Here is a 144,179-nt window from a genome sequence, read left to right as displayed (position 1 = left end):
TGTGAGAGTGAGTGTATGAGACCAAGCGAGTGTGTGAGTGACTGTGTGGCACATAGAGAGTGAATGTGATACAGTGTGAGACAGAGTGTGTGAGAGTGTGAGTCAGAAAGACATTGTATATGAGAGAGAGAGTGTGAGCCCTGCCCTCCCCATCCATGCTCCTCTGTCACCTGCCCCCTCCATTCATCCCTATCCAGCAATTCCCCTCTCTCCCTGAGCCCTGCCCTGCAATCCATATCCATCCATGCCCATCTGTCCCCTCCATTCATCCCTATCCAGCAATTCCCCTCTCTCCCTGAGCCCTGCCCTCCCAATCCATGCCCATCCATGCTCCTCTGTCACCTGCCCCCTCCATTCATCCCTATCCAGCAATTCCCCTCTCTCCCTGAGCCCTGCCCTGCAATCCATATCCATCCATGCCCATCTGTCCCCTCCATTCATCCCTATCCAGCAATTCCCCTCTCTCCCTGAGCCCTGCCCTCCCAATCCATGCCCATCCATGCTCCTCTGTCACCTGCCCCCTCCATTCATCCCTATCCAGCAATCCCCCTCTCTCCCTGAGCCCTGCCCTGCAATCCATATCCATCCATGCCCATCTGTCCCCTCCATTCATCCCTATCCAGCAATTCCCCTCTCTCCCTGAGCCCTGCCCTCCCAATCCATGCTCCTCTGTCCCCTACCCCCTCCATTCATCCCTTTCCAGCAATTCCCCTCTCTCCCTGAGCCCTGCCCTCCCAATCCATGCCCATCCATGCTCCTCTGTCCCCTGCCTCCTCCATTCATCCCTATCCAGCAATTCCCCTCTCTCCCTGAGCCCTGCCCTCCCAATCCATGCCCATTCATGCTCCTCTGTCCCCTGCCCCCTCCATTCATCCCTTTCCAGTAATTCCCCTCTCTCCCTGAGCCCTGCCCTCCCAATCCATGCCCATCCATGCTCCTCTGTCCCCTGCCCCCTCCATTAATCCCTTTCCAGCAATTCCCCTCTCTCCCTGAGCCCTGCCCTCCCAATCCATGTCCATCCATGCTCCTCTGTCCCCTGCCCCCTCCATTCATCCCTTTCCAGCAATTCCCCTCTCTCCCTGAGCCCTGCCCTCCCAATCCATGCCCATCCATGCTCCTCTGTCCCCTGCCCCCTCCATTCATTCTTTTTACAGCAATTCCCCTCTCTCCCTTCCATTACCCCCCCCTCGCATCCATGCTCCTCTCTCTCCCATGTCCCAGCCTGGCCCGCCCTCTTCTCCCCCCCCCCCTTCGCATCCATGCTGTCATTTTTCCCTTGCCCTCCCGCTCCCATTGTTCAACTTTACTGCCCACCCTCTTGTCTCCCCCCAACATCCCTTTTTTTTTTCTTTTTAAATTTACCTCCGTGGCGGTTCCGGCAGCGTAGCGTCAGGGAATGAGGCGGCGCTCCCGACGTCTAGCCTTCCCTTCGCTGTGTTCCGCCTTCTTCTGACGTCATCCTTGACATCAGAAGAAGGCGGAACACAGCGAAGGGAAGGCTAGAGACGTCGGGAGCGCCGCCTCCTTCCCTGACGCTGCGCTGCCAGAACCGCCACCACGGAGGTAAATGTAATATAATAAAACGCACCGTGCGTGGGTGCGATCCGTTTGGTTTTTTTTTTCCGCCCTCGACGTCATGACGTTTGACGCGAGGGCGGGGCAGAGATGGCTGGCTGGCTTCACACCATGAATCCACGAACCCTACAGCCAGGGAGTGTTTGAGTGACTTCAGAACGTTGTCTTCAGAACGTTCACGGTGCGTTTTATTATATTAGATAATATACTACTATTTCTACTGTAATATTAAATGTAATCTTTCCAAGAAGGAACCAATATTCTAAAAATCAGAAGACAGGAAGGTTTGCCTGTTCTTTCATACTGATTCCCACTAATCACTGTATTCATTACACATCTAATAATTGCTTCATCATTTTCTCACACTGTCAATATTTGTAATCATTTGGCTTATTAGCTGTCCATAAAAATGTAGCTTCCTTCTGCATTCTTGTATCCTTGAGTTCTGGGTGTTACCATAAAGTTGTGCTTGAAAGTTCCAGATTTGTGCCAATATTAAATCCTTATTTCTTGGAACAAGAGTCATAATAATCAAGCATTCAGGGGGAAAATTAGCAGTATGGGCTACTATTAAGATGTGTTATTTTACTGTCAATCCCAGTTATTAATAACTAGATCTCATTGCATAAAATGGGACCTTTGCTAAAATAGCATGAGTTAGAGGTAAAATAATACATTTTAACAGTAGCTCACATTGATAACTGTGCCCCTCAGTCACCTAGATCTAACCCAAATATTAGGTCATGGAAACAGAAAGAGCTACTGGAACTGACCTAATAAGATGTTCTGTTTACTTATTTCTGTCCCATCATAATACAGATAAGTTATTCACACCAGCAAATCTTTCTTTTTTTTTTTGAGGTTGTGAACTCCAAACTCTATATCTAAGTAAGCAAGATGTCGAGTGACAGGTGAAGAGAACTCTAGCGTACCTAGGGCGGAGTGGTGGGGGTGGTCTGCCCCAGGTGCCGGCAGCAAGGGGGTGTGTGGCTGTCGGCACTGCCGGTCCCATGCCCCAGAACAGGAAGTTAACATCAGAGGGGGCAGGGGACCAGTAGAGCCAACAGCCATGTGCCTGAAGGAGGGGGTGCTTGCTCCACCTGGGGGGGTGCGCTGTGCCCTGGATGCCATATTAGGTGTGCCGCTGGAAGAGAATGATTCATCAGTACTGACTTTGCTGTCTGGTAATGCAATGTGTGACTGCTGATGTACTTTGATGCACTCAATCAAGGCTCCTTCTTTGACAATGAATCAGAAAACCATCCATCAGTAGCCTTGAAAGAGCAATGCAATGGAAAAGTATGCAGATGTTCATGGGTCTAATTAGGAAGGGGAGCCAAGGTACTCTCATCATTCTTTGCCCAGAAAATTGAAGAGAAATGATACAGCTGAGCTGGGATTCCTGCTGCACATTTCTGAGGTGCTATTTAATAAAGTTAATCTCTATAGAATGTCAGTTTTCTTAGTAGTCTCTTGTTCAGGCCTTTGCCTTACATGGCAACTAGATTAACAGGATGTCTTTGATTTCTCCAGTTAATCCCAAATAAATGGAGGATTTTTATTATATCCCTTCCCTTTGGTCCTGTTCACCCCAAATCCCCTATCCTCTTAATAACATAGTAAATGATGGCAAATAAAGACTTGAACGGTCCATCCAGTCTGCCCAACAAGATAAACTCATTTTACATGGTATGTGATACTTTATATATATACCCGAGTTTGATTTGTGCTTGCCATTCTCAGGGCACAGACCGTAGAAGTCTGCCCAGCACTGTTCTTGTACTAAAAGTTCTGAAGCTAATGTCGAAGCCCCTTAAAATTTACACTCAAGTCCATCCATATCTATTCAGTCACAAACAGGGCGTAGACCGTAGAAGTCCGCCCAGCACCGTTTTTGCTTCCCAATTCCCGGCATTGCCACCCAATCTCCATTAAGATTCCGTGGATCCATTCCTTCTAAACAGGATTCCTTTGTGTTTATCCCACACAAGTTTGAATTCCATTACCTTATGCTATTCTATAGCAGTGCATAAACGTGGATTTCATGCATGTTAGATGTTAAAATAGAAAGAGATGAAAGAGGATGAGTAGGCTGGCCATGCAACCTTGTGTTCAGGACAACAAGTTATGCCAGCCATGGTTTGACTTCATTTCATGCACAGGCATGTAATACTTAAAAGAATAAGATGGTGAAATGAGAACTGCATCTACATGCATTCAATAAGGCAGAACCTGGACAGGCTTCATTCGTTCTCCTTGACATGGCCATCCTAAGAATGATTCCACCCAATCACACACTCTATTTTCAAAAGGAGAAAGTCTACAGCAATCAAAGACCAAATATCTACTTTTTCCAAAATACTATTAACCATCTAATGTTTAACCAAATTTTAACAGTGTCGGATCAATCAGAATGGTATCGTTCAGCCCTTAAACGGCTTGATAGCAATAGAGCGAACTCATGATCTTCATTGATCCAAATCACTCCATTCAAGCATTATTCTATTATTAGGTTTCAATTTACTGTTGTCAAGTTTACCTCATTTATTGTATTTATGTTTATTCTTTGATATTCTACTATTGTTATACTGTTAAGAAAATTGTAAGTTTTATGTTAAACTTTACCTGCTGTACATCACATTGGGTGAATCTCTTCATAAAGGCAGTTAATAAATCCCAATAAATAAATAAGTACATATAGTACTTATCTTTATTCCTTTTATGTCTCTTCTACATTTCATTTTTTCTTTTATAAATAAAATCTAAAGGCAGAAGACTATAAAGAAAGTTTTAAGATTTTAAATGTATGTCTGTTTCATACATTGTACATTTTATCATTTTCTTTTTGCACTATAATCAATGGCTGACATATTTTCTATAAGAATTCTTATTATTTATGTTACAATTTGAGTTTTATTTTTAGTTTTTGATTCTTATTGTTATTTATGTTTCACACAGACCCCTGACGCAGGTGCTATGCACCAAAACACGGTCCATGTCGAGTCCATATTGGAAGATCGGCATTTATTATTAAAGGAACTGTGTCCCATTTTTTAAGGCTCTTGGTGCTTTTTGCTATATTTTGAACTTTGTTGTATTTTGTACCCTCTCTTTGTTGTTGTATAGGAGACTATAGAGATCAATGTTGGATTTTTCACACTGCGATCAGATGCCCCTTATGGTCTCAATAGGGAAATTGTATAGATGACACTGATCTGATTTTGGGCTCTGATTGATATGCGGAGAATCATGCGATACTGTGAGAAGGTATATATTATGCTGAAGAAAAACGCTGCAGCAATTTTGAATTCAACCACGGAAGTGAATCTGATGGTCAGTATACGTTGTTAGATAGAAGTTTTTAAGAATATATGCTGTAATTGAGGACCCCTTTTACAAACTGGCGGTAAGCCCAATGCTGACTTACTGCTCGCTTTTCCAGGACTACTACCGGCCCAACGCGGCCGCCAGCAGTAGCCCCGCCCAAAGCATGCGCCATTTACAGTGGAAAAACAAAAACCCCCAGAAATGGCTTGCGTGGCAGTAACCCGGCGCTAATCAGGCACTGCTGTGCTCTGACCGGTTACCAGCAGGTTAGCACAGGAACCCTTATCACCACCTCAATGCGTAGTGGTAAGGGCTCCCCGCCGCGGGCTCTATGTGGCGTACAATGCAGGTTTAGGTAGGATCTTGATGATCTGACTTTGTTTCTTATTGGTAAGTCTATGAGGTCTGTCATGTATTCTGGGACTACGCCGTATATGATTTTGTGGACTAAGGTGCAGATTTTGAAGATGATCCATTCTTTGATTGGGAGCCAATGCAACTTTTCTTGGAGGGGTTTGGCACTTTCAAAGCGTGTTTTGCTGAATATCAGCCTGGCTGCTGTATTTTGGGCGATTTGGAGTTCTTTTATGAGTTGTTCTTTGCAGCCCGCGTAGATTCCGTTGATATCATTTTGAAGAATCCAACAACGTTATAATTTTGAGAAAAATTAGATGGTTAATAGTATTTTGGATAAAGTAGATATTTTGTCTTTCATCCTAAGAATGAGGCACCGATCTTTATTTGTTTCATTGCATAAGTCTTTAAGGGGGTCCTTTTATTAAGCTGCGGTAAAAAGTGTCCTGCAGTAAAGTGAGCATGTCTTTTGGGCGAACGCAGGGCCATTTTTTACCGCATCTAGGAAAAAGGGCCTTTTGTTAAGGGGCCGGAAAATGGACATGCGCTAAAATTGAAACCAGTGTGCATCCATTTTCGGCCTCACTTTAATATTCCCTTATCTCTTGTTTGTCCTGCTTGTCTGTCCTAATTAGATTGTAAGCTCTGTCGAGCAGGGACTGTCTCTTCATGTTCAAGTGTACAGCGCTGCGTACGTCTAGTAGCGCTTTAGAAATGATAAGTAGTAATAGTAGTTACTGCCACCCATTGACCTAGCGGTAAGGTTTCACGCGCTACCCACGCAGTAAGCATGCAGCATACGCCAACTGCTGTTTACCGCTGGGTAAGCGGCCCATGGTAGAAAATAGAAAATTATTTTCTACCGCGGGATTCGGCGTGCACCAAATTCGGAATTACCACCCGGCTCATGCGCCAGCAGGGTGGTAGTTCTGATTTGGCACGCTGTGTACGCGTGTAGGCCCTCCCGCTCCTTTGTATAAGGGCCCCACAAATGCCATTCAGTTAAAAACTTAATTGTATTACTATAGAGACCAGTCCATGTAAGCTGCATGCACCATTTCTACTGCCTCCAGTGTTTCTGTCTAGAGAGTGGGCTTTGCAGTTGACTAAGACTAAGGCATATGGGTGTGATTGACACCTTGTTTCTTTCCATTACAAAATAATCTAATTTCTTTAGTCTCACACAATATTCTTCTGAAAACATTTATTGATCTACTCAAGTCTCTGGACTGGGTAATCAATACTCACCAGTTAAAAAAAAGGAGTGATGGATGAGAGTACCATTGAGTGCTTTCTTAGCCAATGCTGTGCTTGGCTAATTCAGGTTTTATAACAAAAAAAAAAAAAAAGGAAGTGATCTGGAAGCCTGCTGTGGAATTAAGGGATTCAGTGGCTTACAAAATTAATACTTGCCTGGTCAAGTTCTTAATGAGGCCACAGGCTCTGATTGCATAGCAGTGCTATCAGATGAGATAAATATACTGCTGTGAGGAAAAAAAAAGGTAAATTTAAGCACAGCAAAAAACAGAGAAATAGCAACCCTTGCAGTCACACAACTAAGCCAAAGACAGTGAGGGTGACAAAGAAAAACAGTTCAAGCGTTCATACATTAATTTGATAGAAGCAAGCAGCAAGGCATCAGATAACACATATATTTCATCACAACTGGTTTAGAATCCTCATACATCCACTAGAAGACTCCTGAGGAAAGACTTTTTAGGCCGAAACATGACTCGTGTCGAGTCTTGGATGTTGTACTACTGCTACTACTTAACATTTCTAAAGTGCTACTAGGGTTGCGCAGCGCTGTACAATTTAACATGGAAGGACAGTCCCTGCTCGGAGCTTACAATCTAAAAGACAAATGTACAGTTAAGCTGAAAGGTCAGACAGATTGGGGCAACCTATATGTTTGAAAGGTTAGGTTCCGAAAGCAGCATTGAAGAGGTGAGCTTTAAGCAAGGATTTGAAGATGGGTAGGGAGGGGGCTTGACGTAGGGATTCAGGAAGATTGTTCCAAGCATAGGGTGAGGCAAGGCAAAATGAGCGGAGCCTGGAGTTGGCAATGGTGGAGAAGGATACTGAGAGGAGGGATTTGTCTTGTGAGCGGAGGTTACGGGCAGGAACGTAGGGGGAGATGAGGGTAGAGAGGTATTGAGGAGCAGCAGACCGGGTGCATTTGTAAGTAAGGAGGAGAAGCTTGAATTGGATGCGGTATCTGATCGGAAGCCAATATTTTAAACATCGTCTGCTGCTCTTTGTCTTTGTCACCCTCACTGCATTTGAACAAACTTAAGCAAACATTGTGAGGCTTTAAAGAAAGCATGCAACTCACATGGTGATATATGAAATGACAACTAAAAACACGAAAGAGTTTCTCTGTTCATTTGGACAGGAAGGGGCCAATATTCAGGACCGCGGGAGTTAGCCCAGTTAACTCCCACGGTCAGTGCTAAATCCGGATATTCAATACCAGACCGTTTCTAGTGACTGCCATTGAATATACAGTTTATTTTGGGCTGATTTGAACATAACCTGCTAAGTCGACTTAGCCTGTTATCTTCAAACCAACCAAAGATATCCTATGTATTCACACGGCCAACTATAGCATCTAAAGTGGGGTGGAAAATTGGCCAATAGCCAGTTATATCACTTGATATAACCGGCTATCCACTAACCGGCAATATTCATCAGGAGATAGATGGATATCCCCTGCTGATTATCGCCGGATAGCCAGTTATGAGGCATTTAACTGCCCAGGTGCTGATCCTACTATTACTACTACTTATCATTTCTATAGCGCTACAAGGCATACGCAGCGCTGCACACCATACACAAAAAGACAGTCCCTGCTCAAAGAGCTTACAATCTAGATAATGGGGGGGGGGGGAGGAGAAATGATCATTATACTCATATTTTAAACTTTTTATTATTCTGTATTTTAAGAAAACACACAGCCCTTTAACAAAGCTGTAGCAAAAACGTGGCCTTAGCACGTTCTTACACAGGTATTTCCCACATGCTAAGGCCATGTTTCACCATGGCTGGAAAATGACACTAACCGTGTAGATGCCCTTAATATTCTTATGGGCATCAACATGGTTAGCGTGTGCTAATTTTCAGCACATACTAAAAACCCCAGCACATCTTAGTAAACAGGGCCCTAATTAATTACTGCGTGATTAGTGCATAAGCCCATTTTGAATATTCATGTGCTAATGGGAAAATGACCTTAGCACGTGGGAAAGACCCACATAAGGGCACGCTAAGGCCACATTTTTACAGCAGTTTGGTAAAACGGTCCCTAAGATTTCTTTTTCATTCTGATGACCTCATCAGGAACTAGGATACCAATTGTCCAATTATACTGGTTCATTGTTTGGTGATTACATTAGACATAAGGCATACTAAAACATGAATAAACCATTGAAAATTGTCTTCATGAAATTTCTGTTACATTTGCAATTAAAATATTCAATATAGGTTTTTAAAATGGGAGAAAAGTATCAAGAAAATCTGAATTTTAAAAAACCCAACTTGCTTCAAAACAAGAAGAATAGTAAAGGAAGAAAAGGTTTGCAAAGGAATTCAGGGCAGTGGTGAGTGGGGTGGGGGGGTCCCGACCTCAGGAACTGAACAAGGGGGGAAAAAGTGGAGACAATCTTCTCCTTCCAAGCAGGAGCTTCAAGTGATTACTCAAGTCCTAACAAAGGGGGAGGGGAGAGACTTTGGAGAGCCTGGAGGGGAAAGGACACCCTGGGAGGGAGAGTAGGAGATGAGCCAGCCTTGCTCTCAAAGGACTAGAGAACCTACAGCGAAGTGGTAAGAAAGCAGCCGGCTCTAAGAGGACCTGGTGGGAAGATTATTAATGGAGGGTCCTGGTCTGTGAGCCCTGAGGGTCTCTGAGGTCTGGGATAGGGCAAATGAGGGGGAAAACGGTCTGTGCCCTGAGAAAGGCAGGGACAAATCAAACTCGGGTATACATATAAAGTATCGCATACCATGTAAAATGAGTTTATCTTGTTGGGCAGACTGGATGGACCGTACAGGTCTTTATCTGCCGTCATTTACTATGTTACTATGTTGAGTGAAGAGTTGAAACTGTAAATACTATATAAAGTTATTACCCTTTTGAGCGTTCCTGTTCAGTAAAATTTGTGGTTTTATAACCTACCAGTGTGGAGTGGATTATTTATACTTTGATATACGATCAGGTGAGTGAGAACTATTCTGGCCCCAGCCTGCACCCTGAATTATAAACTGAATTATGCACCCAGTCCCCTCATGTTTGATGGAGACTTGAGGAAAGATGCAGAACAACTTCACCCACAGGGCCAGGATTACACTAACATATGATAAAATACATATAAGTGATCATCTAAAGATACATATTAAAGAATCCCAAGGTTCTATATGATATTAAGAAAGCAACATTTGGCTTCTAACATGTAGTTAATAGTGTCATCAAAATCCCTTGATGGTAATATTTTCCCTTATTAGATGATTGTCTGTTATTCCAGATTTATTAACAGAAAATGTAATATTTGTCCATTTCTGGCACTGAGGAGAGATAGTTTAATTTATTCCGTATATTTATATGTAAATATATAATGAACAATTCAGTTTGGGGACTAGAAAAAGATCACATCTCTTATAAATCTCAGCCTGCAAAGAAAAAAAAAATTCATTACATCTACCCTTGCCAAGGTTGAGAAAACACAGAACCGGCTATATCAAATTAATCTGTACTCCTGCCGTGATCATCCCCAGTATGTCAATGGAAAAAAATATTACAGGCTTCACTGCTGCATCCAGATACACCACAAGTGTAATACAGAATGTAGATTGACTTCAAAAACTACTTTATTTTACTCACGTTAACTTCTGGAAAACACACTGGAAGGGAACCAAGAAAAGACAGCAAGAATGATTGCTATTATTATAAGGATAAGGACTTTTTTCTTCTTAAATAATAAACATGACAAATTTCCCAAGCCCTGGGCTTCTTTGACTAAGCAAGGTTTTGATAGATACTTTTGAAAAGCAAAAGAAAGCAGTCCACTTCTGTGGAGATGTTCCATAGTGTGACATTTACCAAAAACTAAGAAAAGTAAACTTTTATTTTTGGCATGCTCTCCATGGAAGATGTTAGGTTTAGTTTACACCAGGAAACGAGGTTTTAAGTTATTTTACTGGACCTGTGAGTTTGATACAGTCAGCCATTCCTTGCTTTTGCAAAGACTTGCCCCCCTGTTTACTAAGCTGCTCTAGCGGCTGTCGTCCACTAATGCCGATACAGCCCATTCACTTTGAATGAGCTGTTTCGGCATTGCCACGCAGCTTAGTAAACAGGGGGGTTAGTGAAATTAGGGCTAGCTGGGACGATGTTCTTGGTTATTATCTTGTATGTAGGCTAGAACACATAAGATCATCTGAGAGGGCCAAGAATCGAATATTATCTCTATGACTTGTGTTTCACTGCAGGGATCAGTATTATTGATTGAGAAGTCAAGTCTTGACACAGTGGTTCACACCATGATAACATCAAGGCTGGATTACTGTAATTCATTCTTCATTGTTATGACTACAAAGAGTTTGCACCAGTTCCACTTGATTCAGAATGAGGAGGCACAATTGATAGAGGGCTGTAAGTGATATGATCATATCGCACAATTCCTGCAAAAACATTCCACTGGCTACCTGTATAATGCAGGGCTAAATTTAAAATTATATGTCTGATCTGAATGGAAATGGGCCAAAGTACTTGAAAACTAGGATCTTCCACTACACACCTCAAAGGTCCCTAAGATCATCCCAAGGAGTATCCCTAACCATATCTTCTTCAAGTGCATTTATTCTAGCAAAAAAAGGTGCCGGTACTCAAATGCTAGGCCAACCTTCAGGGGTGGGGTGATTGCCGAGGGACCCACCCTACAATAGCCAGGCCCCCTGCAACCAGTCACAGAATCTATGGCAAGGTAGAATTGGTGTGTAGAGCCTGAGCTCTTTCATTAAAACTTGGAGTCTATGGGTCAATTTTAGCAGACAATGGAAAAGGTGCCGGTACTCAGTACCTCCGAGTACCCCCTCAAAAAAAGCCCTGCCTTCTCCAAAGGAAATCATGTAATGTGACCCCCAACAATCAGCCTTCTCTGGAGTAGCCCCCACAATCTGCAACACACTCCCAGAAAGGCTTTGCTTAATGCAAGACTATCTGTTCTTCAAAAAACAGGTAAAAGCATAGGGTTACCATATTTTGTCCCCCAAACAGGAGGACACATGCCCCGCCCCATCACACCCCACCCCACCCCACCCTGCCTCCTTTCACACCCCGCTCCCTTTCACGCCCTCGCTCTGCCCCCTGTCACATTTTCCCCTCCCCCCTGTCACACACCCTGTCACCCTCCCTCCCATCACCCCCCTCCCCTTACCTTACTACTGCCCTGGTGGTCTAGTGACCTCTTTGGGGCAGGCAAGAGCCCCCTCTTTCCTGCCTGGTGCGCTGCCCTGCATGCATCCTTCCTGTTGGTGATCTCAGCGCCGATTCAAAATGGCCGCCGAGAGTTGAAGTCTCGCAAGGTCACTTCAACTTCGGCAGCCATTTTGAATCAGCGCCAAGATCACCAACAGGAAGGATGCATGCAGGGCAGCGCACCAGGCAGGAAAGAGGGGGCTCTTTCTTGCCCCGAAGGCAGAAGAGGTCACTAGACAACCAGGGCAGTAGTAACTAAGGGGAGGGGAGGCTAGCAATCTGCCCATTTGTCCGGATTTCTGGACAAATGAGCAGATTGGCAAAACCCGCCCGGTTGCCCGGACATGTCCTCAAAAAGAGGACATGTCCGGGTAAATCCAGACATATGGTAACCCTATGTGAGAAGGGCGTCTATTTGTGACGTACTCTCTGTGATGTCTACATTCATGACTTGCATGTCCCTTCTAAAATGCTCCTCCACATGCTCCACTTCCACTTACACATTGTGCAGTCTATTAAGATGTCTTAACGTGTGTAGTATTGGCATTGTAAGTAGCATATTATGGGGCCTTTTTTCTAAGCTGCGCTAGTAAATGATCTTAGCATGTCCTAAATCGGGACTTTCCTGCACGCTAAGCCCATTTGTAGCACAGCCTTAAATTCAACCTTTTTCAGGGGCCCTTTTACTAAGCAACGGTAAGCTCACCGTGGGCTTACTGTGCAGCAATCCGGAACTACTGCCGGCCCAACTTGGATGCCGGCAGTAGTTCCACCCCCTAACACGCATCATTTCCAGCGCTAGTGGAAATACATAGTAGATGACGGCAGAGAAAGACCTGCATGGTCCATCCAGTCTGCCCATCAAGATAAACTCATGTGTGCTACTTTTTGTGTATATCTGACCTTGATTAGTATCTGCCATTTTCACGGCACAGACCGTAGAAGTCTGCCCAGCACTAGCCCCGCCTCCCAACCACCAGCCCCGCCCCCCACCACCGGCTCTGCCACCCAATCTCCGCTAAGCTTCTGAGGATCCATTCCTTCTGAACAGGATTCCTTTATGTTTATCCCACACATTTTTGGGATAAACATAAAGGAAGGAATATTTGAAAAATATTTCCGCAGGGCATTGCCCAGCGGTAATCGGGCAGCGCCGGGTTAGTGTGGGAGCCCTTACTGCCACCTCATGGCCATTTCTTTTTTCAGCCTTTTTACCCACAGCAGTAAAAAGGGCCTCAGGGTACAGCAAAAATGGTCACTGCCACTAGCAAAGGGTCCTTTTTACCACAGCTTAGTAAAATGACCCCTCAGTTATTTCATTTTACAACTAAATATAAAATATAAGCAATTACAACACATCTCCATCCCTCCCTTACTATGATCATCTTTTTCGGTAATTGCCTGATTAGATCGACTTGTTAGCCATGTTATTATTGTTATCTTTGTAACATCAAATGTATCTCCGTACCCTGAAATGGTGATGCCATTACAGGTTTTGTAAGCCACATTGAGCCTGCAAACAGGTGGGAAAATGTGGAATACAAGCAGGGGCGTAGCTGCTATGGGGCCACGGGGGCCTGGGCCCCCATATATTTGGCCCTGGACCCCCCTACCGACGCCCCTCTCAACCCCCCGCCAACCCACTGTCGCCGTCTGTACCTTTGCTGGCGGGGCTTTGTTCTGTTTCTGTGAGTCTGACGTCCTGCACGTTGTACGTGCAGCAGGACGTCAGACTCAGAAGAAACCAAACGCAGGAAGAAGACTTTGGCTGGCGGGGGGTTGGGGTCCCCCTCCAGCAAAGGTACAGATGGCGACGGATGGCGGGCGGCTCGAGAGGGGGGGGTCAAACTTGTTGGAGGTGGTGCTGGCGGCGGGGGGGTCGGCAGCACCGGGGGGAGGGCTAAAATGTGCCCCCTCACCTCTGCTCTGGCCCCCCCTACCGCTGAAGTCCAGATACGCCCCTGAATACAAGTGCAATAAATAAATAAATAAACTTTATTAAATCCTGGAGTTGGCTGGACTTTATATTTTATGTCTAAACTCTCGGACACAGAATGAACAGTAAGTAGATTCTGCCACATATGATGCTGCTGGTTTTTGAGCAGGCCATGAACAGGTACAGCGACAATCATCTTGGGGGCCCATATATATTTTAGAAAGGCCAAAAATGTCAGATGTTTGTTCTGCTTCCTGCTGAAGTGGAAAGGGAATTTCGTTTCTAGCTTCTGAACTAATTTTGGATAGGTGATGTCTTTATATGGAAACTCATTTAGTGATGGAGGAAAAGGATCAGATGGAATTCCTGTAGATCCCTCTTCCTCATTAATTGGGATATCAAAAGAGTCTACGAGGACTTCTGCATTAGATGGGAGTGAGTCTGGAGAGGAAAAGGGAGAGAATGTGTAGGCTTGTGTTCAGACTCAGAGATGCATTACAAGAAGACAATGGAATCTAAATGAGTGTCTCTCTGCATTAACAGAAGGCTGCAAGAGTGAAAGGACTCCTTAGGAGTGGAAGAGTAGCCTAATGGTTAGAGCAATGGGCTGAGAACCAGGGGAACTAGTCTTCCCACTGCAGCTCTTTGGGTCTGTGGGCAAGCCACTTAAACCCTCCATTGCCCCAGGTACAAAATAAGTTATCTGCACATAATATGTACTGTAAACTGCTTTGACTGTAGCCATGGAACGGTAGTATATCAAATCCTCTTTCTATTGCGGTGAAGGAATTTCAGAGAGGTTCTTCACAATTCAACAAACATAGGGGTCCTTTTACTACGATGCACTAACAGATTTAGAGCACACTAACAGTTAGCATGCGCTAAATGATAAGATGCCCACAGGAATATAATCAAACGTGGTTATTCTCAGCTTCTCAATTATTTCTCAGCCTTATAATACAGCGGTCAGTTGAATACTAGAGCTATGATAGGATCTATCAGATACACGTGCCCACCTCCTCATTGGCTGAATATTTTAATCAGCCAAGCATACAATATTTTTTTTTAAATTTTTTATTAGGATTTATTTACCGCCTTTTTGAAGGAATTCACTGAAGGCGGTGTACAGTAAGAATAGATCAAACATGAGCAGTAGGCAATTACAGCAGTAAAATATTTGAACAACAATACAAAGTATGGCATGGGGGGGGGGGGTTAATGTAATCCTCATTCATCCTTACTTATAACATTTAGCAATAGTCCATATTTTATTCTCAGCATATTTCTCAACATTTTTATTTTATATATTTCTTTTTTAATTTTTTGGAAGATCCTAATTTTTTTCTTTCTTCCTTGCATTTGAAACATTTATAGCATAATATTGATTGAAATATTATGCTATAAATGTTTCAAATGCAAAAAATATATAAAATAAAAGTGTTGAGAAATATGCTGAGAATAAAATATGGACTATTGCTAAATGTTATAAATAAGGATTAATGAGGATTACGTTAACCCCCCCCCCCCCCCTACTGTATGCTTGGCTCATTGAATTATTATGAGAGTACTTAGTTTTTAGCTCAAATTGAGGTATACACAGTAGAGACCAGTTGTCACCGACATAGATCTATGTTTCGCTTTTAGCTGTCTCAAGGTAGTCTCCAGAGGTTTCTTTCAGTATGACGGCTTTTAATGGCATCTTATCATTTAGCGCACGCTAATGATTAGCACACTAAGGGGGTTTGTTACAAAGACTCTAGTGTTTTTAGCTCATGCTAAAAATTCACATGCGCTAAATGCTAGGATGCACATAAGAATACAATGGGCATCTTAGCGTTTAGCGCATGCTAATTTTTACCACACACTAATAAATGCTAGTGTACCTTTGTAAAAGGGGCTCTAAATCCATTAGTGCACTTTAGTAATATTTTGTAGAAAAGAATGGGAATACTCCAGAAATTGAAAATACATTGAAGATTGAGCAGATATAACCAATGCTGGCATGGATAGTGTGGGCCACTAGGGATAGAGGTACATAGGCACCTACATTGCCTTTATAAAATTAGATATTGTGAGCACTCTGGAGGGCTGGTGCGAGGGAAAGGGGATAGTGGGTCTTTCAGCCGGCATCATCCCCGTTCATTCAGCCCAGCTAGGAGAGCAGGGCGCCATCTAGGGATCAAACTGCCAGGGAAAGCTGTAATGCAGGAGAAAAACTACACTCCCCAGAAGCCAGTGCAGGGTCAGCTGAACTCCCAGGAGGGGGAGAATGGAGTGACTGATTGGGTGATGAGGTCTGATCCTGGAGATGGGGAACAGCTGGTGGAGCTTGGGGAGGAGGAGATGGAGTGGAATAAAGAGGAGGTAGAAGGAGAAGGTAAGGAGGAGTGCATGGAGGTTGGAGGGCTTGCTCAAACTTCCTCAGGAAAGGTAAAGGCTCTGGTGGCGGGAGTGTGGCCCAAGCTGTGCATACTTGGAGAGGATAAAATAATCCAGTGGGGAAGCCACTGGTGGAAGAAACTAACCCATAAACTATCTAAGGGTAGTGCTGATGAGGGGAGGCTACAATTGGGAACAAGACAAAGGTTTGCTGGGTGTGATATTCTGAGTTAAGATTGGACTGTGGTAATAAGCGGAATGTGGAAAAAAACTGAACTGACTCTTGCATTCTTGAGGAAGAAACTGCTTGAAGATTAAAGCTGTATTAAAAGATGCTGAGAAAATAAAGACCTGTGGTTTTCAAGAACTATAAGACTGCTGGAGTTTTGTGTGTTCCAGTCGTGAGCTGATCCTGGGCGCAGGTCAGCTGGGCAGCAGTTAAACTAGGACAAGCAGTGCAGTGAGGCGGTGGTTGCAGCTCGTACCGGGGAAAAGCTAGCCAAGCTAAGCAGGGTCAACCCTGGCTCTCACCTGGAAGGGTGACCTGGTTACAATGTACAAACTCAATGACTCCCACTGCTGTACAGAAAAAAAATCAGAATGATCAGATGGCCATACAAAGTGACCACTCTTAATAATATTGAAAACTAGTAAAAAAAGGCCCGTTTCTGACACAAACGAAACGGGCGCTAGCAAGGTTTTCCTCGGAGTGTGTATGTTTGGGAGAGTGTATGTGAGAGTGACTGTTTGAGAGTCAGAGTGAAAGTGTGAGTGTGTGAGAGAGAGAGTGTGTGTGTGTGTGCGAGAGAGAGAGTGTGTGTGAGACACAGATTCTCTGTGAGAGTGAGTGTATGAGACCAAGCGAGTGTGTGAGTGACTGTGTGGCACATAGAGAGTGAATGTGATACAGTGTGAGACAGAGTGTGTGAGAGTGTGAGTCAGAAAGACATTGTATATGAGAGAGAGAGTGTGAGCCCTGCCCTCCCAACATGCCCATCTGTCCCCTGCCCCCTCCATTCATCCCTATCCAGCAATTCCCCTCTCTCCCTGAGCTCTGCCCTCCCAATCCATGCCCATCCATGCTCCTCTGTCCCCTGCCCCTCCATTCATCCCTATCCAGCAATTCCCCTCTCTCCCTTCCATGACCCCCCCTCGCATCCATGCTCCTCTCTCTCCCATGTCCCAGCCTGGCCTGCCCTCTTCTCCCCCCCCCCCCCCCTTCGCATCCATGCTGTCGTTTCTCCCCTGCCCTCCCGCTCCCATTGTTCAACTTTACTGCCCACCCTCTTCTCTCCCCCCAACATCCCTTTTTTTTTTCTGTTTAAATTTACCTCCGTGGCGGTTCCGGCAGCGCAGCGTCAGGGAAGGAGGCGGCGCTCCCGACGTCTAGCCTTCCCTTCGTTGTGTTCCGCCTTCTTCTGACGTCATCCTTGACGTCAGAAGAAGGTGGAACACAGCGAAGGGAAGGCTAGAGACGTCGGGAGCGCCGCCTCCTTCCCTGATGCTGCGCTGCCGGAACCGCCACCACAGAGGTAAATGTAATATAATAAAACGCACCGTGCATGGGTGCGATCCGTTTTGTTTTTTTTTTCCGCCCTCGACGTCATGACGTTTGACGCGAGGGCGGGGCAGAGACGGCTGGCTGGCTTCACACCATGAATCCACGAACCCTACAGCCAGGGAGTGTTTGAGTGACTTCAGAACGTTGTCTTCAGAACGTTCACGGTGCGTTTTATTATATTAGATTTAAGGGGGGAAAAAAGCCTCAAAGTGCTTAGGATCAACGCGATCTCACAAGCATCAATCAATCCTGGTGACCAATCACTCAGTCTTAAGAGGATCTATGACTCATTATAGGCCAAAAAAAAAACACACCCCGGAATTCTCAATACAGAGCTAAACAAAATGAAGCACTTATGAGGTAAAACCGTGGGGACCTTATTCATCTACCATCACTTTTACCCTCAAATATAATCGTCTATATCCCGATGTGGGTTATTACTTCATGTCTGCCAACAGGTATATAACCACCACTATTGTTTGTATTTAGAGGATTCTACTTTATAAAATAGATCCCTTTTTTCACTTACAAAATCCTCCCCCCTACCACCACCTCCCAATAAAAAGCATCTGTAAATAATTAATGTTGACAAACCTACCCCCCCCCCCCCCGCTCCCGCACTGCAATGCCAACACAGCCCATTCAAAGTGAATTAGCACACCGGCAGCGCAGCTTAGTAAACATTGTGGCTTATTAGCAAAATATGAAGATTGATATTTTTTGAGTAGTTCACTCCAAAAAAATTTTTTTTTAAACTTTTTATTTATGCATTTTAATTATTACAATTCTCCATAAAGCAATCCAAGAAGTGCATAGTAGTAAGTTTAAAACAAATCAAATCAAATATTTCTTCACTCAACATGTAATTAAACTCTGGGATTCATTGCCAGAGAATGTGGTAAAAGCAGTTAACTTAACAGGGTTTTAAAAAAGGTTTGGATAACTTCCAAAAAGAAAAGTCTAAAAGCCATTATTAAGATGGAAATGGGGAAAATCCACTGCTTATTTCTAGGATAAGCAGCATAAATTGTATTGTACTGTTTTGGGATCTTGCCAGGTACTTGTAACCTGGATTGGCCACTGCTGGAAACAGGATATTGAGCTTGATGGGCCTTCGGTTTGTCCCAATATGGCAATGCTTATGTTCTTATGAAGAAAATTACAATCTAAAGGGAAAAAAACTAAACATTTCTTTAATTCTGAAATAAAGAGGAACAAGAAAAGGGGGGGGGCATATCACAAGGAAAGAAAACAAAATAACAATAATACTTTAGCATGGACTGCAGGCAAAGAAACAGAACAGCCAGTCCAACAACATTAATTACTCTAAGAGACAAAAACCTTTGAAAGCGATTCTTCCTTACTGGACAAAAACGTTTCAAGCTGTCTAGAGTCAAAAAATATAAAAGATTTACCCTCAAACAAAACAGAGCAAATACAAGGAAATTTTGACATACAACTATCTCCGAGATCCAATACTCTAGGCTTAAGCACTAGAAATTCTTGGTGCCTGTTCTGCATAGAATGTGATAAATCTGGAAAAGGTTTCATCAAATAATTGAAGTATAAACGCATTATTCGGTTCCAATTAGGTTCCAGCGCAAACATAACTGATAAGTAGTATTGTAGTTCTTTGCTTGACGACTTACAAAGAAGACTCTAAAAAAACTAGTAAAATCCATAGTTCTTATATCTCTTCCTTGATCTTCCACTAATTTCCCAGGTAGAGGAACATATAGAGCTCTAACCAAAGGAGGTTGTGCATCAGATGGAATTCCCAAAACCTCCATAAAATACTTGCAGACCACGTCCATAGTTGCTATTAACAGTGACTTAGGGAAACTTAAAAATCTTAGGGGTCCTTTTACTAAGGCACGCTAAAAAATGACTTGCGGCAGTGTAGGTGCGGGTTTGGGGTGCACACCGATCCAGTTTTCAGCACGCCTATAAAAAAGGCTTTTTCTGTTTTTTGCTAAAAATGGACGTGGGGCAAAATCAAAATTGACGCGCGTCCATTTTGGGTCTGAGAGCTTACCGCCAGCTATCGACCTAGTGGTAAAGAATCCTGGCAGTAATGACCTACGCACGTCAAATGCCACTTGGCGTGTGTCGGACATGCATCAAAAATGAAATTACCACAAGAGCCATGCGGTAGTCGGGTGATAACTCCATTTTGGTACGCGTTGGGCACGAGTAGACGCTTACGCGGCTTAGTAAAAGGGCCCCCTGAGTTGTTTTTACACATCTGGTCTCTAGCCCTCTGTAAACTTCTGTCGGGGGGGGGGGGGTGTGGCTGGCTTAGGATGGGGGTTTGGTGGGGGCACTAGGCCACCAGGGCCCTGCTGTTTGGGGTCTGGTGGTCCCATAGACCTCCAGCCCCTGTGTTTGACGGGTCTGGGCTTTTGGTATCCCGCACTTTACCCTATGATAAGAGATAATACCACACATAAATTTGCATGCTATTATCTCTGATCATAGGGATGGTAAAGCCCCACGCTCTTCCAGCGCTATTTTTAGAGCGCTGTTTGGAACAGCGCAGGGCTTTCGATCATCTGAGCATAAGTACTACTACTACAACTACTTATTTATTTATTTATTTATTTGCTGCACTTGTATCCCAAATTTTCCCACCTATTTGCAGGCTCAATGTGTCACGTCTGTGGCCGTGACCACCCTCATACTTACCCTGTTTCTGGGAGTCAGTGGCTGTGCTGGCTTCTGCTTGTCTCTGTGTCTGTCTCTGTCTTAGTTTCTCTCTGGCTCTGTGTGCTGATTGCCCTACTGAATCTCACCTGTGTGGGCTTTGCCTCTTCCAAGATGGCTGCCGCCTCTTCGTCTCTGCCAGTATCCAAGATGGCTCCCGCTGTTACTTTCTATGGGATGCCTGCTCTGAGTGTCAAGCCTCTGTTTGGTTGCAAGGTGATTGCTGCACCTGTGGCTCTGGTGTTGAGGGGCTTTATTAGTGACTTGGAAACTACAGTCCTGGCTTTTGCATTGCCATTTCCTCCGCAGTGCCTTAGGTCCCGAGGTTAGTGTGCTGTTAGCACCGTTTGCTTTCCTTGTCTTTTGCTCTGTGGGTTTTCTGCCCTTCTGTGTTTATTGTTCTGTGGGCTTCCAGCCCTTCTGTGTTATTTGCTCTGTGGGTCTCCTACCCTTCTGTGGGTTTTCAGCCCTTCTGTGTTTATCGCTTGTGGGTTTCCAGCTCTTCTGTGTTTATAGCTCTGTAGGGTTTCAGCCCTTCTGTGTTTATTGTTCTGTGGGCTTCCAGCCCTTCTGTGTTATTTGCTCTGTGGGTCTCCTACCCTTCTGTGGGTTTTCAGCCCTTCTGTGTTTATCGCTTGTGGGTTTCCAGCCCTTCTGTGTTTATGGCTCTGTAGGGTTTCAGCCCTTCTGTGTTTATTGCTCTGTGGGTCTCCTACCCTTCTGTGGGTTTTCAGCCCTTCTGTGTTTATCGCTTGTAGGGTTTCAGCCCTTCTGTGTTTATTGCTCTATGGGTTTCCTACCCTTCTGTGTCTAGCTCTGCTAGTTCTCTGTGTTTGTTTCCTGTGTATGACTTGTTAGCTTGGGCACAGCTTTGTTGTTAGCTGGGGTATAGCTTTACTAAGTCTCCTGAGTTTGCTCTGTGTATGTTTCCAGTGCATGACTTGTTAGCTTGGGCACAGCTTTGTTGTTAGCTGGGGTATAGCTTTTCTAAGTCTCCTGAGTTTGCTCTGTGTATGTTCCTGTGTATGACTGGTTGCCTGGGTATAGCGTTCCTATTAGCCTGGGTACAGTCTACTAGTCATTGTGTTGATTCCTGCTGACTGCCAGAACCCGGACAGTTCCTGCTTGTCTGCCTTGCCTTCTCCTAGGTGCCGGGGGGCACTCCTGGATCTTCATTCCTGCTGTTCCTGTAAGTCCTACCGGCTGCCAGAACCTGAGGGCTCAACCCGAGGGGGAAGGCAGTCAAGTGTAGGTGAAGCCTAGGTCCAGGGTGTTCCAGTTCCGCTCCAGTGTGTTCCAGTCCAGCGGGTTTCACTCCTGTATGTTCCTGTCCAGTGGGGCCACTCCAGTGTGTCCAGTCCAGCGGGCCCCACTCCAGTGCGCACCTGTCCGGTGCGTTCCAGTTCCGAGTGTTCCAGTGTAGAACTCCAGTCCGGAGTTCCGGTCCAGTCTTGTCTTATCTCTACCTTGTAGGTGATCTTGCCTGCCACTGCCGCTCCACGGTAGTGGTCCAAGGACTCACGAAACCAGTGCTCCCGGGGAAGAAGCCTGACAGTGTGCCAAGGTCCTCGTGCACGTGACACAATGTGGCTTACAAAATATTATAGCAACATGTACACATTATAGGATAAGAATTCCAAAATATAGATACAGATGGGTACATAGAATATCAGAGCAATCATATTAACGGAATAATAATTTTACAATTATTACAAATAAGAGTGCATAAGTAAATCATATTGGATTGGAAGTGGATTGAAAGATCAACATAACATAACATAATGATATCAGGACAAGATATAATATTCAGTCGTGAGGATGTAATTAGGATGGACAGATAGGAGGGTTCCTTAATAGTTGTGATTGGAATAATTAGAAAGTCAGATCGTTATGGGGAATCTTTATTGTACGCCTTTATGAATAAGTAGGTCTTTAATAACTTTCGGAAGGTTGTCAGGTCGTGTGTTGTTTTTATGGCAATCGGTAATTCATTCCATAGTTGTATGCAGGTGTATGAGAAACTGGATGTATATACAGACTTGTATTTAAGTCCTCTGCAATTGGGATAATGAAGGTTTAAGCAGGTGCGTGATGAACGTTTATTGTTTCTCTCTGGTAAGTCAATTAGGTCTAAACAAAAAAAACAGCACCACGGGCCTTTAAAAATGGAACACAGTTCTTTAATGAATGAGCCTTGACAAAAAGACCCGACACGGGCCGTGTTTCGGTGACTAGCACCTGCGTCAGGAGTCACAGTGATGACGTGGAAAACTTGGGGAATAACTTTTTTTTCATCCATTTGGATACAGAAAGTGAAAGTGCCTTGGTGCTTTGTAGCTTTTACTATATGAGACGTGGGGTAAGGAATAATATATTGTAGAGGAATATATTCGAGTTATTCCCCAAGTTTTCCACGTCATCACTGTGACTCCTGACGCAGGTGCTAGTCACCGAAACACGGCCCGTGTCGGGTCTTTTTCTCAAGGCTCATTCATTAAAGAACTGTGTTCCATTTTTAAAGGCCCGTGGTGCCGGTTTTTTTGTTTGGACTTTAGTTTGTACTTCGTTCCCTCTCTTTTGTTATATCCAAGTCAATTAGGTCTGACATGTATGATGGGGCATCTCCATAAATGATTTTATGGACCAAGGTACATATCTTGAATGCAATACGGTCCTTCAGTGGGACCAATGCAGGCTTTCTCTAAGGGGTCTGGCACTTTCATATTTCGCCTTGCCGAATATTAATCTGGCTGCAGTGTTCTGGGCTGTCTGGAGTTTCTTGATGGTTTGTGCCTTGCATCCCGCGTATAAGGAATTGCAGTAGTCCAAAGGCTCAGAACCAACGATTGCACCAATACGCGAAATGTCTCTCTTGGGAAGAAAGATCTTACTCTTCTGAGCCTCCACATTGCATAGAACATTTTCTTTATGAAATTTTTTACATGGCAGTCTAGATTAAGATTGCGATCAATTGTTACGCCTAGGAGTTTTAGGGTGTCTGCAACAGGGAGAGTATGGTTTGGCGTGTTTATGTTGGGATAGTTGATTTTGTTATATTGTAATGCTAATATAGGTATTGTGTCTTTTCTGTATTCAGCTTTAGTTGGAAAGCTTTCTAAAAGCGCTACTAGACGAATGCAGCGCTGTACACTTGAACATGAAGAGACAGTCCCTGCTCGACAAAGCTTACAATCTAATTAGGACAGACAAACAGGACAAACAAGAGATAAGGGAATATTAAAGTGAGCATGATAAGTATTGTCAGAGCTCAAGCAGATTAGTCAAATAGAATATGTATCAAAGTTCGGGATTTTTCTGCCACGCTGTGGGCAGCATGAGGACATTTGACTTTAATGGCATAGCGCAGGACTAAATTTTTCTAAAGACAAAGAAAAAAAAAGAAAACAACAACAAAAAAAGCAATGGATACAGAGATAAACCCTCAAACAATTGGGAGTGCTTTGTCTTTGCATCTGTTCCACTGAGCAGAACAAAACAAAATCGCGACGCCAAGGAGACCACTGTGTTCAGGAAAAGCTGCTAATGTTCAGAACTTTACACAAAGTTCTGAGCTCTGGGAGTGCTGTTCCTTCCCAGCTGTGTGTGATGTTACCCATTTATGTGCCTGGCTTAATCCTGCTTGTTGACAGAAAATGTATTGTCTCATTTCACTGCTGCTGTGAGGTGAGATTTTAAAACAAACGACAGTCCTGAGAAAATGCTTATTGAGCCATTTAGATTTCTAGACATTTGACCCTCAGAGTACAATCAAAATTGCAAGCACCTTTTGCCAAAACCACAATTCATTGTCATGAAGCTCTGTCCTTGAGCGCAAGAAGGAGCATGGAAATACTTTTTTAAAATTCTTTGTTTATAAATTTCAAAAATATCTTATTCACATCCGAGTGAATGAAGGAAAAAAAATAAATAATAAAATCATGAAAATACAATTACATTTATCACACTAGAGTCAATAACTTCATCCACAAGGTAGAGGAATATAGAAATTCTAAAGAAAGAACCTGATTAACCAATACAGAGGTCGAAATTCAAAGCAATTTAGCCAGGTAGGAGAACCTCATGCCCAGTTAAATCACTTCTGCTCCGCTATCTGCTGATATTTAGCAGCACTTAACAGGGCAGAGCCACTGAACGTCACCACTAAGCACCTCCACACTGTCCAGATTGTGCCAAGGCAGAGTCTGCGCAGAGCCAGCACTTATTCGAGTGCAAGGATATTCAGTGCCACCCAGATAGCTAACCAGGAAAATAGGACCCCATAAAAAGCAGTTCTATCGGCCAGTGCAGGGATATCTTTCTGATAGTGGCCTGACCCTTGAACACTGCCTCCCAATGCCCCCTGTAACCAGCATTTCCCCTCCTAATCTCCCCTCCCCTAAAAAATAGACCCCTCCTAGACCCTCTTATGAGAAACCCCTACTCCTGAAGCCCCCCCCCCCCCACACACACACATATACACCCATAGGCCCTTCCAAGTCTACCTGAAACTCTCTGGTGGTCCAGAGGAGTCATCAGGGCAGAAGCAAACCACAATTGCTCCTGCCTATGCCAGCTCCAGCCGTCAAATGGCATCTGCAATCCATAGCGGTGATCTCATGGTACTACCACTAGGGGTGAAGACCCTAGAGGTCGTACCATGATACTACCGCTAGAGTTTGTGACCGACTGGAGCTGGCATAAGCAGGAGAAATTGGAGTTCACCTCTGCCTGAACGACCTTCTAGCCCAACAGGGAGCTTCAGATAGACCTGGATGAGGGGGGTTATGGATGGGTGGAAGAAGGGGGTTTCAGGAGCAGGGACTTCTCTTAGGAGATCTGGGAGAGGTCTGTTCTTTGGGGGGAAGCTCTGACCCTAACCTGCATATAGACATTCATGCTGCGGCCTGAGGCTGAATCAAAGCCCAGACATTCAATGCTGACACCAAATATCGGGTGCCTAATTCAACAAGCAGCAGTCAGCGTTTAAAAAAATGCGGAATACTGATGACTGAATATTGACTGTAGAATTTTTTTAAGCACCCCTGATGCCACAGACCAATCCTGAAACGGTGCTGAAAAAATCAGATACAAATGTATATGCATCGCTACCCAAGTAGAAAAATTGCTACTGGGCAGATCGGACCGGTCCTGTAGGTTTTTTCTCATTTACTATGTTAGGGCCACCCCCACTCCTGTTCAGCCTTGTTCAGGAAGTTAAAGCAATGGTCTTGTTTCCAACTATTCAATCCAGTTTAATTCCGGATATCATCAAATTAATTCTGTCTCCCTCTTCTGTAGAGAGAAGCTATTGCCACTGCACAATACTTTGGTGAATCTAATATATTACTGTAGTGTTGGTAGATGGAATTTTCTGACTGTCTTACTGGTGCATAAGACTTGAGCACTAACTCAAAGATAACCTTTCACAAAGGGTCAGTGCTTCCATTTGGCAAACTAGGTGGTTGCCCAGAATACCAAGATCCTGGCAGATGCAAAAGGTAGCAGGTAGGTACTTTTAAATTCTACTCCCTTCTGGTTCCTACCCTTAAGGAGGCCCTACCCCAGTGCTTATCCTGGCAGCTAAACCTCCATGGTCTACAGGAAGAAAGGCACTCAGTACAGCTATTTCGTCACCTGTGCAGGGTTAATCTCCTGGTATGAGCTAGGAGATCCCATAATCTCACAGCTCATACCATGAGACTGGCCCTGTGTGGTACAGGAAGCTGTCAAACTATTAAGTGCCCTTCCTCCTGCCAGTCATAGGGGCTACGCAACCAGAAGGGGTGTTGGGTTAGGGTATCTAGGGATCCAGACCAAGCTGGTAGGTTGCAAGAGGGGCCAATGCCAAAGTGAGGGAACAAGATTAAAATTAAAGCCTAGAGTGCCAAATATCCTTGCATATGATTTCCAAAGAACAGCTTACACTACATCCACAAACTAGGAGATCTGGATGAAACACAGTCATCTGTTTCACAATGCAATCACTCATTACAGGCAGCACTATGTGAAACATTTCACGAAACTGCAACAGCAATTCATAGCATATTGTGCAATTTGGAATGCAGTGTGTCATGTTATCACAGCTAATACAGCTTGCCACTTTCTGCAAGTATCCAAGAACTCTTCCATCTGCCTTTAAATTACTTTACAACAGTCTACACACATCAGCTTAATCCGATATCGCCAGAGGCATATAACAACACAAGCAATCTGTCAGATATCTCCACCTGTAAAAGCTGTCAGACTATCATTCCCAACTGGCTTTTCTTGGTTGCCTCAAATTTTCTTCAATATGCCGAGTCTCTCGGGCTTTTCTTGTGAGACCATCTCTACAAAAAAGGCTGGAAATTACAGACATCATCTGCTGTGAAAATCATCGGTTATGTCCTATGTCATGTTACAAAGCACTAAAGGTGCAGAAGAAAAGAACCATAATGGATTGTTCCAGTACCCTGGAGCAGGAGAGCTTGTTTCTTCTGTTTGGTCTTTTCTAAATATGTGCACGGTGCAAACCATTCACACATCTGAAATTCTTCAATGGTTAGCAAGACTGATATGAGAGATGCCTCATGCTGTGAAAGCTACTGCCTGGCACAGAGAGAACAGTTTTGCTTCACCCATACTGTGCAAGATGGCATCTTATTCACAAAAAGAAAACTCTCTTATGGTGCCTGCTGCACATTATAGTCACACAAAGTGCATGTGATTGCCTGAGATCCTACCCAAAACAGGTCATTCAGTTTTGAAATACTGTACCACTACTGAGCACACCTCAACTGCATATGGAGCAAGGTCATATGACTGGTTAGGAGTGGCCTAGTGGTTAGGGTAGTGGACTCTGGTCCTGAGGAACTGAGTTTGATTCCAAGCACAGGCAGCTCCTTGTGACTCTGGGCCAGTCACTTAACCCTCCATTGCTTGCCATGAGTAGGAAAGTGTGGGGTACAAATGTAACAAAAAAGAACCAATGCAAAAAAAAAAAAACTCCTAAGGAGAAAAAGCTTTGGTTCAAAAAAAATCCTCCTAAATCTCTTTAAAATACTGTATCGGTGATAGAAAATGCTTAAATTAATTCAAATGGTGTTTATGGTAACTTACAATGCTTAGATAAAGCTTAATAGGGGATGGTGCACCAATGAGAGCTTATCTAACAGGAGAATGGTGTAGATTTCAAACTTCATCACCAGTATCTTCTTCTTCTTCTATTGATTCCTAATAGCTTTCAACCATGTCACCATCCAGTCTCAACTTCTATTTTCCTTTACTTTGCTGGTTTAAAAAAAACTTTTCTAGCATGCTATTCAAAAGGAACGTGGCCATAAGTAGTGTTTGGATGGATCAGGTAGCCTAGTGGATAGAGCACCAGCCTTGATATCTACAGGTGCCCAGTTCAAATCCCATTCTTGTTCATTGCAATCTTAGGCAAATCACCATTGCCTTGTGAATCCTCCCAAGGCAGAGAAATACCCAGTATACCTGAATGTAACTCACCTTGAGCTACCAATCCCCCCCACCCTCTCTCTATCCTTTTTCCTCCTAGCACATTCTCCCTTCTACGCCATCCCTCCCAACAGTCACTCACTCTTTCACCTTCCCTCCCCCTTCCTGGCACACTCTCATTTTTTCCATATCCATCTCTCTCTCATCCCTTCTTGGACCATTGTCTCCCTCTACTTCTCACACCTCCTTCCCCCCCACCACCACACTTGTTCTCCTTTTATCCTCCCTCTTACAGCAGCCTAATTCATGGCACACTCTCTCTACCCGTTCACTTCCCCCTCCCCACCAGGTTCAGCATCTCCCCTTGTTAAACCTCTCTTCCTGCTGTGGCTCCTTCATCTTAGGGAAGAATAGGGTAGTCAGTGACAGCACCAGTGGTGTAGCCAGGGGGGAGGGGCGCATCAGGGGCCTGGTCCTTCACTTTTGACTCAGGACCCTCAGCTTACCTGGCTGGTGATGCCAAATCCAAGTTAATGATAATAAGTATGAGAAGTTAGGCACAACATTTAGAATATTATGATAACTGCCAATAATAAGTGTCAAAACCAACCTCTTCAAAACGGCCTACCCCAACGACCCCACGTAACCTCTTCACCCAGCAACACGGCACGACTATAATCATACTGGACAACACGCAATCGTCATCCCTTCCAACCCTCCACTTATACCTCATATGATCACTATACAGCCTGTATTTGTTATCAACTGACTTGGCGAACACCTTTGATGGTACTATGTAAGCCACATTGAGCCTGCAAATAGGTGGGAAAATGTGGGGTACAAATGTAACAAATAAATAAATAAATACACCTGGTTTTAGCAGCCATAAATACTGGTGCCCAAAGCTAGGTGAAGGAATCAGCCCTAAATGCTATTCTATAAAAGACGCTTATCCCAGAGCAATGTATGTGGAACAGTGCTTAGTGCAGATTTTTTTCTGGCTCCGATTTTTCAGCACCATTTATAATGTTTTCCCCAACATTGTGGTTTTAGATGGGAGTTTAAAGCAAAACAAAATAAAAGACCCTGAGCCAATCGGTAAAACAGCTCTTTTATCTGTAATAACCTGGTTGCAATCCCTCTGGGGTGGTGGCCCGCTCGCCAGTAATCCTCCTTTCTGAGTTCCCAAAACTCCAGGATTTTCAGCAATCCCAATCCTCCCTCCAGTAGTCCATGCATCCAGTCTTTCCAGGCAACACAGTTTTCAGTTCAAGTCTGTTTATTCTTCTCTCCTCCTTCCCTGTCACTGCTCCATTCACTTAGGCAATATCCTAGGCAGTTTCAAAAAGAAAAAGAAACCACAGCAAAAGCACCCCCCCCCCCCCCCCCCCCCCCCACTATAATTCCAGTTCAGAGTTCAGTCCTCCTGGTTTTTTTTTTTTTTTTTTTTAAGTCTCTTCTCTTGAGTGCTTGCAGGATGGTAGTACACCTCCCTCTACACCGCTACATGACTTCTATGACCACCCACTGCCCTCAAAACCTCTGCAACCCTCCACCAGAGTACAATCACAGTCCATATCCAACTGCTCCTCCAAACTTGGCAATCCTGTACTCTCTCCTTCTCCTTCCTCCACAAGCTCCATTAACTCTGGCTCCCTCACAGCCTGCCGGTTAGTTCACCCCACCCCCTCCCAGGTGGAAGGTATCTTGTATTGATTTCTGACCCACGGAAATTGAGTCTTCTCCTCACTGCTCCCCCTTCTGGACGTTGATCGCCATAACAGCTGTTCCCTCCACTCTTCCCTTCCACCTCCCCAATGTGGAGTCCCTGGCAGGTTTTTGAGTACACCTTCCTGCTTCACCTTCCTAATACCTTCTGGGACATGTAGTTTGGCCCCACGCCTTATCTTACCGGGCCTGGATTCTTCCACCTCATCACATACCGTAAAATCAAGTACATACTGTGAAAGTAGGTACATTAAACATGAAGAGGCTTGCTACTATTTTAAAGACTTAATCTAATTTGCATATGCAGATCCCCCTTTTTAAAGACCTCATTTGTCAATGTAAATGCCAGCAATAAAGAAGCACCAGAAATAGCAACTTCAACGCATTGTTAAATTTGTTCTTCTAGCTGGCATGAAAATCTAATATTGGCTAATAATTTAATAACACTTTGCTGCTGCTTGATACTAAAATTCTTACAGGGTTATTTTCTAATCTGACAGCTAATCAAAGGCATGCCGACAAATGACTAAAGATAACGTTACCAATGTTCCTTCCATCTGTACAGTGACTCGGTTTAACTGACTTCAAATAAATCTGAATATAGAGAGCTTTTGCAGGCATCTCTCTTGGGCCTATTTGAGAGAGAGCCCAGACAACAGAAAGAGTTACATAAGAACATAAGTGTTGCCATGCTGGGACAGACCAAAGGTCCATCAAGTCCAGTATCCCGTTTCCAACAGTGGCCAATCCAGGTCAAAAGTAGATCCCAGAATTCCATTACCGTTCAAACATGCGTGGGATAAACATAAAGGAATCCTGTTCAGAAGGAATGGATCCTCAGAAGCTTAGCCAAGATTGGGTGGCAGAGCCGGTGGTGGGAGGTGGGGCTGGTGGTTGGAAGGCGGGCTAGTGCTGGGCATACTTCTACGGTCTGTGCCCTGAAAATGACAGATATAAATGAAGGTAAGGTATACACAAAAAGTAGCACATAGCTGCAATTTTCATTTTGCCACATGTCCATTTGGGGGAAAAAAAGTCATTTTTTGTAGGTGCGCGAAAAAAAATAATTCTACACGCACCCAAAACATGCATCTACACTACCACAGGCCATCTTTCAGCGCACCTTAGTAAAAGGATCCCTTAGGCATCCTTTTACTAAGCTGCAGTAAAGCACTAACACGTGCTTACCGCAGGTAAAAAGCACTATCGCGGGCCGAGCTCAGGTATACTGTGGTAGTTTTGAGATCGACACATGCTACCACAAGATAAAAACATAGAATTAATATTTTAGCACTGGGGGTGTGTCTGGGTGCAGAGAGTAGGCTTTACTATGCAAATCAGTTAGGATCTCTTTTACAAAGGCATGCTAGCATTTTTAGCACACACTAAAAATAAGTGTATGCTAAACCCTAGAGATGCCCATATAGTCCTGTGGAGGATCCGTTGTCCATGCAACACCGGCGACCCTGATGACGAATTTTGAAAGAGGGATTTCTGTTTTGGGACAGTTAGTGCAATAACTTGAGTATAAACCATGATAAGTTCGCTTCTTTCTGTTCCTTCATTTCTGGTGCTTTGTTTGTTCAATGTTCAACGGCCTTTTGCCCTTCAGGAAAGCATTGAAGACCCATCTCTTCAAGAAAGCCTACCCTAACGATTCAACTTAACTAAAGCCTGCCCACATGATTCTTACTGACAATTGTTATACATTGACCATGTTTCCCATTATCCTTATTGCTATCCCATATCTATTCCTCTCCATCTTCCTATGCCTACCTCCTAACGCTCATTTCCTTGTGCACCCAACTCCTCCTATGCTCAATTTACTTATCCGTTAACCCCATTAATATTACGTTTACTACAAATTGTATATTCTTCTTATGACTTTGTAATTCTTTTTTATTGTTACTATGTAAGCCGCATTGAGCCTGCCATGTGTGGGAAAGCGCGGGGTACAAATGTAATAAATAAATAAATGTATGGGCATATTTTTTGATTTAAGTTTTTCAATCAACGGATGGGAAATTTTTGGTTGTATGGATTCCTATTGAATTTTTCACAATCCTGATTGAATATAATAAAATATATCATGTAAAATATGTGTTTGATTTAAAAAAACCAATAAATTAAGGGACATAAAATTTGGGGAGTATTAATGATGTTGTATAGAGCTTTCAAGTGAGCCAATTTCAGCTAATCTCACTGAAATTAAGCTCGGCTGTGGCTACAGCCTACACTGAATTCTCCCTGGTTTCCTTTTCAGATAAGATTCTACAGGGTTGTGTAATTCGTCCTTATTCTGAGTTGGACATCCCTTCAAAAATGCTGCTCCACATCTATTGCCTTTTGAACGACTAATGCAGGGGCTTAAAATCAAGTACTTTTTGTATGTGGATGACTCTAAATGTGTGGTCCTTTTCCTAAGGTGTGCCAAAAAGTGGCCTGCGTTGGTGTAGATGCGTATATTGGATGCATGCAGGTCCATTTTTCAGCGCACCTGCAAAAAAAGGACTTTTGGGGGGGCCGAAAATGGACGTGCAGCAAAATAAAAATTGAGGCGTGTCCATTTTGAGCCTGAGACCTTACCGCCACCCATTGACCTAGCGGTAAGGTCTCATGCGTTAACCGGACAGTAATGGTCTACGCATGAACAATGCCGATCACTGCACGGTTAGCTCTGCAACATGGGTTACTATATGTGGAATGCAGTTTGATCATGTTTTTCTCTATAGGTGGGGGCAAGGGGCTCAGATTAGTGTCTGGAAGGGAAACTCCCTCCTCCACTTGATTGGCATCAATTCACTTTCTCTTCCTTTCTGTTTCCACTCCCCCTCTCTTCCACATGTGTGCACTGTCACTCTTTCACCCCACCCCCTCCTCCCTGCCCTGCTGCAGCCAGCCTCAGCCTTCCCACCTGTAGATGCATCAGAATGAGGAAAATAGAATGGAGTTCAGAAATACGTTTTACCATCTTAGTTATATTTCCTTTTTACCATTCTTTTATTTATTTTTATTTACATTTCTCTAGCCTTTCTTTGTTGTTTTTTTCCCTTTTCCACATTTCTTTCCCCTACAATTTCTGTTATTTCTGTTACATATTTTATGCTCAGCTTTTCCTCTAGATTTCCTCCATCCTATTGTCATCTTCTCTTGTTTATCCTATTGGTTTTATTTTATTTACTATTGTTTATGTTTTCCTTATCCTATTTGTACTCTTCCATTCTTTCTCCTTCCCTTCCTGCTCTCTCACACATACCCTTTGGTCCTTTCTCTCCACTCACTAACCTTCTCCACCTCTCCATAATTCCCTCATTTTTCATCTCTTTCCCTTATCTCGTCCTACACTCCTCCCTCCTGCTTCTCTCTTCCATTCCACCCTTTCCTCTCCAGTTCTTCCCTTTCTTATTCATCTTTCTTCCTTACCCATCTCTCAGCTCTTCTGCCTCTCATCTCTCTCACCTGTCTCCTTGCATCTCCCCATCTTTCTTCCCTCCACATTTTCCCCCACCTTTCTGTCCCCCTCCCCAAACTCTTTCCTCTTATATCTTATTTTACCCCACCTCTCTTCTCTTCCCCCCCACCCTCATACTCACACTCACCCTCTCTCTCTATCCTTTTTCCTCCTAGCACATTCTCCCTTCTACTCCATCTCTCCCAGCAGTCACTCACTGTTTCACCTTCCCTCCCCGTTCCTGGCACACTCATTTTTTCCATATCCATCTCTCTCTCATTCCTTCTTGGGCCATTGTCTCCCTCTAATTCTCACACCTCCTCCCCCCCCCCCCCCCCCCGGCACACTTGTTCTCCTTTTATCCTCCCTCTTACAGCAGCCTAATTCCTGGTACACTCTCTCCACCCGTTCACTTCCCCTCACCAGGTTCAGCATCTCCCCTTGTTAAACCTCTCTTCCTGCTGTGGCTCCTTCATCTTAGGGAAGGATAGGGTAGTCGGTGACAGCACCAGTGGTGTAGCCACGGGGGAGGGGGGCGTCAGGGGCCTGGGCCCTTTCACTTTTGACTTAGGACCCCTCAGCTTTCCTGGCTGGTGATGTCAAACCGGCAAATACAGGAGAACTATATGGTGGATGAACAAGTTGATCACTGAGCACACAGCACCTGTACCGTGATAAATATAATTGGTTTGATGTGTTACAAGTAGTCAACGGAGCGTTTGCTCACAAACTGTGTTTACATTTGGGAGCACCCGGCATTTGAGTATAAACTGTTTACAACAGCCTAGCAGAAGGCTTGGCGTTACAAGGACTACTATACATTGTGCTGGGAGGACTGATTTGTGCTCTATAGTTTTGTTGTATAACACAGAATGTAATTGATGTAAAATATAAGTATCATCAAGGAACAGCTTATGTTGGCTGTTTAGAATGTAACGATTTATATTTAGATACAGGTGGTGTGCGGTGAATGAAAGGACGAGTGAGTGGGTTTTTAATATTAGGTAGCAGTATCAGTCGTTATAGGGTGGTACTGCAATGTAATAAATTCTTTTGTGATATTGAAGAATAGTGGAGTCCTTTTGTAATAGATGGTGATGTCAATACCCCACCAGCCAAAAACCTGAGTCACGCTTGCAGCAGCACTTATTCGGCTGGTGCACTTCACTGCTAATGTCGGCTCCTCTTGCACATTCTCTCCACATGCGCGGGAGAGCTGACATTAGTGGGCAAAGCTCATTTGCTAAATAAGTGCTGCTGTAGGCATGACTCAGGCAGGAGAGATCTTCGGCTGGCGGGAGTTGGCATCCCCCGCCAGCTCAGGTATTTATATTTAGAGGAGCCAAGGATGGAGACCAGGGTTGTGGTGGGAGGGGGTGGGAGAGAGAATTGCATGCCCACCCACCTTGAGTTAAGGCCCACCCTAAATTGGCCACCTGGCTAAGCCACTGGACAGCACATTTCAGAGCCTTGAACCTCCTGGTACTGTTCAAGGATCTGCCATGCCCGCTCCCCATGTATACTTCCTGTTAACATGGAGGCATAACTTCCTGTTATTGGCATCTGGCAGAGCCTTCAATAGCACAAGGGCTTGAGGGCTACAGGGTATGCTTTACTGGTTCTTCTTTTGCTGTTACTGCCCACCACCTCCCCCAATGAGCTGTGGGATTTGAACCTTGTTTCCCTGTTTCCATTAGGGCTACTTCTCTACTTCTTCACATTTGTACAGACTAGATCCTATGTGGCCTTTTCATTTCCACTGCTAGCCTCCAGTGCCGGGGGTGCACTGCTTCTTCACCCTCTCCCATCTATGCCTATGATGCCCATACCGTAATCCATCCATGATTTCTGCTCTGCTTTTTCTTCTATCATTTGCCCCTCACAATTCCTAGCATCTCTGTGTTCCTTAAAAAGGGAACCTAAGTCTTGATGATCAAGAAGAGTTGTAGGCAGTCAAACAGTTCCTGGGGGAATACATCTACCAATAAAACAAATAGCTAAGACTTTAAATGACCTTTCTTAATCTCTTTTTAGCACAGACTTGCCTGTGGTGCCTTCAGAGATAAACCAACCTCCAGATTTAGCCAGTAGGGGGCAGTGGGGGGGGGGGGGAAGGACAGATTTGAGTAAGGGATGTTTGGAGGGGGTATAACATCATTCTAGTGCCATTATTGCTATAACAGACAGTGTTAGGCTATTTCTGTATCTCTGTAATTTCTTGTTAGTCTTGCCTTTGGCCATTGTGTTTATGATTACTATTTCAATAAAATTGTGTTGGTACAAAAATAATCTTAATTTGGCTATTTATTTGTTACATTTGTACCCTACATTTTCCCACCTATTTTCAGGCTCAATGTGGCTTACATAGTACCGTAAAGGCGTTCGCCAATTCCGGTATAAACAGTTACACAGTGATGTTGTGGTTGAATGAGGTTCATGTGGAACAAACACATTAGGGAATCGTATAGAGGAAGAGTTACGTTATGTCCATTACGTTCTTTGGTTTCGTAGTGTTGCAGGGTTCAAGTATTTAAGTAGGGTTGGTAGGGTATGCCTTTTTGAACAGGTAAGTTTTTAGTGATTTCCAGAAGTTTAGGCGGTTATACGTTGTTTTCACGGCTTTTGGTAATGCGTTCCATAGTTGTGTGCTTATGTAGGAATTATGTAGGAAATCACTGCAGAAATCACAAACTGTATTCAAAACTAGAAAATGTAAAGGGGAAGGGCAGAATAGAGCAAATAAAATTTATAATCACTAAAATGTTTCTTTGAATATGCACATACCTCTAGCACCAGGCTGCTCTTATAGACTCCTGCGCATTATGGGATGAATGTAGAAGTCACAATATATAAAGAGCACATTACGAATTAAAGAATGACCTACTACTACTACTACTTATCATTTCTATAGCGCTACAAGGCATACGCAGCGCTGTACACCATACACAAAAGACAGTCCCTGCTCAAAGAGCTTACAATCTAGATAAGACAGGTAGACAGACAGAACAATTAAGGGTAAGGGATAAAGAGGTGAGGATAAAGGACAGGGCAAGCGAGTTAGGAGTCAAAAGCAGTGGTAAAGAGGTGGGTTTTGAGTTTGGACTTGAAAACAGCTAAAGACGGGGCTAGACGTGCAGGCTCGGGAAGTCTATTCCAGGCGTGAGGTGCAGCGAGATAAAAGGGAATGGAGTCTTGAATTAGCAGTAAAGGAGAAAGGGACAGATAACAGAGATTTATCTACAGAACGGAGTACTCGAGAGGGGACGTAGGGAGAGACAAGAGTGGAGAGGTACTGGGGAGCGGCAGAGTGAATGCACTTATAGGTCAAAAGGAGAAGTTTGAATTGAATACGGGAACGGATAGGAAGCCAGTGAAGTGATTTAAGGAGAGGGCTAATGTGGGCATAGCATGACCTAAATCTAAAGTCCTAACAAGTCATTACAAATTGAGGCGAACGTTTAAAAATCCCCTGGTCTCTGGACTGCTCTTCAGGATAATTTTGCTTACTTTCAGAGGGAGGCTCAGCCCCTTTTCCTGGAAGACCTCTCTGATGGATGGTGAATTGATCTGTTTCATCATATAGTACAGCTAGAGGGTTATTGTTTCCTGGTATACAGAGCCATTTATTCCTATCACCGGTAAAAGTGCAGATAAGAATCTTGTATTATATTACAACATTTTTCAGTGCTGTAGATAATTCACTTTCTCAGCATGCACCTCCTACAATTATCCATTTACAAGATTACAAGCGTTCCAGTTTAGGTCACTACACCAGTACAATTAGGACTAGATTTACTATATGGTGCTCACAAAATGGCGCCTAAAATATCCACAAGGAGGGCAATTCTATAAATGGCACTTCAAGTTGGGCACTGTTTATAGAAAAGCGCTTAGAGCCGATTTCCACGCCAAACTTTGAGCATGAGGATTTACACCAACTGAAACCTGGTGTAAATGCTGGCACATAATTTAGGCATGGATCCCCAGTATTCAGTGTTCAACTTCAGTGAATGCTCCTGACCCACCCACACTCCTTCCATGGCCACACCCCCTTTTGAGTTGCATGCTATAGGGTCCTTTTACTAAGGTACACTGAAAAATGGCTTGCGGTAGTGCAGGCGTGGGTTTTGGGCATGTGCCGATCCATTTTTCAGAGTGCCTTTTAAAAAGGGCCTTTTTTAAATTTTTGTCAAAAATGGACATGCGACAAAATCAAAATTGCCATGCATCCATTTCAGGTCTGTGACCTTACTACTAGTCATTGACCTAGTGGTAAAGTCTCATGCGGTAGCTGGGCTGTAATGACCTACGCACATCAAATGCCACTTGGCGAGCGTCCGATACGTGCGCCTGAAAATAAAAATTATTTTTCAGCCACACATATCGGACAGGCACCAAAAATGAAATTACCACAAAAGCCACATGGTAGTCAAGCGATAACTCCAGTTTGGCACACGTTGGGCGTGCGTAGATGCTTATGTTGCTTAGTAAAAGGGCCCCTATTAGATTTGCACGAAGAACTTTATAGAATAGCTCTTAGAAAGATGCACATACAAATCCAAATTGTTTCCAATTAACACCAATAATTGATTGTTGAAACCCAATTGTTGGTGCTAATTGGCTCACTGGCCAATTTAGTTGCACGTACATCTCAGTATAGCGCACAGTTTGTATGCCATTTATAGAATCCAGTAGTTAGTGCATTTCTTTCAACTGGATTCTTAATTTATTTATTTTTTTGGTCACATCAAAGACCAAATTTGACAACAATGACCAGTATATTAAAGGATGAATATTCAATGACTTAACCAGGCAGAAGAGGATCCTGCCTGTTTAAATCAACTGGCCAAGGCTATCCACTGATATTCAGTGACACTTAACTGGATAGTGCTGCTGAATATTAGCACTAACCACCTAAGCTTAAACTGGCTATTCAGTGGGTAGTCCAGAGGCAGAGACAGGGCAGAGTCAGCACTTATCTGGTCAAGTGCCAATATTCAGCATTTAACTGGCTACGCTAGCCAGCCAAATAGGAATGCATAAATAGCAGTCTTATCTTTATTTATTTATTTGTGGCATTTATACCCCGCTCTTTCCCGCTCAATAGCAGGTTCACTGCGGCTTACAAAGTATGGTACATAGAGGGGCATAATCAAACGGCGCTGGCAAAATCGATCACCGGCGATCTATTTTGGCGGCGCCGCAACAGCTGGCCGGAACCGTATTATCGAAAAAGATGGCCGGCCAACTTTTGTTTCGATAATACGGTTGGGGCCGGCCAAATGCCACAGATCGCCAGGTTTGAGATGGCCGACTTTGTTTTTCAGAGATAATGGAAACTGGAACCGGCCATCTCAAACCCGGCCAAATCCAAGGCATTTGGCCATGGGAGGGGCCAGCATTCGTAGTGCACTGGTACTTCTGGATGTTTAGATCTTGCTGATCAGTTATGTTATGACTTACTTGTTCAGGAGTGCTGTATTTTGTGATACTGTTTTGAGAAATGTTCAAAAAAGTCTTCATACAAATGAAAAAAAGTCCCTGATGTGCACTTCCCTTAATAGCCATCTTTCTCCCTGAACAGGAGTGTGGTAGCCGTGTATACTTCCTACCCACCCCGTCAGACTGTCATAGTAATGCTTGAATGTTTTCACTTATATACAATGTCAGCTAGCACATTTGCTTATTTCCGATCTGAGGAAGAAGGGCAACCTTCGAAAGCTAATCAAGAAATGTATTAAGGTTATGTCCAATAAAAAAGGTATCATCTTATTTTCTTTTCCATGTTTTATTTTGTTTGATTTCTATTGATTCCCTGAACAGGGAAATCAAAAGTTTTTGCACACTGCTTTTTTTGTAGTAACAGTGGGATTTGAACCAGCCACCTCTGCATTACAAGACCAGTGATGTAACCACTTGGCCACAGCTCCACTTACTTGGGTGTTCCTCCCTTTTGATTATACCCCTTCAGGTCTCTCTCAGCCACTCACAGACAGCTTAACGCGCTGTGATTGGCTGAGAGAGACCTGAAGGGGTATAATCAAAAGGGAGGGAAAGCCAAGTAAGTGGAGCTGTGGCCAAGTGGTTACATCACTGATCTTGTAATGCAGAGGTGGCTGGTTCAAATCCCACTGTTACTACTAAAAAAAACTGTGAGCAAAAACTGTTTTGATTTCCCTGTTTGGGGAGAAAGACGGCTATTAAGGGAAGTGCACTTCAGGGACGGCCATCAAGGGAAAATGAATGGCAGGGACTTTTTAAATTTGTATGAAGTCTTTCTTGAACATTTCTCAAAACAGTATCACAAAATACAGCAATCCAGAACAAGTAAGTCATAACATAACTGATCAGCAAGATCCTTTTTTTTTTTTTACGAGCTGGCCGACTGGCTTCCCCTCCTAGGAAGAAAATGTTTTAAAGTTTTTTTTGGGGTGGGAGGGGGTTGGTGACCACTGGAGGAGTATGGGGAGGTCATCCCCGATTCCTTCTGGTGGTCATCTGGTCAGTTTGGGCATCTTTTTGAGACTTCGTCGTGAAAATAAATAGACCAAGTAAAACCGGCCAAATGCTCATCATCGCCGGTTTTCTTTTTTCCATTATCAGCTGAAGCCGGCCATCTCGTAAGCATGCCCACATCCCGCCTTCACTACCCTGCCGACACGCCCCCTTGAAGTTTAGCCACCTCCGCAACGGAATGCCGGCGAGTGTGTCCAAAAATCGGCTTTCGATTATACCGATTTGGCCGGTTTTAGGAGATGGCCGGCCATCTCACGATTTGTGTCGGAAGATCGCCAGCGATCTCTTTTGAAAATAAGCAGGATAGTATCACAGAGATAATACAAAGTATGGTACAAAGTATCATGGAGATAACACAGTTAAAAAGAGTGGACAATAGTATGAGATTTGGAGAGAGGAATTGGAGTGTGGGTATTGGTTGTGGTGTGGGTTAGGTTCGAGACTTTGGCTAGTTTAACTTAACCAGTTAATGCTGAATATCGGTACTTAACTCATTAAGTGTCGGTTGGCCGCACATACCAGGATATTCAATGCCAGTGGTTGGATATAGTCCAACATTGAATATTTACCCTTAAGAGTTTTATTAAAGTGCAATCTGCTGCTATTCAGCACCAAGGGTCTGGATAGCTCCTTTGACAGACAGAAGTCCACATGAAAATTAATACTACCCTCCAATTTTTTTTTTAATCTACTAAAGAAAGACCTAAAGCAGAGGGCAGTAATTTGACTTTCTGTTTTGCAGTTTGAGAGATCTTTTCTAGGACGGTTCAATCTACAGAAAGCCAAAATCTTGCCCATCTTATTTAATAACTTTCTGCAGGCACATTAACTATAAATGATCAAAGCAGTGGAATTTCACTTTCTATAATGTTTCCTTATTTCTCAAGACCCCCATTAGGCTGAAGATGTCATGGCACAGATAGTAAGAGCCTGTGAGATCTCAAAAACTCATGTATGATATCTGTTTTTGGAGGTTCAAAGATACCAAAGTCTTCCACAGGCTTTACTTTTCTGTCAGTAAATCTAGCAGAATTTTATACTACAGAGAACTGCAGAATTTAAAGAAAGAAACTGCAATTTATAGCTCATGTCAATTCCTATTACTACTACTTATCATTTCTATAGTGCTACTAGACGGATACAGCGCTGTACACTAAGCATGTAAGAGACCGTCCCTGCTTCACAGATTTGAGTGAATACACCCTATGCTGACGTATTCACTAAAAAATGAGCCAAGACTGTTCCTGGAGCGGAGTCCCTGGGTGGATCAGGGTGGACCTGGGAGTCATCCCGGAGAATGCTGGGAAGAATATGCAGATGAGCTGCAAGTCCAACATAGCAGCAATTGTTCTGTATATCATCCTTCATCCCTTACATCATTTTTCATTTACGGTATATGAGCATACAGAAAAAGAAACAACATTTATATATTGATAAATGCAAGCCACAATATCCCACATATTAGGAGGTAGGAAACTATCTATTTATTAGCTGATTTTATCCTTTCACACGCTCTAAAAGGCTTGCTATCATAGAAACAGTTTGTTCAGAAGTCAGTGTTTCTATAACCAGTGCCCTTTTTATTGAGGAGATAAAATAAAATCCATTTGTAGAAAGGAAAACATTACCGCTGTCTTCAGATAGCCTACATACATACAAGATTTTTGAACAAAATAAATAACACCACTCTGATTTATTTTCTTTTGGAGTTGTTACTTTGATTTCAAATAAAGTAAAAGCTCTTTTATGTTTTTCAAGAAGTACTCTGCTTTTTCTTCTTGCCATACAAACTCCAGAGGGCATCCTGACAAAAGTCACATCAGTACAGCAGCAAATGTTCAAGTACCCTCTCTTCTTTTCCATGAATAAGCCATTAGTGATTCTGATTAGACATGGGAACCGGGACCTGCAGTAACTGTGGGGATGGGGATGGGGACACAGCTTGCAGGGACAGATCCCAAGGGGATGGGGCAGAGATGGGGACAGAGCCCACAGGGATTGGGACAAACTTTGTCCCGTGTCATTTTCTACTTTGAAGCCTATTAATGAACTGGATTGTTAATTATGTTTGAGTGATGCGGACAATGCTATTTTGATTTTGGGGGAAAACAAGCAAACATGCTGGCCACAACTAGCAAAATTTGCATAGGGGATCCTGTATACCCCTGATCATTTTAACAGGGTGGATTAGGATTCCTTGGGGTAGTAGAAATCAGCTATTGTTGGGGTTGGAAGGGTAGAGGGTGGTGGGGAAGAGGGTTATTATAGCTGCTCTCTGTTATTATTGGTTTCTATTTGTAATTTATACACAATAGTTGCACAGCATATTGTTCCTTTTTATACTTTAATAAAAAGATTTAAATTTAAAATCATAATTGTTCAAAGCTTCTGCAGATGAGGACAGAACTCGTGGGGACGGGGTGGGGATGGGAACAGAACCTGTGGGGACAGGGCAGGGATGGAGAAAGGGCCTGCAGGGACGGGGCAAGGACAGAGACAGAACCTGCGGGGATGGGGTGGGAGCAGAGACAGAAAACACTGGGACAGGGCAAGGACAGGGACAAACTTTGTCCCCATGTCATTCTCTAATTCTGATGGCCTTGCCCATCACTCACCATTAAGCATTTTCTAATTGAAATGTGCTTTCCTTAAGCATCCATTGTTCACCACTGTCTGAAATAGGATGCTGGGTGCCTTGTACCGCTGGTCTGACCCAGTTCTTTTGTTTCATAAAAGTAGGCTTATTTAAGCTTTTTTGTGCAAGGAGATCATCATGAGTACAATTTCCAAAGCCATTTAGAAAACATTGAACCCATGTTAACTAGCTGCTCGAAAACTGTCCTTCCTTATTTTGGCTGAAAGTCAGCATGCTGCTGCATAACACACATATGTTTAGTCACGGAGAGATGTGTTGTTCCTGGGGTTGAGTTTTGGAAAGGGATGGGGAGAGGAAAGGTATTACATAAGAACAAGAATAGCCCAGTATCCTGCTTACAACAGTGGCCAATCCAGGTCACAAGTACCTGGCTGAAACCCAAGTTAGTAGCAACATTCTATGCTACCAATCCCAGGGCAAGCAGTGGCTTCCCCCATGTTCATCTCAATAACAGTCTATGGACTTTTCCTCCGGGAACTTGTCCAAACCTTTTCTAACCCCAGATATGCTAACCACTGTTAGCACATCCTCCGGCAATGAGTTCCAGAGCCTTGAGTGAAAAAAATATTTCCTCCTATTTGTTTTAAAACTATTTCCATATAATTTCAATGAGTGTCCCCTGGTCTTTGTACTTTTTACAAGAGTGAAATATCGATTCACTTTTACCTATTCTACTCCACTCAATATTCCCAAAATGGTGCCTCTGCCCCATTAGCAGTAGTCTCCCCCTCCCCCATGGTTATTTTCTAACCAACTCCCCTGTTAAACATGTGCTTTCCATGCAGCAACTTCTATGACAAAGATTGGTAGAGCTGAGCTATCTCAGGGGTCCTTTTAAAAAGGTGTGCTGAAAAATGGCCTGCGGTAGTGTAGGCGTGGGTTTGGGGCGCGCGCAGAATCATTTTTCAGTGCACCTGTAAAAAAGGCCTTTTTTAAAATTTGCCGCAAATGGCCATGCGGCAAAATCAAAATTGCCATGCGTCCATTTTGGGTCTGAGACCTTACCGCCAGCCATAGACCTAGCGGTAAAGAATTTGGGTGGTAAGGACCTACGCGCAGCTACTACATGCGCCAGAAAATAAAAAATATTTTTTCAGGCGTACGTAGTGGACACGCGCCAAAATTGAAATTACCGCAAGGACCACGCGGTAACCGGGAGGTAAATCCAATTTGGCGTACATTGGCCGCACGTAGGCACCTACGCGGCTCAGTAAAAGGGGCCCTTAATCATTACTTTTGGAGCAGAGGCTCTATCTTCCCCCTCCCTATACAGTTTTTGTTTTCAAGAGAAACTAGTTTTCTAGTGGTTAGGGTGGTGGACTTTGGTCCTGGGGAACTGAGGAACTGAGTTCGATTCCCACTTCAGGCACAGGCAGTTCCTTGTGACTCTGGGTAAGTCACTTAACCCTCCATTGCCCCACATAAGCCGCACTGAGCCTGCCATGTGGGAAAGTGCAGGGTACAAATGTAACAAAAATAAAATAGATACTATTGGAGATTCTACATGGAATGTTGCTATTCCACTAGCAATAGATTCCATGTAGAAGGCTGCGCAGGCTTCTGTTTCTGTGAGTCTGACGTCCTGCACGTATGTCAGACTCGCAGAAGCCTGCGCGGCCGCGGCCACATTGGTGATCTGCAAGGGCCGACTTCTACATGGAATGGCAACATTCCATGTAGAATCTCAAATAGTAGCAACAGTGGAGGAGTGGCCTAGTGGTTAGGGTGGTGGACTTTGGTCCTGAGGAGCTGAGTTCCATTCCCACTTCAGGCACAGGCAGCTCCTTGTAACTCTGGGCAAGTCACTTAACCCTCCATTGCCCCAGGTACAAATAAGTACCTGTATACAATATGTAAGACGCATTGAGCCTGCCATGAGTAGGAAAGCACGGGGGGGGGGGTGCAAATGTAACAAAAATAAAAAAAATTGGATCTACTCCTAGGGACAATTTTGGGACGAGGTTTAAAACACTGTCACAGTAAAGGGTTTAAAAATAGCATTTTAATAGACTGGGGCTAAGTATTAACAATACAACTGTACAGTTTTTAAAGATATGCAGTACACAGGTTTTTGTGTAAGTATTGATGTTTTTCCCCCTTCTTTAACTTTTTTCCCATCCGATATTATGAAAGCAAAGAAAGAATCGTGTGACGGGCAATTGTTCCCTTTTCTGGATCTGGCTTCTCCCAATAGAGAGCACATGAGAGCAGAACAGATTGTGGAGTAGACTAGGCCATTTCATATGATACCCCTCCTCCCTACAGGAGTGACCACCGTGCTCCAACCCACAGTTAGTTGACCAAGAGGAGACCGAGTTAGAGAAATGTCAGAAGACAAAACAATTAGCTTTCAGGGCCCTAAACATCCCACCAGATTTAGCAACCATTACCCCAACACCATCCTTCCCAAAACCATTCTGTAAGAATGCATAATTAGATGTCATACTTTTAAAGATTAAACTTTGTTTCATAATATATATATATATATATATATATATATATATATATATATATATATATATACATGATAGGGTTGATGTTATAAAGGTTATTCCACTTGTACGCCAGTTTTACATGAGGAAAAAGCCTGGGTGTTGTCATTCCCTGGTGCATATATTTGGCAGTGGCATAGCCACAGGTGGGCCTGGGTGGACCGGGGCCCATCCACTTAGGGCTCAGGCCCACCCAACAGCAGCACGTATTTAGTGCTAGCTATATGAAGACCTCCCCCTGATGGTGCTGAAAACACTGCTTTCCACTTCAGCAGTCTAAGCTTCCTAAGCTGCTGATACTGGCCTCATTGCATTGGGGGGTGGGGGGAGGAGAACACTTGGTGCCCACCCAAAATCTACTGTCTGGCTATGCCCCTGATATTTGGCAAAGTAAAATTGAAGTTACAATGTACATACTGTACATGGCTCATTCTCCCCGTACCGCCAGATGGCTCCTGAGAGGACTGCTTATCAAGGAACTAGAATCATTGAGAATCATTTTTCCAAGACACAACACCTCCTTCTTGCAGAGGAAGATTGCATATATTTTACTCTATCTGTTCTTTCTCAGTACTCATGGAATTCTGATGCAGGCGATTAGTGCCGAAACGCGGCCCATGTCAAGTCCACATGTATTTAACCATGCAATTTATCACAATAAATATTTTTGTGTTGTATCATTCCTACTGTGCTTTGTTTTTTAGTTTTTGTGACTTGTGGGTCTTTGGGTTCTTCATTTTTTTTTTTGTGGAACATAAATATCTTATAAAATATTTGGGTAAACACATAGGGGTAAATTTTCAAAAGGTTGCCAAAATTAAAGGCTGGTATGATGCACACTAGCCTCTTTTCTGTAAAAGTCACCAAAATTTGCATGTTCAAATTTGGGCACACGCCCAATTTGCACACACACAATTTAATTAAATAACAAGCTACCGCTAATAATTGGCTTTTCAACAAGCAGTTATTGGCATTAATTAAATTTAATTAGCTTTACGTGCATAATTTTAGGTACGGGATCTGAGCCTAAATTTTACACACAATCTGAAAAAGGGGGCACAGAAATAGGAGCATCATGGGCAAAATGGGGACATTCTTTAAATCAACACACCTTGTTATACAATAATAGGGATACACACCTAATACAGGTGTGTACATTTGTACCACATTTCAGTTGGTGGAAATGGCCATGCCTTAAGGTAGGTACAATTCCCAGGCATAAGCGTTAATTTATAAACCATGCCTAACTTTAAGCACGGCTTAAAGAATAGCACTTTTTTCGGTGCTGATTTTTTTTGGCACCGTATATAGACTCTAGCTCTGTGAATTCTATAATGACAGTTGTGTACAAAACTGCCATTATAGAATGCTAGCATGAGTATGCATTTATGCACCTAACTTTAGGTGTCAACACTTACTCCAAATGCTCAGGCCTAACTGAAGCAGCTTCTACTTAAAGATGCCTCAAATAACAATGCCAATATCACTTCAAAATTCTATAGTACTTTCACTGATTTTCATAATAATATAGTAAAATAGTAAATGATGGCAGATAAAGACCTGTACAGTCTGTCCAGTCTGCCCAATAAGATACGCTCATTTTATATGGTATGTGATATTTTATATGTATACCCGAGTTTGATTTGTCCCAATAGTATTAGGATCATCAGAGTTCACAGCAACAACATTGCTATCCAGCCATTTTTAGACAATGTTGTGCAAATCTTCATCGATCCAGTATTATAACTTCCGTATAAATTTATACAAATTTGTGACTAGCACTGCTTCACTTGCTGCAGCGTCCAAACCAGTGAAAACCTGCACAGACATGACCAAGTTTTGTTGCTTCCTGCAACTTAAGTTAAGATTTAGTTTGGAACACCAGCTCTGGCATGGGGTATTTCCTTTAACTTGAATATTATGCCTTAAGTGAATTATCCTCACTCCATCAGAAAATGCACATCAGGTTTTTGCTTGGAGCCTCCAAAGTGGAGATCTGGATTCCAGCTAGCCTCCTCGGCTACCTTGCACACATGGAAGGGGACCATAATTGCATGAACAGAGTCCAAGCTCGAACAAACTCTAAAATATTTGGGGACCTTTTGGTTGTAGGATTTTGTATTCCCAACTCAGACCACTGTGAGATAAGACACTGACCTCCTTAAATAATTTGTGGTTGTGTATCACATTCGTATCCATTACGGCGCCTGGGATTTTAATTGCTTTATTATAAAGGAAAGCAATATTCCACTTCTTATGAATTTTGCTTTAATGACTTTCGGCACATTCATTACTAGTTCATTATGGTTCTGAGGGATTGAGGCCCTGTGAGTTAAAAGGATGTCCCCACACTAATCTGGCCTCAATTAAAATGTAATCATATCATGCTTAAATTCAAGGGCTTGTATCAGAAAGTAGAAAGCAGTGGAGGCCAGTGGAGGAATCAGAAGAGAAGTCACACTGAAAAAAAAGGCGTACTGTTGCATACTTATTGGCTGACAAATAGTTAACCACTACTATTAACGATTTAACCAGATCTTGTCCCAAAGTCTCAGAGCAGTTTAGTGCACAATAATCTTGTCAAAGGTACAGATCAGACACAGATACCCTCAAGGTTGGAACTCATTAGCTGTTTTCATTAAAATCTTTCATAATGATAATGAAAGGCAAAAAAGTTACTGCCTACATGAAAAGATCAGTTCTTTTGTAGCTCATCAGTTGCTTTTGTTTTAATGCACAAGGGCTGTGAAATAATTGATTCAGTAATAACTACCTGTACAACCAAGACAGTGAAAAACAGGAGGTGGAAACGTTTTCAGTTTGAAATCTCAGAAAAGTGTATATATCCTGCAAAGTATTCATATTCAATTTAAATGTAATTAAAAGCTTCTTTTTCCACAGAAACATACAAAGCAGATTACAATTATATTTTAAAACAATCAAAATAACAATCAAAAATTATAAGAAAAACAAATATCCTGATCAGTCACCCTTGCACCTTTCCACCTACCTCCCATAATTGAAAAGCCAGGGTTTATGAAACTGCAAGCAATACAAACCTTATTTCACTTTAGAAGTTAATATTAGTAACAGATGTAACTGTGGCATGAATCAGTAGTAATTATACTTAGTACTACTGTTATTCCTATTTATTTATTGGGGTTTATTAACCACCTTTATGAACAGATTCATCCAAGGCAGTGTACAGCAGGTCCAGTTTTACATAAAACTTACAATTTTGTTAACCACATAACAATAGTAAAACGACAAAATATAAACATACATACAATAAATGAGGTAGACTTGGAAATATGTCAGTACAATACAAACAATACCATAATAGACAACATGGAAGAATATTCAAATAACAGAGATATATGATATCAGCATAATACTAATGAAACATCTAATAAGTAAAGCAATACAACATTCAAATAGCGCAGATATGATGCTAATACTTTTCTATGTAGCTGAGGGGCCAAGTGCAGATATATAGATGGGGACATGATGGACAGTATAGAGTCAATTGGGATAAACAGATGGGTGGCTAAACTCAAGGCAAAATCTTTGTACGGTTAAACAAGATATGAGGAGCTGGTCCAAGTTACAGGGTGTGCAGCAAGCTAGTCCAGGGGCGGAGTGAGTGCATAGTCAGTTACCCTACATATTAAAGGCTTGGGAGAAGAGCCAGGCTTCCTGACGTAAAGGTAGTCTCGAGTTAGACGTAGCCCCTCTGAGAGTAAGTTCCAGAGTGCGGGGGCTACTCCTGAGAAAGCTCGCTGGCAGGTATCACATCGTACAATTTCTTTTGATGTGGGACCAGATAGTGGTGCACCTTGGGAGGATCTCAGAGGTCTCAAAAGTGTGTAGAAGGCTAACTTATTCTTTAAGTACTCTGGCCCATTTTGTCAGAGGGTCTTGAAAATCAAACACACAGTTTTAATCTTAGCCCTGCAAAGTATTGGTAGCCAGTGTAGTTTTTGCAGGAAGTGTGTGATGTGGTCACTCCATTTGCAGCCTTCTATCAGTCGTGCTGCAGCATTCTGAATTAGTTGGAGATGAGGCAAGCTCTTTTTGGCTTGACCAGTGTACAGGGCATTACAGTAGTCTAGTCATGACATTATCATTGCAGGGACCACTGTGGTCAGACTAGTGTTTTCAATATATAGAGAGATATCGTAATTGCCTCGGGTGGTAGAGACAATTTTTAAAGGTTGTTTGAATTTGTAGGATCAGCTGATATTTGCAAATTAACAAGCAATTATTGGCATTAATTAGAGTTTACGTGCAGAACTGTCTAAGCATATTCAATAACGTGCTATGCATAAACTGTAACTTGCATAGTTCAATTGAGGGCATGTTCATGGGCGTGGAATAGGCAGGTCATGGGCATTTATAAAATATATGTGTGTTGTTATAGAATACACCTGGTCCGCACCTAATTTAGGCGTGGAGATTTACAACAAGTTTTACTTGGCGTAACTGCCCACAACTAAATGTAGTCGCATGGACCAGCACTCGGTATATTCTATACACCTCGTGGAAATTTAGGCTTATTCTATAAAGTATACCAATCTAGTCATACGCACTAAGCGATAATATTCAGTGGAGATAACTGGCTAAATATTAGTGCTAAGTAGAAAAGTAGTCGGAAATAGACCATGAACTCAAGAGACCAGGATGATAATCTTAGGTCATAAAGAATCTTTATTGGTCAAAAATCATTTGACCAATAAAGATTCTTTAAGACCTAAGATTATCATCCTGGTCTCTTGAGTTCATGGTCTATTTCCCACTGAGTCTTTTGACCAATAAAAATTCCTTAAGACCTAAGATTATTGTCCTGGTCTCTTGAGTTTATGGTCTACTTCCAACTACTTTTCTAATTCTATGTATGTCTCGTGATATTTCAGCGTTCTTCCGCCTAGGCAGAATTTCACTGAATATTAGCATTCCTGGCCAGTTAAATAGCCCAAATCTTGGCCGGACTGGATTCCAAACTGGAAATGGCTGAGGAAAATCAAAGGAGAAATATAAGGGTTCGCAGTGCATGCACAGTAAGGATGTGCATTCATTTGAAACAGCAAATAAAAAGTACAAAGGAGCCTTCAAGACTGGAACAATATAGAGATCTTTAATGCCGCGGACCCGACAGGAGCCATGTTTCAGCACAGAAATTACCCTGCCTCACGGGTCTAACAAAAAAACAATGTTGCAATACAGTATCAGTATATATATGAAATATAAAATACAATAATCAAAAAATAAAATATTAAATCCAATAATCAATAAACAAGCGTACTGGTGTCCATACATATAAACCAAAATGTCATATATTTTGATAGTATACGTGAATATACAGATACAATGTCAAAGAGATACAATGTCAAAGAGATTTCAGTCACTTATTGTTCAGGAATGATAATTAATAATAATCATATGGGACAGAGATAAAATAAAAGATAATAATCCAATCATGTATAATCTTTATGTAACACTCTGTACTTCACCAGGGATTTTCAAACTAATTCAATATAAATTCTACATAAAGAGTTTGAAACACAAGTTTTATAGATGTCTCTCTTTGTTATTCAAGGATTAAAACCACAAAATCCTTAGTTTTAAATTCATCAACAGGGAATCTAAAAGCTAAAAGCTCCTAATAGGGAAAATACTAAAAGTATTACACAATCCATTATTAAAGTCAGGAGTAGAGTACTATCATAGGTCCCATTGAGAGGAAAAAAATGTACATAACATGCATATGTGATTTTGAAATGACCAAAACGTGTATGTTGACATCCGCATGTCTTACCAAAATAATATGCTCTTTGATAGAAAATAAAGTCCAAAGCAATCCTCCTAAACACACTGTTGTAAAAATGTCAAATACTAAATTAAAAGACATACAATATCCAAGTCTTCCTCACACATCAGGACTTGCAAATGTTGAACTTTTTTTACTTGAACTACGAGCATTTGCATGTAAATCTCTCTCATGAATATTCATTGTGGATAAACTGAAAACGTGACTGGCTGGGGTGCCTCCAGGACCAGGTTTGGGAACCACTGAGTTAAATCCTTGAATGGCTGGCTACAAAACACTATGGGGCCATTTTACTAAGCTACGCATGCCCAATGTGTGCCAAAATGGAGTTACCGTATGACTAGCGCATGGATCTTGCGGAAATTTCATTTTTGGCGCATGTCCAATATGTGTATCCCAAAAATAATTCATATATTTGGACGCACGTATCGGACACATGCCAAGTGGCACTTGATGCATATAGGTCATTATCGCCCGGTTACCACTAGGTCAATGGCTGGCGGTAAGGTCTCAGACCAAAAATGGATGTGCGACAATTTTCATTTTGCTGCACGTCTATTTTCGGCAAACATTTTTAAAAGGCGTTTTTTTACAGGCGCATTGCAAAATGGGATCGGCGCATGCCCAAAACCCGTGCCTATACTACCGCAAGCCAACCCCTATCAGAGATGAAAGATAAGGAGGGGTGCTAGTATATACTGGTACCAGGATTTTGAACTGAACACGCTGAAGCACATGGAGCCGCTTTTAGAATTGCTTTTTGGGAGCATCAGGCCACATGTTACTGAAATGTATCACAAATTGAATTATTCCTGTACCACAGAGATCACTAACCTGCGGTAATGCGTTATTGCAGATTAGTGATTTTACTGTGGTGTAAACCAAGATGTGGTAAAAGGCCCTACTTTTCCATAGCTTAGTAACTTCCCCCCCCCCCCCCCCCCCCCCCCCCCCTAAATCACATGGAGAAACCTGTAGCTGGCCACAAAATTCATAAATCTTATCTCAAATTGTCTACAGGTTTCAAAGGGCTAGAAAAAATTCAATAGAGATGGACCGGATGGAGTCCAAGTCTCTATTTTTATCCAACGTATTTTCTCCCTGCCACATGAAGTCTAGAGAGCTCATTAATCCGACTCCCTGGTGGAGTGGTTAATTGAAGGACAGAGCTATGGACTCTGGGAATCTTATCTCAGTTCCGACCACTAAACCTTTGGATTGTGAGTCCTTTGGAAGACAGACCTTCCCCAGGTCTACATAAGTCGTGATGATAATTGAATTTTCTTTAAATACTATTTGAAATCGCTGGGTGGTCATTTTACATGGTACTGTAGCACAAAAGAAACCATTTTAAGAAAAAGTACTGTAATAAAGTTAGGGCATGCTGTTTAATTATTATGGATGGTAATTACTGGAAAAGAGCATCTATAACGCCTTTAAATGAAGCCTATATTTCACAGAGCCTGGCTGTTTCAGATTAGGGAGATTCATTGCCAGCTGCCATGTTCCAGAAAGTAACAAACTCTATTTAGTTAGATGATACATTTATAAAACTGATATATGAATGTACTTAGTCTGCCAGGGGCACCATTGTCTCTCCATCAGTTCCTAAAACTCATCCTTCCTGAAAACTTGCTAGACCTTTAAGTCTTTATTACCTTGCTGAAACTGCAGACTCTGCCATGTTGAATACACGCAACTGCATTTCCCCCCAATTAAACAAGAACAGTAGAATGTGGCATAACTAATTACCACAACATTTTAAATGTCATTGAGTTAACTAGCTTTGAAGAAAATCAAAACAACCTACTGCAGACCATCAGTGGTCTTTCAAAAAAAAAAAAAAGGTTGTAAAGTGCACACTTAGAATGACAAATGGTACATTTCCCCTTCCTCCATTTGCATTTTATTTATTTGTTACATTTGTATCCCTCATTTTCCCACCTATTTGCAGGCTCAATGTGGCTTACATGTTACCGTAAAGGCGATCGCCAATATCGGTATGAACAAATACAGAGTGATGTTGTGGCAGAGTAGAGTTCATGTGTGACAGACACATTGGGTAATCGTAAGGAGGAAGAGTTAAGTTATGACCTGCAGGAGCTTTGGTTACTGTTATGTTACAGAGTTAAGACATTTAAGTTGGATCGTTAGGGTATGCCTTTTGGAACAGGTTAGTTTTTAGTACTTTCCATAAGTTTAGGTGGTCATATGTTGCTCTCATGGTGTTTGGTAGTGCGTGTAGGGCCAGTTCGATCACTAGGTGGACCAGGTGTCTGCCTAGACCTGCACAGTTGGGGTAGGGGGGGCAGTACTGAGGCAGCCATCAGTTGTCTAAAGAAGAAACATTGTAGCTGAAGTGGGGCTTTGAGCATCTATGAATGCTCAAGACCTGTCCTGTTCCACCCTGCCAAACTTCCTGTTTCATAAGGGATGAAATCTGAGAAGCTTTCAGCATGCACAGATGAGCATGGCTGGTCATGATGAGGCTTCTTTAAACTACCTGACAGTGGCCTTGGAGCTAGCCTGGAGGGGGTAGGGAAGGAAAGCTGCTAGACACCTTGAAGAGAGTTAGCTTAGCAGTAAACTTAGCGGGGTTTAAAAAAGATTTCCATAACTTCCTAAAAGAAAAGTCCATAAGCCATTACTAAGATGGCCTTGGGGAAAATCCACTGCATATTTCTAGGATAAGCAGCATAAAATGTATTGTGCTGTTTTGGGTTCTTGCCAGGTACTTGTAACCTAGGTTGGTCACTGTTGGAAATAGGATGCTGGGCTTGATGGACCTTCAGTCTGTCCCAGTACGGCAACGCTTATGTTCTTATGAGACGGGATAAAATCTAACTCAGCTTGTATGGTCAGGTGGTAGCACTGCTCCTACTATGAGTAATTTTTATTCTCCATTTCTTTATTTTCTTTCCTCTTCTGTCCTCTTATTACATTTTCTTCCTTTATAAACTATCATTTTATTGAGATTTAAACTGCTTTGACTTTATCCTGAATGGCGCTATATCAAGTACAAAATAAATAATAAACAACAAAAATGGTCACCACGAGGAGGGGAAGAAGGGAAGGGAGATGCTGAATGCCTTGAGGGGGGTTGCAGCAGAAAAGCAGAGAGATGCTGAACATCTTGATGGAGGGCTAAACAATTAAGGGAAAGGGAGATGCTGAACACCTTGGGTGGGGGGCGGGGGGATAGGGAAGCAGAGATATGCAGGACACTTGAGGAGGGGAAGTAGGGAAGGGTGGATGCTGGGCACCTTGTTGAGAGATAGGGAAGGGGAGATGTTGGACCAGGGGCGTAGCCAGACACCCAATTTTGGGTGGGCCTGGCCCCAAGATGGGTGGGCAGAAGAACCTCGCCCCGTCCCACACGTGATTTGGTCTCTCCTTCTCTTGCCTCCATGACATATGGTCTCTCAAACATCCCCCCTCTCCCGTATACCTTTTAAATATCAGATTTTCACCAGCAGCGAGCAGCAACTAATACACACTGCTCATGTTGGCCCCACACCCTTCCCTCTGATGCAACTTCCTGCTTCTGCCTAGGCAGAAATACATCAGAGGGAAGGCTGTGGGGCTGGTGCGAGCAGTATGTATGTCACTGCAGGCGAAGATCTGCTACTTACAAGGTATGCAGGAGGGACACTTTTTGGGAGTTTTTGGCTGGTGGGGCATGGGGATCCCTGCCAGCCACATCATAGGTATGCTGCTACTGGGTGGGCCTGAACCCAAAGTGGGTGGGCATGGGCCCACCCAAGCCCACCCTTGGCTACACCACTGTGTTGGACTATGGTGGGTTAAGTAATGGAAAAAAAGATGCTAGACTGGGGAGGGGAGGAGAGCCTTGAGCCGCTCCTTTGTAGGGAGCACATGGAAAAAGGTTTGCCTATGATGTCAGACACCTTTGGGCAGACCCTGAACTTATTGTTTGGGGACTGAGTGTGCAAAGATATGGTAAACTGTGTTTCAGGGTGACAGGAGCTGTATGAGGCATGTGCATATGTGGGTCTTTGTGTATCTATGTGTTTGTGTGTGTGTCTTTGGGCCTATGCATACAGATAGACAACATGACAGACAGATGGAAACTCCCTAATAGGCTCTATTGTTTGGGAGAAACATGCCTAAAAAAAAGCATGGGACACTGCTTCATTTTACTATAAAACTTTCATTTTAGACCTGCCACCTACAGAAATGTTTGTTTCTATTAAGTGTTAAGGCCGCATTAACAGTGCTCAGTGGCGTAGGAAGGGGGGGCGGTGGGGCGGTCCGCCCTGGGTGCACGCCACTGGGGGGTGTCGGCGCCTTGCTGGTTCCTTGCTCTCTCTGCCCCGGAAAAGGTTCCTATTCCGGGGCAGAGAGAGCAAGGAACCAGCGAGGCGCCGACACCCCCCAGCGGCGTGCACTCGGCGGATTGGCCCTCCTGCCCGCCCCTCACCACCTTCCAGGTATGTTCTCACAGGGGGGGGGGTTGCACTACGGAGGGGGGAGGGTGCGTCGCGCTGCACCCGGGGGGGGTGCACAGCGGCGACCTGCCCCGGGTGTCAGCTGCCCTCGCGACGCCACTGACAGTGCTTGCAACAAAATAACCCATGGTCCAATTAAACCATCAGTGTGAATAAGATCTTGACAGAGGCAAGATACCCAGTAGTGCTGAGAGTAGAGGCTGAAACCAGTCCAAAATCCTTTTTCTTCCTGTTTTTAGTTTCAGCTGAAGGGTTATTTAATTTTCAACCACTTTTTCAATTTTAGATGAAAATGACCATGTGTTTTCGGTGGAAGCCGAAAATGTGTGCTCCGTCCCATTTGTCTCTCTCCCTCCCTCCCCTCCAAACAGGAGTTGCCGCACCCCCTCATCCGTAGGCTCCCCAGGCCTAACTTAGAATCCCCGGTGGTATAATTGGGGGAGGAGGAATCCCCAATTACTCCTTCCCATTCCAGCTCTGCTCCCAAAAATGGCTGCCACGACTGGAGCATTGCTCCAGCCCTAACTATTCTTTGATTTGTTTTTGTTTTTTAACTGCGATTGCAAGTAATGCAGTTATGATCTTGCACAATAGTTTATATGGTAAATAGAGCACACCAAACAATTGTTTTTGGTACAAAAGCGTAACAGGAATTTGAGTCTTTAAATCTGGGATGATAAGCTCCTTGGGAGTTAGACTCTCTGTGGAGTTATGATGCCAATTGTCACTCCGAGTCTGATGCCACTGTAAAAGCATCATGGCTTTTAGTTTCAGTTTTCATTAGCTGAGGTCCATGGGTGTGAAGGCTATTTTGCTTGGAGATAAAATACAGTCTTTCATTACTTAAATTATTATATTCTGAACTGGATACTGTGGGGCCAAAATTGAGACCGCAGGAGGGAGCCCAGCTAACTTGAAGGCAAACCTGGAAATTCAATGCTGGGACCATATCTGGTGACCAGCATTGAATTTTCAGGGGGTTTGGATGCAAAAAGCATAGCCAATATTCATTGGCTGACCAGCTAAGTTATACAAGCCAAAGATAGACCTGCTTTTTATGAGGGACTATCTAGCTGCTAAACTTAGCCAGTCAGCCAATGAATATTGGCGCCAACTGGCTGTGTCGTGTGACATAGCTGGTAAATGGGCTATCCGCTAAGCGGTAATATTCAGCTGAGATAGCTGGCTATCTCACACTGAATATTAGTACGGCTTAAGGCTATTTAACCGGCCAGGAGCCATTCCTGGTAAGTTAAACAGTTTTAAATATTGGTCAGTGTGGAGCTGATATTCAGATCGCGGGAGTCAGCCCGGCTAACTCCCATGCTCGGCGGTAAGGCCAGATATTCAATGCTGAGACATTTTCAGTGACCAGCATTGAATATCCGGTTTATTTTTGGCTGGTTTAAACTTAACCAGCCAAGCCAATATTCAGCCCTGGCTGGTTAAATTTAAACTGGCCAAAGACTGGCCTGCTATTTCAGTGGCCCAATTTGGCTGCCAACCTTAGCCAGCAACGCGCCAAGCGTTTGCAGTCAACCGGCTATCTCCTGCTGAATTTTTGCGGATAGCCAGTTAAGCACTATTTAGCTGTCTAGGAGCTGTTCTGGCCAGTTAAATAGTGGTGAATATTGGGGAGGGGGTTGGTTTAGCAGAGGGATGCAGGCTGCAAGCTTTGACAATTCTCAGCAGCTCTTAATGGTATATGGCTGAGAGCCACATAATCAGTCACATACTATCCATATAAAATTTTCAGAACTGACTGGGGAGATTTATACAGATCCTGGTGGCTGCTATTCATATAAATTTTCTTAAAATTGACCTGTTCCTTCCTTCCCTGGAGTTCAGTCTTTAATGATTCAGACTATGATCATGAGGGGTAATTTTCAAATCATCCGCATAGGAGCAAGCTACTTTCCTCAGATTTTCTTAAAGGAAGATTACCCTTTGCTCATATATGTGTTAAGGTGCATCTGTGTACTTTGTGACTGCTGTTTGTGTGGGTATCCAAGTGGTAGGGCAAAATAGCACATGCACAGTTGAAATTTACCAGTTTGTGGGTTTCTTTTAATCCATAGTCATGTCCACAGAGATACATCTTTATAGTACAGCTAAATATCCACACACCATGGAACCCAAACATACTTGTCACAAAATGCCTAGCCACCCGCCTGCGGTTACCCCATAGCCACTTAGAGGGTCTATCCCCAGCACAGTTCAGGTCCACCTGCACCTGCCACTCATGCTCTACAATAGCACCCTCCTCCCACCGACTGGGTCACAACCACCTCTGGGTGAGTCTCCCACTCTCAAATTCTCCCCAGTGATTTCTAGCTTACTGGAACCACACTCCCAGTGGCCCCACAGTTCCCAGAAAGCACTCACAGACCCAACACACAAGCCACCAAGATCCTTTATCAGTCCAGACAGGCAGAAAGAACAAACAAATGTGTTTATTCTGACACTTGAACAACGAACAAAAAATGTGCAATTAGCAAACAATAACAGGTAACTGAAATATGGATCAATTATAATACTAACTAAACATCTATATACTGTCTAAACAGTACCTGGGGAGGTAAGGACATATAATTCACCAAGCCTCAGCAAAGAGATCTGTCTCTCTTTCCTTCCTGGGCTAAGACTGAAGCAACAACCAGCAACAACTGCTAGGTAATTTCAAACTCCAGAGCCCAGTCAACAAGATTTCAAACATATATTGCTTCTTGCTTCCTGTTTGTGTCAAACTAAAGAAAAAACATTCAGTTCTCTAAGAGCTTTAAAGCAAAGAGCCATCACCCACTGGCCAGATAGGAGAAATACACTTCAGAACATAATCAATGAAGGAAAATATCCAATAAATTTTACAGGCTTAAAACACTGTTTCTTCACAATACTCATAGCTACATTTCAAAGGGGAGGGAGGGAGAAATTTTCAGTCAAGACATTCTACCAGGGCAAATACCTTGAAAATTGTGGACCTGTTGTTCAGGTTTCAGTGAGATGTAGCACATGGAGTTCAGCTGAGGGTCAACATGCCAGCGCACCAAGAGGTATGATTACTCAGGTGCACTAAGTCATTAGCGTGGGTTTTAGCATGTACAAACATATAGCTGGCATGAAAACAGCCAGTGCAGTAAACATTTGGCACTAACTGCTTAGCGCAGGATGTGATGGGGACTGGAGGGTATGAGTGGAGACTGGGTGTGGTCGGCAAATATGCAGTTAAAATGTGTTTATCTAATGCAATAGGGAGCAGAGCCTTTGGCCTTAAGGCATGTTGCTTTTGACTGTTAACCTGCATTAACTGTAAAACCCTAATGGGTTTTTTTTCAGTAAAAGTGACCCTTAGAGTTGTACATTTTCTGTGCAACCAATTAGTAGGAGCTTTCAGAAACCTTAAACAGACATATCTCTGTAGAATTGTGTTTTCTTTTTAAATGAGCGTCTCAATGATTACTTTAACTACCAACTAAGGAGGTTCTGTTATCAAGCTAACCCTTGTTATTTGCCTCTTAATGCATGTTAAGGGTTGTGGTGCCCTATCCCAGCGTTATTTAGGCTACCCTGCATTACATGAGATGCAAACACACATTTGTATTTAGAGCAGCTCAGTAGTATGTAAATACTATAACGTGACTTGAAGTGAGCACTGGGTGAACAATGCAAGCCACGTTATAGCCAGTAAAGTAAATTTTACTGCCTAAGAACATCAGGCCATATGTTAAATGGGCTAGCGCACTTAAGAAATTGTAGTGTCCAGAATACTATCCCTAGCCAAATCCTCCTCTAGTGTACCACCTTCCCCAGATCAGACCCCTTCCATAGTGCTGCCCCACTTGACCCCATAGTGCTCCCACTCAATCCAAAGTACCCCTTCCTCTAACCCCCTCCCCATCCAGAGGTCTCTCTTCCTCTACCACAAGAGCCCACCCAAGGCATTTTCCTTCACCCCAATGCCCCCCTTTGGTCCTACCTTAGTCAAATCCCTGGAGTGGTCCTTTGTGGTCTGGGCAGGAGCAAACCCCAGTTGTTCCTGCCTTTACCAGTCCTGTCAAAATGGAGTTGGCAACCCCTAGAGGTAGTCTTTCAGGTCACTGGTGCCATTTTGGAATACAGTACCGGCAAGGGCAGGAGTGACTGGGGATTGCTCCTTCCTGGACCACTAGAGACCAGGGATCTGACTAAGGTAAGATCAGAGAGGGGAGTCTTTGGGAGGATGGAGGGCCTTATAGGGATCTTTCAGTGGGGGAAAGGAGACTTTCAGGTGGGGATTGCATTAGAGGGAGCTTTGAGTGGAGGGTAGTCTAGTTGAGAAGCATTATGGGGGGGCCTTGACTGTGGTGGTACGCTAGAGGGGGATTAAGCTAGGGAGAACTCTGGACACTGCTATTTCTTATGGGTGCCAACTCCTTGAACATACAGCACAGAAGCAACGGGCTGCAGCCTGGTGGCCCAATGCTCCTAGGCCAATGGGCTAATACTGCTTGTGAGGTGGCTTGCAAGCAGCGTTATTCATTTACCACAGGAGTCAGCAACCTGAGATTCTGAGATACACCTGTGGTAAATCAAGGTGCACCACGATAATATCCTCACTGAATTATTTAAAAACAGATTTCTGCTGCTTTTACTTTACAAGAAGATTGAGTTAAAAAAAAAAAAGAACATAAGAAGTTCCAAGACACAAATACTATACACAAATTTTTGATTTAATTACTTACTCCCCCAATTCTGAGCTCAAAACTTCAGGAGGCACACAATGTAAGTTTTGCATCTGATGCAATGGCCTTATACTTCACAGGCCCAGGAACAAAGGCAAAGTCTTTTGCCTTCAGAGAACAAAGTCTTAACCAGGGCAATGGCTGATAGAGCCCAAAACACAGTCCTTAGCTTGTGATTGCCACACCCCAACCAGTCTCTCTCTCTCTCTCTCTCTCTCTCTCTCTCTCTCTCTCTCTCTCTCTCTCTCTCTCTCTCTCTCTCTCTCTCTCTCAGGACTATTCTTAAGGGTGAAGTGCAGTGTTCTATAAACTCCTTCACACTGGATAAGAGCTCAGTTTAGTTTTGAAGCATCAGAGAAAGGAATTATAATGAGATTGAGCACAGTGAGGATATGAGTGGAGAATGTGGGACTAAACTGGACAAAGCAGCATTGGGTGAGGTTTAGACAGTGAGAGGGGGTGAACTGAGGAAGACAAGACTGGAGAAGAGTAAAAGAGGACTATGTCAAGATCTCAAGTTGTGGTTTGTTAAAGCAGCATTTTCCATCCCTCTTCCAGAGATATACTTAGCCAGTTAGGTTTTCAGAATTACAAGCATGAAAATGCATGAGACAGATCTGCATTCACCAAAGACCCAGTGTATGCAAATCTATCTCATGAATATTCATGGGAATAATCTTGAAAACCCAGCTGGAAGGGGCTGGTAAACACTGCACTAGAGCTTTCGTCTAACTGCTGAATGTCCATGAATCATCTTGTACCAGACAGGAGGAGAGTGTGTGGATAAACTGGGAGAAAATAAACACACAGCAAACCTTTCATTCTGAACCTTTATTATACGGAAAGCAGGATAGTTTTCTACAAACCTTTTTTTATAACAAGTAGAATAAGTACTGATAAAGTATTCCGAAATACAGTAATGACAGTAACAGAGAAAGCTGTCCGAAAAATACTTCACCTATAATAGGTGTCCGTAAGTTAAGATGTCTTGCAAGGTATTCATTCAATTGATAGACAAATATCTGTATTTTCAATTGCATTGTGCAAAGCCCATTTCCAAAGACTCGGTGCCCTTTTTTCACTTCAGCACAGCTTAGAAAGGGAAAAATCATCATTTTAAGGGCACAGAGGTCACACTTAGAAAAAGACTTCAAACATGAGGAGAAGAAAATTCCTCTTTCTTGGGGATTTTTTGCCATTAAATTAACTCTCCTATCTCTTACACGCTAGTAGGAAAGCTTTCGGCTCTCCACTGGCTAGAATTCGCAAATTTGCATTTAGATGGAGCTGTTCTAAAGGCTGTAATGTATGGAGTCTCACTTTCTTCTGAACAATATAATCCATGAGATGAAATTAATATCCAAATAAGTAGATGTGTTTTTCCCTTTTCAGGTGTGGAGGATCGGACCAAAACAGAAAGCAATGAATTTTTAACTATCCATTAGAAACCCAACAAACAATTACTAGAATAATGATACTAGCAAAACTTTTAGGAATGTGTAGATTTGATTTGCTTCCTTGGCGCTTTTGCTGATATAGCATTCAGCAGCTAAACAAACTTCTTTTGCACATAGCTAACTAAAAGATGAATTCCATAATGATCCTATTAGCCAAGCTTTGAACTTTGTTCCATCTCCTGAAGAATCTTCTTAAGAACATGTGAACAGCCATACTGAGTCAGACAAATGGTCCATCTAGCCCAGAATCTTTCTTTCAACAGTGGCCAATTCAGGTCACAAGTACCTGACAGAAACCCAAAGAGTAGCAAGATTCCTTGATACCAATCCCAGGGCAAGCAGTGGCTTTCCCATGTCTATCTCAATAGCAGACTATGGAATTTTCCTCCAGGAACTTGTCCAAACCTTTCTTTAATCCAGATTTGCTAACTGCCATAACCGCATTCTCTGGTATTGAGTTCCAGAGCTTAACTATTCGTTGAGTGAAAAAATATTTCCTCCTGTTTGTTTTAAAAGTAACATAGTAAGTGACGGCAGATAGAGACCTATGGTCCATCCAGTCTGGCCAACAAGATAAACTCATTTTACTTGATATGCGATACTTTATATGTATACCCGAGTCTGATTTGTCCTTGCCATTCTCAGGGCACAGACCGTATAAGTCTGCCCAGCACGCTTCTTGTACTAAAAGTTCTGAAGCTAACATTGAAGCCCCTTAAAATTTACACTCAAGCCCATCCCTATCTATTCAGTCACGATCAGGGCATAGACTGTAGAAGTCTGCCCAGCACTGGTTTTGCTTCCCAATTACCGGCGTTGCTACCCAATCTCCGCTAAGATTCCATGGATCCATTCCTTCTAAACAGGATTCCTTTGAGTTTATCCCACGCATGTTTGAATTCCATTACCGTTTTCATCTCCACCACCTCCCACGGGTGAGCATTCCATGTATCCACCAACCTCTCTGTGAAAAAATACTTCCTAAATCTGCCCCCCTTCAACCTCAATTCATGTCCTCTACTTCTACCACCTTCCCGTCTCCGGAAAAGGTTTGTTTGCAGATTAATACCTTTCAAATATTTGAATGTCTGTATCATGTCATTATATTCCACTCACACCTTGAAAGGTTCGAATATTACAAAGAGACCCGTAACAGATCACTGTGAATACTGTACAGAAGAGTGCAAACCAGTTACAGTGTAAAATAATACATGGAGAGGTTCAAATAGATTACACTGTGGAGAGAGGTGCAATCAGATTAAAATGTAGAATAGCTAGCAATATAATCTGGAGAGAGGTTCAAACATATTACGATAAAGTCAGTGATAGAACATTAGGGTTCAAACAGGTTACAGACAGTATAGATTAGTCCGTGATGCAGCATTGAGGTTACATTGCAGAGAGCTCAGTGATAGGGCATCGGTACAGCAATCAAATGGTTAACAGAATGTTATTGTGTGGTGGACTATATTGGGAGGGTTGTGGCAGTGTGTGTGTTGTTGCATTTGTAAATAGGCTCTTGAGGGTGGATTATGGCAGTGCATGTTTCTTGAATAGGATAGTTTTTAAGGCAGGGCTTTGTGAAACATCATATAGCAGTTCATGTCGAGCATATGTGTGGGTAGAGAGTTCCAGATTTTGGCAGCTCGATATGGAAATAGGCCTGAGAAAGTTTTTTTGTAGTGGAACTCCTTGTACGATGGAAAGGATAGTTTATGAGTTTCTTGTTCCATATCCTGAGTTCAGTGTTGAAATTAGATGAGACGGGTAGGATGGAGCAAGTCCCTGGGTGATTTTGAAAACAAAACAGCATAGTTTGAAGATAATTCTGGCCTCCACAGGTAACCAGTGAATTTTTTCAGACCATATATAAGTCTTACGGCTGTGTTTCGTATTGTTTGGAGCTTGTGTAACAGGTATCTAGGGCAATTTAGGTAGATTAAGTTGTAGTAGTCTAACTTGGTCAGGATCAGGGCCTGGACCAAGAGTGAAGTATTTAGTTGTGCAATTGAAAGAAGTATTTCCTGGCTCCCAATCAAAGAACAGATCACCTTCAAAATCTGCACCTTAGTCCACAAAATCATGTACGGCGTAATCCCAGGATATATGACAGACCTTATAGATCTGCCAATAAGAAACAAAGTCAAATCGTCAAGATCCTACCTAAACCTACACTACCCAAATTGCAAAGGACTGAAATACAAAACAACTTGCACATCCGGCTTCTCCTACATAAGCGCAAAACTATGGAATGGCCTCCCAAAAGCTGTGAAAACAATGCATGGCCACCTGAACTTCAGGAAATCACTAAAAACCAACCTCTTCAAAACGGCCTACCCCAACAACCCACGTAAACCTCTTCACCCTGCAACACAGTATGACTATAATTGTACTGGAGAACATGCAATCTTCATCCCTTGCGACCCTCCATTTATAACTCATACGATCACTATACAACCTTATATCTGTTATCAACTGACTGGGCAGATGCCTTGACGGTACTATGTAAACCACATTGAGCCTGCAAATAGGTGGGAAAATGTGGGGTACAAATGCAATAAATAAATAAATAAATAACCCATTCACTTGTGTTTCCCAGGAAAGGTTCCGATCTATTGTGATACCCAAGATTTTCATGGTGGGTTCAAGATGGTAAGATTGCCCGTTCACTACGAAAAAGCTGTTCTGGTCAATGTTCATGTTATGACCTACAGACACCCCTATTAAAGGCCCCCTTAGCTAGTGTTATTCCTTGCTGCTGTTCAGATTCCTTTGTAGCAAGACTGCCACTAATTAAAAATTCAGACAGAATGAATGAGAGATTTATTTGATGAGTAAATTGAACTTCCTCTTATGTCAACAGTTTTTGTCTTGTAATTTAGTTGGTAACATCAAAGTATTAAAAAAAAACATTAGTATGTAATCACCACTTACAAATGATATTTCATGCAAAGGATAGATGTGTTCATTTAAGGGTTACATTTGATACTGGTGCTGCTATGACTTCAACTTAAACACTTTCATTTAAATAGCTAATTAATTTAAAGGGTACTCAGGTCACACATTTAGCCACATAACAAAAGAGATTTTCTCCAACAGATTTATCTGCACAAGGATCATCACAGCCTGTTCATTGACTGATTCATGGTAATGGAAATTAGGGTCATTAGCCTGAGCATAGGAAACAGGAAATCTCCAAAGAACTAGTCTCAGTTTTAGCTAATCAGATTATGGGGCTGCTTGTCAAACTCCCTTCTCTTGTCCTACATTATGGCAAATCAACCTTTTTGTGAATCATTTCTTTAAAATTAGATACAGTTTGTATAAACTTCTGTCAGGGGTTTAATCAAATCCTACTTTGCCCCTGACACTAGAGCCCTAAATAATGTTACTTAACCTTCCATGGGTAGCAGCCTGTAGGCTCTCTGGGGAAGGGACTCATTGTACCTGTATATAATTTGTGGGGAAATAATATTAAAATTAAATCTAGCTGTACTTCTTGTGGCATGGAAAACTCCTATTAGCTGAGAGGGAAATTTTATATCAGGGCAAGAATGAACATAAATTAAATCAGTTTTAAAAGACATGCATATTTTACCTTTTTTAACTTAGCCCAAGAAATACATGCATACATTAAGGGGTCCTTTTACAAAGGTACGCTGAAAATGGCCTGTGGTAGTGTAGACACATGTTTTGGGCGCGCAGAATCATTTTTCAGCGCACCTGTAAAGAATGCCTTTTTTAAATTTTTTGCCGAAAATGGACTTGCGGCAAAATGAAAATTGCCACACGTCCATTTTGAGTCTGAGACCTTACCGTCAGCCATTGACCTAGTGGTAAAGTCTCACACGGTAACCAGGTGGTAATGACCTACGCGCATCGAATGCCACTTGGCGTGCATCCAATACGCACATCCGAAAATAATAATTGTTTTTCGGATGCGCGTAACGGACTCACGCCAAAAATGAAATTACCACAAGATCCATGCGGTAGCCGGGCGGTAACTCCATTTTGGCGCGCGTTGGGCATGTGTAGACGCTTACACGGCTTAGCAAAAGGGCCTCTTAGAGCTGGTCTCAGGAGGTACACACCTCTGTTCCCTCTAAGCTAAGTGGGAGTCCTCCACCTACTCCTGCCAGTGGGTGGTGCTGTTTCACTATCACATTTTCCATAGTGAGGGACAGACAAGCTCTGCAGGACTCTAGGGAATCTGCCTGTCTCTAGCGATTGAAAACACAATGTTGAAACACCATCCTCCACTGGCAGTTGGAGGACTCTGCTCAACTTAGAGGGAACAGTAGACAAATGTAGAGTTTTCTTCTGTACACTGAAGGGTATATTTTATAAAATATGGGGACAACTCCATAAGTCGATGTGTCCTTTTAGATGCCCCGATAATGCGCAGTGACAGTCTGGGTGCGCGGATTCAGTTATAGAATACTATCCTAACCCAGCAAAAGCATATCTATATGTACGTGACCATATGTACGCCATAATCTGACGTATCTGTGGTCACGTAAATATATCAAGGACACGTGAAACTGACTGCATTCTTCAAGCTGAGCCTGTAAGTGGCAGCTCTGCCCATGCTCCTCTCATGCTGCACCCATGTGAACACCCCCTTGCATTTACATGCTATGCCACTTACATATGCCCTTACACAATAGTGTGTTGTCTGTCTGCTGTCACATAAATGTGAAAGTCATGGTATTCTGTACATGTATACGCTCAAGCTGCATGTAAATGCGAGCTCCCAACCAAAGGGCTTATTTTCAAAACCCACTAAGTCCACTTTCATCAAAAAAAAAAATGAGCTATAGTTTAGTATGGACAAAAATTAGTGAAGAACACAGCTTTGGTCATTTATGATATTGATCTAACAGCTTACAACAAAAGATTAGGAGAAACAGGAGTGCATTTATGAATAATTCGCAAGAGGCAAAGCAGTTTTTACACTGGTCACTTTTCATGAGAGTATCTAGGTATGTGTCTATCAGGATTGGTAGGCTATCTTTCTGTTGAAAATGTAAAATCTAGGTAGTTTATAATCAATGTTCCTGCTAAGCATCTTTGAGATGCACAGGAGTCCTCCCCCTTCATTCTTGCCAATGTGGGGAAGTGCAATGATATCGTACTTTCAATCTCACGGAACAGGCAGATTGTAGTGATCCCCCTGTCCTTCATGACTGAAAGTGTGCTATCATCACATCGCCCGCCCCCCCCCCCCCTACCACCACCACCACCAGGAACACTGGTAGAGGACTTCCATGCATCTCAAAGCTGCTTAAAGGGATCTCTGTTTATAACATAAAGAATATTCTCTCATATGATACAAATAAAATTGAGTGCACCCCCCCCCCCTTCAGGTACAGAATAATGATGCACCTATGGGTATCCCACTCATGTTGTGACCGTAAATGCAAATTTTGTGATTCTGTTTGGGGTCCTCAGTATGTTTTTTCTAGCAAAAAAGGTGCCAGTACTCAAATGCCAGGCCACCTGCCAGGGACCTAGCCCCCAAGAGCCAGGCCCCCTGCAACCATTCACAAAATCTATAACCAGGCAGAATTGGTATGTAGAGTCTAAGCTCTTTCAATAAAATTTGGGGACCATGGAACAATTTTAGTAGACAATGGAAAAGGTGCCGGTCCTCAGTACCCCCTCAAGTACACCCTCAAAAAAAGCCCTGGAGGTACTGATCTACAGTTTAGGGAGCTCTATTGCTCAGTGAATCCAAGAAAGCTTTAAGGTGAATTCAATTATGACGTGATAGATCATGGAAACATTTCTCTTTCACTGTACAAACATTGAAACCACTTTTAACACTTTCTTCAATGCATAAGATTCCAGTCCCCTTCAGCTTAAAAAGAACTGAAAATTAGCTTTACTAAATTCTGGGATAAAACCAGTGCAGATGTGAGGGGACTGAATCTAAGCCTACCAACAGTGGACTCCTTTAAACCCCGCCAGTGGAGTTCCTAAGAAGTGGTGGGACTCACTTTCCTTCTACAAGCACTGATGGTGTTCAGTCCCATGTGCTATTAGACCTCTGAGAGGCCAGGGATACAGTTGGAGGAAGAGCATAGAACAGGCTGGAAGTGTGGGGGAGCTTCAATACTGGACAGCAGGAGCCCATACCTTCTTCACCATAAAACCCTAACGGGAGAAGTCCAGTGGTGTAGCTAGGTGGGGCGCCAGGGGAGCGGCCGCTCCCCCAAACAGAGTTGCGCTGGTACCTATTTTTTTGTCCTGTTGCACTGAAAATGTAGGCAGAAGTCTGCTCTCGCTCCCCCCGCGTCGTCAACCTGCCTCATCCTGGCTCCGCTTCTGGAGAAGTCTATTAGAAATATTTGTCTCCGTTTCAATACAAGAAAGTTATCAATCAAAGTAAACTCTCTTAGCTAAGGAAACAGGATATATTAAAGCAGATTCAAGTAATTAGGGCTTTGGTGATGGTATGGCAGCACTCCCAGACTGCATTTTTTGACACAGGAATTAAAGATTCCATTAAAACTTAGCTAACAAGCGGGAGGACAGATAACAGTCTTATCTAATAATACTTTAGAAACGCTTCCCAGAACAATTTGCATGTCAGCTAATAAAACCGCTCAAATACCTGCAAATATCTTTTTTTTTCTCTTCATGAAATCATCAGTAATCTTTATATTACTTAGGGAAGTGAAAGATCCTTTCCATGCTAATTAATTGCAGTTTATAAGATTAGAAGCTAAAGTTTTTGGCAGCTCGACAAGAGAAGTTTAAATCGTTCAACCTCAGCCAGATGAAATGAATGAGAACCATTTACCATCCAACGGTACATAGATGCCATCCTCAGGTAGATGCCTTCATAAGTGGCACTCAAATCGGTCCTCGGGAACATCCTCCCTCCCCCACCCAGCCAGTTGCCTGTTCAGGATATAGTTAATAAATATGGAAGAGATGCATTTGCATGAACTGTCTCCAATGTATTCAAATACATTTCATGCAGATTCACTATGGATATCCTGAAAACCCAATTGGCAGGGAAAGAGGGTGTCCTAAGGACCAGTGTTGAGCACTGGTGGTCTACATGGTATGTGAACAAATGGCATGTAAATTTTTAAGGGGGCAATTCTATATATACTACAGGACTACCGTACGCCAGGGGCGTAGCCAGACTTCAGCGGGAGGGGGGGTCCAGAGCCTAAGGTGAGGGGGCACATTTTAGCCCCCCCCCCCCCCGGTGCCGCCGACCCCTCCCCCACCATTGTCAACCCCCCCACCCTGCCGCTGCCGCCACCAACAACAACTTTGACCCCCCCCCCTTGCCGACGACCCTCTCTACCCCCTCCCGCCGCCACCGTCGCCTACACTGCTGGAGGGGGACCCCAACCCCTGCCAGCCGAGGTCCTCTTCTTCCAGTGCAAGGCTTCGTTCTGTTTCTGTCAGTCTGACGTCCTGCACATGTGCAGGACATCAGACTGACAGAAACAGAACGAAGCCTTGCCGATCAGCCAGCAATGCGGCCACTGGCTGATCTGCAAGGCTTTGTTCTGTTTCTGTGAGTCTGACGTCCTGCACGTTGTACATGCAGGATGTCAGACTCACAGAAACAGAACGAAGCCTTGCACCGGAAGAAGAGGACCTCAACTGGCGGGGGTTAGGGTCCCCCGCCAGCAAAGGTAGGCGACGGCAGCGACGGGGGAGGGTTGGCGGCGGGAGGGGGGTCGAGAGGGTCGAGAGGGTCGTCGGCAGGTGGGTCCAGGGCCAAATCTATGGGGGCCCAGGCCCCCATGGCCCCACATAGCTATGCCACTGCCAAACGCGCCCACCGTGCACACGCATATGAGCAGACATATGCATGTAAGTGCCAAAATTCCACTTAAGCACTACTCTGCCCATATTTGCAAGGAGGTTGTGTACATGGATAGGGTTCACATTACTACTACTACTACTTAACATTTCTAAAGCGCTACTAGGGTTACGCAGCGCTGTACAGTTTAACAAAGAAGGACAGTCCCTGCTCAAAGGAGCTTACAATCTAATGGTCAAAATGTGCAGACAATCAAATTGGGGCAGTCTAGATTTCCTGAATAGAGGTAAAATGGTTAGGTGCCGAAGGCGACATTGAAGAGGTGGGCTTTGAGCAAGGATTTGAAGATGGGCAGGGAGGGGGCTTGGCATATGGGCTCAGGAAGTTTATTCCAAGCATAGGAAGAGGCGAGGCAGAAAGGGCGGAGCCTGGAATTGGCGGTGGTGGAGAAGGGTGCAGAGAGGAGGGATTTGTCCTGTGAGCGGAGGTTTCTGGTAGGAGCGTAAGGGGAGATGAGGGTAGAGAGGTAATGAGGGGCTGCAGATTGAGTGCATTTGTAGGTTAGTAGGAGAAGCTTGAACTGGATGCGGTACCTGATCGGAAGCCAGTGAAGTGACTTGAGAGGGGTGATATGAGCATATCAGTCCAAGTGGAAGATAAGACGTGCAGCAGAGTTCTGAATGGATTGAAGGGGGGATACATGGCTACATGTAAATTGTAGCATACTAAAATTAACATCTGTTTCTCAGGCATTCAGATACTAATACTTACACCAGCTCAATGACTGGCGCAAGTGTTTGTGCCTAAATATTATACATGTATTTATCCAATTAGGCTAGTACTCTATACAGGAAAGTAGGTGCCTATGCTTTTATTGCATAGGCTCCTACCAGGTGACCTGTTATAGATATGCCCTCCAAGAGTCCTGTTCAGAGATTTACAATGCATGATCTTGCACAATGCTGTTGAACATTTTGCATGCTGTTTCAGGGTAAAGGTCACAATGCACACCTGCCTCTTGTAGGGGTCTTTTCCTGCTGTCTCATCTTTGCTGATTTGGCCTGAACCATCTTTTCCTGATCTAGTACGGATTCAGCAGCTTGAGGCCTGAATACATCAGAGATCACAGTTTAGGCTCAGGTAGACTACGACATGTGGCACAGAAGTATCCACCCTCATGATTGTTGCCCCAACAGAATTCTTTTGCTCCATTATAGCACTGTGATGCTCCACAGAAAATAGAACTGAGGTGGAACAAAAAGCAAAAAAGGTGAACCAAGAGAAATTACCCCCTCCCCCCAAGCGCTAATAATAAATCTCAAACCAAAAAACTGTTGCTGCTAGGGAATTCTATTATCAGAAGCATTAACTTTGGAACACAATTTAAGGGGCCCAGCAAAATGAAATGCCTTCCAGGCTCCTCAGCTACCAGGAATACCAGACAAATACTGACTATGATCAGAGAAGAAACTACGGAGTCTAACACTGATGTTGTTATCCACTTGGGAACAAATGACCTGGCCAATAATACCCAACTTGCAGTGCAGCAAGCTTTTCAGGAGCTGGGGGAGGGGATAAAGCCTTTGGTACAAACAGTAGCTTTTTCTGAAGCACTACCTACGTTTGGAAAGAGAGAGAAAAGTTTACAAAATGCCGAGAATTTCAATAGGTGGCTAAAAGCTTGGTGTCATCAAGAAGGTTTTAGGTACATAGGAGGAAGGCACTGTAAATGGAAAAACAAAAGACTATATTAGTAATGATGGACTGCATTTCACTGTGGCAGGAAAAAAAATCCTTGGAGAGAAATTCAGACAATATGTATCTAGACATTTAAACTAGAAGGCGGGGTGGCATATGGAGGCAGGCCAATTCCAGTGGTCACCCCCAGCTAAAGACAAGATGTGGCAGTAGTAAAGAAAACAAAGAAGGCAAAGCACTTCTTACCAACACAGCAGGAAGTGAGACTAAAGAAAAAACTAAACAGAAGATGAGACTGCCATGAATGCTCACAGTCTAAGCAACACAGTTCATGATCTGCAAGCCTTGATGTTAGAGGCAGGTTTAGACATTGTTGCTATCACAGAGACATGGTTCAACGATTCCCATGAATGGGATGCAAATATACTAGGCTATAATCTATATAGGAAGGATAGAGATGGTCGTAAAGGTAGAGCTCTGCATGTCAGAAACAATATCACATTGACTGAAATGCCAGGGGTCTGGGAAAGGAAGAATTGCTATGGATCACCTTGAAAAGAAATGATGGAATCTCTGTCCACATGGGTGTTGTCTACAGACCTCCGACACAATTGGAGGAAATGAAGATCTGGTTACAGATATCTAAAAGTTGGGAAAGAAAAGAGAGATGCAGGTGCTGGGAGATTTCAACCTGTCGGATGCAGATTGGAAAGTTCCATCTATGGAATTGGAATGAAGCAGAGAGATCGTGGATGCCTTACAAAGTGTTCTGCTCAGACAAATGGTGAAGAAACCCACGAGGGGAGGAGCGACGCTGGATCTGGTGCTCACAAATGGGGAAAGTGCAGTGCGTGTTTTCTAGCAAAAAAGGTGCCGGTACTCAAATGCCAGACCACCCTTCAGGGGTGGGGTAATCACTGAGGGACCCACTCCACAATAGCCAGGCCCCCGGCAACCAGTCACAGAATCTATGAAAAGGCAGAATTGGTGTGAAGAGCCTGAACTCTTTTACTATAACTTGGGGACCATGAGTCAATTTTAGTAGACAATGAAAAAGGTGCCGGTACTCAGTACCCCCAAGTACCCCCTCAAAAAAAGCCCCGGGAAAGTGTGTCTAATGTTCAAGTGGGTGCCCACCTGGCCAGCAGTGATCATCAAACAGTTTGGTTTGATATAACAGCTAAAGTGGAGGGCAGCCATGCTGACTTTAGCAAAATGAGGGAACACTTGAGAGCTGATGGGCTGGGAGGACATACGAGAAGTGGAAAGGCAGTAGACCAAGCTGAAAGGAGCTATAAATATGGCTACTAACCTTTATGTAAGGAGAGGAAATAAAAGCAAGAGGAAAAGGAAACCGATATGGTTCTCCAAGCAAGTAGATGAAAAATAAAGGCTAAGGAGTTGATGTTCATGAAATAGAGAAAAAGTCAAGAAGAACACAGAGAGGAGAATACCGGATGAAACCAAAAGAAGCCAAGAGAGAGAGATACGTGTGGCAAAAAGCGCAAACAGAAGAACAAATGGCTAGAAAATGTAAGCAGGGGTGACAAGAATTTTTTCAGGTATATTAGTGAAAGGAGGAAGACTAAAAATGGATAATGATAACAAAGTTGAAGAAGCAAGTGAACTAGATAGCACTACTTCTAATGCGGATGATAATGATAATAATGATCAGTGGCGTTCCTAGAGGGGCTGATACCCGGGGCGGATCGCCAATGCGCCCCGCCCCCGGGTTTAGCGCCCCCCCCCGGTGCAGTGCGACCCCCCCCGGCAAAAGGACACCCCCACCCCAGCAAAAGAACCCCCCCCCCCGGGTGCACGCCGCTGGGGGGGGTGCCGCGCGCCGGTCAGCGTCGTTCGTTTCCATGCTCCCTCTGCCCCGGAACAGTTACTTCCTTTTCCGGGGCAGAGGGAGCATGGAAACGAACGACGCTGACCAGCGTGGCACCCCCCCCAGCGGCGTGCACCCGGGGCGAACCGCCCCCACCGCCCCCCCCCCCCCCCTTGGTATGCCACTGATAATGATGATAAAGTATTTTTTTGCTATATGGAAGTAAAGTGTTTCAGAGATTCCCTCAATCAAAAGCTGCAGACCCAATCAGAAGAGTTCAGTAATATTGCAGCCTGGCCTGATTTGAAAGAACTTTTTATCAGACTGAACAATCCACCTCCTGCTAGTACACTTGTTGAAAACCTTTTGAGCTGTGCTGGACGAATGACTTACAAGCAGGGCTTTTTTTGAGGGGGTACATGGGGGTACGGAGTACCAGCACATTTTCCATGGTCTGCTAAAACTTGACCCATGGTTCCCAAGTTTTAATGAAAGAGCTCAGGCTCTACACACCAATTCTGCCTTGTTATAGATTCTGTGATTGGTTGCAGGGGGCCTGGCTATTGTGGGGTGGGTCCCTGAAGGGTGGCCTGGCATTTGAGTACAGGCACCTTTTTCAATAGGAGTGGCCTAGTGGTTAGGGTGGTGGACTTTGGTCCTGGGGAACTGAGTTCAATTCCCACTTCAGGCATAGGCAGATCCTTGTGACTCTGGGCAAGTCACTTAACCCTCCATTGCCCCATGTAAGCCACATTGAGCCCCCATTGAGTGGGAAAGTGCAGGGTACAAATGTAATAAAAAATGCTAGCATGAGTGACAGCATTTTCAAAATGTTAATTTTGCTAAAAGCAAATTGTAGAGCAATAAAGTTGTTGGGATAAAAACATTAACAATAGTTGCATCCATTTTAGTTGTTGCACTTTTACTTTTCACTCAAAAAATATTATATTAGGCAATAACTTTTTTACTTTCACTTAAGTACATTTTTGAATGTTTGCTTCGCTGTATTTTTACTTAAGTATTAAAATATACATTTATTTTTACTTTTACTTAAGTGCTTTGTCCTAGTGCTTTAAACAACATTGTGCATGTGAAGTCATTGAAACCTGTAAAAGACAATTAAGATTTGAGAACCAAGGGGTCGGGGTTCTTACAGAATAGAATTTAAATTACATTAAGGGGAAAGGGTAGCCGTGTGTACTTATCTGATGCTGTAGTCCTTGAAACTGCTTGATGTAGAGTCACTGATATACAGAATCTAGGCCTAAGTGTATAATAAGGCTTAATGCCCTTTAGTAAAGGGGCCCCTATAATTTTTTAAGGTGCAATAACACATCAAAGGTATAACCTTATTGAATTTCCCTCCACTTCTTCACAACTAGAGATCCTCGCATCGTTTTGGCAGTTTTTGCCTCCACCAACACCCCTAGGAAGCTGCTCAATTCATCCACCACCTTTTCTGAGTCTACTTCCCTGTAGCATCATATAATGACCTCTTGTTCCAGTACATTCTTTTCCTTTGAAAATTGCTTGCTTCCCGGATCAACAGCTGCAGCTAAATTATGATTTTGAACATTTAAAGCTAAACTATGACATCAAACACTGTTAAAGCTGCCTTTCAACTGGTTTAATACATCTCTTAGATTGGCTGCCACAGAATGTTTAACTGGTTAGTTATTAATATATTCAGCATTTTGTAAATGACCATTTAAATGATCTCATCTGTCTTTAGGAAATTAGAATTAGCCATTTAAGTTAAATGGGAAGATGCATCACATGATCTAGCTCACAAAAAAAAATTTCACTGACTTAAATAGAATGAAGCTGACGTAACAGGATGCATTGATGTTATGTGTGCTGCTGCATATACACTGTACTATTAATGCTTCCAAGTCATTCTTTTTTATTCCATAAGCTTTTGTCTTCTCACAATGATCTTGTCAATTAAATGTACCTAATCTTCTCAAGTTTTATTTAGCATTTAAGATTCTTAAGGCTCGATTTTAATTTAGAAAGATTCTTGCTGGTAATGAAATCTAATTAACATGTGTTAAAAGCCTGTAATGTTGCACTCAAATTCTGTGAGGTTTCCCCTGTTAAATTAATATTCTTCTGAATATCTAGCTGATAGCTTTAAACAGAAATTAGCATTAGCAAAAATATTATTTATAATAATATTGGACTCATAGGACCTAGATTTCATAACAAGATGTGTAGGTGGTAAACCCTAATCGATGTCTACTTTAAGCATATTTTATTACCTGCAAGAGAAATGTACATATAACATTATAAAATAGGGTGCCAGAACCATCCCCGATAGCAGACAAATGCTGGTACACAAATTTACACCTATTTTGAACAAACTAAATGTGTGCATGAACTCTACATGTGTACAACAGGGACGTAGCCAGACCTCGCGGTGGGAGGGGGCCAGAGCCCAAGGTGGGGGGCACATTTTGGTCTGTGGCCATGCCGCTGCCCGCCGCCCTGCCATTCCCCGCCTACTGCCGTCGCAAATACCTTGGCAGGCGGGGGTCCCCAACCCCCACCAGCTGAAGCCTTTGTCCAGCGCCAGTCTCCAGCGCCGCTGCGTTGCCTGCGCTGCTCTCTCTTCCCCTCATGTCCGGCACACTCCTTTTAGTGCCGGACGTGAGGGGAAGAGAGAGCAGGGCAGGCAATGTGGCGGCGGCGGTAGAGACCGGCACTGGATGAAGGCTTCAGCTGGCAGGGGTTGGGGACCCCCCCTGCCAGCAAAACCAGGGGCCCAGAGGAAATTTGGTGGGGCCCAGGCCCCCATGGCCCCACATAGCTATGCCACTGGTGTACAAGTGCATTTAATAAAACTTACATGTACATCTTCGCCATCCAAATTGTGAGGCCATTTTACTAAGATGCACTAAGAAATTGTTTTATCGTTTATTATCACTTGTTTTACTGCTTCTATTGAGCACAAAACAAAGTGGTTTACATAAAATAAATAATTAAAAGATACAGAGGGGAACTCCAAATTATAAATAGGAAAGTTAAAAAAAAAAAAACCACATCATGCACTCAATTACTATGAGGAGGTAAGGATATAGGGGAGTGGGTGTGGTCTGGAAGCTAGTAAAGGAGTTTGCTGTGTTTTCAAATTCATCAATGTGCCTTATCTAGCGAGAAAATGCAAGATTAAACAGACAAATCTTAAGTGCTGTACAAAAATTGTGATAAGAGGTCTCCGCTCTTAGTGGAAGTGGCAGATCTTCTGGCATTCTTTGGCAGTCAAGTGATCACTCAGCTTACCTTTGAAATCATCCCTACTGTGTATTAGGAAGTGGAAGAGGCAGATTCGCTGACGTACTTTGGTGGTCACATGACTGCTCAACGTAAGAAGCTATTCCGTTTAAAAGTAACTGCATTAGCAGTGTCCACACTTATTTGCTTATCACTTAAAGTGGAAGTGGCAGATTCACTGACAAACTTTGGTGGTCATATGAGCATTCAATGTAAGAAGCTTTTGCCTTTAAAAGTAACTGCAGTAGTGGCATCCACACCACAGGGCATGCACCCAAGGGCTTCCTAGGGTTCACATTTGACTCCAAATTGACATTTAAGCCACAAATTGATTCAGTTCTTCATTCTACATTTTTTGCCCTTCACCACATCTGCTCTCTTCATCCTTACTTAGACCCACTCCTTATCCATACTCTTCTTCTTTCCATTGTCATCTCCCATTTAGACTACTGTAACTCTTTATATGTTTATCTCCCCTAATAGTCCATCAAGCGTCTTCAACTCATTCAATCGACTGCAGTTAAACTCCTTCATTTTGCCCATCACTTTGAACACGTCACTCCACTCCTATGTTCGGTACACTGGCTCCCAGTGTCAGCATGGATAAAGTTCAAAATTCTCTGTCTTGTTTTCAAATCACGTCTCCTTTCTGCTCCTTCTTATCTGCACTCAGGCCTACTTCCCGTTATCCTTTCATGTTCCCTCTATTCTTCCGGCACCAACCTCCTAGTGGTGCCCTTCCTCCCCAGCCTTTCGTCTGACTGTCTCCCATGAATCTTCGTTCAGCTTCCTTGAACCCTCTCTCTGGAATGAACTCCCCTCTTCTCTCTACTCGGAAACCTCTTACCAAAAATTTAAGACATTGCGCAACACTTTCCAGTTCTCTGAAGCCTTTAGTTAATCTGCATTCTCTCATCCCTCCCTTTTGTCTCCTTCCCCTTCAATTTTGTTATAGTATTTTAAACCATGCAGTAGCCATGTTGGACCCCGTGCAGTATATCAAGCACCTGGAAATAAATAAATTAAATAAATAAATATGCCCATGACACTGGCTGAGAAAGCTACCCTTTGTAATGACCAACTATGTTTGGCATTGGATGATGTAGCTGCATGGAGTAGGGTTTTGGTACAAGGAAATTCTAGATCGTGCTGGTATCATGTTGGTTTGCACTTGTTAAAGGTTAGAAAATGTGAGTATTTACGGTGGAGTTGCACATGAATTGCAGGCATTTGCAGAAGTATTATATGGTTCACACCCCCAACACGCCCCCTTGTGATTTGAACGCACTTCTGATGGACTTCATAGAAAAACGTCTAAATATTGGTTTTGAAAATACCAATTTGGACGCTTTTGTGAGAAAAACATCCAAATGCAGATTTTTGGATGTTTTTCTCTTTTGAAAATGAGCCCCTATCAGGCTTATTTTCTAAAGAGAAGGGCGCCCATCTTTCGACACAAATCGGGAGATGGGCGTCCTTCTCTCAGGGTCGCCCAAATCGGCATAATCGAAAGCTGATTTTTGGCGTCCCCAACTGCTTCCCGTCGCAGGGACAACCAAAGTTCCCGGGGGCATGTTGGAGCCGTAGTGAAGGCGGGACTGGGGCATGCCTAACAGATGGGCGTCCTCGAGCGATAATGGAAAAAAGAAGGGCGTCCCTGACAAGCATTTGGTCGACTTTACTTGGTCCATTTTTTGTTACAACCAAGCCTCAAAAAGGTGCCCAAACTGACCAGATGACCACCGGATGGAATCTAGGATGACCTCCCCTGACTCCCCCAGTGGTGACTAACCCCCTCCAACCCTGAAAAAAACAATTGTAAAAACTTTTTTAGCCAGCCTCAAATATCATACTCAGGTCCATCGCAGCAGTATGCAGGTCCCTGGGGGGGGGGGGGGGTGTCAGCGGAGGCATAGCGAAGGCGTGGACATCTTTCTTGCAAACATTTTGGACGGCCTGAACTGCCCCCCCCCCCACCACAGGGATGGCCAAATTTCAAGGGAGTAGAGTTGAGGAGTGGCCTAGTGGTTAAAGCACTGGTCTTGCAATCCAAAGGTGGCCAGTTCAAATCCCCCTGCTGCTACTTGTGAGACAAAATCCAACTAAATAAATAAATACAGCGGGTGTCAAAAGCAAAGGTATGGACATCCTTCTCACAGAAACATCCACATTTTGGACATCCTCAACTGCCTGACGCAGGGACAGAAGCATAGCAAAGGCACCTAACACTTGGACATCCTTCACCCATACTAAAAAAAAGAAAAAAAGACGTCCCTGATGAGCACTTGGATATTTTCACCTGGACTTGTGGTTTTTTTTTAAGGTTGTAGATGGCTATTATACACGCAGCTTGTCTGCATGTATGAAGCCAGCGAGCAGCTCATTTGCATTTGATTTCCTTCATGCATGCCCGTTCCTTTCCGAATCATTAAGGGATCGGTAAGGGAAGGGCTTTTTCCGTTCAGTTAGTGCATCTACATCTATGCGGATAATGTGCAGCTACTCATACCCATTGAACCTGACTTACCCACAGCCTTGAATAAACTGATCACTTGTCCAACATCAATTCAAGAATGGGCTAAACACAACAAACTTTGCCTGAACCCAAGTAAAACTGAGCTTCTCTGGGTCCCTAACACAAGTGGATACATACCTGACATCAAAATCCCTTTAGGGAAGTATGAACTCCCCCTCAAATCACAAGTCAGGAACAGAGGCGTAGCTAGGTTTTGATGTCTGGGGGAGCAGACATTTGTAAACTAGGCACCAGAAGGATAGGCAGGCCATAGCATCCCACAGTAGAGAAGGTGCAACTAGACATTCTTGGAAAAGACAAGGCACTACTAACGTGCCCCAAACCTAGAGGACACTGGTGGCTGCTTTGGAGTCTCATTGGGATTAGCACATCTTCCGACTCTGACTCTGCTATAAAGGTAACAACCAAACAGGAACTTCTCTGACCTTTTACACTATACTGCCAAGTGGCAGACAAGTACAAACACTAATACAAATATAGACCAAACAAATATTTTTTTACACTTGTAGCCTATATTAGCATGGCAAGATGTTGGCATTTGTGTACTGTGAAGTGGAATTTCATACAATAGGCAGCAGTTAGGAAAATGCTGAGGTGGATTTAGTGACAGTGCTGGTACAGTACTGAATCTGAATGCACAAAAATACAGGTTAATAAATACAAAACAAATATATACGCTGATATCGTTTTACTGAAGTAACTTATGACACTTTAATCCACTTACAAGTTTTGTATTATGCCTCTTAAAACAGAGAGAAAATTTTGAACTCAACTAAATGCAGAAAACCCAGCATAAAGTACCAATTATGAGCTCAATATTCAAAGGATTTATTCTATTTACTGAGAGTTATGCCCACCTCTGGGCATTTCGATTGCCTTGGTCTCCCCTCCCATTTTTCCTTTTGCCTAGTTTTCTTTTCACCAGTCTACCCTTGGTACAGTTGTGACAGAATGCAAGGATATCCCTTCCCTCAGTAACAGCACACAAAACCACTCCACTGCCAGATACTGTGATGCATCACAAAAACCTGCAAATATGCTACTCAAACTATATAGCAAATGGAATCTATGGATAGCAGACCTGCAACGTTATCAGTTGGGGCTGGAGGAAGTGGTTATTATTGGGGGAGGGGGATAATGGGGAAATAGAAATAGGAACCACTTATGGGGATTTCAAGAACGTGACTTTCAAGATTGCTGGTCTTCCCAGCTTGTAGGCACTGATGGTTGTAAAGGAAACACAAGCTTGCTTTCTACACCAAATATTTTTGGCAACACCCCTCCCACCTCTAGTCCAACATCAAGAAGGTTGAAGAAAACAGAAGATGGGATGACATCAAAAAGTTGAAGCCAATTATTTAGTCTATGTTTCCCCCTTCCCCACGCAGCCATCATCTAGTAAATTCAAAACAAAGCAAGCAAACCTATGAGCTGCTACATCCTTGTCATTCTTTATTGTTGATTGCATTTTTATTTAATCTCACTTATATTTTCAAACATGTTGGCTTGTGCAGCATATGGTACACAGAGGAAGTATTGGTTTCATTGGTTAAAGTACTAATTTCACTTTAAATCATTGCGTCATTTAGAGGGACTGGCTATAGGGACTCCCCCTGTATTCATGCAGAGATGTTTTCACCTAGTTTAGGCCCACCAAAACAGACATCAGATGCAGATTTGATTCCATGTGTCCCTATGAAAGGAGAGTTTAATTTTGCTTCCATTTAATTTCAGTATATTCCATCTTGGATATGTGGAATGCCCTCCCGCGGGAGGTTGTGGAGATGAAAACGGTAATGGAATTCAAACATGCGTGGGATAAACACAAAGGAATCCTGTTTAGAAGGAATGGATCCACGAAATCTTAGTGGAGATTGGGTGGTGATGCCGGTAATTGGGAAGCAAAACTGGTGCTGGCAGATTTCTACGGTCTGTGCCCTGAGAAAGGCAGGGACAAATCAAACTCGGGTATACATTTAAATCAGCACATACCATGTAAAATGAGTTTATCTTCCTGGGCAGACTGGATGAACTGTACAGGTCTTTATCTGCCGTCATTTACTGTGTTACTTTATAACACCAGGCTTCCCAAAGGCAGATTACAGAAACAGTTAAGATGAACAGTTAAGATCAAGAAATAGAATATTCTCACGGAAACTTTGCCATCTGTATTGTATAGAACAGCATAGAAAAATGAGCACAAAATACAAAGATTATCACTGCTATTTCTACCACCTATAATAATTTTAAAGCTGTTTTAGTGATGATCAATTTTTATTTTATGATATTTAAAATCTAGATATGAGAAGCTTTCAAATAAATTAAAAAGCTGTTAAATAAGTAAAAAAGAAAACAAAATTCCACCTCCACCTTTTACGGCACTGCCTAATGCCTATCCAACTGGAACTGTTTTAGACTTTTTACAGATGGACCACACATTTATTTTGACTAATCTTTTGCTATTGCTTTAACATTTGCTATTGTTTTGGGTGAACTAAAGTCCGTATAATGGACTAGATAGGAACACCCCATCTCCTGTTTTCTTCAACCTCCTTGTCCTGTGCAGTATTGGGGACGGGTCGGGTGATAGCTTCTGCAGGTGCTGTGCAGGTGGAACCTGCCCAATTCCATGATTCCCAGCAGCCCACAAAGTCAGCGAGCCAGAGCACACACAACATGCGCCGTGGGAACGGTCCCTTACCTTACCCCTACTACAGCCAAGGCACCAGCAGTCAAAGAACAAAGAAGAACAGGTCACAGGACTCAGCTTTGCACAACCAAGGTCAAGCGCCACCGCCGATCAGATGGGCTGCAGCAGCGAGTATAGGCTGCAACATACACCGGACCCCCCCCCCCCCCCCCCCGTGCTGCCAATGCCTGCACTGCTTGAAGCCAAGAGAAGGAGGAGAACATCGTCGAGAGAGCTCACCTCAGCCGCAGCGGCCCTGTGTGGTAAGTTACTTTACTACCACAATGGCTGCGGCTGAGCTCTCTGGACGACGTTCTCCTTCTCCTGGCTTCAAGCAGTGCAGGCAGCACAGTGTGGGGATGGGAGACAGGAGACTGGGAGTGTGCAGGCAGCAGGCGGCTGACAAGCGGCAAGCAGGCGACGCCAACCATCTGCAGCAAGGCACGATCCAGCCTGCGCACTCGCTTTGGAAGTGGCACCGTGTGCATGCGTACAGGCGGCACCACGTGCAAGTGCTGCAGAAACTACAGTGGCGGTGAATGCGCATAGGTGCCGTTTTTTCAACAAATCTATTTGGGGGAGCGACCGCTCCACCTGCGCCTCCCCTAGCTACGCTACTGGTCAGGAACCATGGAATACAGATTCAACACTTACTCTGATTCCTCAAATCCAAGCAACCTTCAAGAGCTGCTTTTACTATTTGCGACAGCTACGCTGCCTCTCTCCTTACATCGAGAAGGTAAATCTTATCCCAGTTGCGCATGCCATGGTAACATCAAGACTGGATTACTGCAATGCACTATACAATGGTCTGATTACAAAGGGCCTGCACCAGCTCCAGTTGATTCAGAATGCAGCAGCAAGACTCATAGAAGGTTGCAAGCGACGTGATCACATCTAAGGTCGACCTAAATGTTGAGATTTGGGAGTCCCCGACCATATTATCGAAACGAAAGATGGCCACCCATTTTGTTTCGATAATACAGGTTTCCCCGCCCCTTTGCAGGGACGTCCTGCGAGGACACCCTCAGGAAAACGTGGGCGCCCCATTCGATTATGCCCCTCCACATCACCTTACTTCACAAATGTGAACCCAAAATCACAGATATATATAGATAGATAGATAGTAAAACATACAATAATCAATACAAAGTAGTCCTTTTCAATATATAGAATAGCCCCAGTGAGAATGGAGCAGAAGGCTGTTCTGAAGAGTTTGCAAAATATACTGTTTCTCACCATCTTTTCAATATCTCTACAGTGCATCTATTTTGTTTAAGTTTTTCCTTCATCTGGAAACACAGTTCAATAAAAGTAAGTCATGCTAGCAATATTGTCGTAATATTTTTCAGCCTCAATCTGCAATAAAAGAATTTTTGAAATACACCAGGTGGTAATATTTTTTCCCTGCTCTTGTACTGGATCGAGCTAAACTATGCTACAGTAAACTATATTGTGTTCAGTTTTGGAGGCTGTAGCTTGCTAAGCACATAAAAAGACTTGAAACAGTTCAGAGAAAAACAATAAAAATTATATGGAGTTTGCACCAAAAGACATATGAGAAGAGACTTAAGGACCTGAATATCTATACTCTGGAGGACAGGAGGGATAGGGGTGATATGATGCAAAAGTTTAAATATTTGAAAGGCAATAATACGCAAACAAACCTTTTCCAGAGAAGGGTACACAGTAGAACTAGAGGACATGAATTGAGGTTAAGGTTGTGGTGGTGGTGGAGGGGGGGGGGGTGGACATAGGAATGGTGGGGTCCTTTCACAGAGCGGCAGTAAGCCCAACACGGCTTACCCTCTCACTCTTCCGGGACTACCACCTGCCCAACGCAGCTGCCGGCAGTAGTCCCACCGTGAGCGCGCACCATTTCCAGGGGAAAAAAAGAAAATGGCTTGTGCAGAGATAATCCGGTGCTAATCAGGCATCGCTGCGCACTGCCCGGTTAGCGGGTGAGCCCTTACCATCACCTTAAGGGCTTCCCACCGCATGACCACGTGGTAAGAGTTATCTCACTGTGTGACCATTTTTTTCAGCTTTTACCGGCTATGGACAAAAAAAAAACAGCCCTGGCGCAGGAAAAACGGCAGCTTGCTAAAAGGACCTCGATGTTAGGAAGTGCTTTTTCATGCAGAGGGTGGTGGATGTCTGGAATGCACTCTTTTGGGAGGTAGTGGAGATGAAAACCGCAATAAAATGCAAGAATGCGTGGGGTGAGCACAGAGGATTCCTATAAAGAAAGAGAATGGAATCAGAACAACTTGACTGTATTTAAGCAGCAGTAAGGCTAGTTCTGGGCAGACTTCTGTTTCCCAGTTATAGATAAATAGATCTGGTTGGGCTGGAGCAGGCTTTGATGGCTACTTCACTAGTTTAAAATTAAGCCAGTGCTAGGCAGACTTCTACTGCCTGTGTCCTAAAAATGGCAAGGATAGCTGAAGATCAAGTATGCATATGTTATCATTTCATATTTATTTATTTATTAGGATTTATTTACCGCCTTTTTGAAGGAAATCACTCAAGGCGGTGTACAGTAAGAATATATCAAGCATGAGCAATAGACAATTACAGCAGTAAAAATATTCAAAAACAATACAAAGTATGGCATGGTATACTATTTACAATGTCAACACAATACGTAATAGAACATTATAATTGATAGCGAAGGGTAAAGCAAAGATGTAACATATAGAAGGGTAAGAAAGTAGGAAGAGTTAGAAAGTAAGGTGAAGAAAGTTGCACATGAGGTCAGAGAAATGGTTAAATGTTATCTCAGCTAGAGTAGGAGTGGATAAACATGTCCTGCTGTGGTGTGTGTGAGTGAGACCAGCAGTTAGTTACTTCTTCCAGTAAAGGCCTGGTTGAAGAGCCAAGCTTTCACTTCATTCTGAAGTAGAGATAGTCTTGTGTTAAGCGCAGCCTTTCAGGCAGTTATCTTGTTGGGCAGACTGGATGGACCATGCAGGTCTTATCTGCCGTCATCTATTATGTTACTTCACTGTTCACCTGGTTACAGTGATGTGCATTCATTAGCGCAAATTAAAAAAGTATGGCATGTACATTAACCTATGAATTAATAAATGTACAATGAATTTCTGTGTGTTAAAACCTCCTAATCTCAATTAAAAATAAGTACATAAGTGCATAAGTATTGCCATACTGGGACAGACCAAAGGTCCATCAAGCTCAGCATCCTGTTTCCAACAGTGGCCAATCCAGGTCACAAATACTTGGCAAGATCCCAAAAAAGTAAAAACATTTTATGCTGCTTATCCCAGAAATAAGCAGTGGATTTTCCCCCCAAGTCCATTTTAATAATGGTCTATGGACTTTTCCTTTAGGAAGCTGTCCAAACCTTTTTTAAACCCCGCTAAGCTAACTGCCTTTACCACATTCTCTGGCAACAAATTCCAAAGTTTAATTACAACTTGAGTGAAGAGAAATGTTCTCTAATTCGTTTTAAATTTACTACTTTGTAGCGTCATTGAATGCCCCCTAGTTCTAGTATTTTTCGAAAGAGTAAACAGATGCTTCAAGTCTACCCTTTCCGCTCCACTCATTATTTTATAGACCTCTATTATATCTCCCCTCAGCCATCTTTTCTCCAAGCTGAAGAGCCCTAGCATGGTTGAAACAAATGAAAAACAACACCAGAAAAAATAACAAGAGGCCCTTTTATGAAGTGCTGGTAAACCCAATGCAGGCTTACCACTCTCTAAAAGGGAAGTACCACTGGCCTACCGCAGCAATCCAGCGGTAGTTCCCTCCCCCAATGTACACCATTTCTGGCTCTGCAAAATATTTCAATTTTTTTAGCGCCGGTGTGTACCTGGCGGTAATCTTGCAGTGCCGCATGGCTGATATTCACTGCTATACCCAGATAGCTGACCAAGTATATTTAGGGCCTCATTATGGACCAGATTCTATAAATGGCATTGAAAATTAGGTGCGGAGAAAAATCTGCCGCATACAGTGCTATTCAATAAAGGTCGCTCATCCTGGAGTGCCTTTTATTGAATTGTGCTTAACATAGACTTCTGCGCCTAACTTCTGTGCCCGACTACACCTGCTGAAACATGGTGTAAATCCTGGCACACAAGTTCGGCGTGGATCTCCGTTATCTTAAAACACTGTGCCTAAATCTTGTGAACAGCCTGCGTTGGGCTTACCGACGCTTAGTAAATGGAACCCGTGAAGGGGCATAATCGAACGGAAACATCTATCTCCATGGGCATTTATCTCCGAGAACGGGTCCGTGAAGGGGCGGACCGAACCGTATTTTCGAAAAACATGGACGTTTATCTTTTTTTGAGCTGGGCGTTTTTGTTTTTCAGCGATAATGGAAACCGAAAGCGCCCAGCTCAAAAACGAATAACTCCAAGACATTTATTCGTGGGAGGGGCCAGGATTCGTAGTGCACTGGTCCCCCTCACATGCCAGGACACCAACCGAGCACCCTAGGGGCACTTTTCAAAAAAAAAAAAAAAAGGTAAAACAGCTCCCAGGTGCATAGCACCCGTCCCTTGGGTGTTGAGCCCCCCAAATCCCCCTCAAAACCCACTGCCCACAAGTCTACACCATTACTATAGCCCTAAGGGGTGAAGGGGGGCACCTACATGTGGGTACAATGGGTTTGGGGGCGGTTTGAAGGGCTCCCATTTACCAGCACAAGTGTAACAGGTGGGGGGGGGGGTGGCCTGGGTCCACCTGCCTGAAGTCCACTGCACCCCCTAATAACTGCTCCAGTGACCTGTATACTGCTGCCAGGGAGGTGGGTATGACGTTTGAGGGTGAAAATAAAAAGTTGTGAAACAGCATATTTTGTGGTGGGAGGGGGTTTGTGACCACTGGGGGAGTCAGGGGAGGTCATCCCCGATTCCCTCCAGTGGTCATCTGGTCATTTAGGGCACTTTTTGGGGCCATATTTGTGGAAAAACAGGGTCCAGGAAAAGTGCCCTAAATTCTCGCTAAAAACGCATATTTGTTTTCCATTATCGGCGAAAGGCGCCCATCTCTGATCTCCCGATAACCACACCCCAGTTCCGCCCTTACCACGCCTTCGACACGCCCCCATCAACTTTGTCCGCATCCGCGACGGAGTGCAGTTGAAAACGTCCAAATTCGGCTTTCGATTATACCGCTTTATTCGTTTTTGTGAGGCAAATGTCTATCTCCCGATTTGGGTCACAATATAGGCGTTTTTCTATTTCGATTATAAGCAGGATAGGATACTAATGCATATCTGCATTTTGGCAACTAACTTTAGTCAGGAGCACTTACTCCATGTCAAAAGCTGGTGTAAACGATCGTCCTAACTGCTGTCAGTTATGCGCTGTCAGTATTCTGTAACTTTAGCGTGTAAACACTGGGCAAGCCCATGACTCGCCCATGCCCCGCCTACATCCACGCCCACCTTGCAGTTATGGGTTAAAGGAATTAAGCGCTGATGTTATAGAATACCAACTATGGGTCATTATGTATATAACTGCAAATTGATGGCAATTAGCACCAAATAACTCCAATATTCCAATTATTAGTAGTAAATGTCAGTTAACATCTATTTTAATAATTGTTCTGTAACTTGACTCCGTAATGTTTGAATCAGGCGGTTAATGTGCATCATCACTTCTTAAATTTCTATGAATCGTTTTACTGAGATGCAAAAAGAGCTAGCACATGCTTACTGCAGCTTAAAATGGCTTACCACAGGACATGCTCTGGCAGCGGTGTACCTAGCTTGCTTGCCACCTGGGGCTGGTCGCCACTGTGCCCTCCCCCCCTGAGGAGCTTCACACACACACCCCAACCCCCCTCCCCAAAGTGCATCACCCCCACCACTCTTCCTCCTAGCAAAGGGGTGGACAGGACAGTCGCACGGCTGTTGGCTCTGCTGGTCCCCTGCCCCAGAACAGGAAGTAACGTCAGAGGGGGGGCGAGGGGCAGGGGACCAGCAGAGACAACAGCCACACGACAGCTCCGTGCACCCCCTCGCTGCCTGCATTTGGGGTAGATCGCTTCCACCACCCCACCCTTGGTATGTTACTGTGCTCAGGCATGCACTAGCATGTTTGTAATCTGTGCATGCTACCCAGGCACTATAAATATTTTTTTTATTTTTATACAGAGGGGATGTGTCTGGGGTGGAGAGTGGGCATTTCTATGCTAATTAGGTAGCACGGCTCCATTACTATGTGCTATCTGAATAACACAGTGTTACCAAGTGAACCTCTACTACCTACAAAATAGATGTTGGTAAATGCTAATGAAGTAATTTTTTTAAAGACCACACATTAATAGCAACAATAGTGCATGGCCATTAATGCAAAAACAGGAAACTCAACCATGTTATTGCTGCAGTGAAAATAATCTTAACATGTGGGAAAAAGCTGTTTAAGGGCACACTAAGGCTACTTTATATCACAGCTTAGTAAACACTGTTCCCTTAATCTATGTGTAAGTCCTCCACCTACAGTCCTGCCAGTTGGTGGTGCTGTTTCACTATCATATTTTCAATGGCGAGGTACAGGCAAGCTCTGCAGGACTCCAGGGAACCTGCCTGTCTCTAGCCATTGAAAACACGATATTGAAACACCACCCCACCCCCACCCCCCACTATCAGCAATGCAGTTGGAGGATTCCCACTCAGCTTAGAGGGAACAGTGTTAGTGAAAGGACCCCATAACGGTACAGTTTTTTCTAAACCAAGCTGCCAAGTGGCCGACTACTGTTCAGCCTTCCTTCCATTACTTAGCATTCCACCTGATCCCTCAGGCATGTCTATTATGTTCAAGACCTTAGCATTATCTGCTCCTTGTCACCCCTCACACAGATATCAAACAGGCCCAGGCCACAGGACCGATCCATGGGGCAATGCCATTAATCACCTTTCTTTCCTCAGAAAAATGTTCTACAAAGAAATGTTTCATATATCATTCTCAGTGGAGCCTGCCACAAAGATTTTTGCTACAGGAGGATGAATTACTGAAAGAGATATTCCCATCCCCACCAGTACTGGCCTTCCGACAACCACCCAACTTAAAACACAAGCTAATCAGAAGTAAACTTCCATCACAGACTGAAAAGGAACAGAAGGGCACACGTCCCTGTAATTTATCCAGTTGCAAACTATGCCAAAACATTTCACAGGACCCCACAGTCATCCACAAAGGAAAGATATTCAACATAAAGGAATCTTTCACTTGCTCATCTTCCAATGTGGTATATATCATTTAGTGTAAAAAATGTAACGAAGGATGCTATATTGGAGAAACAGGCCAGATGCTTAAGACAAGATTCAATTTACATAGACATCACATGAACAATACAGCCAGTAGGGCCCCCACCCCGGTGGGACAGCACTTCACAGAACCAGGACACTGTACCAGTGATTTCACAGTGAGAATACTGAAAGGTAACTTTAAAACCATACAAGAACGTAAGACCTTTGAAGTCAGAATGATTGAATATTTTAACACCCAACAAAAAGGACTTAACAAGGACCTGGGGTTCCTAGCCCATTATAAACCATAAAGCTGTATGTCTCTGTTGATCACCCCACCCCTCACCTATCCACACCCATCCTGTTAGAATATCAATGATATGCTTTGATGTCCCCATGCATACCTCCTACCCACCCCCATCCTCCCACCCTGTCAGACTGTCATAGTAATGCTTGAATGTTTTCACTTATATACACTGTCAGCTAGCACATTTGCTTATTTCCGATCTGACGAAGAAGGGCAACCTTCGAAAGCTAATCAAGAAATGTATTAAGTTATGTCCAATAAAAAAGGTATCATCTTATTTTCTTTTCCATGTTTTATTTTGTTTGATTTCTATTGATATGCTACAGAAAAGAACTGGGTTGGGGGGGGGAGAGAGAAATGAAAAATGTAAGTGAATAGGCTCTGGAATCACAAATGAAATTTTTATTTTAGAAAAATCTAATTTAACAGTGTAAAGCCAACCTACTTTTAATAAAATCCAAAACAGTTATAAAAGCTCATAAAATTAAGAACAGTGTTGAATTTCCCAAGCATTAATACTTCTTTAGTCCTTAAAACTAATTATATACTTTACTGCTAACTCAGCATGCATTGACCTGTCTATGAGTGTCTTCATTCCTAATTCATGCATGTGAATGATAGTTTCTGCATTAGTCTCTTTTTTATTTAAAAAAAAAAAAAAGCTGTAAAGCAATATTAACTTAATGCTGAATGAATATCAGGAACTTCTACAAATATGAAATTTAGATGACCTCAAATATTTGAAAATGATACCGATATGGCATGTCTGCAATCCTTTGTTGTTTGATCCATCAGCAATATGCTTTGGGACTCAGACTGGCTATAAGTTCATGGCTGTTTGCACACTACTGGTATTATAAGTTTTGTATTATTATCATTTTTGGACCACCACTTACAAAACTACCTCACCAACCCACCCAGTAATTAAAGTCCACCTTCTATACTAGCCTGCCTAACACCTTCCTTCTCTCTTCCATTACTTAATCTTAGTACATTACTAATTGTATCTGATATCCTGGAATGACTATGTCTTACCAAAACTCTGTAAGCCACATTGAGCCTGCAAATAGGTGGGAAAATGTGGGATACAAATGCAATAAATAAATAAAATAAAATAAAATTATTTTGGTCCAATCAAAATGCCTTCCATAACAAGTGGGGAAAGCATGCAGAGCATGACTCATGGAATTCTTTCCAACCCCACTGTATGCGTATGCATACATATGTTTTTCAGAGTGAGGACAAATTTGTAGGGTGGTGGGGCAGTTAGTTGCAGAGTAGTATATTTTTGGGGGGTGGCAGTTTGCAGGGTTATAGGGCTGTTGTCATGGGGAGAGTTTCTGAGTGACAAAAGAGTATAAATTGGTGGGGCAATTATGGCAGGGAGTTTACGGGATGGAGGCTGAGTATGAAGTGATGGGTGAGTTGTGGGGGTAGGTCCTTGGGGTGGGGAAGTTTGTGGGGTACTGAGAATATTGTAGGGGAGTATTTTTTTGAGTGTGGGTGTAGTCTACGTGGTGGAGGAGCAGTTGCAAAGGCAGTTGAGACAAGGAAGTGGTGTAGATTTGGAGGTAGAGCATATTGTAGTTTGGTGGGGCAGTCACAGGAGATAAGTTTTAAGTCGGGCAGTTTGCAGATTGGTAGGGCACTTGTAGAGATAGTTCTTGGGGTTGTAGCAGTTTGCAGACAGTTAGGGCAGTTGAAGGGTCTTTTTGGGGGGTTGGGGCATTTTATGGGATAGTACAGCAATTGCAGGGGGTTGCACAGATTTTGGGGCATCGATTACAGCCATGCTAAAATATAGCATGGTCATGAATGCAAATTAGACAAACAGGGGTAAGCTGATTTGCATTAGCCATATACTAAAGAATTTACTACTGCTACAGTAAATTCAACACGACCTAGGAGGGTGGTATTAGTTTGCAAGGTGGAGAGGTAGCTACAAGGGACAGTTTTGTATTGAAAGTAGTTTCCAGAAACAAGTTGTAGGGGGAGGTAGTTTTGGGGATTGAGCCCAATTTGCTGAGTGATGGTTCAGTGACAGTGGATGGTAGTTTTTGTGGTTGGGGCTATTGCAAGGGGAGGTATTGATTTGGGTTGGGAAGGAAGTTTTATGGGGGGCAGTTGCTGGGGCTTCATTTTATCAGATGGAAGCATTTTGGTAGGGGTGGAGCAGTTGTGGGAAAGTAATTTGGGGGGGGTAGGGGTAGTTCAGAAGGTTGGGAGAGTAGAGAACAGAGAGAATCAGTAGAAAGAAGGAATTAATAAGTGCTATGTTTCAGTGAATGCGCGTTTCTATGCTATAGAACCTGGAACTCACCCTCCCTTAGAAATGTACTGAACCTTTTTTTTTTGGGGGGGGGGGGGCTTATTTCTCTGGAACCCTGAATCTGTTTTGACGCATTTTCAAAATCGATGTGTTTTTTTAACCACTTTTCCAACATGCCAAGTTTCAGCCCTTTCAGTTCAATTTTCAGAGAGTTATTTTGACTCCAGTTAGACAAGCAGAGAGACACTTCTTGTATAATTCTTTCCAACATGTATTGGGCTGGAAAGAATAAAAAAGAAAAAAAAATAGTTTATGAGAAACTCTAATTTAGCCTCAGGTGGACTCAGAAGAGAAAGTAAATTAGCCAACACTACAGAGCAAGCCCATGGCAGGACCTTTAAAAGGACTGGAGACAGTTTAATCAGAAAAAAAGAATCCACCTCACAATCCAAGATCCAGCTTATCATTTGGCTATTCACTCCCAGGGCATCTACTTTGTCCTTGATATCTCCTGAGTCATCTTCATTGTGACCTGTGGTTGTGATGCCATAAATTATGGATTAAGAATATTTTATGCCAACTCTAATGAGAACCTGGAATTCTAGCCCCAAGCTGCAAACACCTGGGATAAGCAGGTCTGAAAATCTCTGTGCTGCATCATATTATGCTTTTACAGTTTGCATTTTTTTTTCTAAAAAGTGCATGCTATAGATGATACTATAATCAAATGGAAGATAAAGAGAGCAGTACAATATAACTCTTACAATGATTGGATCAGTCTTTTCTCCACAAAGAGGCACAAAGTGCCTGATTTCGTTAGAACAACTGTGATTTGATTACAAGAACATCATGTTCTTTATTCCAGGAGCTTTCGAAACTCGGAGATGAGGTAGTGTCTACACAAGTGACAGGAGTAAGTTCAGCATTATATTTACTAGCCAGAAGAGTACAGTTATTTTCTAAATAATGCTTTATAAAGGAAATTAAAGTCAACTGCAGTAGACTACTGAAATTGTCATTGATCTCTGTAGAGCTCTTCCCAGCATTAATATGTTCAAAAGTGGTATCAATGTTGTCCTATCTGAGAGCTGTATCACACTTCAAAACACTGCCTATACTTATACTCTACAGGAACATAGCTACCATTAAATGGGCCTGGCAAAAAAAACAGGGGGCTGTTCGCTGGTAGGGGCTGCCTGCTGCTAGTGAACACGAGTGAAAACAAAATAATAATAATAATAATAATAATAATAATAATATGATTATGAGGTGGCTGTGGTGGTGCTGGAATGAGGTAAGAAGAGCACACACTCAATTTACTTCTAGCAGTGCCGCTATGCTACCTCCAAATCCTCACCTTTAAACTCTCCCCCATGTGGCCAGGCAGCAAGTAAAACACTAAAGCACCTCATTTCCTGCTGCTGTGGGGCCAAAGTCTCTCTTACACCCACACATCCTCCCTTTGGACCTCAGACACCTCCTTTTTAATGCACCCCTTCAACTTCGCTGCAGACACCTTAAACACCTCCCCCTCCCTGATTGCAACACTGCCCCAGGCAGAACTCTTCTCAGACTTGTCCTCCCTGTGTCTTCAGTGTGCACCTAGCAGCTCTCTCATTGGTCTCTTACCCTGACTCAACCTCCTCCCCACCTTACTACAGCTCCAGACACTCCATACTGACAAGCAACATGCACACATACTCCCACATCACACCCCTACTGTGCCCTGAGATCAGTGCATCTTTTCTAGCAAAAAAGGTGCCGGTACTCAAATGCTAGGCCACCCTTCAGGGGTGGGGTGATCACTGAGGGATCCACCCCACAATAGCCAGGCCCCCTGCAACCAGTCACAGAACCTATGACAAGGCAGAATTGGTGTGTAGAGCCTGAGCTCTTTCATTAAAACTTAGGGTCCTTGGGTCAATTTTAGCAGACAATGGAAAAGGTGCCGGTACTCAGTACCCCCAAGTACCCCCACAAAAAAGCCCTGCCTGAGATACACAACATTCCCACACCTTAGACTTCTCACCCACAGCCGAGAAGTACCACTCTGCCCTACACACCAAAACCCGAGACCTATGCACATTCCTACCTCTTATATCTACCCACATACACTCTGTATCTCACATACCCCTCAATTCCTTCCCACACCCCCATGCTTCCTAGTCCCCAGCCCCCATTACCTTGGGAAACATGGCATTATAGGGGTCCATCCTAATTTTTCTGCCCATGGCCCATTCCACCCTAGGTATGCCATAGATGCCCTGCCATTAGCCAACTTATCTAATCTATGATAAAAGGAAGTTATTTAAATGCTTGGAGTTTGGCAGAGGTTTGATTTGGGTGAAAAATTCGCTGCTTAAAGCTAAGTGCTACTATATACGCATCTTGAATGTTAAAGTCTGAAGCTATTTGAAAGATGTTTATTAAGGATTGCATTATATTAAAAAAAAGAAAAAAAAGCTATATAAAAAATAGATAACATACGGGTAGATCAACGATGATCCCCGCTGAAAAACTAATTAATGTTTTTTGCAAAAACTCATTAATGTACTTTGACTGTGGAAGATATATTTGTCTATAAAGTTAAGATATTTGGAAGTGTTTGGGACATTACAATAATTATATATGGAGTTTGTCAATGGCATGGTTTGCAAGGCAGTATGTGCAGACTGCAGCTTAACAAAACCCAAGCACAGTGCCCTCACCGATCGGTATGGCAGTCAGGAAACCCCAGGTCCTGCCTGCCAAAGATGCGGCAATGCCAAGGGCCATGTGCACCACAGCTAGGAGGGAGATCAGGTCCTATTAGCCATACAAGAAGCAGCACAACTGACTCCATGTGTCAGAGGAAATGCAGATGTCACAGAGAAAGGAGGGAAGAGAAAAGGAGTAGAGAAGTTTTAGACAAGAATGTAGGGATGGGGTGGACTAGTGAGGGATGCAAATATCCACCTCTCTCTCCATGCAACTACTCTACTACTAATCATTTCTATAGCTCTACTAGATGTACGAAACATTATGCACATTATATGCAGGTACCTTCTCTGTCCCTAGAGGGCTCACAATCTAAGTTTTTGTACCTGGGGCAAAGGAGGGTTAACTGACTTGCCCAAGGTCACAAGGAGCTGCAGTGGGAATCAAACCCAGGTTGCTGGGATCAAAGCCCCCCCCCTGCCCCCCCCTGCACTAACCATTAGGCCACTCCTCCACTCCACCCATTTCTTGTCCCAAGTGACTGCTTCTTTGTTGTTTGTTCCATTTGTATCCCGTGCTTTCCCACTCATGGCAGGCTCAATGCGGCTTACATGGGGCAATGGAGGGTTAAGTGACTTGCCCAGAGTCACAAGGAGCTGCCTGTGCCTGAAGTGGGAATCGAACTCAGTTCCCCAGGACCAGAGTCCACCACCCTAACCACTAGGCCACTCCCAAGAAGAAAGAAAACAGAGAATAAATTAGATTGTTCCTCAAGGCACATGAATATGTTGCTAATTCTTTTATTTATTTATGCATTTGTTTACCACACGTTTACCACCTGTTGGTAGACTGAATGTGGCTTACATGCTTCTGGAGTAAATTGGTTATATATTTATAGAACAAGGTTAGAAGTTATATGGAACAATGAGAATCTGTAGTAGATTTGCCACAGTTTGTATAGAACTATGTTACAATTTATATAGGCCAATGAGATTAACAGATGTCTTAATTATGACAGTTTATGTGTGTTTATATATATGTTTCCGGTAAGTACATTAAATGTTTGGGGTGAATTGGGTGACGGAAGCTTAGGCCAGTTTCTGTCCATTGGTTGTAGGTCAGCGATACATAGAAAAGAGCCTGGTCTGGCTCAACCCATATTTTTAGTACCTGTTTGCTATGATTTTTGAATAACAGAACCTTATTTTAATCCTTTATCTTTCCAATCCCACATCAATTTCATAATAAATATAGTGCTGCACTAGGCTAATCCTCAAGGACTGTCTGCACTGGCCCCTTCTCCCAGCCTAGCATCAATATTTTTTCCAGCTCTAAACTTAAAAAGGCTCTGAATGTGAATATAAATGTCTGATGATTCAGGACTTTACTGAGCTTCCCAGATCAAAGCCAGTTTACTAGTTATATGCCACACTGCAATCTTTAAAAGAAAAAAAAAAAGGGGTATTTTAGAAAAAGAAATAAGGAGGGAAAGAAATCTGAGAGACTGAGATCAAACACAATTGAGATTCACTCCTGTCATGATGGGGTTAATTCCCTATAGGCGTCAGGTTGGTGTACACTAAGCACAAATTCCTTTAATAGCAGTTCTGTGTGGAAGTGATGTTATAGAATACCAGCGAAAGTCTGCATTTTCACACCTAATTTACGCCCGCTGTAAAGCTGGTGTAAATATTTCTAAGTACTGGCATTTAGGCATGGAAATGACAGTATTCTGTAACATTGTGCCTGATTGCTGCTTGGCACACCTCTGACATGCCCACACCCCTCCCAGGTCCACACCCCCTTTAGGGTGTCTCAATTCTCTGATGCAAGTTCCTGTCCTTGACACATCAAAGGGAAGGCTCCGGGGGGGGGGGGGGGGTAAGCTGCAAAGAGAGGGTCTGAAGTGTTGCTGACGCCGATGACCTCTAGTGATAAAGATTAAGTTTAAAGGTAGGTGGGGGAGCAGTTGAGAGAAAAGGAGAGACACCAGTGGGCAAGCAGGAGGCGATGGGAGTGGAGGGGATATTGGACCATGGGGTGGGGGAATGGGAGAAAGGTACAGATGTTGGATCTTGGGCAGAAGGGAGGAAAGGAGAGATGCTGGACAACAGGAGGGAAAAGAGATGCTGGAATCATTGGGCAGAGGGCAGAAGGAAATAGAGATGCTGGACTATGGGGTGCGTGTAGTGAAGGAGAACTGCTGCAACATGGGAGGGGTGGGATCAATGATTTGAAACATTGTTACTCTCTATACAAGAGGTCCCCAACTTATAGTCCTAGTGCTAATGCTGGGGCTTGGGGTGGCATGGGGGCTGGGAGAAGAAGGCTGCAAGCTGATTTGGGGCTGGGGTGAGAGAAGGGAGAAGGAGGCTGACATGGGAGTTTCGGAAGGCAGAAGAGGTCTAGGGGCTAATACCTAGCTGGGGATTACAGAAGGGAATGATGTTGACAGATGGTGGCAGAAGGGGGCTCATACTAGAGCTGGAAAAAAGTATTGACACTAGGATGGGAGAAGGGGACAGCGGCCAGGAGAAAATGCAGATATTAAGGGATAGGTGTAGGAGAAAGGTTCTAGTGCTGATCCTAGAAGAAGGGAGCTGAGGGCAGGGAGGCAGGTGAGAGAAAGAGGTTGGTGCTTGGAGATGGTTATGATGCTGGGGCTGGGAGGAGAGGACTAGGGTCTGATGCAGAGACTTGGGATGGAAGATGGGAGAAGGAAGAGAGTGAGAAGGTGCTCAGGAAGGGAGGGAGAAGAGAGAGTGGAATGGACCATAGGAAAGGGGTCAGAATAGAAAGAGAGAGGGTGCAAAGTGGTGAGAAGAGATGAGAATGGAGGAAGAATGGAGAAGGGAAAAGTGTGGAAGGAGGAGGTGGAAAAGGGGAAGAGGTAAAGGATCTAGTGGGAGTGAAAAAGCATTGATAACTGTGGCATAGCCACGGTGGGAACTTGGACTTCGGGCTCCCCAAACTGCAGTACCCTGAATGGCTAATGGGGATGCCACCAACGCCAGCACTTCTTGCACATGATCAGTTCGCTTGCATGAGCTAAGCTTGTGTGAGGAGTGCTGTCGTTGGCATCTCGCAAGCACACCGCCACCTTCTTCACACCAGGGGAGGATCGGGCTGTGGAACTCTTCAGCTGGCAGGGTTTGGGCATCCATGTCAGCAAAAGTAAAATTTTTAATGGAGGGTGGAAGAACAGAGAGGAATAGGTACCCCCCCCCCCCCCAGCACCCTCCTCACAAGAAATGGGCTGCTGGCTATGCCCCTGGTTGAGAGAAACTGGAAAGGAATAGACAAAATGGACAGATCTGAGAAGGGAATGAGGAAACAGGTAAGAAAAAGAAGAGGACTGGATGCCCCTGGTCCAGGAGGAGTTGAATGACAGGTAACGATCTGGGATTGGGAGGAAATGAGTCTTGGAGGAAGATAAATAAAGGCTGGGGAAAGGCTAGAATGGAGACTGAAAACTAGAGAGTGAGTGAAGTGGAGAATGAGAGGTAAAATTTAGTTGCTGAGTAGAGAGCAATAGAGAAAAATGATTAAAGGGAATGATCAATGTCAGAGGCAGATGTAGAGAGAAAAAGAATAAAGGAGAAGACAAAAAAAGTAATAAAAACAAGACCTTGGAAAAGAACTTAGATGACACAAGAAATATTGCCCAGACAACAAAGGTAGAATACATTTTATTTTCAATTAAGTGACTATCATCTTGAAATGTGTAACCCTGATAACTTTATATTTTACACAGTAGAGCAGGAAATATGTTTCTGTTTCTCCACTGTTGCATTGCATTCAGGTTTCTTGGAGCTCCTGTTTCTAGTTAGTGGCTGCTTATTATGTATTTGAGGCTCTGTCTGTATTCTGTAGGAGTAATAGAAGTGAGCTTTTTCTGCTAGTGCTTAATTTCTGTGTAGGGATTTGGAGCAGTCTGACGTCTTGCTTTTCCAACAGGAAGTATATCAGTATTTTAACGGTAGGATTGTTGCTATTTGAGTCCTGGAAATTAGTACTGCTTTATTGTGACAGGTTTTCTATATAAAATAGGTCTGGAATGAGGGCTTTGTGCTAGGGTTATCATATTTTGTCCCCCCAAAAGGAGGACACATGCCCCGCCCCTACCACACACCCCACCCCGCCCCCTTTCATGCCCTCGCTCCGCCCCCTGTCACATTTCCCCTCCCCCCTGTCACACACCCCGTCACCCCCTCCCCTTACCTTACTACTGCCCTAGTGGTCTAGTGACCTCTTCAGGGCAGGAAAGAGCTCCCTCTTTCCTGCCCAGAGCGCTGCCCAGCATGCATCCTTCCTGTTCCTGATCCAATTCAAAATGGCTGCCGAGAGTTAAAGTCTTGCGAGGTCACTTCAACTCTCGGCGGCCATTTTGAATCAGCACCAAGGTCAGCAAGAGGAAGGATGCATGCAGGGCAGCGCTCCGGACAGGAAAGAGGGGGCTCTTTCCTGCCCCGAAGGCGGAAGAGGTCGCTAGACCACCAGGGCAGTAGTAAGTCAGGGGAGGGGAGGGGAGCCTAGAAATCCGGACAAACAGGCAGATTGGCAAAACCCGCCCGGTTGCCCGGAGATGTCCTCAAAAAGATGATATGTCCGGGTAAATCCAGACATACAGTAACCCTACTTTGTGGTTACTGGAGCTCTGAAGGGCCCCCCCCCCTCCCCACACCTCCGGGTCCCTACTACTTTGGAGGAGATGGTATTTTAGGGGCCCATGTTCACTTTTCTTTCTGGAGCCCATTCAGTTCTAGCTACAAACTAGTAGGGGGATCTTATAAGTATGAGCCACATTTGAAATCTGAATCCTAAACAGGATTTTTATTCACATATGCTCTTAACGAGAGTATAAACATGACTCTCATAATAGTTTATAGTTTTTTTTTAAATTTGATATACCGCTATTAGGGGTCCTTTTACTAAGGTGCACTGAAAAATGGCCTGTGATAGTGTAGACGCGAGTTTTGGGTGCGCACAGATCCATTTTTCAGCGCGCCTGCAAAAGAAAGCATTTGAAAAACTTTTGCTCAAAAATGGGCGTGCAGCAAAATCAAAATTGGCGTGCGTCCGTTTTGGGTCTGACACCTGGTACCGCCAGCCCATATTGACCTAGCGGTAAAGTCTCACGTGGTAACCGTGCGGTAATGACCTATGCGCTTTAAAAATAAAAAATATTTTTTGAGCATGCTTATTGGATGCATGGCAAAAATGAAATTACTGCAAAAGCCATGCGGTAACTCCATTTTGGCACATGTTGGGCACAAGTAGATGCTTACGCGGTTTAGTAAAAGGGCCCCTTAGCGAACTAGTCGATCACAGCAGTGAACGCTCTAAAAACCAAACAAAAAGAAAAATCTAGACTGAAAGCCTACCTCTTTAACATTGCTTTTGACTCGTAACCAGTGGTGTAGCCACAGGTGGGCTTGGGTGGGCCAGGGCCCACCCATTTATGGCTCAGGCCCACCCAACAGTAGCACATGTTTAGTGCTAATTGGTGGGAATCCCAAGCTCTGCCAGCTGAAGATTTCCCCCTGATGGTAACGAAAATGCTACTCTCCACAACACTGGCACCTATGCATGCTCAGTTTTCAGTGCATGCCCGCTGCCAAGGTGGAAAGAAGCGTTTTCCCACCAGCTGAGATCATTTTTTTTTTGGGGGGGGGGAGAACACTTGGTGCCCACCCAATTCTTGCCTAGACCCACCCTAAATCTGTTGTCTGGCTACGCCCCTGCTCGTAGCCACTTGTAACCACTCGCCTCCACCTACCCTCCTCTCCTCCTTCCTGTACACATTAATTGAGTTGATTTGCTTACTTTATTTTTTGTCTATTAGATTGTAAGCTCTTTGAGCAGGGACTGTCTTTCTTCTATGTTTGTGCAGCGCTGCGTAAGCCTTGTAGCGCTATAGAAATGCTAAATAGTAGTAGTAGTAACTACAATTCTGGACAGGAACAAAAACAACACACTCAAACAGGGTTATTCAGGTAGTTAAAGGTAAACAATAAAAGCTTATCAGTAAAAGCTAAGCAGTAGGAGCAGCTACAGTAAAGACGAAGAGCATATTTTGGAAACTCATATTGTGCGGTTATTAGTTCACTGTTGAATCCTTGCGAATATGGATGTTATAAATTTTGATGTCCCCTATAAAACAGATACTGTTGAAACCACCAGCTTTGCTTCTAGCAGAATGTTTTCTTCTGGGATTTTAGCAAATGAACGATGTTTAAATGGAGGAAAGGTTTAAGTTGGGGATTGAGTCATCATCCTACCAGAGGGGTCTGAACCCGGCTCACAGGAAGGCTGCATAAACATTGGAGGGCATTCTTTCAAAATAATTTTGGCATAGACAGAAAATTCAAGAAGCAGTTTTAAAAACATAGTCCATGCATATTAATGAAAATATATCACACTGAGTCAAGATGAGATATATATGTGTAAGAGCGTCTTGAAATGTCCCTTACCAATTACAGAAGTATCTCCATAGTCTCTTACAAGTGATGAAATAAAGATAGTGTAGTGATTCTACAGAAACAGTGGAGGAGTGACCTAGTGGTTAGGGTGGTGGACTTTGGTCCTGAGGAACTGAGTTCAATTCCCACTTCAGGCACAGGCAGCTCCTTGTGATTCTGGGCAAGTCACTTAACCCTCCATTGCCTGCCACATTGAGCCTGCCATGAGTGGGAAAGCGCAGGGTACAAATGTAATAAAAATAAGTGGGGGGGGGGCATTTTGCTGGTTAAGTAATATTTATGTAACAGATGAAACCAGAAGAATCCCCATTTTATTTCCTTCCAGGGAAGAAGGAGCTCAATGGTACAGTTCCCAGGATCTCTAAGAAGAGGAAGAGGGCTTGACGTTTGAGAAGATTCTGAGTGAGAGAGCCCATTATGGGCGAAAATCAAAGCCAGCCATCTCAAACCCGGCGATCACAACATTTATGTCGAGATTTGGCCGGCCTCAACCGTGTTGTCGAAAAAAAAGATGGCCAACCATCTTTTTTGAAAATACGGTTGGCTCCGCCCATTTACGGAGTTGGCCCCAGAGCTGGCCGCCCATAGAGATGGCCGGCCCCGTTCGATTATGCCCCTCAATGTTACTATGTTAAGTGCCGCTGAATATGCCTGGTTAGCTCCAAACAGGCAATTTAAAGAGCCAGGAGCCTTTTCTGGCCATTTAAATTGTTTTAAATATCAGGCCCCCTTAAGCAATGTTTCTTACTCCTGTCCTTGGGACTTCCCCAGACAGTCGTGTTTTTAAGATATTCACAATGAATATGTATGACATAAATTTGCAAGCAATGCATGCAAACCTATGTCATGCATATTTGCTCTGCATATCCAGAACTGTTTCCTCTAAGCTTACATTGAACTTATCAGGAGGTTAGAAAATGTGGAGTGCAAATGCAGAAAAATAAAAATAAAAAAGCTGAGCGGGAGTCCTCCATCAGCACTACTGCTTCAATATTATGTTTTCAGTCACTAGATCTTGCCTGTCCCTCACCATTGAAAATGTGATAGTGAAACAGCACCACCCATTGGTAGGGCTGTAGGTGGAGAACTCCCTCTCAGCTTAGAGGAAATAGTGCCAGAAAATCAGACTGGTTGTTTATGTTCCAAGGGCTGGGATGAGAACCCCTGTACAAAAGAATATTCTGTTTGTAATGTGGAGGAAGAGAAACTCCTTAGTGCAGCAGATTCAGTGACTGTAAATTATAGACCATTTGATTTTTCTGCATACATAGCCCTAGAAAAAATGTTACAATATTTACATAGATGCACTATATAAATATTTTATTTAACTCTAATTTTGGAATAAACCCAGCAAGTGTGACTGAGAGATTTCTCTACCAAGATACTGAACAGGATTAAAGCTTAAGGGGTATGTTTACTAAGGTACATTAGCGTTTCTAACGCACCTTTAAATTTAAGGTACGTTAAACGCTAATGCGCCTATACATTTCTATGGGCGCATTAGCGTTTAACATGTGTAAACCATTTATGCATGTTAAAAAATGCTAGCGCGCCCATAGCACACCTTAGTAAACAGAGGCATAAGGGCCCTGTTTACTAAGGCACGTTAGAGTTTTTAACGCGCCTACAATTAGCGCACGCGATAACCGTGTAGGCACCCATAGGGATATTGTAGGCACGTATATGGTTAACATGCATACGTGGTTAACATGCTAACTCCAGACTCCGTTCCTTTTATCTCGCCGCACCTTATGCCTGGAATAGACTCCCTGAGCCATTACGTCAAACTCCATCCCTGGCTGCCTTCAAATCCGGGCTAAAGGCCTACCTGTTTGATGCTGCTTTTAATTCCTAACTTGTCACCTGCTCGTAACCTTTATCTTGTCTTCCTCTCTTCAATAGTCCCTTTTCCCTATGTGTCCTATCTGTCTGTCCTACCCTTATCCCTTATTTATCCTGTCTGTCTGTCCTGATTTAGATTGTAAGCTCTTTTGAGCAGGGACTGTCTTTTCTTCATGTTCAATTGTGAAGCGCTGCGTACGACTGGTAGCGCTATAGAAATGATATGTAGTAGTAGTGTAGTAGTGAGTTAACGCGTCTATAATGCGGCTTAGTAAACAGGGCCCTTAATATCCCAGGAGCCCCACAACTCCCTGATGTACCCTTACATCAGAAGAGGTGGGCCAGGAGTATGCATAATAAGATTTGCATTGTAATTTATTGCTAGAAAAAAATGTGATTGTAACTGAATTCCAAAAGACACATTTATTTTCATGTTTTAATTCTGTAATATATTTAAATGCAAATAAAATATTGTATTATACAGCTTGTACCTCCAATCCAAAAGCGCACACAATCTCGTTTACAAGAAACTAATTACGTATCTTATTTTCTTTTACATTTCAGTATGGATTATTATGAACAGCCCATCAACATTAACACAGCCCACCAGAGCATTCAGTTAAGAACAGGATCTGGCTTTTCATGGTGAAAGAGCACTAAAAAAATAAAATCATAAAAATTGCTTCTGAAGTAATTTGCTTCCATTTTTAATTTTCTCACAGAGCTGTTCTGCGCTGTCTGAGATGAAAAAAGCGAGGTGTTGCTGAATTTTTTCTATAATGTTTTTAAAAAGTTATATTTTTTTCAGATGCCAAAACAGATAGAAGGGCAAAAAATGATGGCATGATAGTCTTAAAGCTAGGGTTGAAGGAATAAACTACAATGCTAAATCAATAGAAAAATCAATAGAAAACAACTTAAGTGCATATGAACAAGATAACTCAAAATAAATAGAACATTTAAGATTATGAACCTCTTTCTGAGCTATGTCACTGACTATGTTGCATTCATTTTTCAGTAAGTTATGATTTAAGAATGAAGTTCTATGGGGGTCAAAAAGTATACAAATGAAAAGAAAGTTCTGGAAGTGAACAAAACCTAGAAGTGTAAAAACTAAAACAAAACAAACACTATGAAGGTCATTTTAGAAGCCTGAGCAGAAGCCAGTGTGCAGTCAATAGTCTCTTGAAATAGATTTCTTTATTCAAAAATGGATGCTATGAAATGCATGGCACATAAGCTATAAAGCATTCAACATGGGCCAAGTTTTTTGGCGATACTGCCTGCATCAGGGGTTCCAAAAAGATAAATCTGAAATGACAAATAATAATAATAATAAAAACCATGAAGATCAGGCAGGGGCATTTTCGAAAGAGAAGGGCGCCCATCTTCCGACACAAATCAGGAGATGGGCGTCCTTCTCTCAGGGTCGCCCAAATCAGCATAATCGAAAGCCGATTTTGGGCGTCCTGAACTGCAGTCCGTCGCAGGGATGACCAAAGTTCACGGGGGCATGTCGAAGGCATAGCGAAGGCGGGACTGGAGCGTGCTTAAGAGATGGGCGTCCTCAGCCAATAATGGAAAAAAAGAAGGGCGTCCCTGACAAGCATTTGGTTGACTTTACTTGGTCCAATTTTTTTTTACAACCAATCCTCAAAAAGGTGCCCAAACTGACCAGATGACCACCAGAGGGAATCGGGGATGACCTACTCCCCCAGTGGTCAAAAACCCCCTCCTACCCTAAAAAAATTTTTTTTTTAATTTTTTTGCCAGCCTCTATGCCAGCCTCAAATGTCATACCCAGCACCCTGACAGCAGTATGCAGGTCCCTGGAGCAGTTTTATTGGGTGCAGTGCACTTCAGACAGGTGGACCCAGGCCCATCCCCCCACCTGTTACATTTGTGCTAGTAAATGTGAGCCCTTCAAAACCCACCCGAAACTCACTGTACCCACATGTAGGTGCCCCCCTTCACCCATAAGGGCTATGGTAGTGGTGTACAGTTGTGAGGAGTGGGTTTGGAGGGGGGGGGTTAGGGGGCTCAGCACCGAAGGTAAGGGAGCTATGCACCTGGGAGCAATTTGTGAAGTCCACTGCAGTGCCCCCTAGGGTGCCCGGTTGGTGTCATGGCATGTGAGGGGGACCAGTGCACTACGAATGCTGGCTCCTCCCACACCAAATGCCTTGGATTTGGTCGTTTTTGAGATGGGCGTCCTCAGTTTCCATTATGGCCGAAAACCAGGGACGACCATCTCAAAGGTCGACCATCTCAACATTTAGGTCGACCATCTCTAAGGTTGACCTAAATGTTCAGATTTGGGCGTCCCTGACCGTATTATCGAAATGAAAGATGGACACCCATCTTGTTTCAATAATACGAGTTTCCCCACCCCTTTGCCGGGGCGCCCTTAGAGATGGGCGTCCCCATTCGATTATGCCCCTCCACATAAAAAGGATAAAAATGAGATACAAAAAATATGGACTAGTTTGACTAAAAAGTATAACATACAGGTATATGAATATATAAATAAACATAAAGGGGTGATTTCTATAAATCGTGCTTTAAAAAATCAGCGCTGAAAAATTAAACATTTAAGTGCTATTCTATAAAGCACACCTTAGTTAGGCACGGTTTCAGAATAGTGCTTAAGTTCCGGGGGTGATGCATAAATTTAGGTGCATCCATTTGCACCAACGAAAAAGTAGTGCAAATGCCCTGCCTAAATTTACGCACAGAATCCCTTTACACACATAACCCAAAGCCACACCCACAATCCACCCCAAACTGCCCATGATCCTTCCAATTCCATGCAAAAATGTAGGCATGGATCAATCACCTAAATTCACACACATACATCTTAATTGATTCCAATTAGCGCCAATACTTGCTTGTTAAAAAGCCAATTCTTGGCACTAATTGGCTTGTTCAATTAAACTGCGTGTGCAAATTAGCTTGTGCCCAAATTTGTGTGTGCAATTTTAGGCGATGTTTAGGGAGAAACTGTGTAAACAGACTCAATTTAAATAAAAACTAAAAGGCTATAAATACATAGATAACTATTAAGACTTAAGACACATGTTATTTAAAAAGCTAAACTAAAGGCAGACTAATGAATAAATAAATAAAATGAGATATACCCCAATGTGCATATATAAGATATAAAAAGCTATACATCCATCACAGACCATTATGATTAAGGCACATAAGTTAGTTTAACAGCTAAAATGTACCTATGTTTACATATTATATATTGTATTTTCATGTTATTTCTGCTTAATCTCATTATTTTGGTGCCTTTATGGACTTTTATATAGGTTCCATATTGCATACTGTGATGTATGTATAATGCTTTACATCTTATATATGCACATTGCGGTATGTCTCATTTTATTTAATTAGGGGCCTTTTTACTAAGTGTCGGTAAGCCTAATGCGGCCTTACCACTCGCCCTTCTGGAACAATCACAGAAGCCTGGCGGTAGTTCCCACCCCCTGCACGTGCCATTTCCAGTGCTTACCCAGTGGTAGTCGACCAGTGCCATGCGCTGCCCAGTTACCTCCAGGTTAGTACAGGAACCCTTACCGCCACCTCAGTGGGTGAATGATTTGCTGAAGTGTCATGCCTGAAAAGTAAAAATCATCATTGCTTAATTGGCCATCCTGCAGTAATGATTTATTTATTTATTTATTTATTATTACATTTGTACCCCGCGCTTTCCCACTTAAAGAAGGTTCAATGCGGCTTACATAATAATAAGGCAGTAGTGTACCAAGGAGGGGCGGGGGGCGGTCCTCCCCGGGTGCACGCTGCTGGGGGGTGCCGCGTGCCTGTCAGCTCTACTGGTTCCCTGCTCTCTCTCTCTGCCCCAGAACAGGTTACTTCCTGTTCCGGGGCAGAGAGAGCAGGGCCAGCAGAGCTGACAGGCGCGCGGCTGCTCCCAGCAGCCAAGAAGGCACCCAGGGGGGGTGTTGATGCGCTGGAAGGGGGGGGGTTGATTTGCCAGGGAGGGCATTGATGCACCGGAAGGGGGGGTTGATTCGCCAGGGGGGGTTGATGCGCCGGAAGGGGGTGTTTGATTCGCCAGGGGGGTGTTTGATGCGCCGGGGGGAGTGTGTCGTGCTGCACCCGGAGGGGGGGTGCGCAGCGGCGATACGCCCCGGGTGTCAACTGACCTAGGATCGCCACTGTAATAAGGATTACAGAGTATTGATAGAGACAATGTAAGATTTTTATAGCAAAATAATAAAAGAGATAGGTGGGTAGAGATGGGCAAGGGTGAGGGGAGTAGGAGAGGTATGAGCATTGGAGGTGGGGTAGAGGGAATGGGACAAGGGATAAGCATAATGATGACGACATTGCTTGAGAACAACAACAAAAAATGATCTGTTATAGGGTGTTGAGGCACATAGGCATGGGAAAATCCGTTTTCATTTCCAAAGGAACTTGGAGTTGCCTCAGGAAAATCACTGCAGCTTACATATTACAATCAAATTAATAAATGCCACTGTGAAATCCTTCACTTTCTGATATGTGCACTGGAAAGCTCTTAAATTGATTATTTTCTTTGAACGCAGCGTGAATCACATTGTAACCAAAATGCCAATACACATTCTGCAAAAAAAAAAACAAAAAACCAGAGTTAAGATGAATTCAGTTGTACCAGAGTAAGCTGCTTTACAGGGTTCTGTTTGTCACTGGAATATGTATGTGCAGCTAGGCATACAAAGAAACTCATCCCAGCATCAACCGATTAAGGAAATCTTGGCAATATAGCATTCTTGAAGCCTTAAAAGAATTGGAAATCACTCTCCCGCTGTTATCAGGAAGTACACAGTGCCTGGGCAGCATTGCTTTCTTCAACACAAACCTGGAAGGCCGGCCATTCACGTTTGCAAAGCGTGCTAAGCGACAGGAAAAGCATTCCGCAGTGGGAGTTCCATACTTAAATAATATTACCCCACTGAGTATCAGAAATCCCGATGACATTAATAAAAGAGCCTGCTGTTTGTGTGAAGTGGGAATGGCAGAACAGTTCACACAAAAACAGCAGCCTGTCAATGTCTTTGCAATGCTCTTCAAAATCTTCCATCACATTAACAATTAACTGAAGCTTTCTTATGCCACAGTTCCTTAGTTAAAACATCACGTCACCATGTATTGATCGAGTCACTAACGTAGGCTCGATGGATATGTGTTCTTACCGCTGTCAAACCAATTTATCATTCTTTTCATGCACCAAAATGAAAAGGCATGCTGTTCCTTCATGGAGAATTAAGTTTTTCTTTTTTTTCTTAATGTAACATAGTTTTAAGTATTTCCACGGGGGGTTGGAGCGATAGCATTTATTGTAAAGAGCTCTTGTAGTCTTGTTCAAGGTGGATGGTTGCCCAATTAGGTGAACATATGTACCTGACTGGGCTATGCATCTTAACCCCATCATCCAGAATTGCCTGACCTTAGACATCTGTGATGTTAGATTTTTGTTCTTTATTAGACAATATATTGCATATACAATATTTTATTTATTTATTTTATTTGTTACATTTGTATCCCATATTTTCCCACCTATTTGCAGGCTCAATGTGGCTTACATAATACCGTAAAGGCATTCGCCAAGTTCGGTAGGGGTCAAGTACAAAAGATGTTATGGTGGAATAGGGAAGATAAGATTCAGTCACATGGGGTTAAAGGTAGGAGGGTTTGATAATGTCCAATACGATCTTTGATAGTGAAGTGTTGCAGGGTTGAGGCATTTAAGTTGGGATTGTAAGCTCTTTGAGCAGGGACTGTCTTTCTTCTATGTTTGTGCAGCGCTGCGTACGCCTTGTAGCGCTATAGAAATGCTAAATAGTAGTAGTAAATAGTAGTAGTCAGTCGGGTATGCCTTTCCGAATAAGTGAGCCTTTAATGATATAAATAATAATATAATACATCATTTTTGTGTGAGCTGTGCTGCCATTCCCACTTCACACAAACAGCAGGCTCTTTTATTAATGTCATCGGGATTTTGTATTATATATATAACTAGTAAAAAAGGCCCGTTTCCGAAACCAATGAAACGGGCGCTAGCATGTGGTTTTTTGTGTGTGTGTGTGAGTGTGTGGTGTGTGTGCATCTTGTTGATGTGTGTCTTTTTTTGTTTTGTTTTTTGCTTGGGGGTTGGGGGATGTGCTGTGCTGGCAAAGTGGGTTGGATTGGTGTGTGGCTTTGAGGGTGTGTTTCTGTTGTATTGTGTGTGTGTGGTTTTGTCTGTCAAGGAGGTTTGTGGAGGGGGGGTCTTTCTGTTGGTGAAATGTAAATGTGGTTGTAGGGGGGTCAGCCTTTGTTAAGTGTTGTTTTTTTTTTTCCATGTTTTTTTTTTTGTGTTGTGCTGAGGCAGCAGTGTTGTTTTAGATGGGCGGAAGGTAGAGGAGCACGTTCTTTGTCGGTATTTTTTGGCCATTTCAGGGCTGCTGTAGGGGAATGCTGGAAGAGAAATGTGCTGTTGGAAGCAGCGCCATTTTTTCCATTGGGCTGGGGTTCTGGGCATCCTGGAGGTGGGTGACGGCTTGCCTGAGGACAGGGATGGTTGTTTTAAGTTGGCGGAAGGGAGAAGAGCACGGTCTCAGGCCATCGGGGGGTGATCCGGTATGTTTGGTCCATTTCAGGCCGGCTGCAGGGGAATGCTGGAACATTTATGCGCTGCAGGAATCAGCGCCGTCTTTTTCCGGGTGCTCGGGGAATCCCCGAGGTGGGAGACAGCTTGCCTGAGGCTGGGGATGGTTGGGCACGTCCTTGGCCGGTTCGGCAAAAGGGGAAGAGGAAGGGGGTGGGGAGTTACCTGCACCCGCCTGAGAAACCATGATTTCTTTGTTTGTTTTGTATTATTAGTTTGCATTTTTGTTGAAGAAAGAGTGGATGCCTTTCAAATGATGGAGGTGGTGCGTCGGTGTGCGGTTGTTTCGTTAGTTTGGCAGCCAGTCTCTAGCGATTCCTAGGCAGGGAAGGAGTACTCCTCCCCCTTCCTTGGTCGCTGTTTGCTGCTGGCTGGGTCGCGGGTAATCCTTCCAGCTGGGCCGCAGCTTGTCCTGTTCGCCCACTTCCCAAATGGTGACGGGCACGTTGTTTTCCGGCTCCTCTGACTCCATGTCAAGCGATCCCAAATATAGTCTGTGCTATAGGCCCTCTGGCACTCTTCAGTACTGGCATTAGGCATTTAAAAATTTCTCCCCCCCCCCCCCCCCCCCCGTCTATTTTTGCACATACCCACAGCAGGAATATTCTTCTCTCGTTCCAGCGGTGGTTCTGTGCTCTCCGTGCTGCACAGATAATGAGCCATTCTGCTGGGGAATGCTCCTCCCTTATTGTCACGTAGTTTCCTCTGATTGGTCCGTCTTATGTTGCCTAGTGTTGCCTGGGAACGGTGTTGTGATGGTCCTTTGTGTTTCAGAATGTTGAGGGTGTTTTTTCTGATTGGTCCGTCATGCGAGGGCGGGGCAGAGAGTCATGGTCAGTGTTGTGGCTTCACCATGAACCCTTCAGTGAGTGACTGAGTGACTTCAGAACGTTGTCTTCAGAATGTTGAGGGTGAGTTTTATTATAGTAGATTTCTAAAACTGATAATCTCCCACTTCTCAAAACATGGCAGGCATGATGTCACTTTTTATTAAGCTGTTGCTGCCATACAAACTGGACACATTCTGGACTTAACTTTCACTTGGCTGACAACAGGTTATCATGACTATGAGATTATTTAAATTTTGTAGGGAAAAAGGAACAAGGTTTTCAAAGTAACCGCATTACATAAACTTACCTGATCTTTGACCAACTATATCTCAATAATATTGATTGTTAATGGATCATTTTATAATGATTGATGATTGATGGACCGACAACAAAATGTGGTGAGGTTTTTCCTGAAAACTATATTAGAGAAGATCTAATCTAAAGGCTACAAGATTTGATGAGGGATTTAGGCAGCTCCTGGATCCAGCCTTGATTTTAGAAGAATGACTTTGAGGGCATTTTCAATATGAAGTCTATATCTGATTTTTTGACGTTTTGCTGAAAACACCCAAAGGCCAGCCATTCACCTTACAAACATAGCGATTTTTGAAACAGAAAAACATCTACATTTCTGTTTCAAAAACGACCATTTGCTAGATATTTTTGTGCTCAGTGCGTCTAACTTTTCGGACTATTTTTGAAAAATAAAATCCAAAGGAAAAACACACAAAAACAAGCCATTTAGATGTATACTTAGTAGACTGACCAGAACGACATCCCAGCAGAGCAGTGGGGCACCCTAGAGAGCACTGCAGTGGACTTGACATAAAAGGTCCCAGGTACACATCTCACCATTACCCCTTTATATTGTATGGTGAGTTCTCCAAAACCCATGAAAAAACTATTGTTCCCAACTGTACACCACTGCAATAGCCCTTTTGGCAGCAGGTGTCACATATATCTAGGAACAGTAGGATTTTGGTGGGCTTTGGGTGGCTCACATTTTCGACCACAAGTGTAGCAGAATGGGATATGGGCCTGGGTCCCCTTCTCTTCAGTGCACTGCACCAACCACTAGGCTGCTGCAAGGACTTGCTTGCTGCTCCGATAGGTCTAGCCATAATATCTGGTATGTACTGTTGCTTTCACATCTTTGGGGAGTGGGAGGGGGTCAGTGATCACTGGGGGAGGAAGGAGGGTCATGCCTTAATCCCTCCAGTTGTCTTTTGGTCATTTAGGGCAACGTTTTGTGACTTCTTCCAACACTAATATAGAATAAAGAGCATATTTTCTCAAAACGTCTCCTTGGCTTTTTGGAAGAAGTCTTGTCGATCACACTACTCCCCTGTTTTGGCTTCACTTCATCCGTAGCAGATCCAGTTTCTCTACCTCGGCGGTCGATTCCTGTTTAGTTGTGATTGAAACAGGTCTAGACCAAAACATCTAACTTTCAGTTCTGGACATTTTTGCTTTGTTCCATTATGGCAGAAAAACATCCAAGTTTTTGGAACACCTGGCATGTCCCTGACACTCCCTTTATGATTAGGATGCACTGCATATGAACTGCTTAGAAAAACATCTTAATGCTGTGTTTTGAAAATAGCAATTTGGATGTTTTGGCAACAAAAAGAAAAAAGGTCAATCTGCCAATTTTGGATGCTTTTCTGTTGAAAATGAACCCCTTTATCTCCTAGTTCATATGGAGGGGCATAATCAAATGGCGCCGGCCAAATAGCTGGCTGGCCATCTTCGGGGCCGGCGCCGTAAGTGGGCGGAGCCAACCGTATTTTCGAAAAAGATGGCCGGCCATCTTTTTCTTTGCTAATATGGTTGGGCCCGGCCAAATGTCAGAGTTCGTCAGGTTTGAGATGGCCAGCATCGGTTTTGGACCATAATGGAAAATAATGCCGTTGATCTCAAACCCGGCCAAATCCAAGGCATTTGGTCATGGGAGGAGCCAGCATTTGTAGTGCATTGGCCCCCTTCACATGCCAGGACACCAACCAGGCACCCTAGGGGGCACTTCTAAAAATTAAAAAAAAAAAAAAGAAAATAGCTCCCAGGTGCATAGCTCCCTTCCCTTGGTTGTTTAGCCCCCCCAAATCCCCCCACAAAACCCACTCCCCACAACTCTACACCATTACCATAGCTCTAAGGGGTGAAGGGCAGCACCTACATGTGGGTACAGTGAGTTTTGGGTAGGTTTTGGAGGGCTCCCATTTACCACCACAAGTGTAACAGGTGGGGGGGGATGGGCCTGGTTCCACCTGTCTGAAGTGCACTGCACCCACTAAAAACTGCTCCAGGGACTTGCATACTGCTATCAGGAATCTAGGTATGATATTTACGGCGGGAGGGGGGTTGGTGACCACTGGGGGTGTAAGGGGAGGTCATCCCCAATTCCCTCCGGTGGTCATTTGGGGCTCCTTTTTGAAGCTTGGTCGTGAAAAAAAAGGGACCAAGTAAAGCCGTCGAAATGCTCGTCAAGCCTGGCTTTTTTTTTTCCATTATTGGGTGAAGCTGGCCGTCTCGTGAGCACGCCCCCATCCCACCTCTGTCCTGCCTTCACTACCCTACTGACATGCCCCCTTGATGTTTTGCCGGCTTCGCAATGGAAAGCAGTTGAACCCGGCCAACTCCCGATTTGTGTCGGAAGATGGCCGGCAATCACTTTCGAAAATGAGCTGGATAAGAACCCTATTTACTAAGTCATGCTATAGGTACGCTAGCATTTTTAGTGCATGCTAATGCTAGAGACACCCATGGGTGTCTCTAGCGTTAGCGTGTGCTAATTTTTAGCGTGCGCTAAAATTGCTAGAGCACCTTAGTAAACAGGGCCCTAAATTCCACAGGCAAACAATTAAGATATATTTTGCATGCAATTACTGTAGAGTTGAATTTTGTTCATGGGATCCACCTATTAATGATGAGCAGAATTTTCAAAGCCATTTGTACAAGTAAATAGCAACTTACTTGTGGGAACTAGTAGGAATGGGTAGCCCCCCCAAAAAAAAAAATTAATTTGTTGTTATTTCCAGGAATGTTAATTTTGATCAATTTTTCATTGGCAAACAAAGAAGAGATCTGCAGAAAACCAGAAACTGGAAACAGCAGCAGACCACACGTGAAGACGGGATCGATATGCAAACCTTTTACTAAAGGAAACAGCTCTGAGATCTCACACACACAAAATGCCAGACATGGCCATGTTAACCCACTAGAGGGCTGCATCAGGGGACACTGTTAACACAATAAATAAATCAGTAATACATATAAAACATATTCCAAAAAATGGTTTGTGTGAGATTGATCTGTTATGGATTTACAGCCTGTCTCACTAACACAGACTACCCAATAATTACCGTGGATTCTTTTGGATTTGTAATGAGTAAATGAAACCTTTATTAGAGGAAGCTAGATTCTACAATTAGTTAACATATATACATATATATATAATGGTTAGCACATATACAGTGATTAGCTATATGAAAACAATGGTTACACCACTGATCTCTACATCTCTTAGACCAGGAAAAGAAGCAAACACAATGATTAGCTCTATCATTACAATCATTCTACCGCTGGTCTCTGCACCTCTTAGACCAGGAAGCGAAAGCTATGAAACATATATATATACATACAGCACTAATCTCTCATCATCCAGGCTGTTATTCATCAGCTGGGAGGTCCATTAGCTAGGAGCTTCTTGGACCAGGTACAAGCCTTCTGAGCGACACGTCTGCCCACAGATGAACCCCACCCTGCTGTGACAAGCCCTCCCTATTTATTAGGCTCTGAGCCCATGTCCAGAGCTATGGAAAGTTACGGCTAAGGAAAATTACAGAATGCTTCTATGCTTACGTGGTCACATGTTTTCCCAAGTCCAGGTGGCCAAGCTGGGTCTGTGAAACAAGTGCCATCCTCCCCTTTGCATACCAAATTAGTTGGAGCTGTGTCTTACCTCCTGCATTCCAAGAGAAGTTACTTTCGGTCAAAGACAGAGTTGAAAAGCAATCCTTTAAGATAACACTTAAACAATGAATGAAACAGAATTACTTCTAATCAACAATACAGACCCCAAGTGCACTGGTCGATCAAGACAGGGTTGAAAAACAATCTTTTAAAATTCTATTCCATTACAGAGATCTCAAAGCTGTTTCCTTAAAAAAAAAAAAGGCTTGCATATGGATCCTGTCTTCACATATGATCTGCTGCTGTTTCTAGATCATGTACATTGGTCTTTTTTTTTGTCTCGGGAGAAAGTCGTTGAACGTGCACACTTTTGATACAGGGCAGACTATTTGGAACAAGGATGCACTTTTTCTGAATCAATGCGCACTCTTTTCCCATTTGGCATGTGTATGTCCATTGTTCATACATGAGTGATGGTTTGCACATGTGCAATAGAACACTATTAGGAAATGAGTGTGTACTCTGTTGGAAAGAGTGCACCCTTTTTCCAAATAGTGTGCACTGTTATGGACAAATAAAAATCTGAATTTTGTGTGTGTGGGGGGGGTTCCTGCTCATTATTTGTCATTGACATTTCCCATGTCGTCGCAAATGATAGCCCATCCCTCAACACAGCTATAAGCACACTTGACTCCACAATGCAAGTATTTTAGCTGCAGTTAGAGGAGACATTCCTGCGGACATGTCTAGGTCAAAGAATACAAATAATACACATGGATTACATTTTCCAAATCGAAAAAGTTACTCACAGAAAAGAGAATTCTCAATACAGTTTTGAAAACTACATAGTAAATTAGCCATTTTTTAAAGCAGCTCTGTAGATATGAAACCCATTCAATATCTTTTGTTCCTGCCCAGTGATGACCATAGTATGCAGTGCTATTTTTGTAGAAAAAAAGGTGTCGGTACTCATTATGGGCAGGGTCACCACATATGGCCCCAACCCCCCTGCTGGCCACACCCATATTAGCCACACCCCTTATACCAGCCATGGCGCATATAAACAGACATCATTGAAAATATTATACTAGTATAGGAGAAAAAAATAACGTGATTTTTTTTCATTATAAATAATTTCTATAAGCTGTTACAGCTCCAGTATACCCAGTGCAAAATAAAACAGCAGATGTAAATTCTCAAATTGGACATATTCCAAACACTAAAATGAAAATAAAATGATTTTTTTCTACCTTTGTTGTCTGGTGACTTTGTTTTTCTATCCATATTGGTCCCAGTCTCTGATTCTGCTGCTCTATCTGTTCCCTTAACTCTGTTTCCAGGGCTTCCTTTCCATTTATTTCTTTACTTTCCTCCTTTCTTCTTCATTTCTTGCCATACACCCATAAATAAAAGCTGGGTCCTTGATTGGAGGAGGTATAACGTGGATCCAGCTTTTGCCTATTTTCTCCATCCATGTTCAGTTTTTCTCCTCTCTTCCCTTTCCCTCATCTCCATCCATGCGCATCTTCTTTTTTCTTTCCTTCCCTCCATCCATGTCCAGTATTTCTCCTCTCTTCCCTCCCCTATATCCATATAAAGCAATAATTCTCTCTTCCCTCTCCTCCATCCAAGTCCAGTCTTTCTCCTCTCTCCCCGCCAACCCCTCCATCTATCCATGTCCAGCAATTCTCCTCTATCCCCTGCTCTCTTCTCCATCCATTTCCAGCATTTCTCCTCTCTTCCCTCCCTTCCATCCATGTCCAGCATGTCTCCTCTCTCTCCTGCCCTCCCCTCCCATGTCCAGCGATTCTCCTCTGTCCCCTGTCCTATCCTGCTATCCATGTCCAGCAATTCTTCTCCTCCCCTCCCCTCTCATCCATGTCCAGTATGTCTCCTCCGTCCCCTGCCCTCTCCTCCCATCCATGTCCAGTGATTCTTCTCTGCCCCCTGTCCTCTCCTGCCATCCATGTCCAGTGATTCTCCTCTCTCCCCTGCCTTCCCCTCCCATCCAAGTCCAGCAATTCTTTCTTCCCTGCCCTCCCCTCCCATCCATGTCCAGCGATTCTCCTCTCTCCTCTGCCCTCCCCTCCAATCCATGTCCAGCAATTCTCTCTCCCCTGCCCTCCCCTCCCCTCCACATCCAGTAATTCTCTCTTGCCTGCCCTCCCCTCCCACATCCATGTCCAGAAATTCTCTCTTCCCTGTCCTCCCCTCCCATCCATGTCCAGCAATTCTCTCATCCCTGCCCTCCCCTGCCATGATGTCCAGTGATTCTCCACTCTCCCCTGCCCTCCCCTCCCATCCATGTCCAGCGATTCTCCTCTCTCCCCTGCCCTCCCCTCCAATCCATGTCCAGCAATTCTCTCTCCCCTGCCCTCCCCTCCCCTCCACATCCAGCAATTCTCTCTTGCCTGCCCTCCCCTCCCACATCCATGTCCAGAAATTCTCTCTTCCCTGTCCTCCCCTCCCATCCATGTCCAGCGATTCTCCTCTCTCCCCTCCATGTCCAGCAATTCTCTCATCCCTGACCTCCCCTCCCATCGATGTCCAGCAATTCTCTCTTCCCTGCCCTCCCCTGCCATGATGTCCAGTGATTCTCCACTCTCCCCTGCCCTCCCCTCTCCCATGTCCAGCGATTCTTCTTCACCCAGCCCATCCTCCTCCCAGCCCGTCCTCCTTCTCCACTGCCTGCTAGTGTCGGACTCAGCAGAGCGAACGGTGTAGGCAGTGAGGCTGGCAGCATTGGAGCGTCCCTCTGCGAGTCCCGCCTATGTAGAAACAGAAAGGTGAAACAACGTACGCAGGACTTGCAGAAGGAAGCACTGACACTGCCAGCCTCTCTCAATCGCTGCCTGCACCGTTCGCACTGCCAAGTCCGACATAGTAGTAAGTAGGGGAGTGAGGGGAAGGGTGTAGGACTCGCCGGGGGGGGGGGGGGGAAGGTGCGGGTATGCCGTACTGGTGCGTACCGGCACAAAAAAAGCCCTGATAGTATGTAAACCTTGCTATTGAGTATTGCACAGGAACAATCACACAAATGCTGATGGTTTTTTTTTGCATTGCTTACTCTTCAATGGAAATAGAGTGATCTTTGGAGAGAATAAAGGGCATAAGGTCCCCATTGTTTTCAAGCCAGCAGGTTGAAAACCAGAAGAGAAGACCAGAACTGGCAAAGTCACAGATCTCAGGAACAGCAAGGATAGAGCTAAGCTAGCTTGGATGGAGAGATCTGAAGGACAAGGGCCAGGGATTTCTCCAGGCTATCTAGGCAGAAACCCAATGAATTTGGATGCTCCCCTGGGTGTAATATCAGTACCCTATGACTCTCCTGCCCCTATGAAGTAAGAAGAAGGAGGAGTTCCAACTTCTTTTGGAGCTAGAAACAAATGAAGCCCCATGTCCCGAGGCCAACAACAATCCTATGGGCTTCTGTGAACAAGGAATAGAGGACAGTAGCAACCAACATTTCTATGGGAGGAAGACTGAGAATGGACAGAAGCCAAGGTTGCGTTTGAACTGCATTTTGAACCTAATTTGGGAAAACTGTTGGGACTTTATTTTGGAGAAATACCTGAACTTAGTGAGTGGAGGTTTTTTGGGGAACTAAGATGAGCTAAGCTCTAGCAGACCTTCATGAAGACACAGAGTGTTGATACCTGGCAAGAGGAGAGGTTGACTGCACAGGAGCCAAGAAGCAGAAAGCCAGCCTGAAGGGTTTTCTTTCTTCTTCTTCTTTGTTTGGTTTTTGTGCTCACACCTACAGAGTGAAAAACACCTATGGAGTCTGGAAAGACCCAGCCATCCTCAAATCCTTAACACTGTATACTTTTTCAGCCAGCCCAAACTATACTCCCTTAAAATCATGGGCGTAGTTTGACTGTTTCATTTGGGGGGGCAAAATGGGGCGGAGCATATTAGCATATTCATTTGCATATATATATATATATATATATATATATATATATATATATATATATATATATATTCAAATGAATATGCTAATATGGAGGGAGGAAGGGAAAAAGAGCTGCCCGTCCTGTTTCTTTCCATCCCCTTCTCTTCCCCTCCCCACTCTATCCAGCGTCTCCCTCCCCCTTCAAAGCATCTCCCAAACGACAACGTGGATGCAACAGCAGCAGCTCACACAGGTTTGCTTGCTGTGCTTGTGAACGGCGACAGCTGCGTGGGGGAGTGGAAATGGCTTCCTTACTTCTGTTACAGTGGACGCCTATCTCCAGGCTCATTCCACTCCCGAAGCTGCAGAGGCAAACGGGGGGGTGGGAAAGCAGCAAGCAAGCAGCCACGCTGAACTCCGTCCTTCGCTTCATGAATCCTGCCCTCTCTCTGCGTCCCGCCTTCCTCCAATGTCATTTCCTTTGGGGCGGGCGGGACGCTAATAGGGCAGGATTCAGGAACCGAAGGACGGAGTTCAGCGTGGCTGCTTGCTTGCTGCTTTCCCACCCGCCCGTTCGCCGCTGCGGGAAAGAACTCGTCTTCGTCGTCTTGGTCGTTTGGGGGGGCACTGCCCCCCTCGCCCCCCCAGTCTATGCCCATGCTTAAAATCCATGCATCCAAGCCATCTACAAATGGAAATAGTATCTTTCTCAAATCATCATTTATATATGTGTGCAATCTACACATATAAATTATGCTATTTCAATACGTACATGTGTCTAAAATGACTACCTTTATATGCAGTTGAACATATCCACACATACTAACAAGACTTCTTATTTCTCTGCTCAAAATGCTGGTTTAAAGTAAGTTATTTGAACAGATGCAGTAGAGACGTAACCAAACGTTCTAAAATGATTTTAATTCTCACCAGCTAATATTATACATCACATATTCTACCAACTCCTCAGTCGTGTTCCTGTTATACATAACTGTTCTGAAATGGAAGTTCCTCTCACCCTTCAATTAAACCATTTTAAAACCAACTGATAATTATTCAATTAACTTGCAGTCAAGATGTAATGAGTATGTTTTGGTTTTTAAAGATTCATCTGCTATCAAAGATTATTGTACACAGTCATTGTAGTGTTAACGATTTAATTTAGTTTATTTTTTTCATACCTTAGTTCACCTAGCAATTAATTCTGGTTTTCATACAATAGTGATCTGGGTTAGTTTCATGTGCCTAACACTCAAGGATCATTCAACAAGTGCCTTGGACTGTTGTCTTCATTATACAGGAACTGATAACACCTGGGTAATCCAAGACACATTCTGTAAAAATACTGTTCATTAATAATGGACAAAACCCAAATTGAAAATGGATGTGGATAAAATTAAACAAAAAGCATTTTACAAGTAAGAATTAGTAGGATTTTTTAATGATATTTGCTTAAAAGCCAAGTTATTTTCAAAATCAATCCATTCATTATTAATAGGGGGGTGTCCTCTTGTGTTTTAAACATTGTTTTGTATGTGCTTATTTCTGTTCTTTCTTCTGTGTTTATGCAGGATGTATCAAAATGAAATTGAAATTAAAAAAAAAAAACCAATTCAATCTGGATAATACTTTTAGGGTAATTTTAATATACATGGAGGGGTATTTTCGATATGACATCAAAGTCCAACTTTGGAAGTTTTGCACAAAACGTCCAAAATCTGAAGAGGAAAGAAGGTCTTTGTCGAAAAAGAATAACATCTATCTTTTTTTTTTTTTTTCGAAAATACTGTTTCGAACAAGGTTTTGTGCTTTGGATGTTTTGGTTTTTGGCCCATTTTCGAAAAAAAAAAAAAAAGAAGAAGAAGAAGCGCAAAACGTAGAAACTCAAGCCATTGGTATGTAGGAGGAGCCAGCATGTTTAGCAGACTGGTCCCCCAGACATCCCAGGAGAGCAATGGGGCACCCTAGAAGGCACTTCTGTAGACCATAACAAATGCTCCCAGGTATACATCTCACCTTTGCTCCCTTATCTTGTCCTCTGAGCCCTCCAAAACCCACCTAAAACCTACTGTCCCCCACTGTACTACAATAGCCCTTAAGGGTGAAGGGGGCGCCTATATGTGGGTACAGTTGGGTTTTGGTGAATTTGGGAGGGGTTAAAGTTTCCACCACAAGTGTGACAGATAGAGGGAGATAGGGACCCGAGTCCCCCACTCCATAGTGCACTGCACCGACCACTGCACTACTCCAGGGACCTGTACACTGCTCTAATAGATCTGGCTATAACATTTGCTTTCCCTGCCTCTGCTAAATTACCTCTTCCCAGCCTGAGCCCTTCGATTCTGTACTAAACGTTCATCCCACCCATCCAGTCCTAGCCCCTACACTTACGATAGTGACTGCAGCAGGGACCCTACTGTTGGAGAACCATTGTCCACTTAGCAGAAACTTGCATCGCCCACTTTGAAGTTTGGGCTGCACCCCCATTTCAACAGCCATTGCCTAGAATAGTGTGTTCCTACACACTAATGCACACACTGCCCTCTGATGACTGACTGCAAACCCACACCATTATCACTATCATTATTATTATTATTATTATTACTATTAAAAGATAGCCAGGCTCCGGAAAAATATAGTAGTTTTGCCGTTAATTTACACAGAGGCTTGCTGATGAATTACAATCTGCATAACTGAGCAGGCCTAGGGCTTGGTTAGTAGTGCTGTGAAGAAGAAAATGTGAGTTTGGATCTCTTACCTTTGGTTAGCTTGAGTGAGGTAAGATGGTGGTTCCTCTTTGCACTAAGTGTGACAGGTTCACAGTTAACGAAGCAGTTTGATTTGCTGGTGCATTGCTGTATATAAAATGGTTAAACAAGCATAAACAGAAATATGTATTTTAAAGTGCTTGATGAGAGCTGAAAAATCCTTTAACATTGTTGGAAGAAATAAGTATACTTTCCTTAGACATATTTTAGTGCAACTGAAGATCACAGGAGTCAATATTATATGAACAGCAATGAATGCCCACCAACTAATGCTTGTTTGGCACTTATACTGATAACTGTTGGCCATATATATCAGCATTTGGGGCAATTCATGGCTAAAAGTTTTTTTATGAAGTTTAGGTTATGTGTAATTGATTATTGCTGTCCTATCTAGTTTCTGGCATCCCTTTCACTAGCTTGTGTTTTGTTGATTGTATACTGCTGTGACCTGTTGGAAGATATTGCAGTATATCAAATGTTTCCAAAATATTATCTATACAGGTTGTTTAATGATTTTATGATTGTTATTGGATAAAGTAGTGTGGTTTATTATTTATTTATTTATTTATTTGTTTATTTATTAGGATTTATTTACCACCTTTTTGAAAGAATTCACTCAAGGCGGTGTACAGTAAGAATAGATCAAACATGAGCAATAGACAATTACAGCAGTAAAAATATTCAACTAACAATACAAAGTATGGCGTGGAGGGGCATAATCGAGCGCGAACACCCATCTCCATGGGCGTCTATGTCCGAGAACGGTTACATCAAGGGACGGGACAGACCATATTTTTGAAAAAAATGGGCGCCCATCTTTTTTCCGATAATACGGTTTGTGCCCGGCAAATGCATCGGATTTGTGCAGATTTAAGCTGGGCGGTTTCGTTTTCCAGCGATAATGGAAACCGAAGGCGCCCACCTCAAAAACGAACCAATCCAAGGCACTGGGTCGTGGGAGGGGCCAGGATTCATAGTGCACTGGTCCCCCTCACATGCCAGGACACCAACCGGGCACCCTAGGGGGCACTTGTAAAAAGTGGAAAAAAAATTAAATACCTCCCAAGTCCATAGCTCCCACCCCTTGGGTGCTGAGCCCCTCAAATCGCCCCCAAAACCCACTGCCCACAACTCTACACCATTACCATAGCCCTTATGGCTGAAGGGGGGCACCTACATGTGGGTACAGTGGGTTTTGGGGACAGTTTGGAGGGCTCCCATTTACCAGCACAAGTGTAACAGGTAGGGGGGGATGGGCCTGGGTCCACCTGCCTGAAGTGCACTGCACCCACTAGAAACTGCTCCAGAGACCTACCTGCATACTGCTGTGATGGAGCTGGGTATGGCATTTGAGGGTGGCATACAGGCTGGAAAAAAAGTTCTTAGTTTGTTAATTTATGGTGGGAGGGGGTTAGTGACCACTGGGGGAGTCAGGGGTGATCATCCCCGATTCCCTCTGGTGGTCATGTGGTCATTTAGGGTACTTGTTCGTGAAAAAAAGGGTCCAAAAATGACCCAAATTCACAGTAAAAACGCCTTTCTTTTTTCGATTATCGGCCGAGGACGCCCATCTCTCCTCGGCCGATAACCACGCCCCAGTCCCACCTTCACCACGCCTCTGACATGCCCCCGTCAACTTTGTCCGTGTCCACGACAGATTGCAGTTGAAGATGCCCAAAATCGGCTTTTGATTATACCGATTTGGGCGCCCACGGGAGAAAGGCGCCCATCTCCCGATTTGGGTCGAAATTTGGGCACCCATCACTTTCGAAAATAAGGCGGATAGTATACTACTTACAATGTCAACACAATATGTAATAGAACATTTTAATTGATATTGAAGGATAAAACAAAGATGGAACATATAGGTAAGAGAGTAAGAAAAGTAAGGTGACTAATTTAAAGAAAGGTGCACAGATGGTTAAATATTATCTCAGCTAGGGTAGGAGTGGATAAACATGTCCTGCTGCAGTATGTTTGTCCACTTTTAAGGTAATAAAAATAAAAGAAATACAAATAAGGAGATACTTTTTTATTGTATTAACTTAATATATTTGACAAGCTTTTGAGTGACAAACCTTCTTCAGGTCAGATATGAGCGAAAGATAACAATATCAAAAGTGAAACATGAAAAGCATTCCAATGACAGACTTGAAGGAATGGTCAGAGGAGGAAAGGAATGAGAAGCAGGTAGAAGGGTAATTAGAAGTGATTAAACAGTATAATTTTATGGTTATAATGTGATTGCTATTGTATGCTTACATTTGCTTATATTTGTAATAGGTATAGAATTGTAATGGCAGAATTGTTATTTGTTTGGTAGTCTCATTAAGCATTTGCTTTTTACTAAAAAGAGGGGTACACACCTAAAATTAAAGCATTATGATTTATGAGACTATTGGGCTCATTTTCGAAAGAGAAGGGTGCCCATCTTTTGACACAAATCGGGAGATGGGCGTCCTTCTCCCAGGGTCACCCAAATCGGCATAATCAAAAGCCAATTTTGGGCGCCCTCAACTGCTTTCCGTCACGGGGACGACCAAAGTTCCTGGGGTGTGTGTCGGAAGCATAGCAAAGGCGGGTCTGGGGCGTGCTTAGCACATGGGTGTCCTTGGCCAATAATGGAAATAAGAAGGGCGTCCCTGACGAGCACTTGGCCACTTTACTTAGTCCAGTTTTTCTTGCGACCAAGCCTCACAAAGGTGCCCAAACTGACCAGATGACCACTGGAGGGAATTGGGGATGACCTCCCCTTACTCCCCCAGTGGTCAAAAACCCCCTCCAACCCTAAAAAAATGTTTTTTAATTTTTTTCGCCAGCCTTTTTGCCAGCCTCATATGTTATACCCAGCTCACTGACAGCAGTATGCAGGTCCCTGGAGCAGTTTTAGTGGGTGCAGTGTACTTCAGACAGGCGAACCCATGCCCATCCCCCCCACCTGTTACACTTGTGCTGGTAAATGTGAGCCCTTCAAAACCCACCCAAAACCCAATGTACCCACATGTAGGTGCTCCCCTTCACCCCTAGGGCTATGGTAGTGGTGTACAGTTGTGGGGAGTGGGTTTTGGGGGGGGTTGGGGGGCTCAGCACCGAAGGTAAGGGAGCTATGCACCTGGGAGCAATTTGTGAAGTCCACTGCAGTGCCACCTAGGGTGTCCTGGCATGTGAGGGGGACCAGTGCTCTATGAATGCTGGCTCCTCCCAAGACCAAATGCCTTGGATTTGGTCGTTTTTGAGATGGGCGTCCTCGGTTTCCATTTTATCGCCGAAAATCGGGGTTGACCATCTCTAGGACGACCATCTCTAAGGTCGACCTAAATGTTGAGATTTGTGTGTCCCCAACCATATTATTGAAACAAAAGATGGCCGCCCATCTTGTTTCAATAATACGGGTTTCCCCGCCCCTTCGCGGGGACGTCCTGCGAGGACGCCCTCAGGAAAACTTGGGCGCCCTGTTCAATTATGCCCCTCCACGAATCTCTTCAAAATAGGATCACTGGACCAACGCAACACCCATTTCCAAAGTAAACTTTTTTGAATTCACCGTAGATTTGGAGTGGAGTGGAGTGGAGGGGAGGGAGACAGAAGTAAATTTCTCCTGAATAATTGCATCCATTTTTGGAAATTCTGAACTGAATTTCTCAGGGTTTTATTTTTATTTTCCCAAATGTGCTGGTAAAATCCTAAATTTCCTACTAGAATGTGTGTGTGTGGGGGGGGGGGGGGGCTTACAATCCAAATACTTTGTTATCTTCAACTGAAATTCAACAAACTGGAGTTCACCCTCAAACAGTTTAAATATATTTCTAGGCCTGAGCCCATGTGACAAAATCCTCAGCAATTAGATGGCAAAACAGAATTTACCATATTTCGTGATATGACACTATCAATCTCCTGAACCATCAAACCATCTTCAGCAGATTCAGAGTTGAGCTGTGGTAAAAGGACCCCTGTGGTGGCATCGGCACGTAGGTTTGTCGCACACCGAGGACCCCTTTTACCACAATGGGTAAAAGGAGGGGTTTTTTTAAAAGAAGGAAATGGTTGTGTGGTAAGTTAAGCACTTTCTGCGTAGCCATTTCCTGGGGGAGCACTTACCGCCTCCTTTTTAAGAAGCGCACTGACCAATTACCACCAGGTAAGCCCCCGATGCTAAAAAAAACCCACCGGAAATGGCACGCAGCACACACCGGAATTACTACTACCACTAATCATTTCTATAGTGCTGTATACATTATATACAGGTACTTCCTCTGTCCCTAGGGGGGAACCACCACCAGGCTCCTGCTGTAGCCTGGCAGTAGAGCCAATTTGCCGTGCACCATTGCCACAGTAACCCTACCATGGCTTTGTAAAGGGTCCCTGAAAGTCCAAGAAAAAATAAGTGGGATTAAAAATGTTTAATGTAAAAAGAAAGTGAATTTATCTCATACTGTTTCATAACTGGAAGAGCATATTCCTGTGAGTGCATTAAATAACTTCAAGGAACTTTCTCGATGACAGAAGCATTTGACCTCCCATGTCCTGCCTAAGAATATACTCAAGGCATGTGCCAAAGTCCTTTTCAAAATCCTGATATCTCTGAGTACTTATAATCCAAAATTAAAGAAATCAAAAACATAGGAAAAACAGGGGGTCGTTTACTAAAGCTTAGCTCGAGTTATCTGCTCCGGTTTCCATTATGGCTGAAAATCGGAGTCGGCCATCTCATCTAACCCCGGCGAGCGATTTGGCTGGCGCCAAGCGTATTTTGAAAATACGCTTGGCTCTGCCCCTTTGCGGAGTCGGCCCAGAAGATGACCGCCCATTGATTTGGCCGGCGCCATTCGATTATGCCCCTCCACGTGTACTAAAATATCCTTTTGAAACAGGATAAGCCACCGAGGTGCCTGCCTGATCAAGCACGATTAGGGATGTGCTGTGATCTTATGACATGAAAACATCAACGGTATTCATTTCATTTCACATCCAAAACAATACAGAAAATAGAATGGGCCCTGCTGCAGATAACTCAAGCTAAGTTTTATTAAAAGACCCCCACAATTTTCTGGTAGCTGATGGTCCAGTGGAAAGTTGGTATAAAGATGACCCAGGGGAACCAGGTGATCCATTTTTGCCAACATGTTCTATGTCGTGTATTACAAGCATGACTCAGTTTTTTTTTTATTTTTTTATTCTTGACTGTATACTTTTACCATAATTTTAGGTTCCAGGGTAGATTACAGTCCGATAAAATAATGTACTTAAAGCAATATAAGAAATGCAGATCTCAATTATATACTATAATAAAAAGATCCAATAACCCAATCACACACTAAACTAGAGTGTCATGTAAAGGTACATTCAAAGAGCCAAGTGGTGATGGAAAAATTCCATACATTAGGTCCGTAATATTAAAATGCACAATATCTGTTCACTGTTAGTTTTACAGTCTGATACAGTGGCATCTCTAAGAGCAGATGTTACACTGACCTCAGTCAGGGCTGATTAGGCAGTAACCCAGGGCAGCAGTTTCTGGAAGACAGCAGAAAGCAGCTGTAGCCAAGGCAAAACAAAAGATTTGATAGTCACACTAACTCAAAGAAATATCAGCTATACTTAATGGATTATATATCTTCGATGGTATTTAAATGAGTTAGCATGACAACCAGGGATTGGAACTATCCATATTAATTTCAAATAGGGCTATATGCCGATTAAAATTTCAATCATGCGATTAATCACGTGATTAAAAATAAAGAAAGTGGGGGGGGGGGGGGAGAGGAGGAGGACAGAAGGGAACAGAGATGCAGTCACACTCACAGCCTGTATGATTGCATCTCTCTTCCCCCCATCTTCCTCCCCCCCCCTCCACACACACACACACACACACACACACACACACACACACACACGCACATACGCACATGCACACTGTGTGCTGCATGCCTGTCTGCCTTGGTCTTTGAATCAAGGGGCAGCCAGGCAGGCAGAAAGCACAGTGGGGGGAGGGGCCCCTGAAGGAGATTTCTTTTTTTTTTTTACTTTATTTATTAATTTTAAAACAACATAATATTTATGAAAACATACAGCAACATATAATATGGAATAGAATAAAATTTTAAAAAAAAGTCAGTGGGCTGATATGAGTAAAACAGAACAGTGTATGCAACATACTTTAGAGAATTAATTCCTTTTCACAAGATAGATAGTCGTCTAGCAGCGACCATGCTTTGTGGAAAGATGAGAAGTGACCCAATCTCATGGCAGCCAGTTCCTCATATCGCCTATAGGAACACAGCAGATTCCACCATTCATGAAAGGAAACAAGCTGATTATTTTTCCAATGCAATGCAATCAGATGACGAGCAAGAGAAATCATTAAGTTAAACAGTTTGGCATATTTTTGAGGAATGGACAAGCCAGGAGTTGAAGCCTTAAGGATTACTATTTTAAAAGACAGAGAGTCTTGGATTGTAAATATTTTCTGGGTAGTGTCCCAAACCAAACTCCAGTACGACTGAAGGTTACAACAAGAGACAAGCAACTGTTCTAGGGTACCCACTCCAGACTGATAAGACTAACATAGATTTGAAACACTTGGGTATACTTTAGCAAACTTTACAGGCGTCCAGTAGGATTTATGAACAATGTAATAGGTAGACCGTAGGAGGGCAGCTGAAAGAGAGGAATGCATAGTTTTTGTCCAAAAAAGATCCCACTCCTTACTGGACAGTGAAACATTTAATTTTCTAACCTCAGGGTGGGTAGGAAGGAGGAGGGCCGAATGAGATGCTGAACCTTGGGGTGGAGGGGTGGTGCTACATTGGTTTTCTTCTTTCTTGTTAGGTCATTCTCAATGCTAGTATTGGATGATTGCCTCTTGAGTCACTGGGAATTGATTAGGGGGTTCCGTACTTTCCCCATCATTTAATATTTACATGAAAGATTTGGCAAGCATAGTTAAAGAGTCAAGTTTGACCTGATATTTGTATGCTGATGATGGGCATTGAATTGGCATTGAATGGCATATCTATTCACTGGTTGGCTTGAATACAGAATTTGCTGGTAGTGCTTGATGGTGCACTTACTATGAAGGATTAAGTTGGTGTTTTGACCAACACTTCCTATTGGAAGTTGGGATTGATTCAACAAAGACAGTCATATTTATCTGTTGAAGATTTGAGAACAATTATGCATGCCTTGGTACTCTTGCAGCTGGATTACTGTAACCTGGGGTTACCTCAGAAGGTTATATGCCAGTTCCAGTTGGTCCAGAATATAGCTGCAAGATTACATTTTGAAGAAGGGGGTTTAAAAATATATAACTCCCCCTCCCTTTTTTTTCGTCATGGCATTGGCTGCGAAGTTTAAAACATTGTTATTGGTTTTATAAATTTTGAGGGAAATCTTGTCCTTCCTATTTGCAAGAGAAGGTTGCTTAGCATTGAAGAAGAACGGATGTGGTCCCTCTTCACAAAAGTGGTGACAGAGAAGAAGTTGGAAACTACAGGCTGGTAAGCTTCATTTTGGTTACTGGAAAAGTAATGGAAGCAATGCTGAAGGAAAGGATAGTGAATTTCCTGGAATCCAATAGGTTACAAGATCCGAAACAACATGGTTTTACCAAAGGTAAATCATGCCAAATGAATCTGAAACAACATGGTTTTACCAAAGGTAAGTCATGCCAAATGAATCTGATTGAATTCTTTGACTGGGTGACCAGAGAATTGGATCGAGGACGGTTCCGCATAGGAGGCTGATGAATAAACCTGACAGGCTGAAGTTAGGACCCAAATGGGTGAACTGGATTAGGAACTGGTTGACAGACAGATGCCATAGGGTGGTGGGTACCTTACCTAGTACCAGCAATGTTTTTGCTTACATCTGCTTGTTTGAACTTCGATCACGTCATATTCTATGGCATATCTATCTTTACCTATTATCAGTATTGTCTTCTACTTATATCCACTTATATCCATGTATTCACTACCCTTTCTGTAAAAAAAAGTATTTTCTTAGCTTACTCTTGAGTCTACAACCTTTTAACTTCATCCTATGCCCTCTCATTCCAGAGTTTTCTTTCAGTTGAAATAGACTTGCCTCCTGTACATTAATGAAGTGGAGACAGTTAAATTTCTCTTATCATATCTCCTCTTTTCCCTCTTTCTTCTAGAACATACATATTGAGCTCTATAAGTCTGTTCCCATACATTTTATGACCGACTTGGTAGCTGCCTTCTGGACCGACTTCATCTTGTTTATATCTTTTTGAAGGTGCGGCCTCCAGAATTGCACGTGGAGGGGCATAATCGAACGCGAACGCCTATCTCCATGGGCGTCTATGTCCGAAAATGGGTACGTGAAGAGGCGGGACAGACCGTATTTTCGAAAAAATGGACGTTTTTCAGCTGGGTGTTTGGTTTTTTTAGCGATAATGGAAACTAAAAACGCCCAGCTCAAAAACGTCCTAATTCCGAGCCATTTGGTCGTGGGAGGGGCCATGATTCATAGTACACTTGCCTCCCTGACATGCCAGGACACCAACTGGACACCCTATAGGTCAGTGCGGTGGACTTCAGAAAAAGCTCCCACATGCATAGCTCCCTTACCACGGGTGCTGAGCACCCAACCCCCCCCCCCCAAAACCCACTACCCACAAATGTACAACACTACCATAGTTCTTAGGGGTGAAGGGGGCACCTACATGTGGGTACGGTGGGTTTTGGAGACCTCCCATTTACCAGCACAAGTGTTACAGGTGGGGGGGGGGGGTGGGCCTGGGTCCACCTGGCTGAAGTGCACTGCGGTACCCACTAAAAGTGCTCCAGGGAGCTGCATACACGCAGGCCTCTAGGACTTGTTGCTGCTATATAACATTGGCACACCAGTTGACACCTGAAGACTAATCTCTCCGAAAATGTCCTTTATTGGAATAAGCACGCTTACTCACAGTTAACTGCAGATCAGAGGTTGTGCCCCACTGGCAACGAGTCTCCCTGGTACTGAGATTAGCAGTAGGTCAGAGCTGGCAGAATGCTGTACAATGCCCTCGTTCAGCCACATTCAAGGTAAGAACTAAGTTCTGTAATTTGGCTAACACGTGAAAGGGATCTAAAACTGGCTTACAAAAATGACCACTACCTCATGGACTACCGGAAACAAAACAGGGCACACACTGACCCAGTAAGCAGGGGGGAAAGCACCATGGGAGTAGAGCCTACCAACTACCAACATCGTGAGCATTTGCCAGAAGCTAGTGGAATCACGGAGCCCAATACCCTACACCCACCACAATGAATTGCTGATGTGACTCTGCAGTGCGCATAACAGAAAAGGTGTCACACTCACCCGAGAGCCACATCAGAACCAGGGAAAGGCTGTCACAGGATAGAACACATTCTGCTGTCATGGAGGTGGGTACAGCATTTGAGGCTGGCATAGAGGCTGGAAAAAAAGTTTTTAAAGTGTTTTTTTTTTGGTGGGAGGGGGTTAGTGACCACTGGGGGAGTCCAGGGAGGTCATCCCCGATTCCCTCCAGTGGTCATCTGGTCAGTTGGGGCACTTTTTTGGGACTTGTTCGTGAAAAAAAAGGGTCCACAAAAAGTGACCCAAAATCGTGGTAAAAATGCCTTTTTTTCCGATTATCAGCTAAAGATGCCCATCTCTCCTCGGCCGATAACCACACCCCAGTTCCGACTTCACCACGCCTCTGACACGCCCCCGTCAACTTTACCCATTTCTGTGACGGATTGTAGTTGGAAACGCCCAAAATCAGCTTTTGATTATACCGATTTGGGCGCCCACGGGAGAAAGACGCCCATCTCCTGATTTGGGTCGCAATATAGGCGTTTGTCTCTTTCGATTATAAGCAGGATAGCATTCTAAATGGGGCCTCACCAGAGACTCATGCGAAGGCATTATCATCTCTTTTTTTCCTACTGGCCATACTTCTCCCTATGGTCCCAAGCATCCTTCTGGCTTTGGCTTTCTACCTGTTTGGCTACCTTAAGTTCATGGGATATGATCACCCCCAAGTCTGTTCTTCTTTCACACATGTGTAAGTGGAAGCCACACCCATGTCTCTCCCATTCTCCGCCCATGTGAACCCCCCCTTGTAGTTAAGCTCTAGGCCACTTATGCACATTAAGGACTAGATTTGGTAAATAGCGCTGAAAAAAATGGTGCAAAAAAATCTGTGCGAAGTTGAGCACCATTTATAGAATAGTGTTTAGAGTCAATTTTCATATCAGAATCCTGGCACATAAGTTAGGTGTCGGTATTTTATTTTTATTTATTCGGATTTTTGTTCACACATTTTCATGCAGTAATACTGTGCACATCTATACTGACCGCCCCTGACCCACCCGTGGCCATGGCCCCCCCCCCTTTGAGTTGCATGCTATAAGATTTGTGCATAGCAAGATGCATGTACAAATCCCAAATTGTTGCCAATTAACACCAATAATTGATTGTTATCACCCAATTATTGGTGCTAACTGGCTCATTAGCCAATTTAGGGGCCCTTTTACCAAGCTGCAGGAAAAAGGGCCCTGCGCTGGCGGCGGGCGCATTTTTCCCGTGCTCCAGGGCCCTTTATACCACAGCAGGTAAAAAAGCCCCCAGCACACGTGGCCAAGTGTGAATTAGTCTGATTGCCTTATTTATCAAAAGCATTTTATTTAAAAAAAATGATATAATTTAATCCCGTTGTATGTCAAGAAAACATATTAGCTGGCGCAAAGTAGGCATTGAAGGAATAGAAAAAGTAGTCGTCTGTTGATACTAGATAAATACAAATGTGCTTCAGAGAGCTACCATGAATCCGGGTTACAGTAACGTACTGTTATGAATTTCCAGCAGAATGGATTGTCATGCAGCTGGAGATTATGTTTGACATTGCCTTCACTGACCTTTTCAATATTGTCCAAGCACAGCAAAGCTGGTGTTTTGAGAAAAAATTCATATCAAATTTACTCAGACAGAACGGATTTGGCTACGAGTATCCCTATCACTCTTTTACACTTCCTCCTGTCATTTTCATGTAAATAGTGGTACTTCATTAGCTCATAAAGTGCATGATGTTTGCATTTTAAACCCCTGAGAGAACCAGCTCACTTAGGACTCAATTAAGTAAAATCTTAGTGGAAATGGAAACTCTAGGATTCTGCTTGAAGGATGCTTGCAGAGACATCTAGAGGCTGTACTTGAATAATATACTTTTACTTTACTCTGATATTACTGGTTGCTGGAGAGAAGGAATTCCCTTTTATCCAGTATTATAATTAGGGGAGGAGACTAGTTTTAGAGGGAACTTGCCACAGTTATAAAACCATGTGCCCAATTCAAATCTTTGTTTTTGGTTCCTAGCCTCCCTAGCTGCTAACAGTGGCGTAGCCAGAAGGCAATTTTTGGGTGGGCCAACAAGTTGGATGGGTGGGCACTAGAGTTGCCAACTTTTTGAAAGAGAAAAAAAACCCAGCCACCTAATACACCCATGCTTTACCCCTACCCCACCCCATGCTCCACCTCTACCTCACTCCCCATTACTTCAACAAGGGTAGCAGTGCAGGCTTCAGTGGCCAATTAATTGAGAGCTAAAGGAAGTACAAGGAACTGCACTCTTCTTCAGCCCCCATTGAGCCAAGGTCCTCCAACACACATATGGTATTGAAAGCCAAACACTGAATGCCAAACACATTCTGCATCCAGAGCACCTCCTGGCCTTCCATCAATAATGGATGCAGAGCACAGCAAGGACATTTCCCCTTAAAACTCACCATACAAAGAAATTCTGGTAATCTCAATAATAGACATGTTGAAAAGTAATTTTAAAAAATCTACAAACAAAAAGTCACTCAGAATCTAGAGCAAATCTACCATGCCAGCACTAACTTCCAAAACAAGGATCCTCTACCTATGAAAAGCGGCTCTAAAATATTGATACATCTATCAAGAAAACTGAACAAGCCAAATTACTACAGAATGCTACATAGAAACTTCATGGTGACAGAATACCTCGGGACCACGCACACAGAACACAAGAGCCAAATACAGAATAAGTGACCACAAACTCTATAAATATAAATTAAACTGAAACCCCAAGAAACCAGACCTTGCATGTAGTACACTAGAGAAACAAAAAAGAAAGGCATTTCCTCCTGTGCAAAATTTAAAGGTATCACATGCCAGGGATGATGGTTTTTTTTTTTTTTTTTTTTGGGGGGGGGGGGTGCAAATAGGGCAATTGTGCTTGGCTTTCTGGCCAGAGAGAGCCCCAAGCCTGCCAGAAGCTGAAGAAGGTGCAGCCTGGTAATGGGCTTTGGGGTCCTCTCCTAGATTTCTTCCCTGGGCCCCAGCCATGTCTGACATATGCCAACTCTGACATAGTCTAATCACAAAATAGAAATAAAAATATTTTTTTTGTACCTTTTTGTTGTCTGGTCATTTTATTTTTCATATCATATTAGTCCCAGTCTCTGGTTTCTGCTTCCCTGTGTCTTTCCTGTCCATTTGACATTTCTTCTGTCTCCATGTCCACCATCCATCTCCCATCTCTGTGTCCATATATTTCCTTATCCAGAATCTCCCGTGTTCATATCCCCACATCCATCATCATTCCTTTGTGCACCCATGTACCCTATGCCCAGCGTCTCCCATCTGTGTTCCTATTCTCCCTCTTGTCTCGTATCTCCCCTCTGTGTCCATTGTATCTCTATTCCCATACCCCCCCCATGTCCATTGTATCTCTATTCCCATATTTCCCTCCCCACCCCCATGTCAGGCATTGCCCCTATGTGCCCATATGCCATCCCAATACAGCATCTCATCTGTGTCCCTGTCCCCATGCTCCCATCCAATGCTCATCCCTTCTGTTTCTTTGTACCTCTCTATGTCCCCTTTCTCCCTCCCACACACCTTTCCTCTCTAACCAGCAACTTTCCTTCTCTCTTCCCTCCCCCTTATGCATCTGGTTCATTCTTCACTGTGGGTTCAGCATTTGACCCCCCCCCCCCCATTCCTTTATCTCCTTGATCCAACATCCTTCTACCTTTCCTCTAACACTAACACTTCCCCCTCTCATAGGTCCAGTACTTCTCTCCCTTCGTTCTCGCCCCCCTTGCAGGTCCACATCTCTCCCTCTTCCCTCCAGTCCTCCCCTGCATATCCAGCACTTCTCTCCCTTTGCTGCAGCCTCCCTTGCATGCCCAGCACCTCTCCCCCTTCCCGCCTGCCCTCCCCCACAAATCCAGCAGCTCTCTCCCTTCCCTCCCATACCCTCACCCAGCACATCTCTCCCTTCTCTCCCTCCTACATATCCAGCACCTCTCTCCCTTCCCTCCCACCCACATATCCAGCACCTCTCTCCCTTCCCTCCCACCCACATATCCAGCACCTCTATCCCTTCCCTCCAGCACCTCCTTACATGCCCAGCACCTCTCTCCCTTCTCTCCAACCTCCCACCCACAAGCATACATGTCCAGGGCCCCTTCCCTCCCCTCCAACCCCCATGTCCAGCACCTCTCTCCCCTCCCACAGTTCAGGCACCGCCACCTCCATGTCTTCCTTACCCACCCACCCCCCACCCTTGCCGCGCGGCGCTTGCTCACTCAGAAGTTCCCATATCAAACATTTTCTCCCCACTCCCCCTTCCCACCCTCCCCCTTGCAACATTACAACAATATCCAATCCATCCCTTCCCTTCCCTCCCCTCCAACCCCCATGTCCAGAGCCTCTCTCCCCTCCCACAGTTCCGGCACCGCCAGGGCGCTACCTCCGTGTCTTCCGTACCCACCCGCCATCCTTGCCGCGGAACTTCTCTCTCTATGATCGCCGCCCTGCAGGAACTTCAAACAGCGCGTCAGCGCTGTGTCAGAGCCTTCCTCTCTGCTGCGTCCCACCCAGCCTGCGTAAACAGGAAGTTGCGTAAGATGCGTCAGAGAGGAAGGCTCTGACACAGCGCTGACGCGCTGTTTGAAGTTCCTGCTGGGCGGCGATCATAGAGAGAGAGCAAGTTCCGCGGCAAGGATGGCGGGTGGGTAAGGAAGACACGTAGGTAGCGGTGCTGGAACTGTGGGAGGGGAGAGAGAGGCGCCGGACATGTGAGGGTGGAGGGAAGGGAGGGAATTGGTTTGGGTGTAGCGCTTCTGGGTGGGCCTGAACCAAGACTGGACGGGCCTAGGCCCACCCAGGCCCACCCGTAGCTACGCCCCTGGCTGCTAACCTCATATGGAGTGGAGGAGTGGCCTAGTAGTTAGAGCACTGCTCTTGCTATCCAGAGGTGGCTGGTTTAAAATCCCACTGCTGCTCCTTGTGATCTTGGGCAAGTCACTTAACCCTCCATTGCCTCAGGTACAAACTTAGATTGTGAGCCCTTCAGGGACAGAGAAATACGTGGAGGGGCATAATAGAAGGAAAACGTCTATCTCCATGGGCGTTTATCTCCGAGAACGGGTCCGTGAAGGGGCGGACCGAACCGTATTTTCGAAAAACATGGACGTTTATCTTTTTTTGAGCTGGGCGTTTTTGTTTTTCAGTGATAATGGAAACCGAAAGCGCCCAGCTCAAAAACGAATAAATCCAAGGCATTTGTTTGTGGGAGGGGCCAGGATTCGTAGTGCACTAGTCCCCCTCACATGCCAGGACACCAACCGGGCACCCTAGGGGGCACTTTTACAAAAAAAAAAAAACAAGGTAAAACAGCTCCCAGGTGCATAGCACCCTTCCCTTGGGTGTTGAGCCCCCCAAATCCCCCTCAAAACCCACTGCCCACAAGTCTACACCATTACTATAGCCCTAAGGGGTGAATGCGGGCACCTACATGTGGGTACAGTGGGTTTGGGGGGCAGTTTGGAGGGCTCCCATTTACCAGCACAAATGTAACAGGTGGGGGGGGATGGGCCTGGGTCCACCTGCCTGAAGTCCACTGCACCCCCTAATAACTGCTCCAGTGACCTGCATACTGCTGCCAGGGAGGTGGGTATGACATTTGAGGGTGAAAATAAAAAGTTGTGAAACGGCATATTTTGTGGTGGGAGGGGGTTTGTGACCACTGGGGGAGTTAGGGGAGGTCATCCCCGATTCCCTCCAGTGGTCATCTGGTCATTTAGGGCACTTTTTGGGGCCTTATTCGTGGAAAAACAGGGTCCAGGAAAAGTGCCCTAAATTGTCGCTAAAAACTCATATTTCTTTTCCATTATCGGCGAAAGGCGCCCATCTCTGATCGCCCGATAACCACGCCCCAGTTCCGCCTTCACCACGCCTTCGACATGCCCCCATCAACTTTGTCCGCATCTGCGACGGAGTGCAGTTGAAAACGTCCAAATTCGGCTTTCGATTATACCGCTTTATTCGTTTTTGTGAGATAAACGTCTATCTCCCGATTTGGGTCACAATATAGGCGTTTTTCTATTTCGATTATAAGCTGGCTAGTGTACCTGAATGTAACTCACCTTGAGCTACTACTGAAAAAAAGGTGTAAACAAAATCTAAAATAAATAAATATGTGAGGTAGAGACCTTCCAGCCCAATAAAGATACCTGGTGGCCCTAATTGAAACTAGGAGGAGCCTATACAGTGACAGAAGCAGCTTAAGCTATGTCTAGTGACTGACTGGGACAGTGAATGGGGAACCTGCTACTTCTGAGATGGAGTGAAGGAAAAGCTGGACTTCAGGTCCAGCTGAAGGGATAGTGATGCTCTTATCCAACTTGCTTTAGCGGCACACCCCCCCCCCCCCTCCCCATTACATTGTTTCTTCCAGTGTCCCCTCCCTCTCCCCCTCCCCCCCAGATTCTGCATCTCTCCCTCCCTTGAACCAGTTCTCCCCCTCCAGTCCAATCCCTCTTCTCCCCTTCCCATGGGTCCAGAACTACTCCCTAACCTCTCTCACTCCCCCGCGGTCCTGTAAAGTTTATATCCGTCGCCATTGGCAGCAGCATGACAGGTTGCCTTCATCCAGCTCTTAGGTCTTCTCTCTGCTGCATCCTGAATACAGGAAATTGTGTCAGAGGAGGCAGGACATGGTAGAGGGAAGACCCAGGGGCTGGGTGAAGGCAGCCTATCATGCTGCTGCAGTTGTAACTGGTGACTGGCATAAACTTTACAGGACTGCAGGGTGAAGGAACAGAGAAGGATAGAGACTGGACTGGGGGGGGGGGGGGAGAAAAAGCTTAACCTGTAGACCAGGGGAGGTCAAAGGCTGGGTACTTTGATGCCCTTAATCGCTGGCGCCCTGGCCCAGAGCCTCACCTTGGATTGGTGACTATTTTGTGATTGAGAGGGTGAAAAGCCTACTCCTGGACTGTTGAGAATACTCAAGATAAAGCCCAGCTTTACATCTTATGGCCTTCCAGAATTTTATCCAGTCCTGGCTTGCGCCCAAGCTCGAGTGAGAAAAACCCGAATTGTGAGTGAAGAGTGATGTGATAAAAGGAAGAGTGAGGTGGTAAAAGGTCATCTTGTCTGCCTGGTGCAAAGGTGGTAGACCTCATGCATCACCTAGATAGGATTTTAGATAGTGCTGGGGAGGAGCCGGCTGTCTTGGTACATGGCATAGGAAAATGTGGGCGAGAGGTTCTGGAAGCCAAATTTAGGCTCTTAGGTAGAAAACTCAAATCCAGAACCTCTAGGGTAGCATTTTCCAAAGTGTTCCACGTTCCACGCACAGGGCCTAAGAGACAGGCAGAGTTCCAGAGTCTCAATGTGTGGATGAGACGATGGTGCAGGGAGGAGGGTTTTAGATTTGTAAGGAACTGGGGTGGGACCAGGCTGCTGGCATCGGCATTTAAAAAGGAGATAGAGCAGCCTTTAAACTAAAACCTGGGGGAAGGCCGACAGTCATTCAAAAGTGCATGGTTCAAAACAACGTATCTTTCAAAGATATCACCAAAACAGGGAAGATAGGGTACCTCGATAGCGAGGTTGCAATAGAGATTATAGTAGACCAGGTATCTTTAAATAAAAAGCAGACAAAAGATTGCAAATTAACACTGTCAACTGATGACCAAGATGTAAATAGGAACAACAAACATAGTTTGAAATGTCTATATATGAAAGCTAGAAGCCTAGGAGATAAGATGGAAGAATTAGAATATATTGCACTAAATGAAAAATTAGATATAATAGGCATCTCTGAGACCTGGTCGAAGGAGGATAACCAGTGGGACACTGTTATACCAGGGTACAAATTATATCGTAGTGATAGGGTGGATCAAATTGGTGGAGGGGTAGCATTGTATGCTAAGGAGGGCCTTGAATCAAATAGATTGAAAATTCTGCAGGAAACAAAACACATCTTGGAATTCCTGTGGATTGAAATTCCATGTGTAAAAGGGAAAAGGATAGTGATAGGAGTGTACTACCATCCGCCTGGCCAGGATATAGAAATGTTATCACAAATTAGGGAGGCTAACAAACTGGGGAACACAATAACAATGGCTGATTTCAATTACCCCGATATTGACTGGATAAATGTAATATCAGGGCATGCTAGGGAGGTAAAATTCCTTGATGAATCAAGGACTGTTTAAAGGAGCAGCTAGTACAGGAGCCAACAAGAGGAAGAAAAATTCTAGACCTTGTCCTTAGTAGAGTGCATGATCTGGTGCAGGAAGTAATGGTGATAGGGCCGCTTCATAACAGTGATCATAATATGATCAGATTTGATATCAGCTTTGGAGTAAATACACACAGGAAATCCAATACTTTACCATTTAACTTTCAAAAAGGAGACTATGATAAAATGAGAAGAATGATGAAAACAAAAGAAGCAGCAGCGAAGGTCAAAAATTTACATCAGGCATGGATGCTGTTCAAAAATACCAATCTGGAAGCCCAGGCCAAGTATGTTCCATGTATTAAAAAAGGCGGAAGGAAGACCAAACAACAGTCGGCATGGTTAAAAAGTGAGGTGAAGGATCCGACTGAAAATAATAAGAAACAGCATAAGGAATGGCAAGTCAAATGCAAAGTGCTGATAAGGAAGGCAAAGAGGGCCTTTGAAAAAAAAGATTGAGTTGGAGGCAAAACATTCAGTACAAAGTTTTTTAGGTATATTAAAAGCAGGAAGCTGGCAAAAGAATCGGTTGGACCACTAGATGACTGAGGGGGTAAAAGGTGCATTCAGGGAAGACAAGGCCGTAGCGGAGAGATTAAATTAATTCTTTGCTTCCTGTGGTGGATGGTCCTTTAGCCAGCCTCTACTTTCTCCTGTCTATGCTGTTGTCCTTGAGGTTCCTCCTGTTTGCTGTGCCTAATGCAATTATTTGCCATAGGGCTCAATGTATAAAAATGGACCCTGTGGCAAATAACATACTTTAATGGCATTAGCATGTGTTAACTCGTGGTTATCTATTTGGATTTGGTTTACTCCTGTGAGCTACGTTCAAGTATAAGAGATTATTCTGTCTGTGCCATTTCCCACCTGAAATAGCATAGAAAAACAACAAAATGCTGTTTGGCGTCTGTCTTAGTGTGCCCTAAAATGACAAACACAATCAATGCTTAAAAAGAAACACATATACACAACAAAATAAAAAGCAAAATGCCAAATGAAACAAAAGGATTTTCCATGCATGCTCCTATAGTTGGAACACACGGGGCTCAATTTTCAAAAGTAAAAAGGACAGAATGACGTTTTTCTCTCAAAAATGTCCAAGTTGCAATTTTTGGCACCCTAATTTTAGATGTAGCAGTCCACAGTTCATCCAAATTTCAAGGGGGGGGGGGTGTTGGGGGTGTTTTGGGTGGCATAAAAATAGATATTTGTTTGTGCAATAATGGAACAAAATGAAAACATCTAGGGCCAAAATTAAAATGTTTTTGGCTAGACCAAAAGTTGCCTTAAATGACCACTGGAAGGATTAAGCCATAAACCCCTGTACTCTCCCAGTGGTCAATGACCCCCTCCCACCCACAAAAGCTGTGAAAGAAACAGTATATACCAGCCTCTATGACAGCTTCAGATGGTATGAGCAGTCCTATTACAGCAGCAAGCAGGTCCCTGGGGTAGCCTACTGGTCAGTGCAGTGGGCTGTAGAGAAGGGAACCTAGGCACATATTCCATTCTAACTGGCACACTTGTGGTGGAAAGTGTGAACCCTCCAAAACCCACCAAAAACCTACTGTACACAACTGTACACCACTACAATGTCCCTTATGCCTGCAGGTGTCACCTCTATGTAGGTACAGTAGGTTTTTGGTGGGTTTTGGAGTGCTCACCATACAATATAAGAGGGTAATGAAGAGCAGGGCCGCCGAGAGGGGGCCCGGCACCGCAGTCCCCGATCTCACCTGCCCTCGGCCCCGTCGACTGTCCGCCACTGGGCCGGGCCCCGGCCCCCCCCCCCCCGTATTGAAATCATCACAGCGCCTCACCTGTCACCTCCGTGACTGGAAGCGCAACAGCGGCAGATCAGATTCGCCTCCCTTCAGGCCTTCCCTCCCTGTGTCCCGCCCTCGTCTGACGTAACTTCCGCATGGGCAGGACACAGGGAGGGAAGGCCCGAAGGGAGGCGAATCCGATCTGCCGCTGCTGCGCTTTCAGTCACGGAGCGAGTTGACAGGAGAGGCGCTGTGATGATTTCAATGCAGGGGGCCCAGCCCAGTTGCGGATGGAGGGGGGTGGTGGGGACTGCGGCGCAGTGCTCTGGGGGGGCGGCAGCGACGACCTCGGGGGCAGGGCCCCAGGGGGGCGGTCTTGCCCCGGGCCCGGCCCAGTCTCTCGGCGGCCCTGATGAAGAGACGTGCATCTGGGACATTTTATGTGAAGTTCACTGCAGTGCCCCCTAGGGTACCCCACTGCTCTGCTGGGATGTATGTGTGGCCAGTCTACTGAGAATGCTGGACCCCCCCCCCCCCCCCCCCCCCCCATATATCCCAATGGCTTGTTTTTGTGCTTTTTTTTCCATTGGATGTTTTTTGAAATTGGTTCTAAAAAATAGATGCAATGAGCAGAAAAACATCCACCAAATGACAATTTTCAAAACAAAAATATGGACGTCTTTCTAGTTTGAAAATGATCATGTTCACTAAAGGATTTTTGGACTTTTATCACAAAACATCCAAAATCAGATTTAGAAGTCATATTGGTACTAAATAGAAATAAAACAAAATATGGAAAAGAAAATAAGATGATACCTTTTTTATTGGACTAACAATACATTTTTTGATTAGCTTTTGAAGGTAACCCTTCTTCTTCAGATCAGAAATAAGCAATTGTTGATAAATAACAGTATATATAAGTGAAACACTAAAGCATTCCAATGACAGTTTCACAGGAAGAAAGTGGGGTGGGTAAGGTGAGAAACAGGGTGAGATGCATGGTAGATAAGTGGATGACAAAGCAGTAGAATTTTATGGTTTATAATGAGCTAGAAAACCCAGATCTTTGTGAAGTCCTGTCTGGTGGGTGTCAAAATATTGAATCATTTTCACTTCAAAGGTCTTACGTTCCTGGATTGTCTTAAAGTTTCCATTTAGAAATGGAACATTGAACACTAAGGAGAAAGGATGCTGAAAGGGCGGAGTAGTGTAGTCAACAGGATACTTCCAATATCAACCCAAGTTTATTGCATAAAAGGGGCGACAGAGCACCGTGTTTCGGCTAATGTGGCCGTTGTATCGCTCCATGGTGCGACCGCACCTGGAGTATTGTGTTCAGTACTGGTCTCCGTATCTCAAAAAAGATATAGTAGAATTGGAAAAGGTACAGCGAAGGGCGACGAAAATGATAGTGGGGATGGGACGACTTTCCTATGAAGAGAGGCTGAGAAGGCTAGGGCTTTTCAGCTTGGAGAAGAGACGGCTGAGGGGAGATATGATAGAAGTGTATAAAATAATGAGTGGAATGGATCGGGTGGATGTGAAGCGACTGTTCACGCTATCCAAAAATACTAGGACTAGAGGGCATGAGTTGAAGCTACAGTGTGGTAAATTTAAAACGAATCGGAGAAAATTTTTCTTCACCCAACGTGTAATTAGACTCTGGAATTCATTGCCGGAGAACGTGGTACGGGCGGTTAGCTTGACGGAGTTTAAAAAGGGGTTAGATAGATTCCTAAAGGACAAGTCCATAGACCGCTATTAAATGGACTGGAAAAATTCCTCATTTTTAGGTATAACTTGTCTGGAATGTTTTTACGTTTGGGGAGCGTGCCAGGTGCCCTTGACCTGGATTGGCCACTGTCGGTGACAGGATGCTGGGCTAGATGGACCTTTGGTCTTTCCCAGTATGGCACTACTTATGTACTTATGTTCAGGAGTCTTATTGAATGGTAAACAACCTTGTGATTCTGAACATCAAGTAAATAAAATAGTCTTTAAAAAGACTCTTTGAAAGAGGAACAATCCAAGTTCTGTATGTCGTACTGACAGGGCAGTAGTATTCTTAACATAAAATTATTGATACGGTGTTCTGATTTTGTAAAGTGCTGTCCCACAGAGGTGACATCCTGGTTGGCACTGGCATTTTTCATATGATGTCTATGTAAATTAAATCCACTACATAAAAATGGATTTATTTTCGAAGGAAAAAGCCTCAAGAAGCACCTTTTCCGCTATGTAGGCAGAGAAAGGGCTAGGACTGCTTCATCACTGGCATAAAACCTCCTGGAGGTTTTATGCCAGTGATGAAGCAGCCCTAGCCCTTTCTCTGCCTACATAGCGGAAAAGGTGCTTCTTGAGGCTTTTTCCTCCGAAAATACATCCATTTTTATGTAGTGGGCTTACAAGACTTGTCTCTTTGATTTATACTAAGAAGTTATCCTTATACTAAGAAGTTATCCTTGCAGTAGAGACTTGTACCCTAACGTATATATTATATGTAAATTAAATCTCATCTTTAGCATCTGGCTTGTTTCTCTAATATAGCACCCTTCTTCACACTTTTTAAATTGAATGATATATATCACATTTGAAGATGAGCATATGATATGAAGGATTCCTTTATGTTGAATGTTTTTCCCATGTGATTGACTATGGGATCCTGTGAAATGTGTTGGCACAGTTTGCAGCTAGATATATTGCAAGGATCTGTGCCACTCTTTTTTTTTTTTCCTTTCTTTGAGTTTCTTTCTGGGAGCTTGCTTTTCACTAGTTTGTGTTTTTAGTTGGGTGGCTGTCGGAAGGCCAGCACAGGCGGGAATGGGAATATCTCTTTAAGTAGTTCACCTTCCTGGAATAGTGGCTGTAAATATTTTCCGATCCTTCTCAATTTTTCTAACTCTGGGTTGTATGTCACTACAAGGGCGATTCTCTCTGTGGCTTTCTTTTCCTTGTACTGCAATAGGTTTTCCCTGGGTATTTTAAAGGAGGAGGAGGCAACATTCTTGGAGATTATTTCTGGGTTGTATTGAAAATGCCCCTCGGTGAGCACTGAGAGTATAAGTTGAAACCAAGACTAGGTGAAAACATGGCAACCTCACAAGGTATAGGATCGATCATTTGAACATGAAAAACAAAAGCTATACTTATGCTACTGCAGAGCATTGTAGCACTTTAACATTAAGTAACCAACTTATTAACTGTAATTTGCATAAGGAATGTTTAAGCACCCCTCATTATCTTGCATCTAATTTAGATCACTTCATTGCACACACATGCCTCTGTCGCATACATTTACAAAGATAGTAGCTAAAATAAACTGTCCCCATTGTTGCTAAAATTAAAAGCACATCTGTACTTACACAGAAGTTTTAAGGATCTGTTTGTTTTTTTTATTTAATATCGGTGGCATAAGTTTCAAGATAAAGAAACCCTGTGTTTCGAAACTATGAAGCCCTTTTACTAAATTGTGGCAAGCATTTCCCATTTGAATTTCAGATTGCCATTAGCAAGCTGCCCTGGTAACAGTTACCGTGCTGGCATGACACTTAACACATGCTAATTCAAGTGCTAACTGCAGGGTGCTAAATGGAAAAGAGTATTGGCAGGGCTGCTGAGAGGGGGAGCAAAATTCCCTGGGCCCAGCCTCCAAGGGGGGGTTATTCATGCCTGCTTCCCGGTTGCTTCTGCTGCATGCTGCCAGGACCCGGATGATTGCATTAATGCAGTATCAGGTTAATGCAATGATCCGGGACCTGACCTCCAGCACACAGGAGCAGGAGAGGACAGCAGCAGTCCAACAGGAAGGTAAGGGGGCGGTGTGGTGCAGTGGCAGTCCAAGCACCCCCCCCCCCCCCCCCCCCCGGCATGCCCCCTTAAGATTTGAACGCACTGCAGACGAACAGCATAGAAAAATGTCTGCAAAATAGGTTTCGAAAATACTGATTTGGATGTTTTTTGTGAGAAAAACATCCAAATGCTGCTTTATGCTACTTTTTAGATGTTTTTCTCTTTTGAAAATGAGCCCAATTGTAAACAAATGAACTAGGCTCAACCTGACCATTTAAAATTATATTCAAGTAAACGACTTACAGCAGCTGGAAAATAAGAGGGACCCCTTTCAACCACAGAGGCAAAACAGGCCCTTAATAAATCCTAGAACCAACTGGAGCAGTATGGCTTGATTACAGACACAACTATAACATATAAATACAGAAAGATGACAGGATGTGGAAGACAAGCTGCAGAAATCCACATAAATAGGAAATGTTCCAGGCAGACATTTAAAGTCATTAGTTACAGCTTGTTGTGCTGTTTTGAAGCTCTCAGTACATCACTGCATTATTTTGCTAGATTCTGGGAATACTTCATTCTCAAAAGCGTTTCTATATTCTCTCTGGCTAGAACTTTACACTCCAGTATGGCAAATGTTTTATATTTCAATTTAAATAGAGGTTGCTAAATGTCTGCCTGCACCAGCCTCAAAATATTTCTCTCTTTAAAGAAAATATAATTTATTTCTCTGAGTATTTCTAGCAGTATGATAAATACGAGGTGTGGTGCAATGTATAAGATGTGGTAGCAGCAAAAAAATCACCCAGCGCCATACAAAAATTAACCCAAAGCACTGGCACCTCAGCGGCAACTCATTTCATATGAGTATCTCACTCTTGGCTCACCTAGCCTCTTCATTGGGTCAGTAGCATGCTTTGGTTTACTCTTATAAATAGATTTTATAACCATTACTTTATTAGAAAAATGTCAGCAAAATCTTTATTACGTTGATATAGTAGCAAAAAGCACTGATCTTTGATCACAAAGGTCAGTCTGTGTCTTCTACTACTACTACTTATCATTTCTATAGTACTACTAAACGTATGCAGCACTGTATACTTGAACATGTAGAGACAGTCCCTGATTGAAAGGGCTTACAATCTAATCAGGACAGACAAACAGGACAAATAAGGGTTAAGGGAGTTACTAAGGTGGGAATTATGAAACAAACATGGGTACTGTACAAGTGAATAGGGGTTAGGAGTTAAAAACAGCATCGAAAAGGTGGGCTTTTAGCTTAGATTTGAAGACGGCCAGAGATGGAGCTTGACGTAC

The sequence above is a fragment of the Microcaecilia unicolor genome, chromosome 13 (genome assembly GCF_901765095.1).
Source record: "Microcaecilia unicolor chromosome 13, aMicUni1.1, whole genome shotgun sequence".
NCBI classification, from domain to species: Eukaryota; Metazoa; Chordata; class Amphibia; order Gymnophiona; family Siphonopidae; genus Microcaecilia; species Microcaecilia unicolor.
This window is presented reverse-complemented; position numbering follows the sequence as displayed.